A 130,855-nucleotide genomic window follows, 5' to 3' on the forward strand; every position below is an offset into this window, starting at 1 on the left:
CAGCCTAGAATCTTTCTCCCAGTCAGACAATAACAAGAAATCCAAACGAATTAAACCAACCCAAGAAAGTGAAGCGACCAACATCTCTGACGAGATACGCATTAAAATCGAAATTCTATTAAAAAACACGAGGCTCTATTCGCAGAAAAGGAATCAGAAAAGGGTCAGATTGGTAAAACATCCCATTAACATAGGATACAACGCCCCAATTACTCGACGATTGCGCAAGACACCAGAAGCCTTAAAACTTATTGTCAAAACAAAAATTGAAGTGATGTTGAGTAACAAGATTATTAGGGAAATTCACAACCCATTTGCAGCAGCAATTGTAATGGTACCTAAAAAAGATGGAGAAATGCGTATGTGTATTCACTATAGGGCACTAAACAAAATAACCGTAAAAGACAAATACCCATTACCAAGAACTGACGACACCATTGATGCCTTGAGTGGATCAGTTTACTTCTCAAAATTGGACTTACCAAGCGGCTACTGGCAAATTGAGATAGAAGAAAGCGACAAACACAAAACCACCTTCATCTGTGAATTTGGACAATACGAATTTAATAGAATGCCATTTGGATTAACAAATGCACCAAGCACTTTTCAACGAGCAATAAACAACATCTTGAAATCAGTATTGTTCAAATTCGCATTGGTTTATCTGGATGACATCATAGTGTTCAGTAATAACATTACAGGACATGTGACACATCTGAAGCAGTGTTTAAGCTTCTTAAGAACGCAGGACTCAAGTTAAAAAGAAAGAAATGTGAATTTTTCAAACAAGAAGATTATTTAGGATACATTGTCTCGAAAAAAGGAATAACACCGAGTATGAACAAGCTAGAAGCAATCATCAAATACCCAGCTCCCAAAAACGTGAAAGAATTGAGCTCACTTTTAGGTCTGGCTAGCTATTATAGAAAACTCATCCGGGCTTTTGCTGATAAAGCCCACCCAATAACAGCGCTCACGAAAAAATCAGCCGAGTAGAAATGGGGAGAGGAACAAAGGGACGCCTTTGACTGTATCAAGAACTGCCTCATAACTAGACCTATCCTAGGGTATCCAGATTTCACGCGCGAATTTATCGATTTAATTACTAGATTTACACGGATGCTTCAGAATACGGAATAGGAGCAGTCTTGGCTCAGATACAGACTCTACCACAATCAGTGGATTCAGCAGTGAGTCCGACGTACAGGAACCCCGTGATCAGACGGCGCGGCAATCGTCATAGCGTATAGCTCTAAACATCTGAAGAGTGGAGGCCAAGTGGTCAACCACAGAGAAAGAGGCTTACGCAATTATCCACGCAATCGACGTGTTTAGGACATATTTATACGGACGCAGATTCGCCGTATTTACTGACCATAGACCTTTAGAATGGCTGATGAGCAAGACGGAACCCGCAGGAAGATTAGCTAGATGGGCACTCAAACTACAAGAATTCTACATCGCCATTGGATACCGGCCTGGGAAGTCGCACCAAAATGTTGACACCCTAAGCCGTATTCCCGTAGTGCCACTAGCAAAAGTAGAAACAAGGGCAACGGAAAAAGAAATTCTCATGAGACAGCTTGAAAGTCTTCAAAAGGAAAGCGAAAGTTTCGAGAGGGAAAACGTAAAACCTGAGAGGGAAAATGAAAGTAAAGGGTCTTTGGAAGAAATCAGATGGATAGAACTACAGCACGCAGATAAATATTGCCAAAAATTAATGAAGAAAATACAAGAAGATAATCAGAAAAGAAAAAATAGCAGATTCAAGAGCAAATTTCAAATCAACGAAAAAGGTCTATTAACAGGTGATAGAGACAGTAATACCCCCCGTCATAAGTACCTAGAGGTGTCAACCGACCTACCCCCCAAAACGACAAACCTACCCCGGCAGACCTACCCTTACAGAAAATGACTTTCGAATAATACAGTTCGACATTTTTAATCCTTCACTGGAAATTGATCGACACACCTACCCCTGCAGTTAATACAGTCCGACACATCTACCCCTGTGGTTAATACACCCCGACACACCTACCTCTTCTGTAAAAACAATCCGACTTACCTACCCCTTCGTTTAATAGAGCCCAAAGCACCTACCCATTTGTTACAGGACTTTTTTAAAATTTATTTAGACTGGTTTCAGTCTACCTCTGATAAGCAGCACCCATTTTTAATCATTTTTTTGCTCATAAGATAAGATGAGGAAACAAGATGATTCCGCTTACCTATTGTTTTCATTATTTGCTTCAGCTTTAATATTTTTATAATACTATGAAGTAGATTACAAAATATTCAATGAAAATTTTCCCTGCCTAGTTTCTATTCTGGCCACCATCACCAAACGACCAAATTTTTCTGTTTCTATACATACCATATTACCCCGTTTCCATAAATAAGTTGAAGTCTAAGACTCTAAGCGGAACTGGGAAAACTGATAGAAAGGATTGTTTTGTTTTGTATATTATGTGAATTAAACTTAGTAATAACCTAAACGAGACAGAAGAGGCAAAGAAGGTGGAGGAGGTGGTGGGGACTCCTGTTGTCGAATGTTTGTTTCCCTTTCGTGGCATTGCTAAGGCTTTTTTTCTTCCTTTCTGAATCTGTTGTCGAAATGTCTTTCTTCCATCTCTAACGCCGATTTGCATTACGCTTTTCCTCTTGGCATTATCTGAACGACGAATTATATTGAAAAAATTAATAATGAATGACCAACCATGAAATGAGTACTGTTGCAACCCATGAGTCATCGTTGCTTTCCAAAATAAGAAAATTATCGGCCGTCCAGACTGACCAGAGTTTTCCTTTGTCGAGAGTTTCACAATCCAGTTTGCTACCTAGTAGCCCTGCTCTTCAACGGAAACCACTTACAAAGTTCTTAGCCTGTACCATGTCGCATACTGATGTGTTATTAAGTGTTCCGCACAATTTATTTCGATTTGATCGATTATTAAGCACACAACGTTGCTTTTACCCTATTTATTTGCGGAATCCTATACCCTATTATTGCCGAATCCAAATCATTGTGCGTAGCACATTTCATAGGGTAGACCGTTAAACTGACAACATATCGTGTTAATTTTCGAATTTGAATGCAAGGCTTTAGGTGAATTTCAAAAAATATCATATCATTTGGCATAAGAACTTTTTGTGATATATCGGTACGGTAATATTCAAGTAACGTAAGTATTCAAGTATGGTAATACCACTACAGAAAAACTATAATTGTTTCTCGCGACATCGCATGCTCATATCATAGATAAAGACCACTGGTTCGTGGTGTGCTAGGCTGTTAGCCCTATTCCCACCTCACACAGAAAAAGCAAAATCCTTACTCTGATTTTTGTGCCTCTTCGCCGAAGAAAGAAAAAACTACATGGTAAGGACGAAAATTGAATGAGTTCCGCGTGGCGTTTGGTGGATGCTGGCAGTGATCGCCCGAATCAATTTTGATTCCAATCAATTTTGTTTCATTCTTACAATTTTTTATTTTCCCCAGAATTTGGTTTGATTTTTTACTTCTGATTGTATGTTTCTTTACGATCCGAGGTATGTCGTGGAATCTGCACTTTCGATGGTTTAGTGCATCGGCAACGTTAATGTCGACGTGGGTATAGGACTATTCCTTTCAGGACTCCAGTGATGACAGGCGGATTATTTGCAATTGGCAGAGATTATTTTTGAAAAGATAGGAACATACGACGACCAGATGGATATTTGGGATGTCTTTATGAATTTGGCAGTTTGGTGAGAAGAAACGTCGCCATGTAGCCATGTCGCTCACGTATTCCAGAAATCGAGTCCTTACACCTTTTCTAGTTGGAATCAAACCCTCTATTCAAAACTTGCTCGAGCTGCGCTAGTATGGGTGGACGAATGGAAGAATTCTTTTTCAAAATGAACCCTGCAGCCAACCGCCTTCGTGATGCCCAGTCAATTCGGTCACGCCTTGCATTGCGTGATACTGTACCTACACAAAGTTTCCGGACAGCTGAGAGCGGCTTATGGAAAAACCGCTTTTTGTAGAATTCGCAGAAAATACAATAATTGTCTGATGCAGATGATTCTTCGAATGATTTTTTAACTGATTTTTTATTTATTCCTAAAAAAATTGCGCTATCTTCCCAACCCACATAGTTGCCGATTTTTCTATTTATCTACTTTTTAAATCGGAGCGGAAAATTTTCAAGGTCGCAGGCACACTATAGGCTCTAAAAAATATGCCCGACGAATCGCTTTGTGTCGATGACTGAGACGGTGAAGCTCGTGCCATGGCGCGTTCTGGATTTAGCAAGCAATTATGGTACCATAATTTGAGAACCAACGCCATTGTTAATAGCGATTCCGGCCGAATGTTTGTCCAGCTCGCGCCCGCCAGAAACTCCAGAAGAGGTTTCCGTTCATAATTGCGATAGTTCGTAGGAACAGCAGTGGACTCTACAATCGGAATTTAGGAGTTGATGTGCTAAGACCCGCGCATGCTCAACGAATTCGCGTGCTCCTCCCAATGCCGCCTCACGTCCTGTCTTATGTCGCCTACATTAACGAATGTGAATTAGGTGTTAATTTTCCTTCGGTAAGGCAGATGGTGATATCTAAAGCCGTTTCATACTCAAACCTGAGCCTCAGCTCTTGCTTGAAGTCGAAGAGCGAGGGGGAGAAATTGAGCTTTCTATGAACTAGACGGCGTTCTTCTCTACTTGGCTCTGCGAATGTGCCACGTTCTTGCATGTGCTATCTGCTAGGTGACAAGTATTCTCAAAACCCAAAGTTGAGCAGTCATCAACAAAATCGGATATCGCAACGAAACTAAAGACTACGGAATACGGGTCGAAAGAGAAAGAACTGGACTTATCAACGACCTTAAATCTACGTCTGGTAACATTTATTTCCATAGTGGACCAGTAGCCCGAACCAACAAAAAGCAGTCTTCTACTGCCCTCTCGACAACTGAAGCAAACTACATATCTACTTGTGAAGTTGCATAGGCTGTTGCCTGGCTGAGCTATCTACTTAAAAACTTCATCAGAACTGAAAGTCAACTTGTTGATATATTTACTCAGACGCTGGCAGCATAAACTTTTGATGAGGTGAGAAGGAGGATCAGTGTAGGCAAGCTATCTGATTAAGTCAACAAGGGTTTGAGGGAGAGTGTTAATATCAATATATTTAGGGCAAACCCTTTTTCTTCTCTTCTTATATTCTTACCAATATTGCACTAACACAAAAGGATGCTGTTTAGCCTCGGTATTTTTGTTTTTTCTTTCGTCTGCTACTGTAAATTGTCAAGAGCTTCTGTCACACACTTCTACTTATATAATCGTTGCTGCAATTGGTAAAGTTCTGTAGCTTATGTAATAGTTGTACAATTTGTACAAGTTATAACTGTGAGCTATTATTTGTAGCATTACTTGTAGGGCAGTTGCGGCAACACAATTATTGTCATTCTGCGACAGAAAAACTTTTCCAGGGTTTCTCCCATAAGTCGGTTATCATTTTCCCTGCCCACAATTCCCAAACGAACGAAAAGCCATAAGTAGTCTCGTCCGTCCTTTCAAGGTAACAAATAACAGTATGGAGACGATAACCTGAACAGGAATTTTCTAGGAACTTCTTCATTGAATACTTTCCAGTCTGTCTTTCTAACCCCTTTCATAGCATCATAAAATACTGTTAAAGCTGATCAAATAATACATACAGTACGGTATCTTACATGGAAATAATATCTTGTTTCATTACCTTATCTTCATACAGAACAAAAAATGATTATAAATGGGTGCTTCTTATCAGAGGTACAGTTAAGAGAGTCGAAATAATGGAAGTCTGTAACAAATGAGTAGGTGTGTCGGGCTAAATTGAACGTAGGGGTAGGTAAGTGGGATTTTTAAAAGCGAAGGGGAGGGTTTGTCGGTCTCAACTAAATGAAGGGGTAGGTGTGTCGATCAGCTTTCAGTAAAGAGTTAGGTATGTCGGTCTGTATTAATCGATGGGGTAGGTGTGTCGTCCGGTTTCCAAAGAGGAGGTAGGTATGTCGGACAGCTTTAATTGAAGGGGTTGGTGTGTTGTTCAATTTCCATCGAAGTGGTAGGTATGTCGGACTGTGTTAATCGAAGGGGTAGCTGTGTCGATCAGTTTTAAACGAACGGGTAAGTATGTCTGTCTTATTAAAACAAAAAGGTACATATGACGGCTGTAATTGTAGTATATTTATAGTGGGGTATTTGTGACGGGAGCGTCTCTTAATTTTTTTAGTGGGTACATATGTCGAGGACGCTTTGACGGGGAATGTTTTCCCATTTTCTGCAGAGGTACGTATGTCACGGTAGATTTGTCGTTTTGGGGGGTACGTCTGTCGAAACCTCTAGGTACTTGTGACGGAGGGTAGCACTGTCCTCGTGCCTCCCGGAGCAGGACAGTGCTAACGAAAATCTTCCATCAGTGTTTGAAGCTGCTCATTCGAATAGCAAGGAACCCCCCCCCCCCATGAAACTGCATAGGAACATATTAAGTTTAAATGGTTGGGCATGGAATGATGTCTTATTTTTTTAAATAAAGTAGCCTACAACCAAAAGATTCAGGTCTTAATCAATTCAACTTTTGACTTGTGGTTTTACCCGTATTACGATCACAAAAACAGGTTTCCATTTCGACGTCATTTCAAGATATTCACGTGCTAGAATATTTTTACCTTAAACGTTCTTTGTTTAGATGTATTTATTTTTGGAAGGTGAATCCTGTTATTAAACCATCACTGAGTAATAGATATAACGATTTGTTTTATTTAAATCTGGGCAATGTATAGTACGTGAAAAAATCAGCTAATAACAGGAGCAAGAACTACGCAATAAGAAGACAGCAGACTCTTTAACGATTTGCATAACCGGTGTTGATGCCTGTTTACATATCTTTCAGAAACGGGAGTTTGTGTTTTACTCAAATCAGGATACAAATTATTAGTCCATTTTATTATAAAACGTTTTACTGTAAATTCGTAAATTCAAATCCGTCTGTGTTTTACCATGGCAATGTTGCTTTGGTGTTTTATTGAAAATATCCAAATATTTGTAAAGAAAAAGCAGAGAAACGTTTGATATTGTAACAACTCTGGGTTAAGGTTCGTTTATTAGACGCACTCACAACATACAGCACTACACAACAGGTTACAACACAATCGACTATCCGACAACTATGACACAACAACTCAATGAATGACTACTTGGCTACTGTTCAACTAACTGGCTTATCAGAGTCGGGCTTTTAAGGCTCCTGACATCCGGCTAGGACGGCAATGCTAGCCAACGCCTGACTTGCGAATCGCCCATCATCATGCGATAGGCGACAAAGTCCATTGGCGCTACAATATTAATCAAAAATTCAAATAAAGAAAATTGTGATGTCAAACCATCGAGTATTTTTATTACAAAATTGCATTAGTAAAAATTTAGCACTTTTGGCAATGACGTTTTCGACGTGGGAAAATGAGATTTGCAAAAAGACAAAAAAGTTACAAACGTCGTACCAACCGCATAGTCCTACGATCATTTCACTGCAATTAGGAACATCTGATGGACGTGGTTCTGTACGTGTTACCCATTTTGGCCAAAATGGCGTCCTGTAAATCTAGTGACAGCTGGATAGACCCCGTTAGAACTTGTACGTACTGGTAATCTCGCAGAAATCCTTTTATTTGTTTCGGTTTATTGTATTCTTTTTCTGTTTCCCACAGTACAAAACGTGGATGACGTGCCCACTGGACGATATCGACAGATAAGCGGGATGAAAAAAATGGGCGCCTCGTTACTTGCATCTCGAGACAATGCCGGTTTGTTGTATCTTATATCCTTGAATGTGGGCGTAATTCCTAAACCTCGTCCATAGTTAATAAATCAGAATGACCTTAGTTTTTTTGGAGGAAGAATCGTTGTGTAATTTTCTCCAAACTTCTGCCACGTTTTATTCCATCCGCCCCCCATTCAGAATTTGTACGCCTTATTGAAGCCGATTTGCAGGGTATATCATTTCGTGGTTGTTCAAATTATGATGTACAGCAAGTCATTTGCTAGTTAGCTTGTTAGACATGGGTAGTAACAGGTTTGACGACAGTTGCTGCATTAAAGTGGTTGCAAAATTCAAGGTTCTAATGCTTTTCTGATGCAGTCTTTTCAGTAAAGATTCACGTGTGACGGTGAAACACTTAACGACGTCTATGCGACAGATGTTAAAAGGGTTTAAAACTTCGACTAATCCCGCTTTGTTTGAGATAGCTCCCAAAAGAAAATTCTTCTTCTGTTTCGTTTTCCTTCAACCGTGGTCGGATGTGCATCATTTTCTTTTACTGCTTTTTTTTATGTACCAACACAAAAAATCAGTTCGAGTGAGTTGCTGGACTGAAACTGGAAACTCATTTTTGTGTTGATTTTAATCTTACGACAATGACAGCAACCGTTAAATGTTAATGGACCGTGAAGGGAGGACAGTTATTATTTTGTATTGACTAGCAACAGATTTCAAATGACTCTTTTTCCTATCAAATATGAGGGGGAAACTTTTTAAAAATAATTCTTCGCAATTTCTTGGAAAACAACTTTTTCTAACACGGCAAGTCTACGTCATTATTGTCATGCTTCGCCAGATCGTTTTGCCTCCTCCTCGATCATACCAGGGAAATGATGTAAAAATTGTCTTTCTAGAGAAAGAAAATTATCGTCCTATTTTCAATAAACACGAGAAAGGGAGATGGATAGGATGATAGTCAAGCTTTCTCCAGGCGAAACCATTTTCGATTTAACACGAAGACCACGTTTTGAATATCGTGTCCTGATCGCATCGTTCAACCGGCTTGCCTCTATAAATTCCATTTCTGAAAGTACTTTTGCGATATCTGTTAACGATAAATTTAAAAACTTGGAAGATGTGAAAATTTATCTTTTTGATTCGCTCTGATTCAATGGCAAACGAACGTTTACTTTGCAAAAGTTGATTGTAAAGAGAGATTTGTTCCGCCATTTGACAATCAAAACATAGCAAAACTACGGGATTCCGCAGTTATAGGAAGATGTAGCGGGAATATTGTGTCCGTTTATCACAGAATTTTTATGGAATGTGTCCGTTGATTTAAGAATAAAGAAAAAACCTTTTACGATGCCCAACCTTTACCCATACATTTCCCAAAGGCCATTTTTACCCACGAGAAGAAATGCAGCTGTTGGATAGCCAGTTATGGTGGATTGTTTGTTGACCACATTCTTTGGTGTGAGAGTGAACCGTGACATGAAATTTTTTTTTGTCGATTTTCGAATAAAGATCCATCCCTGATGCAATGAAAGAAGAAGAAGAATCAACACTTCCTCGTAGGAAAACATTATTTCCAGGTGGTGTAACAATTATAACTAAGTGCTGGCCAGGGGATGCGCACGTGACTCCCGGCATGTCCGCAATGGCTGTGCACTTTTTCCCTACCTTATCCCCCCCCACAACTCGCAAGAGCGGTGGGGAATTAATGAAATTCTCATAATAGTGAAAAGTAATCATGTTTTTAAAGAAATTTTGTTATTGTTTAGGTGAATTAAGATTTAGGTGGCTTCCAGTGTCTGGGAAGACGAGGAGAAAGGTCCGTATGCAACACAAATAGCACCGGATAATCGAAAAGGAAAGGAGAGAGATCGTGATTAAAAATTCGTGAAGAAAACAAAAGATTCTATTCATGCCAAAGGCTCATCCGGTTTCGTTGGGTGGCCAAGCAAAAAATAACCTGTTCCTGCCTCATCTTGTTGACATACACATCGATCGATTGAAATGTAACAGACGTCGGGAAGAACTGTACAGCGATTCATTAATTACCCAACGATGCAACATGATCGGATTTCTATCCGCATTGATGGATCGGGAGAGAGTTTTCTATAGGTACTACACGTTGTTTTTTTGGCGTACAAGTGGCATAAGTAACGCCTACCCATTCATCTGATAAGAGATGCAATCTACCAGGACGACTGAAAATGTTGGTTGTTCCAGTCGAATGGAAGGAACTTTCTCGTGGTTAACAGCCAAGGACGCGCCCCTCAAAAAACGCGCCCCTCAAAGAATCGTCACGCAGCTTGTGGGGGAAGAAAAAAATATTGTAACGACAATGTTCTAACAGGAGAGAATGGCAACTTCCATTTTTATTCTTCTGCTACAAAGAAAAGATTTTGGCAAAGGCGTAAAAATTTCACTGAAAAAAAGAGGTCACGGATCGTTTTTATTGGGCCGACATTTGGATTTCGTGATGTGACTGACCCTACGAAAATAAGCTTTTACTTTAATTGTTGTAGGGACCTTTGAGTCATTTGTATCCTTGTATTTTTTTTCATTAATAGGCGGATGCTGTGGAGCAAGTTATGAAAACGACTACCGTCAGCGGATGGGCGTGGAATTCGGTGTTACAGACGTCCGGTACCTGAAACAGCAGGAAATTGCTTTTTATTCCTGAACAGTTTAATATGTTTTTCCTAGCAGATTGTCTATTTACGTTCTGCCTTTAATGAAGTGATAGAACAGAAAACAATGTTTTCTTCTTTTTATGTATCCAAAAACAGAAACTCGTAGTAGCGGTTTTGATTCGGCGAAGGCGACTTAATTTAATTTCTTTTTTTTGTTGTTGTTGTTATTTTGTTTTGTTGTGCATTTCCCTTTATTTGGTAACCCAGCCGCCTAGCCTGGAGCAGTAGGCAGTTTTGACAGAAGGTGACGAGAGTGTCCATTACTGTCGCTGGTGATATAATATGTGTACTGTCCTTAATCGTGCTAGTTCATAAGTCTCAGGTAATGTTCTTCTACTCGTTACATAACAATTGCTTGATTTCTTATTTTTGCCTATCAGTGTTGTTATCCTTGGTGGTAATTGCTGGTGTGAATAGTGTGATTTATTCCTATTTCCATCACACGCTGGTAACAAATATTATATCACACTTCTTGTAAGCCTACACACTTTATGTGCCTTTATGTGTTCGTAGGCATTGCCCAATGTTAATAGCTAACTGAGTGAAGCAGATATATCAGCAAACTTATAAAAATAGTCAGAGCTAAAACATTGGTCCTTCGAACCGGAGCTGCTATTTTAAGTTTGCTTGAAATCTTGGATTGTACGAAATCAACTCGACATGGCTGAATCAATTAATAGCGCCTCTCAACATCTGAATCCGACAGGACAACCCAGTTCTTCGAGCACGACCACTAAGACCGTGTTAACAGTAATTCCAGGTGATGTGGAAACATGGAAAAGAAAGCAGAAGACAACAAGGCGTCAGATTACCATAACTTGTACGATAATCGATGAACGCATAGCCGAGAGAAGCTCAAGAAGAGAGGTCATGGTTGCACTAGGGGAGGCAAAGAGACTTTTGGCAGTAGCCGAGCAACTCAACGACCAGCTGGCAGAAGAGCTGACCGAGCAGAAGGAGTTTGACGAGCAACAGCGGAGGCATCTGTTTTATGTAACACAAGTGAATACAAGCGTAGAGCTTGTTGAGCAGTACATCGCCGCTCGAGCCGAGGATGCCCCGTCGGTTGTAAGTCAATCTCAACTTCCAATTGGACTGCAGCAGCTCGTCTTGGAAACCCAACCCCGAGAAATAGACCAACTTTCGCAGTCAAGCATTCATCAGAGTCGCTTGGCTGACGTAAGCAGCGAGACAGCAGGTGCTGCTAGGACCATCCCTGAACCAACCAGGCATGTCCAACGGGGTATCCGGTCCGACTTTCCAGAATCCGAAAATGAATTTTCAAGACATCGCAACGTTAGTCAATGATTGGATCATTATCACAGACCAACTAGGCTTGTAGCCCCTACTACAGAAGCTGAACCGGATGCTTGGATAGATGCTTATCGGGCAGGAAGAGAAAACCGACAACGCGCAACGATTCAGAGAGCCGTTCTTCTGTGAAGATCGAACTAGAGGTGTATTCTGGCAAGGCGCTGATTGGTTTTGGTGGATAGACCTCTTCCACGCCCTAGTTCACCAGTCGTCAAGGTCACCTGCCGAAAAATTGGCTATTCTTAAACGACAACTTCAGGAGGATGCTGCCGATGTCGTGTATGGACTTGCAGAACGCGCACGCACCCACCTCTTCGATCTCAGCAGGATAGGGGAGACTGACCAGTCTGACCTAATAGAGAGGCTCTAACAACGGCTCACGTTAAACGACCGTTTAGCATGGAATAACGGACGGGTAGAGGGCCTAGCACCAGGAGTGGATCTCCGTACCTTAAATGAATTTGGTACATGGCTCTGTGCGAGAGCGGCTGCATACCAGAATGCCTATTCCATCGCTTCAGACCAACTTGCCAGTTCTAGCCCTAGGATGAAAAATATTGGATTTGGGGTCCAGATAAAACCGCGACAGCACGGCCGTGCTCACCATGGTTCGACTTGTGCTGATACCGCTAAATCCAAGCCAAAGGACAAGAGCATTCGCTTTTGTTTTAAATGCGAGGGGGAGCATCCGCTTGAAGCTAGAGTTTAAGGACTTGGCTGTTGGGGAACGAGTGACATTTTGCATTAGACATCGGCTGTGCTTTATGTGCTTCGGAGCTAAGCATTCCTCGAGAGATTGCAGATTCAAGAAAAGCTGCACCTTTTCCGATTGCAAGTTATTTCACCATCCTTTATTGCATGCGACCTCTCGTGCTGGCACCAATTCTTGCTCAAATACCCTACTATCTGTTCCGCATACGGTGGCCCTGGGGATTATCCGAGTGGATGCTGTTAACGCTGATGGTCATCTTATTCCCATTAACATCATGTTTGACGAAGGAAGCGACTCCACGTTGATTCGGCAAGGCTTGGTTAAACAACTAGGTCTTGACGGTGTGAAACAAACTCTTGAAATCGATGGGATTGGTGGCAAACACTCTCAGATTAGCTCCAAACGTGTGCGACTGTTACTACAAATCAGCTCTGGTGAAAGAATCATGATCCGTGGTTCATCTATTCCAGTAGTAACGAAGCCTGTTCCACTGTTTGACTGGAACACTTTGCGTAAGCAATGGAACCATCTGGCTGACCTACCACTTCGCTGCAGTGGAGGTCAGGTTGACGTGTTGCTAGGCCTAGACCACCCTCATCTTATGGCTGTGATCGAGTCAAGAAGTGGGAAAGATTACGAGCCAATTGCATCAAAACTCGACTCGGATGGGTTGTTCGTGGTATCGTCGGTAAAGACTCACGGGTAGGAGCCAAAGTGAATTTACTTTTTAACTCTGCTACCGCTCATGATGTCGGGTCTGAGTTGGTAGCGGCTATGCGTAGATTTTGTTACACGGAAAGTTATGGAACAGAGAATCAGGCGGACTGCATGTCACCAGAAAATCTCATAGCCCTTAACATGCTGAACTCTCAGACTAAGAAGCTGGCCGTAGGATACCAGGTGCCTATTTTGTGGAGAGAAGGAGAACCATCATTACCGGATAACCGAGTTTTAGCAGAGAATCGGAACCGAAGCCTCCGCAACCGTTTCCAGCGGGAACCAGAGTTCGAGCAAGACTATCGTGCAGCTATGCAAATTAATTTCGACGAGGGTTATGCAAGGCGTATAACTGTTGAGGAGCAAACGACGGATGGGCCGGCGTACTACCTTGGACATTTTGGTGTCCGAAAATCCCCAGACGCAAAGATTCGCGTGGTATTCGACGCGGCGGCAAAATCCCGTGGGCGTTGTCTTAATGACAGCATTTGCAGTGGACCAGCTTTACAGAATCCGCTACCAGCTGTTATCATCAAGTTCCGTGAAGGAAGAATTGCTTGGGCGGCAGACATTAAAGAAATGTTCAGCCGTATACGCCTCTAACCAGAAGATAGACGTTTTCACCGGTTTATTTGGACAAAGGAAGATGGCACCGATAGCGTCTGTGAAATGACGAGACTTACTTTCGGTGTTAATTGTTCCCCGTTCATAGCCATTCGCACTACGTGGCGGGTAGCTGACGACGCAGGGCCTGCAATGAAAGAGGCCGCAGCAGCTGTACGAAATAATCTTTACGTTGACGATTACTTAGGATCATCGAAAGACGTTGAAACTGGAGCCTGGATCGCATTGGCGGTCAAGAACGTACTCGCCGACGGTGATTTTCATCTACAGCGGTGGACCCCCAACTCCCCGCAATTTCGCGCTATTGTGCAAGCAGCCGATACCAGCCCCGATGTTGAGGACAAGCCGCATAGTTTTGGCGACGCGGACACTGAAATGGTTTTAGGTGTCATTTGGAGACCTAGCCGAGACACCCTCAGTTTTAAAATCAGTGGACTTAATAGTGTTGTGTACACGCGTGTTGGTCTGATCAGTAAAGTGGCTAGCATTCTTTATCCACAAGGTGCAGCCGCACCGATTACAGTGAAAGGCAAAAACAGGTTACGTGAGCTTGGTGTAAAAGGTCTCGAGTGGAATGTCGAAGTGACAGGAGAAGAACGTCATTGGTGGCAACAATGGTTCTCTACGTTGTATCAGCTGCAAGACGTCGAGTTTCCGCGTTGTCTGTTCCCAAATGAGGATTGCATCGTTCGAGTGGAGCTTCATACTTTCTGTGACGCCTCGGAAGAGGCGTATGCTGCTGTTAGTTATATAAGAAATGTGTATGAAGATAGGAACATCGTTGTTCGCCAAGTGAAGGCGGGCAATAAGCTCGCGCCAACAAAGACTCTGTCTATTCCTAAGCTGGAGCTGAATGCAGCTCTTCTTGAGGCTCGCTTAGCCCAATTTTTCAAAAGGGCGTTAACGTACCATGTCCACGGGCGTTACTTTTGGACTGATAGTAGTACCGTCAGAAACTGGGTACGTGCAACCGCATCCTTCTATCAAATTTTCGTCAGCCACCAAGTGGGAGAAACTCAGACTCTTACTGAACCCAAAGAATGGAGATTCGTGCCCGGTAAAATCAATCCAGCAGATGCAGCCACCAGGTCGCAGTTGGAAAGCGAAGCTATTCCCATCAGTTGGCTGGACGGGCCCGAATTTCTCTATCAGACAGAAAGATGCTGGCCCAAAGACCTGCCCTGGATGGCCGTTACCGAAGAGCTTCGCCCGTCAAGAGTACATACGACGACTACGCTCCCTGCCTTTGACTGGGAAACGTTCTAGCTCTCTCCGAAGACATACCAGCACTGTTAAGGTTGGAAAGTAAATATTTGGAACTAATTCAACAGTGCCAAAGGGAAGTTTATGCCGACGAGTTGAGTTTAATTAAAAACGGACAGGATGTCAGGTCAACTTCAAGTCTTCGCACTCTTACCCCAGTCCTTGATAAAGATGGTCTTTTGCGGCTGGGCGGGCGAATTAATAAAGTCAACTTGCCCTACGACAATGTGCATCCCATACTACTGCCGGGAAACATATTTTTACCAAGAAACTCATAGTTGCTTTCCATGAGTATTTCAAACATGTTGGCACGGACTTCTTGCTAACCCAGATCCGTCAACACTTTTGGATAACGGAAGGCCGTGAAGCAGTTAAGAAAGTGAGGCGAGAGTGTTTACGGTGTAGAAGATACAACGCGCGACCGGCCTCGCAACTAATGGGCGAGTTACCTGTTTCCCGCCTAGAGATCGGAGCCCCTCCCTTCACCCGGACGGCGTGTGACTACTTTGGACCGCTTGAAATAAGCTATGCCCGGAATCGTGTGGCCAAAAGATGGGGCGCTTTATTTACTTGTCTAGTAACCCGTGCCTTCTATGTGGATCTCGCAGCTTCATTGTCATCTAGCGACTTTCTGCTTATACTACGCCGCTTCATCGGGCTGTATGGTAAACCACGCAGCCTACACTCTGATAACGGGACTAATTTTTTTGGTGCCGAGCGCTTGCTGAGGGAGGCGGTAGATGCCTTGCACGCAGCAGGTGAAGCCCATCACTTTATGAAAAAAGAAGAAATAGAGTGGCATTTTCAACCTGCCTATACGCCACATTTCGGTGGCGCTCATGAGACGCTTGTCCGCTCTGTTAAAAAGGCTCTGTATGCTGCTTTGGAGGTAGAACGAAGTGTTCTCCGGTACCTGACAGAAGACACCCTAAGAACCTTGCTGTTTGAAGTGGCTGGCCTACTGAACTCGCAACCCCTGACGTATGCTAGTTCGGATCCTGATGACCTTCGTCCTCTGACACCCAATGATTTTCTCAACCGGCCACCCGCAGCGGATCTTCCAGCAGGAGAATTTCAAGATGCTCTACCAAGAGAAAACTACCGTTATGTCCAGAGGGTGATCAACCTCTGTTACGGCGCAAATGTAGCGCTGCAGCCTATAATATCTGGCAACGCGTGTTTATTAATCGTATAGTTTTGGCGCTTTTCTGTTTTCCCATATTTCCCTTCCTCATGCAACTTTCGTCTGCTGTACCATTTGTAATTGAAGTAATCACTGTGTTTATCGTTTGTGAATCTGTTCCTTCAGGTAAATTCTATTTTCTGCCTCTTTTCTCCTTATCTAATTGTCCTATTTTGCATGTGGGTGCATTCTAGACTGCCGTAAACTAGATTGCAGGAAACTTGTGTAGTGTGGTCCCTTAGTTTGAGTGGCAAAACACTATCTCTCGTGCCATCTCAGGTATTTGTTGTATATGTTGCATGCATAGCTTTCCTTAACCTTAATTGTGATTACAGACACCACACACTGATACACACTTGCAAAGACTGGTTACTAATAAAAAGGCAATTCCACTCGTTGCATACAACAGCGAAGTCGCAACTCTACAACTTCTGAGTTCCCTTATTTTGAGCTACGAAACATTTTGGTCCTTCGAGCCGGAGCTCATCAGAGGAAGTTCGTCGTATTCCTACCAGCAACCTAGAGTTGGTTGCCTTCAGATTTCACAGACGGTGATTCTACGAAGCATTGGCCTCTTGCTGTTCCTACTTTTCAAGACGCAACCTTGAGTAAGATGGATGAATTGGGGCTCAACGAGGGAGCCATTGGTGGAGACACAGCCGTGAGAAGAGATGTTGAAAGGGATTCAGCTACCATCAATACTTGGAAAAGCCAGAGGAAGGTGGTTCGACATCAGCTCACGACTACTACACGCCAAATTAACACCCTCATTCGCTCCCATGGATCACGAGGTGACATTGCCTGACGTGCTGATGCGGCATCTCGACAGTTTACTGGCAAGAGCAAACCAACATCATTCTGACTTAATGGCGGTAGAAGATCAGGCCGAAAACGACCGACAGGACAGCTTGCATCTGAGATATATCCAGCTCGCTGGCGAAGTCGTTGAGAGGGCCGAAGATCATCTAACTTCAAGAGTAGGAGAGCGTCCTTCGGAAATTATTGAAATTTCATCTCGTCCAGCTCAGTCTGCCCCTGTATCAGACGCAGCCCGTCTGACCGAAAACCTTAGAGCCGCCAGGCAGAGAGCAGATGTCGCGCATCGTCAAGCAGAAGAAGCTCGTCAGCAAGCCGAAGAAGCTTCCAGTCAAGCCGATGTCGCCCACGTTGCAGCAGAGGAGGCTCAACAAGCTCTGCGACAATTGAGTCTGGAAGAGGATCGCTGCACCTCGGTTAGCCAAGCCGGTGTTCCATTCAATTCCCTCGCGTCCAACTGGGTGCAGCAACAACGTCATTTGAATTCACTGGATTCTCAAGCAGCACCAGACGATTGGATTGAGCACTATGCCGCCGGGCGTCTGAAGCCAAACAGTGGACCTCCTTGCAGCTCGTCGGTGAGAACAGAGCTTGAGAACTACACCGGCAAAGCTCTCGACTGGTTCGAGTGGATAGATTTGTTTCGCGCCCTCGTCCATGATACCAGGAAAACTGCCGGTGAAAAACTTGCTCTGCTCAAACGCTATCTAAAAGGCGATTGTTCTGACCTAGTTCACGGATAGGAGGCGGGGAAGCCGCCTACATGGAAGCATTGCGTCGCTTAAAGCAATCTTGCGGTCGTCGAGATGTGATGAGAGCCGCGCACCTCCAGGCGATTGACCGGTTGGAATTGAAGAACGACCCAATCGGATTCAAACGTTTCGCTGAGAAGATGAGGTCGCATTTGTTCGAGCTCAGCAGGATTGGAGAGACCTATGCACCCGACCTGATCGAAAGGGTTTGTCTGCGCCTCCAACTTTCAGATAGACTAGCCTGGAACGATGGACGGCTGGGAGGATTGGAAACAAGAAGTTTGGACATCTTCGGGACCTGGTTGAGTCATAGAGCAGCGGCTTATCAGAACGCCTACAGCATCGCAGCAGAGCAGCTTCATAGCTCTGTACCCAAGTTCGGTAGTCGTCAGGCCAGCAGTCATCAAACCTCCTCCAATCGAAAAACGGATTACCCTTCTTCTCCCTTTAAAGGCGCTTCCAGTCTTTTCTGCTTTAAATGTGAAGGCGACCACAAGCTGGAGAACTGCGGAGACTTCAAATCGTTGGCAGTGGGAGAGAGAGTGGCTTTTTGTGCCAAACACCGATTGTGCTTCGGTTGCTTTGGTACCAAGCACTCCGCCAGGTTCTGCGCCCAGAAGAGACCCTGCCAGTTTTCAGAATGCCGTCTCTATCACCACGGGCTTCTCCACGACTCCTCCAGAGGATCTAGTAACCCGCAAGCAGAGTCATCCAGAACGACCATGGTGCAAACAGGAAGACAAAGGCCTTGCAGAGTGGCCATGGGTATGATGCGGCTTAAGATCCTGGACCGCGACGGGAACGCAGTGATGGCCAATGTGTTCATCGACGAAGGCAGCGACTCTACCTTGATGCGACAGGGATTCGCGAAGATTCTCAAGGTCGTTGGGGTCCGTCAAATCCTAACCGTGGACGGCGCCGGGAGTGTAGTGAATCGCTATGCATCTAAACGCTTGAATTTCCAGATCAGCACCGATTCCAGCGAGATATTGAATCTCTCTTTCTCCACTTCTCCCACCGTCGCCAGCGCTACCCCTTTGACAGATTGGGCGACTTTTAAGTTGCGCTGGGCGCACCTTGCAGATCTTCCAGTCACGAAGTCCGGCGGGAGAGTAGACATTCTAATTGGCACCGATTACTCTCATCTTTTGGTTCCTCTCGAATCTAGGGTCGGCCGAGATTATGAGCCTACCGCCACCAGGAGTCGTCTGGGTTGGCTTATTCGAGGCGTCGTTCAAAATGACGCCATCATTGCTGCTGTGCGCACGCACAAGATCACTAGCTCTACACACCTTGAAGAGTTAACAGTGGCATTTCGCCAGTTTTGTGATACCGAAAACTTCGGGACGGAATGCAAATTGGTAGGCATGTCCGCAGACGAACGACAAGCCCTTGCCATTTTGGAAGCTGGGACCCGAAAATTGGAGTTAGGATATGAGGTTCCTATCACTTGGCGGACAGGTGAACCAAACCTCGTCTGCAATCGTCTGATGGCCCAACAGCGTCTTCGGGGTCTTCTAAAGCGGTTCGACAGAGATCCGGCATTCGAAACCGACTATCGAGTCGCTATGAAGAAGACGATCGACAAGGGCTATGCCTCCATACTTTCCGAAGAGGAAGCAGTTTCAGCAAGATATTTCCTAGCTCACCACGGCGTCTACAAGGGTCCTAAGCTTCGTGTCGTGTTCGATGCAGCCGCGCCGTTCCATGGGAAGTCTTTGAACGACGCAATTCTCAGCGGTCCAGCTCTTCAGCCTTCTCTTTCAGCCGTCTTAACCCAATTCAGAGAAGGAGCCGTAGCGTGAGCGTCAGACGTAGAAGCAATGTTTAGTCGTTTCCGACTTAATCCCTCCGATGCTGACTATTTCTGCTTTCTGTGGCAGGATCCTGCGGCTTCCAAAACTCTAGTGTGCCGGATGAATCGCTTACCCTTCGGTGCTACGTGTTCTCCATTTATCGCCATCCACACCACTCGACGGGCCATTATGGATGCAGAGGTGGGGGAAGAAGTCGTCAACGATGTCAAGAAGAAGATGTACGTCGACGATTATTTGGGATCAGCCACAACGGTCGAGGAAGCGGTAAAAGAGGCCGCAACCGTAAGGGAAGCATTGGCTGCGGCTGATCTACATTTTCAAGAATGGATCTCAAACTCCGTCGACTTCGTTCGAGAAATGCACGGAAAGGATGGGCCATCAGTAGTGTCGCCGCCTGATTGCCAGTTGACGGATAGTGGGAGTGAGAAAGTGCTCGGAGTGGTTTGGAACTTTCGGGACGATACGCTGGGTTTCCGAGTCAACTACATGCATGACGAGGAATATACTAGGATCAGTCTCACTGGTAAAGTTGCTTCCGTGTTCGATCCACTAGGGATAGCGGCACCACTTGTCGTAAAGGCCAAGATTCGGTTGCGAGAACTCGGAACTAAAGGGCTGAATTGGTCCGATCCCGTAGACGAGAATGATCGAGCTTGGTGGGATTCCTGGTTTACTAGTCTTCGAGAACTCGTTCTGGTCTCTATTCCCCGTTGTTTATTTTCGGAACAATCTGAAATCGAAAATTCCCAGCTGCACGTTTTCGGAGACGCTTCGGAAGAAGCGTACGCGGCAGTGGTGTATCTCCGCAACGCTTATCGTTCTGGAAGAGTCCAAGTGCGGATGGTGAAGGCCAGCAATAAACTCGCGCCTAAAAAGACGCTGTCGGTACCAAAGCTGGAATTGAACGCTGCCCTGCTTAGCTCCCGGATCGCCGCAGCCATTCAGAGCTCCCTAACACATCCGATCCAGCGACGATTCTTCTGGACAGACAGCAGCACCGTGCGTAACAGGATTAGAGCCACTGCCTCCTTTTACCAGGTTTTCGTTTCTAACCGGATCGGCGAAATTCAAACTCTAACCGAGACGGAAGAATGGCGCTTCGTCCCCGGACGCCAGAATCCAGCGGACGCCGCCACACGCTCTTCCATAGGTGACGAAGTGTTTCCCAGAAGCTGGCAAGACGGCCCAGAATTCCTCTTTAAACCTGAGTCGGATTGGCCTCAAGATCTGCCGTGGATGGCCGCAACGCTGGAAATGAAGCACACCAAGCAGTACCATGTTCGAGCAGTTTCGGATCCGTTTAACTGGTCGGAGTTCCAGCTAGATCAGACTAACCTCTCTTCCTTTTTAAAGTAAGAAGGTGACGCCCTAGAGCTGGTCAAGAGATGTCAGATGGAAGCGTTCTTCGACGAGATCCAGTTGCTACAACGAGGAAAACCTCTTCCGTCCGCCTCACATCTTCTACCTCTCAGCCCAATCATTGGAGAAGTTGGTTTAATGCGTCTGGGAGGACGGATCGGGCGATCCAAATTGCCGTACGATAATCGGCACCCTCCTTTGCTGCCGAACAAACATCCATTAACCGAGAAGATAGTCAAAATTGTGCATGAAGAAATGCATCATGCCGGCACTGATTATTTGTTCGCCAAGCTTTGCCAACATTTCTGGATCATCCGGGGGAGAGAAGTGGCGAAGAAGACACGTAGGCTTTGTCTGTCTTGCATCAGGGAGAGAGCGGTGCCCGCAGCCCAAATGATGGGTGACTTACCGGCAGTCCGACTTAATTCTTATTCGCCACCTTTCACTCATACAGCCGTGGACTATTTCGGCCCTCTGGAAACAAGTCCGGGTCGAAATAGAGTCCACAAAAAATACGGAGCGCTTTTTACGTGTTTGGTGACCCGTGCTGTGCATCTGGAGTTGGCGGAGTCACTTTCATCAGAGGATTTTCTGCTCGCTTTCAGGCGTTTCATCGGCTTGTTTGGTAAGCCAGTCTCCATACACTCCGACAATGGAACCAATTTTGTCGGAGCGGAACGAGAATTGAACGATCTTGTTCAGAATCTCCAAGAAGACGACAAAATAGTGAAGTTTCGGACCGAAAAGCTTATTGACTGGCATTTCCAACCACCCCGATCGCCTCATTTCGGTGGAGCACACGAGAGTTTGATACGTTCCACGAAAAGGGCTCTGTACCGAGCATTAGAAATCGAAAAGGGAGGGCTGCGCTATCCCACGGATGAAATGCTCCGCACCTTGCTGGCGGAGATCGCAGGCTTCCTTAACGCACGTCCTTTGACTTACGCTAGCTCGGATCCGGCGGATTTTCGGCCGCTAACGCCGAACGATTTCTTAAATCGCGCTCCCACAACAGACTTATTGCCAGGTTCCTTTGACGACGCTCTACCTAGAGAGCGTTTTCGATATGTGAAGCGGATGGCCCGGCTTTTCTGGGACCTTTGGACTAAATTGTATCTGCCGTCGTTGGTGCCACGTAAAAAGTGAAAAGCGGCGCAACGAAATCTCTCGATCGGAGATGTCGTCATGCTCCTCGACCCAAATCTGCCTCGCGGAAATGGAAGATCGGACGAGTGATCCAAGTTTACCCTGGTGCCGATGGACTTGTTCGGGTAGTCAAGGTCCAAACGGAAGACGGAGTTTATTCCCGGGCCATCCATCGCCTGTGTTTATTAGAGCAAGCCCCTACTGCGACGACTGCTGACTCCCAGAAAGCGCCCAGCTCTACAAAGGTCGTCTCTGTCTAACCGCACAACGATAGTCCTGAAGTATCTTGTTAGCTGCGCCTTTTTACGAACTCATCCGTCTTTCCGGTTCCACCGGATTACGACGGATTCGGGGGGAGAATGTTACGGCGCAAATGTAGCGCTGCAGCCTATAATATCTGGCAACGCGTGTTTATTAATCGTATAGTTTTGGCGCTTTTCTGTTTTCCCATATTTCCCTTCCTCTTGCAACTTTCGTCTGCTGTACCATTTGTCATTGAAGTAATCACTGTGTTTATCGTTCGTGAATCTGTTCCTTCAGGTAAATTCTATTTTCTGCCTCTTTTCTCCTTATTTAATTGTCCTATTTTGCATGTGGGTGCATTCTAGACTGCCGTAAACTAGATTGCAGGAAACTTGTGTAGTGTGGTCCCTTAGTTTGAGTGGCAAAACACTATCTCTCGTGCCATCTCAGGTATTTGTTGTATATGTTGAATGCATATCTTTCCTTAACCTTAATTGTGATTACAGACACCACACACTGATACACACTTGCAAAGACTGGTTACTAATAAAAAGGCAATTCACTCGCTGCATACAACAGCGAAGTCGCAACTCTACAACTTCTGAGTTTCCTTATTTTGAGCTACGAAACAACCTCTTTTGGGACCACTGGAAAGGGAGCTATCTTCAATCTCTGGCTAGTCGAAAGAAGTGGCAGACTCGCCAGTGGAATTTCCAAGTTGGGGATTTCATTATGGAGATTGATAAGCAGCTCAAGCGAGCCCAGTGGGCAACTGGTCGTATACTTAAAACCTACCCTGGAGCGGACGGACTCGTCCGGGCTGTGGACATCCAGATGGACAACAGTATTTTCCGCCGAGGGATTCACCAGTTATGCCTTCTTGAAGCAAACTCGACTGTCAAAGATTTTCCAGTCTCGGGGGAGAATGAATCGGCGAAGGCGACTTAATTTAATTTCTTTTTTTGTTGTTGTTGTTATTTTGTTTTGTTGTGCATTTCCCTTGATTTGGCAACCCAGCCGCCTAGCCTAGAGCAGTAGGCAGTTTTGACAGAAGGTGACGAGAGTGTCCATTACTGTCGCTGGTGATTAGTGTTGGGGATACATCGGAATTCTATAGATACGCGATGTATCGTATCGTTGTATCTGCGTATCGTCGATACATTGGTGTATCGGTATCGGTAATGAATCGAATTTTATCTGGAATTTCTCAAAAATTATAAACATGTTTGGCTCAGTGGTATAGTCTTGCGTTCGGGGTACTGAGACCCCGGGCTCAAATACCACTATAGAAATCCAGATATTGAATACATTTTTAAAATATCGCAAAAATTTAAAAAATAACATTCACTGCAAATGGCAAATATTGTTTGAAAATTATTTCTAAAATATCGGTATCGTTTAATTTCCAGTACTAGACTCTGTTGCTATATTTCATGTGATATGGGTTGGTGGGTATAACTGGTGATTATAAAGTCGGTTTACCTACGTTCAAGTCCGCCAAATAGTTTTTGTGTAATTTTAATATTTTTTTAATTTTTCGTATCGGAATGTATCGATAAAATAAAATTCATGGCTTACGTAGTTTTGAGAAAACAATTCGACCGTAATGGCTCAGTGGTAGAGAAGAGGAAAATGAAATGAAACTTCAAGGCTCGATTCCCAAATTATTTTTTTATCTTAGTTCTTAACTGAACAAATTTAGAAAATGTTTATGCAAAACGTTTACTATTACCCCGAACATACCAGGATTAGTAATATAAAAAAAAACGTTTTTTATCTTATTGCTGTTTTGGTAAGATTTCCTGGGTGGTAGGTAGAAGCTGTTAATATATAATCAAATGTCGTAGGTTCTATCGTATAAAATCTAAACGTTTAAACATTTTTTTCTCTATTTGTATCGGAATGTATTGATAACATTAAGTCCATTGCTTTAAATTTTTGCTCGAGAAACTTCAACGGCGTTGGCATAGCGGCAAAGAAGAGCACTGAGAACTGGAAATACAGGGTTCGATTCTTGGTTTTCTGTTATATTGTGAAATTTTACTTAATTAAATTGAAAGATATTTAATGAAAATAGCGACAACTGAAATTTAAAATGATTTTAAAATATCGGTATTAGTACTATTTAAGATATATTTATGTTATTTCATTGCCAAACTTGTAAGTTCTCCTAGTTGTTTTGTAGATTCTGTGACAGATATTTCTCGAAATGTGGGTTCAAATCCGCTGTTGTGCACTACTTTTAATAGGTGTTTCATAGACCAATATTTTGCTTGTTACTTGTATCGAATCGTATCGATATATTCAAATTCATTTATTTCTAAGACTTTACAAGGGATTTGGGAACTGATGGCATAATGGTATGGTATGCGACTGACAACTTGGCGGTTAAGGTTCGAATCCCAAAACGACAAAAATTCTCGTTCAGTTTTTATTGTGTTAATTGTCAATATATGGGTTCGAAATTATCGCAGGGCTCCGATAAAAACCAGGGGAAAAATAAGTTTACAAACAAAGGTAGTTTTCGAAAAAAAAATTTTCTCCCTAATATTCTTTCTCCGTATCGGAATATATCGAATGATTAAATTCGTCTATTTCGTAAATTGTTAACGTTTAAATATGAAAAACAGCACAGTGGTAGGGTGTTGGGATTGTAATTCGTAGGCTAAGGTTCAATTCCGGAGCTAGTCGGTTTTTATAATCGAAAATTTAGATGCCATTTACAAATATTAAGAAAACTTCAGTTATTTGGGACACATCAAAATTACAGATTATATTATAAAAAATCGGTATCGCTTAGTTTCATTACAGAATTATTCTACTTTCTGCAGATAACAAATTTGTTAGTGTCATGGGTGTCTTGTTAGAACGTCAAGCTAGAACATCGAATATCAATGGTTCATGTCCGAGATTTTTCTTTCGTTTTATTGTTTGTTTTATTTATCAAATATTTTTTTTGTTTTGAAACATATCGACGATCTTTACTGAATGCAATATCAAAGAAAGTTTAACAGATTAAAGTGTATACAACAAGAAACAGGACGTTTATTTGTTTTATTGATATATTATTATATTATATTATATTATATATATTTACTGTTTGTTTTCCGTATCGGTATGTATCGGTATAGGGAATTTCATATGTTTAGTAGTTGTTGTTTGAAACATAGACGATCTGGCGTAGTGGTAGAGCGTTGGAGAGTTAATCGGTGACCCGTGTTTCGATACTCACATAGTTTCTTCGCGAAAACTATTCTTTAAAATGTTTTTGAGGTTTTAGATATTGAACATTTGTCAAAATTGATGTTGAGAATTTATCGTTGGAGATCGTTTTCCGGACAACAAGAATATTTTAGTCCCACGGTAAAAAACCTGTGGGTTGGTGTACTAAAGATAAATATATTCATTCTAAATAAAACAAGAATGAAATAGACATAATATTTTACTCGATACAGGCCGCTCTAATACAAACGATCATTCCCCTTTGAAATACAGTGGTGCATTGTAGTTTCATTCTTCACCGTTAGATGGCGTTGAACCGATACACCGATATATCTAAATCGAATCGAATCGGTATCGAGTACAGTGCCGGTCCAGTTATAGAACCGGCCTGTGCGCGGTTCTATAACTGAATGGTTCTATAACCGAGCAGCCGATCTCAGAGCCACCTATCGTCGATTCTTTCATCACACAGATTTTGACAGTATGTGAATGTAAAAGCGAATAGCACAGGGATAGTGCTGATCTCTATGCAACTACCCAGAATAGGGGAAGGGGGTTCTCATATTAGAATTTAATACCTCAACCATTCCTGCATTATTTTACCAACAATAAGGTTCTACCACAAAGAGGATGCCCCATCAACGATTGGTCATTATATTAGATACAGTGCCGGTCCACTTCTAGAAACCCTTAGCTTTGGAACCGGCTCGGTTATCGAACCGATTTTTATTTCCCCTGTTTCAGCGCCCATAATTAATAAATGGAAAAAAACAAAACGACACGAAAAGTGTCATTTTGTAATACAGTTATTTAAAAATTCTGATAACATTAACAGGCAAAGAGAAAAGCAGCACGATAAGTCATTTGTTTTATTATTTTCCTCCTGAATTCGTTTGGAAGGCTATTATTTTACGTAAAGTCATTAAGCCAATTTGTACTATTGTCTAAAATTGCTAAAACCAATTTCAATAACATGTGCTTGTACGTTTTAAAATGCGTAATCCGTACGTTCGAACCCAAAAATATGGATTTAGTTCAAAATACAGCCAATGGCGGCGCTGAAACACGGCAAGGAAAAATCGGTTCGATAACCGAGCTGGTTCTATAGCTAAGCGGTTCTATAAGTGGACCGGCACTGTATCTGAAAATACAGATGTATCGGTGTATCGGTATCAGTATCCCCAACACTACTGGTGATATAATACGTGTACTGTCCTTAATCGTGCTAGTTCATAAGTCTCAAGTAATGTTCTTCTACTCTTTACATAACAATTGCTTGATTTCTTATTTTTGCCTATCAGTGTTGTTATCCTTGGTGGTAATTGCTGGTGTGAATAGTGTGATTTATTCCTATTTCCATCACACGCTGGTAACAAATATTATATCACACTTCTTGTAAGCCTACACACTTTATGTGCCTTTATGTGTTCGTAGGCATTGCCCAATGTTAATTGCTAACTGAGTGAAGCACATATATCAGCAAACTTATAAAAATAGTCAGAGCTAAAACAGGTTTTATCAGCATTCGTATTATGTCAAAACAGATAAAGAATCAGGTTTTCTTCCCTTATGAGTGAGTATTAAGTTAAAATCAGCTGTCAAAATTGATATCCAACGATCCGATTAGACAAAGTAAAGCGATGGCAGAAATGAGACAACACTTGTCAATGCGAACAAGCTCAGACCGGTTTAGATTTCGGTCTAAACCAGCTGTTGATCGCACATGGCAAAATCAAAACAAAGCATTTCGTAAAGGTTTTACCGCAAACAAAAGATAATGTTAGAGAACCAATTAGAGTTTGTTATTTGACGTAATCGCAGACACGAATCTTATTTGAATAGGATCTGACCTCGATTTAAAATCTGATGTACATATTTTCTATTCTACAGGTGTACCGCAGACTAATTCGTTGTTCTCGCTCGCAAACTGGCAGTTGCGATATGGAACCCCCTACCATCAAAGGTATGTCATTTGTGTCACTTGACAAGTGGAGGTGTTCTAATTTTTCGTTTTGGAACTGTCAGATGTCGAGAGCTGGACAAAGCGCAGATGGAGGAGTCGCCTTACATTTGGATCCAAATTATAAATAGGTATGGATAATATTAACAATTAAGTTTTAACTTTGCGCGTACAGAACCCCCTTGTCTATTCCTTTTTTGGGAACCGCTATTCATTTTCCAAACAGTTTGCCACGTACTTCAAGTTTTCTTTTCTGAACTGTTTTTGGATTATTCAATGGCCCCAAAAGTCTTGTTCTGGGCGTGAATAGTCTACAAGCCGTTTATGCTCTGCACAAGGGTGTCTTCATGTTGTGGCTCCGAGACGTGACTAGCTTTCGCCGATGACCTACATTTCTCTTGATCTCGTGATCGTAGAAGAAAAGCTTTTAATTCAGTTTTTCGTGTTTCGTCATCTTGTCCTCCTTTTAGAAAATAGTGTAAGGAACGGCCAACCGTACTCTTTACATTTCCCACGCTTGCAACCCTTTTTTCCCCTCTTCCGCCAACAGGTCATCTGCCGGTGGTCTGGCCTTCAAACTTGTCACTTCTTCACATAGGTGTTACATTTACACGCAGAATATTTATTCCCGTTGGGACACTTAATCCTAAACGACCTTGCTTCTTCGTATAAATGGTGTACTTTTTCCAGATTGCCAGCATTCCACTTTTAGTAATTCTACCGTGCAGTCTACTTTTTACTGCCAAGCAGTCTACTTTCAGTTGTCATCACAGCGAGTCTTCTTTTAAGTGCCATCTCAGTCAGACTGTCTCCGTAAGTCTCCTTTCGTCAATTATCAATTTGGTCTTTGTAAAATACTCGAACACAGTGCAACAATACAGTTCATCATCGCTATCCAATAATTATAAGTAAGGAACGGATTTTTTCGAACCTTACATTTGGTGACAGTGAACCTCGAACCCCGAACGCCTGAAGAGACTTTTACCAGTGCCATCCTTTACGTTTAGCAATTCTATAGCGCCATCTAGTCGGCAAACACTTATTTATTCACAGAATGCAGAAGTCTATCAAGATAAATACGACGTTGATTAAAACAGTATGGAACGAAAAAAGTACACGTCAATTGAAGAAATTTGGACAAATTTTGAGAGACATTTTCTCTTGATCTCGTGATCGTAGAAGAAAAGCTCTTTTTTAATTCAGTTTTTCGTGTTTCGTCATCTTGTCCTCCTCAAGCCTGCCCCAAGAACATTTAGAAAATAGTGTAAGGAACGGCCAACCGTATCTCTAAATTACATTTGCCCACGCTTGCAATGCCCTTTTTTCCCTAAATACTCTTCTTCGCGCCAACAACATCATCTGCCGGTGGCTCTGGCCTTCAAACTTGTCACTTCTTCACATAGGTGTTACATTTACACGCAGAATATTTATTCCAACGTTGGGACACTTAATCCTAAACGACCTTGCTTCTTCGTATAAATGGTGTACACACTTTTCTTTTTTCCAGATTGCCAGCATTCCATTTTTTAGTGCGCGCCAAAAAAATTCTAAAAATTATATTATCCTCCGCAGTCTACTTTTTGCCGCTGACAGTGTGCAAGCAGTCTGTTGCAGTATCTCACGTAGGAGAATAGCAATTGCTTAGAATCGCTCAAGCAACTACGGACTTCTCAGCCCTGAACCTGGTTATGTTACAGACGTTTCTCCCATGGACCTCTGTCGTCTGCTGCGAAACCCACGTTCTCTTCAAAAAATTTAAAAAATGTCGCACCTTTGTTTGCCCGATCCAACATTGACCAAATATCTCTCTTTATAGACGGACAAGTACTCTTTACATTTCCCACGCTTGCAACCCTTTTTTCCCCTCTTCCGCCAACAGGTCATCTGCCGGTGGCTCTGGCCTTCAAACTTGTCACTTCTTCATATAGGTGTTACATTTACACGCAGAATATTTATTCCCGTTGGGACACTTAATCCTAAACGACCTTGCTTCTTCGTATAAATGGTGTACTTTTTTCCAGATTGCCAGCATTCCACTTTTAGTAATTCTACCGTGCAGTCTACTTTTTACTGCCAAGCAGTCTGTTGCGTATCTCACGTGAGAATAGCAATTGCTTAAAGAGAGAGAGTCAGTCCTTTGCCCTAATTTCCCTTCTTGTACAAAAGTAAGACGGACAAGATTTGTGATACTTTATTGAAACAAAAAAAGGGGGGTTTCGACGTGAATGTCGACTGACGAGAGGGCAATACAAGGAAGACTCACGAGAGTACAAAACTTAACAGCCCTGAAAAGACTGTTGGACCGTTTAAGACAACTTAAAGGTTACTTTGAAAACGGTGAAAACGTACTGCTGCAGTCGAACTGCTTATGCCTCCAAGAAAACAAAAAAGAAGGGGAAAAACAAAAGAAGGTCGATCACAACGGGTAGCCCTCTACCTGGTCCTACCCCCACCGATCAAATCGGTGACAGCGGGCCCTTGTTTGTCATTTCGACAAACAAAACAAAGTATAGCATGGAAAAAAAGAGCAAACTTCTAGATTTTAAAGGCGAAGAAGAAACGGAGGTCGACAAAATTGCTATTGAGCACTCCGACGAGTGACAAAGTTGGCTTTGCACAGCAACTGATGGTGAGTTGGGCTGTTGCAGCGGGAGCAGTGTCGCATGTGGGTGCAGCTGACCCCAACATGCTTCTGCTCCCCGACGAAATCCCCTCTTTTCCAGCACCGGAAGCACAGTGAGCGACGGGCGATCAATTTTGCCCGTTCAGTGGCCGTCATCTTGCTTACGAAGATCTCGCATCAATCGATGTTATGAGGCGGTGCGGATCCTGGGTGGTCAACAAAGCACGGCACCGACGGGGTGAACCGCGGGGCAGTGACTGTTGGTGGCGAGAGAGTGGGCGTTGATGGCGGCGATTCTTGCTTCGGGCGATAGCGTGGGAAGCCAATTTTCATTAGTTCTTCACACAGCAACCTAATCTTCTTGTTTCGCGTAGAAACTATGTCACTTAAATTTTGTCGTACGGTGCTGGAATCTAATGGTCGAAAGGTCAAGAGATTCCAGGCTTCCCTTTCTTCGTCCTCGAAGCTGTGGATTGCGATTTTTAGCTGGGCCGACAACTCCTTTTTTCGATCTTCGATCTCCGTAACGTCTATGATTTTCATTTTACTTGTTCGATTGTTTAATTGTCGATGGGAAGAAACACTGGCACTTGGTTTGACACAACTTGTTCGGCACAAGTTCGACACTACGAAATTTTGAGACACTTTGAGGTCGACTGGCACTGATGACTGAGAATTTCACAATGTGGCAGACGACGCTCTAAAGAATAATTTTAATTACCCTTTGGTAATTACAAAAGTGTCTACTAGAGGGCGGTGCTTTACAAGTCACGTTAATTTTCAACTATTGTAATTGGATGGATTTTTTTCTTCTTTTTCTTCATATTTAAGCGAGTTTGGTAGAGAAGGCGTCTGACTAGTTTCAATTGTTATTTCATTTTGCGATAACAGCAGGCATAATCTAGTCACAGGACGGGTCAAGGTATTTTTTGCACCGGAAATTTTTACTTTAGCTACACGTACTACATTGTCGGACGTGCTAGGTAAAATTTCGACTACCTTTCCTAATGGCCACTGCCCCCGAGGGTTTAATGGATCAACAACGAGTACAATGTCATTCACTTCGATGTTTTTGTGATTCTTGACCCATTTTTTCCTTTCAGTGAGGTACGGTAGACATTCGGTGATCCATCTTTTCCAGTAGTGGTTGACAATGAGTTGACTATGTAGAAACTGGCTTTTCGAGATGTCAGTGTTATTTAGATCGACATACGCCAGCGGGATGTACGGCATTGGTCTGGCGTGCAGAAAATGGTTTGGAGTGAGAGGGTCTGGATCTTCGGGATTTACGCTGAGATGAGTCAGCGGTCGAGTATTTAGCAATGCCCCGATTTCAGCCACAACAGTATTTAAGACTTGGTCACTCACGACACTGTTTCCGAGGGTCACTTTCATGGCTCTTTTGCAAGATTGCACGAGCCTCTCCCACACTCCCCCGAAGTGAGGTCCACTTGGCGGAGAAAAACGCCACTCGATGTGTCGACAAGTGAACTGTGTTTCCAGGTAGTCTTTGCTGTTGTTTAATTCTTCGACTGCCTCGTTCATCTCCTTTTCTCCAGCTACAAAATTCGTTCCGTTGTCGCTATACACAACGACTGGCTTTCCCCGTATACTGGAGAATCGAGAGAAGGCCATTAAAAATGCCTCTGCACTGAGGCTAGCAGTCACTTCTAAATGCACTGCTCGGGTTGTTAGGCACGTAAAAAGGCAAATCCATCTCTTTTCGTGCCGGCGCCCTCTCCCTCCTACTTTGACAGTCAGTGGACCGAAATAGTCGACTCCTGTATGGGCGAATGGAGGCAAGAAAGGCGTTATGCGGTGGATGGGTAGCTGAGCCATGAGTGGTGTGATTGGCTGTGCATCTCTCCGCTTGCAAGGAATACACTTGTTGAGTATGGACTTGATCACCCTTCGTCCAGAGGTTATCCAATACATTGCTCGAAGTTCGCACAATAAGTGGTCGGCCTTCATATGGTAATTTCGAACGTGAGCGTCCCAGACTATTAGACTTGTGATACGTTCTTCTGGAGGTAAAATCACTGGATGTCTTGTTGCATAGTCCACAGGTGCTTGCCCAATTCGACCGCCCACCCGCATAAGGTGTTGTTTATCGATGAATGGTCGAAACTGTTTGAGTTTTGACCGGTTTGGCATTTCTTTTCCCCTTTCTAGGAACAACACATCTTCGGGGTATGCCATTTCTTGTGCACGTTGAATGCACATCGCCAAAGCTGCTTCAGTTTCGACTGGCGTCAGTTCTCCTGAAGTTAACTTTAATTTCTTCACTTTGGCACAACAGTTTAAAATGAAACGTAAACACCATGCAAGCACTCGTTCCAGGCGCACTTTGTCTGAATAATATTCTACACACTGGTCGATCACATTGTCACTTGGCTCCGTTTTCTTTTTGTAGACGTGAATGGCTTCGGGATCTTGATGGTCGTTGTGCTCGATCTGATCCCACTTTGGCCATGATGAAGGTTCCAACAACAGAAAGGCTGGCCCTTCGTGAAACTGCTGCAATTCCTTGAGGTTGTCGGGATCCAATCCTCTGCTGCAAACGTCTGCTGGATTCATAACTCCTGGAACATGGCGCCATTGTCGACAGTCGGTGTTCATTAGGATCTTTCCGATTCTGTTGCCCACAAACACTTCGTATTTGACATTGGCAGAATGGATCCATCTAAGAACTGTTTGAGAGTCGACGTGAAACGTGATTTGGCTCAGATCCAGGTTCATCTCACGGCAGATTATTATGGCCAGGTGTAAAGCTTCGACGGCTCCTTGAAGTTCGAGCCGAGGGATCGACAGCTGTTTTAACGGCGCGACGTGCGTTTTGGCCATGATGAAAGATACGCCAACCCTCTCGCTTGCGTAAGTTGTTCGCACATATGCGACTGCTCCAAAACCTAGTTGACTGGCGTCGGCAAAGATGTGAACTTGCTGGGTTGTTGGGCGCTCTTCCTTTACTAAGCATCGCGGAATTGTGATGCGTGCTAGATTCGGCAAGCTTTGACACCATTTTTGAAATTGGCATTTCAAAGGTTCGGGCAGCTCTTCATCCCAATCTAGTTTGGCTCGCCATACCTCTTGAATCAACATCTTCATGGTGAACACTATTGGGGCAACGAATCCAAGCGGATCGTATACTGTAGCCACCACACTTACGAGATTTCTTTTCGTAGGTGTAGCGTGCGACTGGACCCTTTCTCCCACTTTGAACGTGAACGCGTCGATTTCACTGTTCCAAAGAATCCCTAATGCTCGATCCATGGGCAGTGTAAAGCATTCTTTTAGTAATAAAAGGACGTCTTTACGTTATTTAAAGACAAGTTGTAATAAGAAAATGAACTCGGGAGGGCGTTACCACAATGCCGAATATATTTTATTCTAATAGGCCGAAGATAATAAATAAATTACACGGATATAGAATATAAATGGGAAACGGAAATACAAAATGGAGTCAGGTGAGTCTGGTCTTACCGTCACCGCCGTGGCGAAGATGGAATAAAGATGTCAAACGTTGAAAGAGAAAAGATAAGACAGACGCAACTTGTCAGGCACACAAGAAGCGATGAAAGCACTCACAATAATTATTGAATGAAAACAAAATTGAACTCACTATATTTGAAGAAATAGACAGCACTTGTAGCACTATGAATGAGAACTGGAACTTGAAATAACTGAAGGGCTGAAGAGAACCGTAGGAGTATAGAACTAACTTTTGGGAACAAAAAGGGCATCCTTTTATACGTTTTACAGGCTTAAGGGAACATAGCATTTCCGACAAAATGAGCTCCGGATGTCGTACGCAGGAACATTTCATATTCACGGAAATGCATGGCGCGACTTCCTACTCATGCAGATTCATCCAATCGGAAATAAGTAGAGCACAAGGTACAATATAAAAATAGAATTCAACGAAAGGGCAACAACACTTGAATTATGATATCTATAAGAAATAAAGACAACGGATATAATATATAATCATATTAATAAAACAAACAATCAAAATAATTCAATAAAAATTGTATTTTATTGACACAGTCTACTTTCAGTTGTCATCACAGCGAGTCTTCTTTTAAGTGCCATCTCTGTCAGACTGTCTCCGTAAGTCTCCTTTCGTCAATTATCAATTTGGTCTTTGTAAAATACTCGAACACAGTGCAACAATACAGTTCATCATCGCTATCCAATAATTATAAGTAAGGAACGGATTTTTTCGAACCTTACAATAGTCACCTTGGCAGTCTCAGCGTGTAATGTAAGAAGTTGTCAAGTTGGATGTCGAGTACAATCAGAGTACGAAAGTAGAAGGAAATGAGCGACCTTTCCCCCATAAGAAAACAAAGAAGCCAATTTTGACCCGAAGGTTAGCACAGCTGTAAGCCATTTTCATATTAGTTTGTTATGCCTGGCCAGTTTGGCTTTACCTTTTGTATATGCAAATCTCTGATGGATGCGCATTAATTTAATTGTTTTCTGGTGGTGGGGTGGTCCGATGGATAGGTCGAAATAGCCTAGTGTAAAGCTTAAACCATAGAAACGGGTCGGGACGTAAATTTACGATTTGGTTGAAAATTTTGTGGCGTGAAATGGGAACTCATCCGCTCTGTCCGCCTATCCGTACAAGTCCAACTCGTTGTCTGGGCCAACAACAAATACAACATGAATTTGGCCCTTTACCAACATTTTTTTTTTCTGTTTTAGGTTGAAAGGGGAGAGCCTGAAAATCAGAGCAAAAATTACCATTGAAGCTGCTTGGCCCCAAAGCTGCGGAATACCGACTGCCATTCAACGTGTCGTTGACTCTGTGTGATTACACGTTTGGCTTGGTCGTGATTATGCGTTGGATACCCAGCGGCTTATCCTGCAGCCGCAGCTGTAGACCATGCGAATTCCTTGTGACCACAGGCCATTGTCTTACATGTAATTTTTTATTTAAAGTTTACCAACACTGAAATCAACCAATTATTGAAAATATGCATTTGTCACGCTTGGGTTTATGGCGAAGAAATTTATTTTAATCAGAATTTTTTGTTTTTCTCATTAGGATGTTGGTGAAAAAGGACGCATGCCGATGATTTGAAACTTAGCAAAGCGATGGATGTCACCATTGAAAATGTCAGTTGGGTCTATTCATGCCCAAAGGGTAGGTTAAACTGAATTCTATGCATAGTTGGCCTGGCCATTATTTTGCTAACGGATTGTTTGTTTATTTGAAAAAGATTGTTTAACGGGCCGCACCCTTTACCAAGACGAGGATCATCTTGAATAGCAGCTACAATTAGGTTCTGGCCCAAACGTTTTCGCGGGAGAATTGGAGACTACGACCTTAGGTGAGTCTTATTTTTTCATTATCCCAAACGTTTTGTTTAGTGAAGTACTGGATTTTTATAAATCCAATGCCTTTAAAATATGAGATTAGAAGTGATACCGTATGCTTTGAGGAATCTAATGAAGTCGACGTGAAAATGCCTTTCGCACGGTTTCGTTCAATTTCTCCAGTTGAACTTTCTCCCGATTTTCACCCCTTGATGGTTTTCCTTCAGTTTTGCGATGAAACCGCAACAATCGTCCTTTTCTTTTCCAAGTTCCACATAAACGACAAGGGCTCTTAATTTACTCATTCGCTGGTTTTCTTGCGTCAAACGATCAAAATCCAGCTTTGTCTTAGATGTACTCATCTACCCCGTATTTCGTTTGTTGATTGCCAGCTGCTTGTTGGCTCACGATAAAGGGTCACGAACTTGAGACGAATTTATCTGTACAAGCGTAAAATGTATTTGCGTTTCACGTTGTCAGCTCATTCAGGCGAGAAGTAGGCCATTTCTCAAACACGTTCTTTTATAAAAAAGAAAACGAATTCGTAGGGTGAGGGGAAGTTTGTTGCCCCCCTCAAAGTTCAGCGCATTTACCGTTGTCTTCACGTTCCTTTTATGTGGCCGCTGGAGCTCATTGCAAAATGTTTGCGAGACACTATTGGACAAAAAGCCTCGGGATTATTTATTCACATTGCTCTTTTGATGTGGCATCTTCTGCTGGCGAATCACGATGACGTAGTCACAAAACCTTTTTTTAAAAAATTGCCCGCGACGGTGTTGACCAGGTGAAAAGTCTTTGAGTGGGTATGAATGCGTCGAGGATGTGCTGGGTCTTTTGTGTGCGAAAATTACGTTATCTCAATGAATGCTCCAATAGATTACGGCAAGCAGTGTTCCGAGCAACCCTATATCCTATCATGTACCCCCATCTAGTGTCCCGATTCTACCTCCCCTTGTTAGATGGCAGACCGAAAGGTATGCGACGGGTCGTCTGCTGTCAATCATGTAAGACAGTTAGTTACCTCGCCGTCTACCAAGTGGTCCTAAGAGGTGCTCCGCATATTGCTGGCTTCCCTTCGCGTAACCCCCTAAGTGAATTGTGCTGTACCCCAATTGTGCAGTAAATATACTTTTCCTGTATATCCATCGGATTATTTCATCTTCATCTTCCCCGCTATTCGCCCCATCATCCACTGCTTCTCACGGTCTGGGTCCGACGCCGGCAACATCCGTAACAGCAGCAAAACATTCAGGGATTGGTGACAGCTAAATTGTATGTGGAGGATAAATAACGACAGTAAATTGTAGAAGGCGGATCGGCGGACATTTTGTGAAACTAAACGCTTGATTTATGAACGGCAGCCACCACTTGGCTTTTTCCGGCAATGCTGTTATTGTGTTTAATATCGTGCGTGAGCGAATGCGTAATAATAACTAACAGCTTCTTTTCGATTGGATGTGTGGATGACCTACTGACCGTCGTTAAACTGGAGAAACCATCCCAGTTTGATGGATGGCTGTCGCAAATGTATCGTAGTTGAGATAATTCATGCCTTGAAAAGTGTGAGCTTTCTGTATTTTTGCTAGTCGTAAAACGAAGATTGTCCGTGTCATTGCGCATTCATCAATTTGATTTGGTTCTTTTGTCGATGTAGATATTAATTGTTAGCCAACAAATCCTGTAATTGCACACGTTTTTGCTGGCGGACAAAGTTGATTTGAAATGCGTAGAAACAATTGCAATTTTAAATTGTAAAATAATGGACTTTCTCTGCCATTGACGAGAGAAAATGCTACTGGAAGAAGCTTTTGTATTTTCATTGAAAATGATTGGCGAAAAATTGCGCGAAACGATCGTTCGTAGTAGGTAAAAGTTGCCACGTTGTTTGGGCCACAGTTTGCTATTGTCCGACACTAAAGAGAGCGTTTTTTTTCTCCCCTGTTATTGGCCTACTTTTCGTATTTTTTTTCGCCATTAGATAGTGAAACCTTTTAGAGACCTTAAACAATTAAAATTGTCGGTTATGTGCTGGAATGCGATGATCCGCGACTTGTGTTCGACAAACGCAAGTTATTACTGTTGAAAGTAGGTGAAAATGAGGATAGAAATGTGATCGTACTATGTTTCTAGACAAGTCCCCGATAATGTGCTGGAACAACCTTCGTAGAATTCACCGTGAAACTGTGCTGGAAGGGATCGTGTAGCCTGCGTGACTTATGTCCACCAAAAAAAAAGTCTTGGTATATTTATTGGAAATAGTTTAAACTTCATGTCGACGTCATAATTTTGATTATAGAAGAGTCCCGATTTGAGTTTTTATTTTTGGACGTGGTTTGTTTAAAAAAAAAAAAATTACTTATGTGCAGCGATGAAAGAAAACACCGCGTGTTTTTATCGGTTCTTAACGCGATTTCGTACACACGAGAAAGCAGAAACGCACATTGTAGATAATAATTGAAATAGTCTGTTTTTGTTGTCGTAACATTTCCGTATTGTTTCGTACGTGAGCCAATCTAATCCATTCGCCACTCTCTAATGTATCGAGAACGCATTCCGATACGTAAAATGTAAACAATGTTTACAACAACGCGTTAAAAGAAGCCGCTCTTATTGTTGTACATTTTTACCGGCGAAATCTCACCTTTTTCTTTAGCCTTCAGATTGAAAACTGACCCACAAAAGTTTGAACTGCAATTCACTTGGTTTTTTTCGACACAGTACTGATCCAAATGATGAGGAACTTCTCGGAGTTTCAGATCACAAAGCGACAGGGGCGTATTGAAATCAGGTTAAATCTATCCGCAGTGCACTCGCTGGAACATTGCTAGTTGGAACGAAACGCTGCAAGGCAACATTCTTTTTTCGGCCGAGTCTTATTTCTTTTTTGAAAATTTTGATTGCAACCTACTGTTTGTAGCCAATGATGGATGAACTATGCGCTGGATTAAAACATGTTGCTTTCATTTTCTTTTGACCTACTGTCGTGAAGGCGGTTCACACGCTGACCGATTCGTCATCGTGATGGATACACTACCGAATTAAAATTTGTATTAAAAAAAATGCCATCAACAACACCCTAGATATAAGTTCAGACGTTTGGATTGCTCATTTTTCGTTGCGGTGTGATTTATATAGAATTCATTTGCTTCTATAGTTGGATTGAGATTAATGGATGATTTTTTTTTTTTTTCAGAAGCAACAAATGAGCTACAGGTCACGCGTTTATCTTCCATATTCGTGCCCTGCAAAAAAGACATGGCGACTACTCACGATGTGCGGAGAAAGTTCCGTGTATTTTGGTAAGACACACCTTTATTTTACACGTTTCTTATCACAACCTTTCTCCTTTTTGGCACGAAAAAAAGAAAATAATTTTATTGAACATCCCGCTTTTACCAATTTTGCTTATGAATGAACATTACGAAGTGTAACGATAGACGAGGCATTTGCATCTTGATAAGCGGCAGGCGTATTGAATGTGTTTCTATATTCGGTGACCTGTACATCGGAACAGTAAAATCTTTTCCTTGGAATTCGTGTCAAGAAGAGAAGGGCTCTGTTTTTTTCTTCGACATAGTGAATCGCTACATTACTTCCAGGACGCACGGGATAGGGAACATGGGCGTTTCAACGCAAACGTCTTCCTATTTGCCGGGCATTCATTTTGTTATGCCATCTACTTTTGACTACTTTCCCGATTGTTGAATGTGATCTTCGCGATAGGGTTTCGCACGAAGCAAATTTAAACGAATAACATCGAGATATTTGAAATTGACATTCAAACAGCTGATGCCCGTTAATCTGTTCTTTTTGCGGTAACATGAAATTAGAGTGAATGGGAACGTTTGGCTTCAAATCATTTTACGTCTTGTTCAGGCCAGTTTGCGATCACGTAATGATAGTGTAACAAGCCGACCGTGAGAATTTTTTTTTATGATTTGCATAACTAGTTCATATGCGTGCGAAGCCAGTGTTTGCGTGCAAGGTAAACGGTGTTGTTTACCAAGTTCCACCACATATGATAAACCATGCCGTAGTTTGTTCGACATTTATTAAGTATCGTAAAAGCATTTGATGGCAATCGCTACGTAATTCTCCAACATTTCTCGTTCTATTTAATAGTCTGCCCTTATCGACCCATTAAATGCAACGTGCTAATTGCTTTGGGAGGCACAGCCGTCTCCCTGTTGCCTCCATTGTTTTTTCACTTGGAAAAGCCAGTCAATTTCATACAGAACTTTATGAACCCCAAGACTTGCATGATTGGGGAAGATTTTTGTTCTAGAAACTATGACCAGCAAAGCATAAAGGTATCCATGGCTTTACAAACCCTCCTGTATGTGTCCTCTCTCCCTGTATGTGTTCGTCGCTTTGAAAAGGATAGGCCGCATTAGTTGGGATGTAATTCATCTCATTCGATTTGGTCTTGACTTAAAGTTGAGACCACAGGGAATTCTAGATATACGTTGAATTCCATTTTCATCTTTATGTTGTGTTATTATCCTGGGATATTGAAATCTGACCCTATTGTAGCGATAAAAATGTACCCTTGATTGATGTTTGATCTTGACAACAAGATTTTTATCTTGTTATAGAATAATTTTTGATTGGTTTTCTTTCCACGTTCTTTTAACAGCACAAACGAAGAAAGTTTTTCTTCTGGTTCAAAACATCTATATGGCGGCATTGTTACAACAGGATGTCATTAAAGCTGAAACACGAAACGCAAAATCAAATCCCGCTAGATCAATTTACGTTCTGTCAGTTGGTGTTGTTTTTCGATTCGTTATGAAAATGGCACATCAATAGCGACCAAAAACGCCCTGCTCAAACGGTGGCTGTCTTGGGTAAGTTGGTACTTGTTTACACTTTTTAGTGGCTATTAACTTTAATCGACAATAGTTTGGTATCGTGTAAACTAAAGTAGGGCAACAGCATTATCAAGTGTTCTTCATTTGAGTTATCAAAGCTGTCTCCAGGTTTTCTTATCAGAACATCCGTGTGTCATTGGATTTCCCACATATTTTTTAAAGCTCGAATTATAATTCCAGTTATTCCAATTATAATTGTAATTATTTCTAAACAGCTTCCAATATCATGTCACAACAGCAAAAACCTAGCCAATCGCTAAAACATATTAGAATTTGATGGAATTTACGATAGAATGAATTAGAAACTTTATCAATGTTTAGTTTGCTTGCTTTTGGTTTTCATGTATTAATATTTCGGGTTTTGCTTCTTATATTTGGAGTTGGCTTTTAGTCTTCATTTTCTTTTTGTTAAAATTTTATTTCAGGAATTTTTCCGTAAGATGACGCCGAGATGGCATACTTGAGAATCGCTCATCAGCCTGTTGCGGAAAATCTTAAAAACGAAACGCAAAACAACGAACACGTTGAAATCTCTCTATTTAGGCCTTGCCTAACGACGTTCGTTTCACAAAGCGTCTCGTCACACTCTGTCTGGCTCGTCACATCCAACTCCAAAACGAGGGGGTTAAAACTGGGGGTTAGGAAAACAGGGATACGACTAGCCCACGGCTAACAGGAAGACAAAACGCTCAAGGGCTAAGCGATAGCATTTCGACATTTTGCAACATTCGGCCCTTCCTGACAAAAAATAGATCTCCTGATCTAACACTAAACAGAGGAATTTGAGAAGAGAAAGAGCAGGTACGGAGACGAAAGAGACTGCAGAGGCCAACATATCAAGTTAGACTTGGTTGTCTGAGTGATAAAATTCGAGACAATCAGGGAGAGAACACAAACTAACAAATACGTCGAACGCAGGCGGCAAAACACCTAGCCAAGGGGATGTCGAAAGTTAGCGACGACATCCGGCAACGTATCGGTCGGGTCGATGGGGTAGTCTTCCTGATCTAGTGGTGACTGGAAACGTCCTAATCGGAACGTCCTCTTCCCCTTTTTCGTCCTCGGCCACCAAGCCCGTTCCCAGGTCGTCTTCGGATTCGATTCGGTTGTCTGTGGCGCCCTCCGCGGATATCGGCTGTTCACTGCAGCCGTGGTCGGCTTCCTCGTTCGGTAGCCATTTTTAAAGCAAGTTGTTGGTACTTGCTTGCGGATTTGATAGGGTTCGACGAATTGAGCCAAGAACTTCTTTGTTCTTCCATTACACCAGGGTTTGCGTTCGACGGGCACTAAGTCATCCAATTCGAAAAGCGGGCTGGGCTTCCGGTGGCTGTCATAGGTGTGTTCGCTCCTCCGTTGTCTTTTGAAGATCAGGTGGCTCGCGCATTTTCTCCCTTTTCTCATCCTTTTACGGCCTTCTCCGTGCGTTCCAGCGCCGTTGAGAGGCCATGGAAAGTTAGTTTCGTGGGGGAGAAACACTGCCCTGTCGTACACCAATTCGTGGGGTTTGCAAAACTCACGCGTATTCGCATGTGCCTCCGCCCGTTTCCTTGTCTTCGGCTTGACTCTCCATTTGTCTTCGGTTGGGGTTACCTCTGCAACAACCTCCTCTCCCACTAGGGCTCCCATCACCAAAAATTCGTCGACCGCCTCTCTTCATTCACTTTTAGTCACGTTGGGAATCGGTTTTGACTCGTTTTTCCCGTAATCAGCCCGATTAGCTCTCGATGTTTGACGACTTCCTTCTGATTTAGCTGCCACCGACCCGCCTAACTTCTGTCCAATCTCTTCACTCACCATGCCATTGCCGCTAAGATTTTCCGTTAACTTCCGATCGTTCGTAACTTCCACCATGGCCACGCCATCCTTAACACGAATGACCGCTTCAGCTTTCGCGATCCAATCCATTCCCAAAACCATTGGAAAAATTGCGTTTTCCATCACCAACACCTGCCCCAACTCAGTCACTGCATTGTCAAAACGCACCATAAGAGTTGTTTCTCCAGCCAGCGGAAGGACCTGATAATCTACTGCTCGTCAAGTGCTAGAAGGCTCTCGAACTTGGAAGCTCGACCGCCCGCGAACAAGATCGGCACGAATGACGCTGTTTTTTGCTCCCGAATCGACCATAGCTTTTAACGGGCCAACCCGGAAAACATTCACGTCGATAATGGGACTCTCATTCGATGGTTTAATTACGGGGGCTTGAATGAAATTTGCTGCCGACCTTGCTCCGAGGGGTCGGCTGATGCGTTTCCCGACGTCGACGTGGGCCAACGCGGATTAGGATGAGGACAGTCACGTGAGATGTGGCCATAGCCCGAGCAATTGTAGCACTGTACTTCGTTCCTCGAGCCAGGAGGTCGACGTTCGAACGTTACTTGTTTGGGTACTGGCCTTTCAGGTACAGGCGACGTAGGTCGAGTGGATCTTCGGTTTAGGAAAGCTACCTGGTTAGTGAGGGCTTCAACGGCCTGGAATAGCGAGTTGTTGGTTTCCTGGTTTCCTGTAGTTCCCTCAGTTGTTAGTGATACGCTAGGGGGGTGGGCCAGTGGCTCGCTCATATTTTCTAAGCGGCGAACTTCAGTGAGAAACGCGTTAACTGAAGCGGGTGGATTCCCCATCATGACTGACCGCATTTCCGCACGGTATAGTCCTCGGATTAGGCATGCGATCAACTCGGCATCAGTAAGAGGTATAGTCCGTCGACGACACAACTTCACTTTGTCGAGTGCATAGGCGGATCCGGATTCGTTTGGCAGTTGTTTTCTCCCTTCCACGAGTACTTGCCACTGGCCTTCCGTTAGTTGTACTTCAAAGGCCCCTCGTAGACCGTTAATCAAGTCGTCCCACTGAAGGATGTTTGTTCCAATTTCTTCGTGCCACGTAAGCGCCTTCCCGAACAGTGAGCTAATGGCGGCTCTTCGTTTATCAGCGTCTCCCCAGTTTTCCGCCAGAGCTTCCGATTAACCAGCTGCAACCAATCCTGGAGTATCTCGTCTGTTGATCCTGAATACTTCACGTCGCTTTCGAGCGTTATACGTACAACGGCGGCTGGGGCCTGGATTGGGGGTTGAGGGCCGGGTGGAGCCGCAGCTGGAACGGCTAAGAGCCGGTTGGTTAGAACCGTCAGCAATTCCTGTTGTTGTTGTATCTGCTGTTGTTGAAGCTGAAACTGCTGTTGTTGTTGCTGTTGATTGGCCGTTAGTGCGGCCAAAGCGGCGTTCAGGACATTCGGATCCATGTCGGTCAGTTCGACTCCCACTGCTTCTTCGGCGTCTAGGAATTCCTCAAGTTTTCTATTCGAACAACGTTCAGGGAAGCACGAACAACTTTCGTCGCACTATTGATGCCCCTTCGCGCACACGCACCTAGTACAAAACCCTATTCCGCAGCGGCAACGCGAACGACTCATTCGCACCTCGCCAAGCCTAACTAAGATGGCGTGTGTTCAAAAGTTTTTTTTTTCTTTCACGTTCGATTGTCCCTTTACGCAAAATCACTGATCAATCTAATATCGGATGGCGTAGATTTGAGGCGATTCGACTCAAGACACCACGCAAGGCAAGGTATGCCTTTCCACGACGATGCGACTAAAACGAGGGAAACCGCGTGCTCGCAACATTACGTTGATCGATTGCGCAGCAAACCAGATAAAACGGGTATAACGGACCCGCAGCGAATTTCACGACTGACACCGAGCGATTTCCACGTTGACTTACAACGGACAACTCGCAAGACTCACGAAACCACCGATATGGTCTCGTGACGAATTCGTAGAACGGTAACGAAAAACTTCACGGCCTCGCGAGACAGGACACTGGAATTATTACCTCAGTTGCGATCTCGCCGCTGCCACCAAATGTTGCGGAAAATCTTAAAAACGAAACGCAAAACAACGAACACGTTGAAATCTCTCTATTTAGGCCTTGCCTAACGACGTTCGTTTCGCAAAGCGTCTCGTCACACTCTGTCTGGCTCGTCACATCCAACTCCAAAACGAGGGGGTTAAAACAGGGGGTTAGGAAAACAGGGATACGACTAGCCCACGGCTAACAGGAAGACAAAACGCTCAAGGGCTAAGCGATAGCATTTCGACATTTTGCAACAAGCCCTTGATTAATTGGATGACGAGGAAATACGGGACACTCGTACGGTATAAATTAAATTTTCAATCAATTATTCCTGACCTAAGAAATTGAATATCAATTGTCAATCGCTGAATGAAACATTGCCGTTACTCGGCAACAATCGATTGCAAGCGATTGTTATAAAAAGAATTCTTTGTTGATTTTCATTCACAAGAGACGGCGAAACGGCAGCGGAAACTCCGTTAATCAAGAAGTCGAAAGTAGCCTGGCCATCTGCAGAGGCGGTCAACGAAAGCATAGTTTTGGAAATGATATTGGGTCCAGCTTTCACGCTTCTCCGTTGCTTCGGCATTAATTTCTACGAACCGTCGACAAAGTGCCGTTTTCTTTACGAGACGGCGAAAATCGGATGGGCGATGCTGACTCTGGGAACGTATGGATTTCGTTTGATCTACTTCCCTTACATCTTTAGCAGTTCGTTTGCCGACGTGGAGTCTGGCAAAACTGTCACGCACCACTTGATCGAATTCCTTAATTTTTGGATCTACGGTTTAGCCGCTTACGTTGGCACCGTTTCCATGGCCAGGTCAGGTACGATTTCGTGTTAAACGTTACGTTGTATTCTAATTGAAAATTTACGCAGATGGTCAGTCGCTAAATTGTGGAAAACTATGGAACAAGTACTGTCGCAAATCCCGTTCACCCGGGAGGACGGGATTTGCACGGACCCCGTTGCCGCAGAACTTCTATTCAATGAGTCTGTGGATGTCTCGTAGCAGTGAGTTTTCATACTGTTGAAATTTCGTTCTTGAACCTATATTAATTATGATTTCGCCATTTTTTTAATAATAAAAAAATGTCCAGTTGCTGCTGCATTTGATATTTTTGCTGGCTGTGGAAATGTCACTCGAATATTCCAGCAAGAGGATAGCAATGACGTTTCTCTCTGTCGTCTATTTTTACTCGTTGGGATCGTCTGTCCTTTTCATCTGCTACGACCGAATTATTTGGACCGCTTTTTGAAACGGTTGCTCGCCAGTTGGAATTCAGTTGCTGTCCATCATCAACTCACTCCGACGCTGTTTGGAAATATCAACGGCAATTTGGTGTTGTATGCCGGGCAGCCGAAAAGCTGGGCAATACTTTTGGTTTTGTACTTTTCGCCACTGTATCATACACTTTCATCGGCTTCGTCAACGCGTCCTACAACTTGCTGAAATCATACCAATACTCGCCATTATCAGCGAATGATGGAAAAGATCATTATTACATCATTCCTAGGATGATTCGATTGGCGTACACGATGGTTGAGCATTTCTTCCGCTTGTGGTTGATGTGCCACACGGCAGATATCATCCACACCAAAGCCCTTTCTCTTGTCCCCATTTTGCAAAGCATCCGCAATGACCTCTACTCCCGCCGAGGTTCATACTTTCTTGTTGGAAGTGTCTGAAACGTCACCAACGTTCGGAGTGTTAGGCATGTTTATGCTTACGAAGCACATAATCATTTCTGTAAGACATTGTTTAATTTGATTGTCGTTCAAGTGGCTCGACCTGGATCTATAAGTTCTTTCACACCTCCGCACACGCCGTTGAGCAAGAAGGATTCGAATACCGTGGGAGGAGGGCATCCGCCACTGTCTCCTACAGCAAGTCTTGCAGATAGCAATTACCTGGCCATGTTACCAACTGCACATCTGTGTATCTCATTCACTTTAATTGTTAACCATATTTTTGCCATCCGTGTTTCGTTTTAGGATTGAAATTCATGCGGGAATTGAAGCATAATGAAATTATGTTTTCTTCTTGCATTCCTTATTTGTACTCTCTATTTCCTAGTAATCGATTCTTCTGAATAGAAAACCCTTAAGTGACATTGGTTTGGCGAATGCAATGGTGTTTGTTGTTGGTATCTTCAAAATTCGTCAGCTTCAAAATCTTTATAAAAGCCTTTGAAATTCTTAAATTCAATTCAAATTCAATTCGCAATATGAAATTTAATCCAACATTTCATATTTCCATCGCCATCTTTTTCCGATTGATTGTTTTATTCTGTTCTTAGCGTGAGTTGGCAATGCTGTTTAGAACCTGGAGTGGGGGCAAAACAAGCGCCAAATTGCGCTAACCAACTGAACAGTTTCATCAATGCCATTTTAAGTGACATCCACAAAGGATGTGTTACGTGTCGGTTTCTACTCCTCTCAATTTGTGTTTGCATTTTGTAAGGGTGTCAGTGTTCATGATAAAAGTTTTCAGCCACATTCTGCTTCAGCAATTTATTGTTGAAATCAGATGATGTATCAAGTGTAACTTGAGGCAGTAGACCATCTGGATGAATTGCTGCTGAACAATCTGTAGACTGGCCTTTATTCATGTAGTGCACCTGTTTGCTTTTGACTGACTGGAGTAGAAGAAAAGGTGATGGCCAGTCGGTCAGCTAACTGAGATACAATTTGTCGTACTCGGCGGAAATGCAGCAACCATAACACAATCGCCAGTGTAATTCAGATCGTTCGTCGAAGGCTGTGCTGCGTTTGAATGCAATTCATAGCGATAGAAGTTCTCTGTTCCATTTCCAGGTCAGTTTTTTGTTATCTTTTGCTTTCGCTTTGCAGGTGTCATCGCACTCTTGACGTTTCAGAGTACCTGAAATCCCTCCCCCCCCCCCATCCTTGCTCTCCCCTAATCGTTTGACTGTGATGTTTTCTAATTACAATCGTTTTGGGGTTCTTTCTTTTTTTTTTTATTTCTTGAAACTGGTGCAGTTAAAGAATGCATTGAATCCGTCTTTTTGTCGCCCACAAATGGTAGGCATTGCCTTTCAGTCTATTCTTTTCTGGCCACATTTCGCCATTTTCGCCGCCATTTCTGCTTCGATGGCGTCATAGAGCTAGAGTATTGTTGACATTGTATTGTTCGAACAGACCAACAAGCGACCTGTATTTCAGTTAGCAATAGGGAAAGATTAGTTTTTTTTTCCAATCACCACATGGCTTGACAGAATTGTTTGAAGAAATGTTACTCTTTCTTGCGGACTTCATTTGATTGATTTTTTGCTTTTTGTTTCACCAAACTTTTGAAGGTCACAACAGAAAGAGCGGCATTTTCTCGTTTTCTTTGAAGATGCCTGTTCTTTTAAAATGTGATGAAATTAACTGTACACAAGCAGATGATTTGGATAGAACCAAATGGACAAACATAATATTGGAATTTGAAAATCATTTAAACACTTGTATTTTTAAATGGCTGTACTGTTTATGTAAACTACAAATTTGACAATTTTCTAAAATGGACTTAAGGCTATTGGGATCCATTTTGTTGTGCCATTGTTCCTTCATGGACGAATTACGTAAATTTAGTTTTCAAGAATAGTGGTGAATGGCCTAGCAACCCATAACGCATAAACAAGTTCGTGCATCTTGGCTATTGGATATGACACAATTTCCTGTTGGATTAAGAGTTGAATGACGTTCATTAAATTTGAGCTTGAATTGTATTGACACAAATGATGGAATTCAAATTCCATGTTTGTTCTTTGCATTCACATCGATTCCAAGACGAATTTAGTCGTTGTTATTCCTACTAGATCAGGCAAAGAGGCACAAGCACAAAGTTAGCGAAATTCTTCTTCTTTTTCATTCAGCTAAATAGAGGTCTTTCGTATTTATATTTATTAATTAAAGAATCCCTGATATTAATGAAGCTGGAATCCATTTGTTGGATGACTTCTGTCGAATTAATTCTTTTTTCCGGATCGTTTTCCAACATTTTCCTTATCAAGCTATAGTAATATTTGTACAATGCGTCACCATAAATTTCTAGAATTAAACAAGTGTTCATAAATAAAAGAATAAAATAGTGTTGCAAACTCCGTGCGAAAGTTTGCGACAGAGAGAGAAAAACAAAAGGGATGTAGTTGGTTGTAACAAAGGACGTTTTTATTTCAGGGTTGAGAGACAAAGAGGGGAACAGAACGCGCTTGATTTGTAGAATGAGGGGAACAGAAACGAGACAATTTGAAACGAGACTGCAACGAGACAAAGACAAGGAAACTGAGGCGACTGTCTGGGTCGGAATTTTTACTAATACTGAATTACTACTACCCCTTTCCCATAGAAAGGGGTAAAAGGAAAACAAAAATTGGGCACGCGATACTAGGCAGGCCCCTGCCCCCTACAGCCCTGCCCGCGAGGGCAGCACCGTAGGTGACAGCGGGACCCACCGTTACAACAGGTGCAAGAACGAAATCCACAAACGAAACTTCTGACGTCACACAAAAAACAGGAAATAAATGAATACAATGTGAAAACAAGGTCTTCTTCTAGCAGCTGGAGATGGCCCATCCTAGTGCGATGACAGGTTTGTGTACGCCTTTTTTGGTGCACATAATACCTGATGGTGGTCGTCTGTGTTGCACAACGTGCAACGTCGGGGATGGGGGCAGTCTGCGGTCTTTGTGGGTCCGGTGACGGCGGTTGGGACGAAACACCAAAACACCGTCGCTGGGCAAACAGGAGTTCTAATTTGTCCTTGTTTGTGAGGAGCATGAACTCCTCACACTCCGTAGTCTTCTTCCGGCAGGGGGTTGGTCCCAACACGTGAGACTTCAGGAAACAAAGGATCACCGGCGTGTGTAGAGGGACGACGTACGTTGGACGGGCTGGATTTGCGGCCGGGGTGGGTAACTGAGCACCGGCCGCCCTTTCCCGTTCCTTGCGCAAGAGAGACCCGACGTACCCACTCATCAGGGTCTCTCTTTCGCTCCTGAAATGAACATGGACGTTCACGAGATCGTCGGACAGTTGCTTGATCTCCTTGTCAAGATTTATGATTGCCCGCTGGTAACCATAAACTGGTAACATAAACTTGTCGACGGCCTCCTTTTTCGCCCTTTCGAGCTTTTCTATTGTCTCTAGAAGATTTGCCGCACACTCCTGTTCCATCTCCCGGCTCACCTTTAGCTTTTCTTTTACGGATGCCGGCGATGGAGGCGGATATTCTGCCATGTTGAACGTTAAACGTAGGAGTCGCACAGGATCACTTCACGCTTTGACGAGGTTAGGTCGACTGAATGCCGTCTGCTAGTGTAATAGGTTAAACAGTTTCCTGTGTTACTAAACAGCAACCGACCTGACTTTTGCCCTTTCCCCTATATTTAAACTTGAATATAGGTGGCGTTGAGCTTAGTGACTTGTCCACCAGTGTTTAAGTTGCGATTTTCCTACGTTGTTTACATTGTGTGTTGTCATGGTGATTTTACTTGTTACATTTACGATTTGTTTTTACAAGGGGAGCTACTAATTGTGGCTCCAATACATTCAATATTTACATTTTACGATACTGAAATTGAGGTTTTACGCTGTTGAAAGTTCCATTTTTTCTTCTTTTGCGTAAACTTCTTGTTCGTTGGCTGGGACCATGATACATAATTTGGCCACCGGCCGAATACATGGTTTTGGATGATTGGTAAGTTGTACTTTTACCACTCGAACAACATTATCCGTTGCACTGGGAATAACTTCCAACACTTTACCCAACGGCCACTGCCCACGCAAAGTATTGGGTTCGATTACGAGTACTAGATCCCCTACGGTGACGTTAGGCCAATTTTCTTGCCACTTTCTTCTCTCAGTTAAGTGGGGAACGTATTCACGTAGCCATCTGTTCCAAAAGTGCTGAAGGATGGCTTGACTTTGCTGGAACTGCTTGTTGGTTACTTTCAGGTCTTCCACGTCGGCCAATTGCAGGGGCACGTATGGACGAGCTCCACCGTGTAGGAAGTGATTGGGCGTTAATGGATCCGGGTCTTCTGGATCCATACTCAGATGAGTTAACGGCCGGGCGTTTAACAAGGCTGCCACTTCAGCGATTACGGTTCGTAGCACTTGGTCCGTAACTAGGCAATTACCAATGCTGGTTTTCATTGCCCGTTTGCAAGACTTTACGATTCTCTCCCAAACGCCACCAAAGTGAGGTCCATGGGGAGGAGAAAAGTGCCACTCAATTTGTTGGCAAGCCATTAACGTCTGGAGCTCTTCGTGTTTACTGATGAGTTCTTCCAACGCTTACCGTAACTCCTGCTCGGCGGCAACAAAGTTAGTTCCATTGTCGCTGTAAACGACCTTCGGTTTTCCACGTAGGCTAACAAAACGGGAGAAGCAAAATTTGAACTCCTCCATACTGAGCCCGTTGGCCACTTCCAGGTGAACTGCTCGGGTGGTGAAACACGTGAATAGGCTGACCCAACGTTTTTCATGCCTTCGTCCTCTTCCACCAACTCTAACCGTTAAAGGACCAAAGTAGTCGACCCCTGTGTACGTGAACGGAGGCAGATGGGGTGTTAAACGATGTATTGGTAGTGAAGCCATCAATGGAGGGTTAGGTTTCGCCGACGTCCGCTTGCAAGGCCAGCAGTTGTTGATGACAGATTTTACCACTTTGCGTCCGGAGTGTATCCAAAAGCTTGAACGTACGTCTGTCAGTAATCTTTCGGTCTTGACGTGCATGTGTCTAACGTGGTGATCCCAGATTATCCTTTTCGTTAAAAGTTGAGATGCTGGTAGAAGTATGGGGTGCTTGGCTGCATAGTCGATCGGCGCGTGAAGTATACGTCCGCCAATTCGCATCTGTCCAGCTTCATCCAAGAAGGGCTGGAAGGTGCGAAGTTTTGATCTGAGTGGTAATTCCAGATTCTTGCGAAGGGCATAGACTTCCTCAGCAAAGGCCAATTCTTGCGCTCGTACGATGCATTTTGTCAGCGATGTTACCATTTCTTCTACTGTCAGCTCTCCGACCATGGGTTTTTCATCACGAATTTTTGCTCTAGCGTTGTCGGCAAATCTTTTACTCCAGGCCAGTACTCGTTGAAGTTTCACCAAGCTGGAAAAACGTGTGACGCATCGGTCGATGACATGGTTCTCATCTTCCGTTTTGACTGCCAAGACGCGAATCACGTTTACGTCTCGTTCCTCAGGCTCCGTAATCTCTTCCCAAATGTACCACTCTGAAGGGTCTAGGTTCAGGAACGCAGGTCCTTGGTGGAAATAGGCCAATTCGTCGACGTCTCTTGGGTCGATATCCCTACTACAAAGGTCTGCAGGGTTGAAATCTCCGGCAACATGATGCCATTGTCGACGAGCCGTGTTTCGGAGTGTCTTTCCGATGCGGTTGTTGACGAAGACTTCAAAGCGGCACGTCTTCGAGTGGATCCACCGCAGCACTGTTTGCGAGTCTGTGTGGAAGGTTACTTGCCTCAAATCAATTTCTAGTTCACGACAAATCGTGAGAGCAAGGTTGAGGCCTTCTACTGCCGCCTGTAACTCCAAACGGGGAATCGTGAGACCTTTTACCGGTGTAACGTGCGTTTTCGACATGACGAATGACACGTTGACGGAATGGTCTTCAAATACAGTGCGGAAGTAGGCTACTGCTCCGAATCCTTTGGAGCTTGCATCCGTGAAGACGTGGAGGCACTGTTGAGTCCATCGTCCTCGTTTGAGACGGAAGCATCTCGGTACTGAGAGCGACTCCAAATTTTCCAGGTGATCGTACCAGCCATAGAAACGTTGACTCAATGTTTTCGGTACGACGTCATCCCAATCGATCCGTTCTTCATGGGTCCAGATGTCTTGGAGTAAAGACTTCATCACGAAGATAACTGGTGCAACTAGCCCCAACGGGTCGTAGACGCTAGAGATGATGCTTAGGAAGGCTCGCTTCGTGAGTGTCACGTTGTTTGGCGGCTTCCGAATCTTGAACGACAGCATATCTCGTTCGCTGTCCCACATTACTCCCAGCGTTCTTTCGACGGGAAGTTTCTCCAAGTCCAGATTTAGAGTTGGTGACGCGAGGCCAAACTCTCGTAACGCCGCTATCACCGTTCTCGATGACGACGTCCTTTTTTTCAAATTGAAGCCCCCTAACTGGAGAAGGGACTTCATTTCGCGGGACCGTTTGATGACCTCGTCTTCGGACTCGAAGGAGTCTAGATAATTGTCGACGTAGAAATTACGTCGAACGCTATCGGCTAGGTCTGGAAACTGGCTGCGGTAGTCGTCGGCCGTCCTGTTGAGGGCGAAGATGCAGCTCGTCGGGGATGATATAGCTCCAAATACGTGTACCGTCATCTGGTACGTTAACGGAGCTGAATTACTGCCAGGCATTCGGTAGAGAAATCGGAAGGCTGCCTGGTCTGCTTCCGGGACTTTCACTTGGTGGAACATTTTCTCAATGTCCGCTCCGACTGGTACAAGGTTATGGCGGAAACGGATGAGCACACCAAGCAGGCTAACGAGTAAGTTAGGTCCTCGGAGCAAGTTTTGGTTTATCGATGTGCCACCACACTCAGCAGCTCCATCGAATACGACACGAACTTTGGTCGATGAGCTGGAAGGGCTCACGACCCAGTGGTGTGGCAGGTACCACGTCTTTGTTGTCTCCGTCTGGGCTTCTTGGGTCGTTGGGAGCCGGGCGTGTTTTAACCCGATGTACTCCTTGACTACTGCATCGTACTTATGAGCAAACTCTTCGTCCCGATGAAAACGTCGTTCGAGAGCGTAGAGCCTCTTCAATGCAGCTGCCCGATTGTTTGGGAGATCTACTTCGCGGCTTTCCACATTAAGCCGACTTGGTACTGGTTACCGATACGTTTTACTGAAGACTCTAGGATGCGTTTTCCACGTAAGTCTTCCTCAGATAGAACGGGTGGTTCTATCTCTACTTCGTTGGCCTCAAGTTGCCAAAACTTCTTCACCAGCTCGTTTAGGTCTCCGGAACGTTCCTCGATGGCCAGATGAGCGATGAACGGGCGTCCGTCTTGCGGTGGACCTGTTTGTCCACCCAGACACCAACCAAACGGCGTCTTGAAGGCGATGGGCCCAGTCGTTCCAGCCGGCGGCTTGATGGAAGCTACATGATCGTGGGCCTCTGCGACGTCGATTCCTATCAGCACGGTCACGTCCTCTTCTTGCACGGTTGGGACGTCAATACCACATAGGTGTTTCCATGACTCCAACTGTCGAGGGTCGATCGGCGAATTCGGCGTCACCTTCAAATTGTCGACGGCGTAAGCGTGTTTGACTTCAAACTGGCTGCTACCATCACGAGACGTTAAGGCGAAGTTTACTACGGAAGCTGTAACGTTAGACGTAGCTCCGTCATATGAGACGACGTTGATGCGTTTAGATGGCCCAACGAGTCCCAACCTTTTTACCAAGTCGCTCCGAATCAGCGTGGTGTCGCTTCCGGTATCAAGGAAACCGAAAGTGTCGACCCACGTTTTTCCATCTCCAACACGAACCGGTACGATCTTGAAACGTACTCGTCGTTTTACTGTTTCCAGATGGGTCAAGGTCCCAAGGAAAGCTGTCGAAGATGGCGCTGATGGAGCAGTTGGATCCGCTAGCCTCCTCAATGGGATGAATTCGGATCCGTGAAGCAAGGTGTGGTGTCGGTTTCCAGTACAATCAGTGATAGTACAGCTGACGTCCCTGGGACATTCCTTGCGTTCGTGTTTTCCCGTAAGACATAACAAACATCTTCCGGACTTGAATACCTTCTCAGCCCTTTTCGTGGGCGTGAGAGACATGAAGACATTACAGGTTAAGAGATGGTGGCTCCTGCCATTACATACAAAGCATTTCCATCTTTCCGTCTTCTCGGCTGGCATCTTCCCCGATATTGATCGGCTCCTTGGAGGCATGGTTGCTGAATATGTTGATGCCGTTACTTTCGAACCTTCCATCGTCGTTACGTGTCCAATGGTCGACGTGTGTGGGAAGCTGGGTCTCTTGACGGGCTTCCTTTCGTCGAACTTTACGCCTTTGGACGTCGACGTGGGTAGGGACTCGAATACATTTTTTCCATGTTGCTTGCTCATGGATTTTAACGTCACCCAGTCGTCTAGGTCTAGAACATTCAGTTCTACTACTGTCATTTTTCTTTTTTCGTTCCACTTATCCTTGAGGTAGGGCGTAAGTATAGCTTCAAGGGCCATCAAAGTAGTACGGCTATACAGCTCATGAGTATACTTCGATTTTGAGAGCGTAGCTACAGCTCCGTGCAGGCGGTTTGCGAAAGTCTTGAGGATGGCAGCATCCATGCTCTTCAATGGCGGGACCTGTCGAAGGTCGTCGAGGTACGTCTGATCTATGATTTCAGTTCGCCCGTAGACTGCGTCCAAACGTTCCCACACCACGGAGTACATTGTTCCGTCGGTAAGACATTCACCGACTTCGTTTCGTACCTCTTCGGTTAGCAGTTCCTCCAACATGAAAAGAAGTACCGGAGAATCTTCGTATTCTTCATACAAGGCCTGGAATTTAGCCTTGAATCGCGCGTAGTTCTTCGGATTGCCGTCGAATGGCTGGATCTTGAAGTTGGGAGGTTGCAGTCGATTGCAACAGCTGCTGTGAGGACGATTAATTTGACTGTGGGGGTGAGAACGTTCGGAGTGCTCATCTTCGTCGTGATCCGTAGGGTCGCAACGGGACGTCATCGTGGTCATCGCACCTCGCCGCGGGTCTCGTGGAGATGCATCGGCGGTGACCAATCTTCTGCGATGACGGACAGCGTCCTTCATCGTACGTATGGGTGACAGGACTGGAACATCTTGACGTGCTTGTAAGACTGGCGATCGCTCAGGAAGTCGTTGATCTTGAATAGTTCGGGGTTGAACTTTCATCTCGTCTACTTCTGTTCGAAGGTCTTCGAATTTTGCGGACAAATCCACCTTAACCGCGTCAATTTTCTGATCCAAACCGTCCAACGTGTGTGCTTCCCGTACTAACGTGTTGTTGGCCGCGATGTCTTTGGACGTGACTCTTGAACTATCAATGAGCTTACTAAGTTGTTCGCCCATACTCCTTAACGCCTTGTTGAGGGTTTCTGTTATGGAAGTTGTATTTCCTTCCATCTGAGCCCTTGCCGTTTCCAACTTTAATTCCAACTTCAGCATCCGAGCTTCAGCCTCCAATTCCTCTTGAGTTGTTGATTTTTGGAGGAGGCTGGTTGGTTTAACGTTGGTACGCCTTTTTTCGGATAACGTGGTACTACATGTGATGTCCGAAGCTGATGTCCCGATCGAGCTGACGGACTGATTTGAGGAAGTGGCGTAGCGACTTGCGAATTTGATGACTTCAACGTGATCGGTTTCGAAATCTACTTCCCACTTATCACATGCTTGACGTTGCTGCTCAGTGAGGTCGGATATACTTTCTGTATATTGGTGGTGAATTGATTTGACTTCATCGTAAATACGAATCAATTCGTCACGCCATGCTGCTACTTGCAATTTCTTCAATCTGATGGCTCCCATCTTATGGTCTTCCACAGCCTTTCTGAGTTGCGTCATTAACTTCGTGTGGGCCGCCTTTCTATTCCCACGTTTCTTCTTGAGATCGTTTTCGGGAAGTAATGGCCGTTCACTCTTCTGCCGTTCAGGTTTCGATGCGTCTACCATTGGGTTCGGACCGTGTTCCCAAATGTGGCCAATTTCCATATTTTCGGCTTTGGGTGCGGCTTCACTCATGACGTAGAAACGTTGTTTTAGGCTGATAGAGTCACACGTTAACGGATGTCGATGATTCACGTAGATACACCGATCTTCTTCTCAGATGGCAAACGCGTGGTGGACAGATGGGTGCCTTCAGGCTGGCGTGGACGTCTGCCAAAGGTTTACAGGGAGAATACCCGACAATTTTACAATCAAGCAAGGGTTTTTACGAACGAGGACGGGAAATGCACGTTTTCGTCAAATCCCGGGTTTCGGCACCATTTGTTGCAAACTCCGTGCGAAAGTTTGTGACAGAGAGAGAAAAAAAATGGGATGTAGTTGGTTGTAACAAAGGACGTTTTTATTTCAGGGTTGAGAGACAAAGAGGGGAACAGAACGCGCTTGATTTGTAGAATGAGGGGAACAGAAACGAGACAATTTGAAACGAGACTGCAACGAGACAAAGACAAGGAAACTGAGGCGACTGTCTGGGTCGGAATTTTTACTAATACTGAATTACTACTACCCCATTCCCATAGAAAGGGGTAAAAGGAAAACAAAAAATGGGCACGCGATACTAGGCAGGCCCGTGCCCCCTACAGCCCTGCCCGCGAGGGCAGCACCGTAGGTGACAAATAGTATGGAAGTAAAAAGGGATTACTCTTCAGATTCACCGGATCTTTTCCAATTATGTTCCTGTGAATTTCAGTTTCACTTGAACCGATTAGATGTTCTCCCTTCAAAAAAATATAACCCAAGACGAGGCCGAGACAAAATACATCGCTCTCGACGGTGCCCCAAAACTCGCTTTCCGCTTTTTCTTCGTTGAGGAGTTTTCTCAGCACTTCGGGTGCGTACCATTTTCTGGTTCCTTTTGCTCCAGACCATGAGTGATATCCCTTTTCCTTTACGGATTTGGCCAGTCCAAAATCAGACCATTTTATTATCATAACTGAATGGTTTTCCGGCTGTGGCGTAATGAGGATATTGGTTGGCTTAATTTCCCGATGAACTAATTTCTTTGAATGGATGTATGCCAGACCATTAGCTAATTGTTTGAAAACTTTGAGGGATATAGTTCCGTAGTATTTTCTGGGATCATCTGGCTTCAGGAAAAGGTGATCTAATGAAGCGACACATAGTTCCAGTGCGTAGTACCTTAACACGGTAACGAAAACAACAACAAAAAAAAATCCATTTTGAAATCATTGTTATTTAAAACCAGAAAAAAAAACTCTTACATAAAGTCGTTGTCCTTTTCGCAGCAAAGAAGTTTGACAACGTTTGGATGATCTAACTTTCGCATTGCATGTTCTTCTATATCCTTGGCACGATGTATTTCAACTCTTTTTACTGCTACTTCACGACCTGCGAATTTTCCTTTGAATACCGTACTAAAGCTACCGCCCCCAATTCGAGGAGCGTCGCGGTCGATCCAAATTTTCATTTCCTTTTTATCTTTATTATGTAAATAATAGTTCACATTCCATCCATCCTTGTCCCTAACTTTCGCGTCTACCCCGAATGCAGTCAAAATCTCAATCGCGTCGAGCTTATTTGGGATTGAATTGTATCGACATAAATAATGGAGCGCATTTGATCCATCGTTGGTTTTTGTTTTCGCGTTAATTCCGGATTGAATCAAAATTTGAATTGCGTCGATTAATTTTGGGCTTGAATGGTATCGACACAAATGTTGAATGGCATTCATTCCATCGTTGTCCCTTGCATTCACGTCGATTCCGCTTTCAGTTAAAAGTTGAATTGCGTCGGTTAATTTTGGGTTTGAATAGTTCCGACACAAAAGATGGAGCGCATTCCTTCCGTCCTTGTCCTTCGCGTTCATGTTAATTCCGAACTGAATTAATTCTTTTATTTTTCCTGTTAGATCCAATTGCGAATCACGCCCACACAATTCAAGCAATTCATTTTCTTTTAAAATGAGCTAAATTGAATAAACTTCCATTTGCATACGGTTGCTCGACTTACTTTAAATTCATTATTACCTTATGCTTGACGGTGAGTAATTGAACGAGCACTTCTGTCGATATCATCCTTTCAATGGGATCGTTTTTCAACATTTTTTCTAATAGGCCAATCTCGTAACAGTCGCGTAATTTGCCATCCATTTCTAGGTAAAGCAATTAGCTCTTTGAATGAATAAACAATAGCATTCTAGTATATCACGTATTACTTAGCATGTTGATGGAATTTCCTTCAACTATGTTGTCGGCAATTTCATTTTCATTGTCGATGGAACCGTAGAGATGTTCGCCGTTCAAGAATAGACTACCGAAAACAAGTCCCAGTGCAAAAACGTCGCCCTTGACGTCATCTTGGTAAGTGGTTTCATCTACGTTTTCTATATGTCTTGTCAATTGAAGCAACTCGGGGGCTAACCATACCTTATTTCTTCTGATGGGACTGTTTTGCCTTGCTTCACGGACACTTCTGATGAGTCCAAAATTTGTCCATTTGAGGATTATCTCATCTTGGCCAGCAGATCTTTCCGCAATTAGGACATTTTCTGGTTTGATGTCTCCATGAACTAAATCCTTTGAATGGATGTAGTCGATACCAGAAGCTAATTGTAGCAAACCATCGATGTAATGTGGCATACGTCCCTTATATTTTCTTGCATCATCCGACTTCAAAAATAGTTGATCTAAAGTGGCCAAACATGGGCCCAATGCATAGTACCTGGAAACATGGTAACGAAAACAAAATCAGATCATTGTTGGTATTGTACTGTTATTCAAACCAATAAGAAATGTCCTACCTATACTCATCGCCACTTCCACAGTGAAGAAGTTTGACGAGGTTTGGATGATCTAATTTTAGCAAAGCTTCTTCTTCATTTTTGTGGACACAATGTACTCGAACTATTTTTGTTTCAATTTGTCGAACTCCGAACTTTCCTTCAAGCACTTGACCTGAACCATCCGCCATATTTCCGATATTCACCAAATACTGAATAGCTGAATAGTTTCGCAATGTACAGTTTTCGAATGACTTTGTTGCGATGGCTTCCTTTTAGACCTACGCAAATATGATTAATTTCTTGCTCAGCTAACCCCATGTGATTCACAAAATTTGTAGCTCACTCATTTCTGTTGCCAATATTTACAGTTGTCTATGACGTGAAGAGAGAACCTTTTGACAAACAAGATCGACCACTGTGTTGAAGAAAGGCAGAACAGGAGAGGCTTTTATTTTGTTCACAGAAGAAAATATTTAGGAAGAGCTGACATCTACACAAATTGCATGTGCGATTGAGCTCAATTTTGTTGGAACAGGAATCCACTTTAAACTTCTAGGTCAGTGGCTTTTATTTCACTCTCTTCCATTTGTGTTCATTTTGGCCACTCAGAAAACTGGGGAGGAGAGGGTGGTGAAATAGAGAAAATAAGAAATTGTGAATCCTTGTTTTTTGCCTCTCGTTTACAGTAGAGTCTCGACATGTGGCAAAAAGTAAAAACGTTCATTTTTTTTTCATTGTCAACCGACATTCGATCGTAGCTAGTTTCATTAGCAAGTGCAACCTATTTTGGCATCGAAATGTACTTTCAATTCTAAATTAGGCGTGTCTGTTTTAAAACAGTTCCCAGCTCAATAAAGGCCAACAGAAATTATGTGGACGAGCCTCGGAAGTGGAAGTTCATCCAGCAATTTCTCAGTTCTTTATTGATTATTATGTTCTTCAAGGCGTGATCGATAAGAGAAAAATTGAATCGAGAAAATTTTTACTGAAATCGCTTCAAGCTCGAATAAATCAATAGTGCAAATACGATTTGTCTGTGCGCTAACTGTCTATGTTTTGGGCCGTTTGTTTTAACTTGGGCCCATTCTTGAAATGCAGTTGTAGCGTGAAGCGTACATCTGCACTGTGACATTGGTTTGGCCAATGCACCGCTGTTATTGGTGATATCGTAAACCTGATCTTAAATTTTATTCCAATTCAATTCCCAATATGAAATTCAATCCAACATTTCATATTTCCATCGCCAATCGCCATCCTTTTCCGATTAATTGTTTTATTTTGTTTCTTGTGTGAGCTGGCAATGCTGTCTAGAGGCTAGAATGTGGGGAGGGGGGTAAAAAAGGCCCAAAATTGCGTTCATCAGTTTCATGAATATCATTTTAACCGACATCCCCGAAGGATAAGTTACGTGTCGGTTTTACTCGTCTCATCTCTGTTTGCAATTGTAAAGAGTTAAGCGTTAGTGACAAAAGTTTTCAGCCACATCCGGCTGCAATGATAAAGTTTGCAAATCAGATGATGTATCAAGTGTAAATTGAGGCATTGGACCACCTGGATGAATTGTTGCTAAACAACCTGTAGACTGGCTCTTGTTTATGTAGGGTACCACTTAGTTTATGACTGGGTAGAAAAAAAAAAACGGCGATGGCAAGACGGTCAGCTGATTGTGAGACGATTGGCGTCCTCGATGTAAAGCAACAACCACGACCCCATCGCTCAATGAAAACCAGATAGTTCATCGATGGCTGTGCTGTGTTCGAAGGCAATAAATAGTGGAAGAAGTTCTCTGCTCCATTTCCAGGTTAGTTTTGAGATATCTTTTGCTTTCGATTTGCATTTGTCGGCGCACTCTGACGTTTCAAAAGCGCCTAAAATCCACCCCCCACCCCACGTCCGTCTTTCTCCAAGCCGTTTGGCTGTGGTATTTTCAAATTGCAATCGTTTTTGTTTTTTGTTTTTCTTCTTTTGATTTACGAAAGGTCGTTAAAAATGACGCAGTTAAAGAATGCACTGAATCCGTATTTTTGTCCCCCATAAATGGTAGGCATTACCTTTCAGTCTATTCCATATTTTTGCCAGATTCCAATTTTTTAGGATTGAAATTCGTGCTGGAATTGAAGTATGATGAAATAATAATTTCTTTAATTCTTTAATTTTACTCTAGATTTCCTAGTAATCGATTCTTCTCAATAAAAAACTGTTAAGTAGGCTAATATTGGCCTAGATAAAGATCTACACACAATCTTGCAGACAGCAAATACCTGGGCATGTCGCCAACTGCACATGTGTGAATCTCACTCATTTAAATTGCTACCTTTATGTTTACCATCGCTGTTTCGTTTTAGGATTGAAATTCGTGCTGGAAATGAAGCATAATGCAATTATGTTTTCGTCTTGCATTCTTTTCTCACCCTATATTTCATAGTAAACGATTCTCATCAATAAAAAACTATTAAGTGACATTGGCATGCATTAAGACCACTGGTTCATTATCTCCATAAGGAAAATAACATGGGTTGCCGTCCAGAAATTTGTAACTCTTCCGACGTTTTTTTGCCAAAAAATCAAAGGTCTTGCTAGATGATATTGTTAGTCTCTAAATGTTTCACTAGATGACAGGATTTTTAGTCATGAAATGACTCGCTAGATGATGTAATGTTTTGTCATGAAATCTTCCCTCTATCAATCTCCCTTTATCGTCTGCTGCGTGTAGGCGCTATTCTTCAACTTAAGCTTGTATGTTACGAAAATGCTTACAGTTTTGTAGTCTTCGTTGCAGACCCAGAGTTAGTAGATGCTATTTCAGACATGTCAAATCAAACGATAATCGATCGACAAAGGAAATGGTTCTGCACATGCTTCCTACCGCGTGTTTAACCAGCTTGTGGTCGACGTGCATTACCAAAGGAAATCTAATCGGGAACCACGATCAGTTGCAGCATCAGAAAAGTACAGCTCAAAGGAATCAACTAAACTTCCTAGGTGGGACCTTTATTCAAAAATTCAGTCAGATTATCTAAAAGGCTACTTGATGCTGCAGTAATCACACAGCATTCTGATGTCTCATTTTATTGTGAACTATTTTAGTGACAGTGAATTTATCAGGTCAAGCAAAATTTTCCATCTGACAAAATAGCAGTACTAGTGGATGCCGTACAAAATTACTATAAAGTGGAAAAGCTGACACCAGAGATCGTGGAGATGGCTAAAAACCTCGAAGCTCATGTACCCAATTCTGACTACGTTCCTATGGCTTAAAAGTAATTAGCAATTTTGAAAAGGTGCATCCTGGTGGATTGTTGGCATCGGAACGCCTGTGGAGGGGCATCAGTAAAGCAATCGACTGATGGCGATGAAGGGTATGGCACGTATTCGCCAGCAAATCCATAATAAATAGACAACGAGATTAATCGGATACGGACGCTGGTGAAAATGACATAGATGCATCTATCCACGAAGCCCATACTTGCCCCAATTTCTTATATATCCGTTTAAAAAAAAAAAAACAAAAAAAAAACAGTATGTCACCTCTTTGAATTCCACCCTTTTCAAACACATTGGTTCATCTTAGATATATTGTACTGATAATTTTCTATTTAAATTGATCTTTTCGGGGGCAAGATAAACTTAGGCAGTATATAGAACAATAGTGCGAAACGAAACGTCACGTGGAAAAATCCCTTAAATCTTGTTTGATTTTACGTCACTTGCCTTCGTCATATCTGCCTACACTCCGCCTACCATTTGCATTCCGACGGCCAACGGCACATCAATTTGGAACCATTGTTTTTAGTTTGATTTGTACTCGTCAAAGTTGGACTGTTTTTTGAGGTGTCCATTTGGGATTTTTTTTTTGTGGGAATGATCATTCGAAATTCACGGGTTTTGGAAGTTGTGTTATGCCGACTGGGCTCTCCGTTACCGAATTCTCTTAATCAAAACGTAGATCTTCGCAATTTGCTTGGCTGTTACGTCACCATTAACCGATATACAATGGCTATTGAACGGCGTGAGCGGATGCTAGAGAATACACTGACATGTCTATATGATCAAGAGTCCTATTTTGGACTGATTTTGATGTACTGGTTTAAAGGAAAGTAAAAAGAAGGAAGATGTATGCTGGATTTACTTCGGCAGTTGTATAGGGATGATAGGATTGCAACGATCGATAACGTAAACAGACCCAAACACCTTTCGTAGTGCATGTCCGCCATAGCGTCCGTACGCATATTAAATGTGCACGTGCAATCAAACATCTTGTTATTTTATATTGAGCGTTCGTATTATGCGATTTCCGAGGAGACGGCACGACACTTTTAGCTGCGATAAGTTTCGTTAGGGCACGGAGCGTGCCCTGCCCTTAATACCAAGTACGTCATTGACGTTCAGTTGTTGTGGATCATGTGCTATTTAAGGGTGCCCTAATTGGTTTTTCTTTTAACACGTTTCCAACGTTCTCTTGAAATGTGAAATGTCTTCTCTGTGGGCCAACGCCAACGTCATGTTTTAACCAAACTCTGTCGGCTTAACAAATCTGAACTTAAATAGCATGGCTTTAAAATAATGTTAGATACTTATACGTTGGCGCCCAAAGTCCCACGAGAAATTCAAGGGCGATGGAATTATGATTGCCTTTCGCAAAGATGACTTTATCATTGATTTCTCTCGTCAAAGCGTATCTTGAACATCAAATGGATAGTAACCGTAGCTCCTTTAGCATTTGCCAACTTGTTAAGACATTAAAAAAATGGCAAATGAAATGAAACATTGGGCAATAACAGTTTAATCGGTGACGTGCAAACGTATAGCTGTAAGAGACTGTATGTAAAGAGAATCGACTAAAAACTTGCTTTATTGTAGGAAAGGTATAAGTATATAAGTATTATTAATGGCGAAAATTGCGTTGTCCGTCAAGCTCAATAGTTAAAGATAATTAGATCTTATTTTATTATTAGCTGTCCTCGTTCCAAAATAAGTATGTCCCTGCCATGTATATATGCATTAACTAGTCGTTCCATACGTAGGCTATGTGGTTTATAAATGAAATGTTTAATACAGCTATTATGTCGTTATTCAATCCGTACTTGTTTCTATTCTTTATTACATAAAGCGGATGAAGACGATTTCATTTAGTGGTCGTACAACATCGTAATTTCTGAACACAATTAATGCATTAGGACATTTGTGGGGAATATATCATGGTTATTCACGGAATAGTAATGAATTTATTTATATAGTCGCTTAGCACAAATCTCATTTATTCATTACGTTACTCCATTGGCATTGTTACGTTGTTGTGGTTAAAATCCATTATATTTCGGTTTTTAATTAAATAGCAGAATCCCTAGAACTGAGACGTAAACCCGAATTAGCGAAGCAATCTCGACATTTTTATTAATTTAATTTTTTTTAAATATTAACTTTAGCCACTAAGCTATGGTCGGGTATTGATTCAAACACCTCATCTTTTAAGGTGAGAGGCGAACTCGTCATAATTTCGCCACCCTTCTATGTCAGAGTGCAAAAGCATTCGCGGTGAGTGAGTGTCCACTACATAAAAGCGTCTGTCATTGCTATTTGCTCAGTTAAAAGGGTAGAAACTGAAAGAATCCGCGCAATTTCTTCAGATCCAATAACATAAACCCAAAGGAACAAGTGATATGACGGTAACTGTAATGCTCGTATCCATCAGACTGTGATTACGTTGTAAATTTCACTTAGTTTCATATTGTCATTTCAAGGATCCTTAATCAATACAGTACTACACGGTGACAGATCTGAGAAAATGCTTTTTAGAAAACGTATTAAAGGCACAAACAATATATCCAGTATATCTAGACATAATCATCATGCTACGCTACATTCTTCGCTTCGACAGCTTGTAGTCTGACAGTCCTGATCGAGTTGGTTTCTTGGGCAAGGCTTTCAAAACCTAAACAAGACCATTATCAAAATTGTAGATGAAATTGGAAAAGATAAAATTTTGTTTCCGAATGTGTGCACTTTCCACGAGAGTTATATGCACCAAAGGAAATGAAATGTCATAGAAATAAGTGCCCACCTCTGAATACATGGATTCCGTTCCTTCCAACTGACGACGGATCGTCCTGGAATTATTCATGTCCATCGTTGTGCTCAGATCATCGTCACTGTGCGACGAGCTCGAGTCAGAATCGGCGTCTAAGTCGAGGCCTGTTATGGTGGACGTGATGTCTCCGAAATCGAGAGCTTCTTGTAGAACCGTTAGAGGATGTAATGCGCCTTCATTCAAATTAGTAGATATTATACTACAAACCAAGACAAAGCTGCAACAACCGAAAAAGAAAACTAACCAGTGGATTTGGAACTCCTAAATTTAGCGGAAGAAAACGATTTCGATGCCACAGAACTCTTGCTTTCATCACCACGTCGATTTGCATGATGTCCCAGCTTTGTTTGGCTTTCGATTCCTGCGCTTACACGGTGAGAATTGGCCATAGGTTTTGCCGGTGTTGTAGGTTTGACGCGCTGTACCATCGGACTGGGGCCATTGGTGGGTTCGAGTAAATCGGGTTTACTGTTATTGAACTTTTGCTGCAACTTGGGTGTCGGCTTTGGAGAAACATCGGGTGACAGGGGGGTGGGGTAGATGTGGTGGTGAGTCAGCCCAGTCTGACGAAGAATGATTCAGCTGGCTTGTCCGTCCACTGAACATCTCTGCTTCCGTGGTCGTATCCAGCTGGTAATTTTGTTGGCAGCTGACGCGGCTGCGCTGACCTGAAGGGTCGGTTAAAACACCCAGGCCCGAATCTGTGGTGCTCACCGATTGCCCACGTTGCTTGCATAAGTCTGAAGAGCTACCGGCCGACTGATGGCCACTCGATGAACCGCCTTCATTCATCATGGGGGACCTGCGCGAAACGGATTTCTGTGGAACGTCATAGTCGCTGTAGCCGAACACTGAGCGATTCTTCATGCCTTGGCCGGCTGATGCAATGCTGGATAGGAGTCAAGGTCAGCGCACGAATTTTTCGACGGTCCTTCTTCCGTAGGCTGTTCATGCTGCGGGAAATGCATTTTGTCGTCGTAAAGAACCACGTGGTCCTGACCCCTCCTCAATTGGTACCGAGACGCCGATTCAGCCGTGCCGGCAATAGCCGAAGCAGCCGCCGAAGAAGATGAATTGTCTCCACCGCTGCACTGACATTCGTTATTCAAATCTATGCGGAACGTTACGGATGTCTTATGTCGCGCGAGAGATTCGGTACCATTAGGAGTGGGGCTCAGCGTTAGTTTAGCCAATGCGCTGGCACCGCTTTCATTGATGGAGCCTTCCATTCTGGCCGATTGACGACCGTAACTTCCTCACACTTGTTGTGTGTTGTTATTCTTGACGGTGTGATTGCTGTTGCTTTGGCCAACCAGTTGACTTTTGATGCGCTGATTGATTGAGTGGACTGGGTCAGGTTGCCTACCAAGGTGACCAGAAGTGCCGTTCTGCTGCGTCGCCAATCCGTGTTAAGTAACAATGGCTTCAGCTGCGGCGGCCACGGCGGCGGCCGTATTGGCAGCCGAGCTGTTTACATTATCTTGGCCCGCACCCGCATTATTCTCTGTTCCGTTCAGTTTACTCTTTGACGATTTGTTGAACTTGGTGGTGAACATGTCTTTGATATGTTGGTAGGTCTTGCCAGACAATTTCTTGCCCATGGAACCGTTCTTGTTGTTGCCGGCTGTGGTTTCCACTTCTTCTTTCTGTGTCTTGTCCGATGGGAAGTGTGAGTGAGCTATCGACGACTCGTTATTAGGGTTGGCCATGGTGCTAGGCTCCACACCGTTTCTCTGATCGATGGTCAGTCGTTCCATTGCCTACAGCAGGTGACAATTCAGGTTGATTAGCTCAAGGATTTAGATTTTTTTTTTCTTTCACAGGTATAAGACGAACGAAAAAAAAAAGAAAGCAAGAGAAATGCTTGATGAGGCAAGAATGGAAATGAATGATGGGACTTTTACCCGAGGCAACGTGGCCGATAGAGAAAATTGAGACGATCCACATAGCGGACCGTCCCTTAAGAACATTTTGTTGCAAGTGTCACGAAGGCGGTCGAAAGTCGCCGTATCACTGCCTTGGTTGCTCCACGGAGCTACTGTGACATTGCTGTTGCAGACATATCCAAACATAGAAGACGAAATGATGATGAATGCAAGTTAAAACTGGCTGAATTTTGTTTACAAAGAGTATAATGCAACTGGTATATACCTGGGCCTATCAGCTTGCACACTGTCCACTTGAATTCCATACTGAGTCAGGTGGGAGGAATTGGAAGAAGAGGTGGGCGCGAATGGGTCGCGCAAACTGACAGGTCCCGTGTGCTGCGAGTCGAAACTGAGAGGATGATTGCCCAAGCCGATGGATGTAGCATTATTGCTGATCAGACCGAAGGATTGCTGCGACTGGTGCTGGTACGCTTGCTGATGCTGCTGGTGCTGTTGTTGCTGTTGTTGTTAGTGCTGGATGTGGCCGGCAAAATTCATAGGAACATAGCTGCTCTCCTGGCGCCATCCCATATAATGGATATGCATTGGCTGTATAATGAATGACCAACATAGAGAAAGGGGTGGTTTTTAGGATTTGGGTTAATAACCGACAACTCGTTCTTTTAACAGTCCGAGGCTAGCTTTTAATGGCTGTGTTTCCACACGTAGTTACCTGCGTTCAACTAACACTTTAAAATTAAATCATTAACAGCGCCATCGCCTGTCCAAATTAGCCAACGGTTTCCTTAAATTCCTTTAGCGCTAATGAATGCAACGCAGGTTAAAACAGAAGACGAGTTAGAATGACCGTAAAAAATGTTCGCATACCATATAGGAAGCGGGTCGATGCAATTCCTCGGAGCCAGAGACATGATCGAACCCATCCGGGTAAATAATGCCCAGCGTGGTGAGGCGCTCCGGCAATAACTTCGCCGTTTCGTCCTTGCGTGATTTGTAATCACGAAAGCATTTGAAACAACCAGTCAAAACCTGCTCACTTTTAAAAATATATTAATCGCCGGGGTACTGATAACCGTAATGAAATGTAATATTGAAAAATCTAACTACGAAAAATAAAACTAAGAAACAAAAAAAATAAAATAAAATAAAAAAATAACAACTGATTGTGCGTATTTCCTCGTTCCAGGCTGACTGCGTCACAATAGTTTTCATGCAAGCACATAATTTTAGTATTTTAAAGCTAAAATAAAAGACGCAAAATAAATGAGAGCAGCAGCAGCAACAACAAACCCAGCAACGAAAACTTCAACAGTACTACCAGCAACAATAGAGGCAGCATGCTCTTCTCGTGCAGCAACAACGACAAGCAATGCAACAACAGCAAACAATGCAGCAACAACAGGGAATGCAACAACAACAGGTAATGCAGCAGCAACAAGCAATGCAGCAACAGGCCTTACGGCATCAACAAACTTCGACGCAACAGAGTGGCTATCCGGTGTCGGCCGGAATTTCATCCGGTTACCGTCAGGCTGCTAACATACAGCCCCGTAGCTCAGGGGTGATATTCTAATTATCATTTTTAATATTGCATTTAATTTAAAAATTTTACCTTATTTCCTAATTCAGTGATCGTATCGAGCCACGTATGACTACGATGCCGATGACGACGACGAAATTTTTCTTTCCGCGATGGCGATGTTATCGTCGATTGCAAACCGATCGATGGGGGTTGGATGATGGGCACAGTCCTGAGGACAGGCAGATCCGGAATGGTTCCGGCAAACTACATAGAACCTATCAACTAATATTTTCGTTCTTTTTTTTTAACTATTTAACTAAAAACATATTGGGATACGCGTGAATTACCGGTTACTCTGAAAGGATAGCTATTGTGGCCAGGTTCAGTCAGAGCGTAAGCCTGACAGAGCATGGAAGCGGCGATGATGACGATAGCGTTACGCGAGACCGAATTCAGCCAACATGTCGTGTTGACCCAATTTTGCCATCGCCTTCTTCACTCAATTTGATTTGATCAAGAACCTATCTTACGGAAAAAAAGATGTGAGTCAAGAGGGTGAAGTATCTTCCGCAACGCTTATATCCGAAGTAGAAGCAAAATAGCGATGGAGGCAAAACCCAAAACAGCATCCCATTTTTTAGTTTCTTCAATGTGTTCAAATACCGCTGTGCACGTATTGAGGAACCCTTCGTCATCAAATCTGAGGCCGAAAAGGGCTTCAATTTGTGTTGCAGCCATCGCGAAGGCGGCAGCGCTCGTGAATCCGGCCACGGCTTCAGCTGCGAAAAAGTCAATCAAGAAACCTGCAAATAGTAAACAACTTTTCATTATTAATTCGAAACAGCTTTCCATTACACATACCGATCCTTACCGAAATTGAGCAGGCCGAAGAGAAGAACAATGCAACCGGTGAGAAATGCGAGAAGGATAGCTGCTTCAGGTCCCATAAGTGCAGCCACGGAATCGTAAGTGACGAGTGACATAAGGGCCGTTGGCCCAATGGTGACCACAGGCGTACTGCCGAAAGGAGATAAACGAAACATCCCACTTAAGAGGCGCACAGACCATACTAATGAAAATTAAATAATAAAAATTTAGCATTGACCAACAACTGTACTTCGATGAATGAATGCCTCAGAAGGGAGTCCAGCACGGTAGCGTAAGCTAATCCTTGTGGAATTACTGTTACTCCGACGGTGATTCCGGCCACAAGATCAGCTACAAAATTTTGTGCAGACTATTTGGGAAGCCATTTCAATATTGGGATGCGCATGTACAATGTTTTTTTGCGAAAAATTCCCTGTTTTCGTTTATTAAGACCGCGAATTGTCTTTGCCATGGCCCTGTTTCAACCGAACAACAGTCACGGAATTTTTCCGTCTGGCCGACCTCATCTTCGCTGCCGGTTTGAAAATTCTTTTCTGATGCGCTACTTGAACTAGCGCCTTCTTCATTAGCCGTCATATCCAACTTCACATAGATTTTGAAAGGAATACCAACCTGAGAAGCACAAAGCGCTGTAACAGACCTGGTTAATAATAATATGATATGCTAATATGCATATATATGCTGTATGTAATAATAATAGATATAACTGGGTAACATTGTTTGGTCATATTATCGATTGCGAGTTGTTATAGGAGTCAATCCCTCCGACTAACTATAAGTGATAATGTCACACCTTACAATCAAGATTAAAAGCCCTTAATGCTTGAAAAACAAATATACAATTTGCATGTGTGTTAAAGGTTTATCTCAGTGAATTCTATTTTATAGAGATGGTTTTCCACTTGTTTTAACGATCGCTTTAGTTTTGCGCTTTTTAGTCAGACTGATCTTAGTGGAACAGACTAGCAATTCGTTTTTTTTTCTTTTTCCCCCTAAAGTAGTGCCCTCTTAATGCCCCCTCCCCGCCCTACAGCATGGAAACACAAGACAATTTTGGTAAGGTGTTTAAAGCAGTGCATTTAGAACTCCAACCAAAGTGTGACACATACAAACGACATTCATTCTCACATATACATACATACATACAAACATGCACATCAAGCAATTTTGACTAGATTATATATACCAAAGTTTTACACATTTTCACACACTCATTCACACAGACATGCACACAATTTTGGAAATACACGCTTCTACTAATTAAGGGTAATCAAAGGGGAATTTAATAACCTTGAACGTTTCCCGTCAGGAAGAGTTTCTGGAACATCTTCTTCCCGCTTACGTTTACCCACTAGTTTGGACGGTCCAGGATTGACAGATATGTCTCACCTCTAGCTTTAGCCAAAGCTAACGTCTCACGCTGTGCCTTAATCTCATCCAAAATCTCAGCCAAAGTCTGATCATCCTCTTCATTCTCCTCCTGCTTCACATCCTCCTCCTCCTTCTCTTCCTGCTCATCCGCAGCGTTAGCCGAAATCCTAATCCATACCGCAAGCAAAGCTTTAGCTTCCTGCTCTTCCTCCTTCTCCACATCCCCATCGTCAGCCTTGGCCACATTTTCATACCAAAAGTTTCATGCCAAACCAACAGTTAAGAAAATAGGAAGTGAAAATCGGAAGCAAGAAGACGTTATGAAGCGTTTTCGTAGTCGCGATTGTAACATTCTTGTAGCAACGAGCATTTTAGAGGATGGGATTGACGTTCCAGCGTGCCCTCTGGTTATCTGGTACGATTTGCCACAAATTTACTGGGCGTGTGTTCGTTCAATGGCTCGAGCGCACTCTAAAAAATCATTGTATTCAGATGGTCGAGAAGGAGCCCATAGATGAATTTCTGGTGAAGCTCTCCCACTTCCATGCCACTGAACAAATTCTGCAAAGTAAAAATGGCTATCACAACTCTTTGGCCGAGTTCGTCAATCACAGTGAAGATATGCCCAATAACATTGGGAATCCGTACACTTCTGGTGACGCTTCAATATCTTATGCGCCTTTATAAAACGCCATCGCCATCATTAACAGGTATAACGCAAATGGGTTTAAAATAAAACGACTGCAATTTTCAGAAAATATTTGTAGATATTGCGCAAAGTTGCCCAGTGATTGTTTCACGCGCCTTATTCCTACTTGGAAATATGAACAGTAAGCGAGAATACGTTGACCCATCGGTATGGGACAAATGGTCCGAACTATTTCAGAGAAGTGATGCAGCAGAGAAAATACGCTCGGCTGTAGCGTATGTTTGCTCATTACAACTACTGATAAAGTCTCCTGTGCGGCAAACTATATCAGGTCTTCCCATGTCGCCAAAAGTTATAGCAAACGTTCTTGCAGCGCTGGAACCGTGTCGGTTATTGCGCCAGCAAAAAGAGCTGGACGATAACTTTTATCCCACTGAAAAGGAAAATCTTCGACTGGGGTTGAGGATTACAAAGCAGATTTGTAAGACGAAATTGTTTCCGACAATGTGCCACGTCCGGGCACTACGAAAAAAACACTAAATAGAAGACAGCAACGAACCAAAATCGCCTTCAAAGCCGCAAAATGAAAAAGTAAGAAAGCGAAAAAGAGCACAGGAGCTTCTTTATTGGATTTCGGATTGTGGAACCTTATACAATTGATGTCAACAATCAGAATGGTAATACGATATAACAAGCTAGATCGCTTATTAATAATAATACTATTTCCATTTTGTCATACAGGACCCATATAAGGACCCTCCCTCCCCCCCCCCTTTAGTTTGGCGTGGGAACTTAGAGATTATGTTGGATCCTGGGATGAGCCAAAACCAAAGGAATTCTCCTAGTACCGCCCGAAGTCAATTTCGGATTGATTAGGAATTTTTCGGACGGGTCGTATAATAGTGATCAAAGCGTGAATGACAGTGGACAAAGAGATCCCTATTGTATCGCCTTTCCATCGTCGAGTAATGGACCATCCAGACAATCTGGCAGAAATTTCGGAATCCTACAGGCATTTACAATGTCTAGTGCGAATGATGGCATTAATTTAGCACGATCTGAAACGATTGGCGAATCGTTCTTAAAGTACTCTATCACAACTTATTTTTGTACTGCAAATATAGTACTATTCATGAGGAGAAACTCAGTCATGTGCGCTCGCACCAGGTTTCCAATCTCCATCTTTATCGTCTAGGCAAGAAAAAACTTTTCGGTGGATGCATGGTTGCAACGAAATTCAATCCGCACGAGAATTGGTTGCCACTTGGCTACGTAATCCCAGATGCTTTGGAAGAAGCACTGATTTCACAATGCCATTGAAATTCTTGGAATATGCATGGATCTTCAGGTATTTTTAACAATTCATTTGACTCTGGTGCCACTTTGTTACTCGTGAAAAAGAAATTGATTTCGTTAAATGACACTCTAGGGAATGGAGCATATGTCAAGCAACAAGTGAAAGCCTTGGTTCAAGAGAAATAGAAGCAGTCGAGGACATGGTAGTCGAAGAAAACATGTACCATGCCCAAGATTTACCTCGCTTCGTTCCTTATAACCCACTTACGCAACATAGCATACCAGATAAAAGTATGCCGATTGTGTAGAGGCGCTCATTGGAGCCTACCTCAGAGCTTGTGGTCCAAGAGGGGCTCTGCTTTTCATATCCTGGCTTGGATTGATGATGCTCCTTGTCCTTGAGGAAGGTTCGTATGGCTTCTGGACTCTGTCTCACCTGTCTCACCTTTGGTTGATCAGCCATTACATGTTCTTGTTATGCTTGATCACGTGTTAGCTAGATTTGATTCGTTTGAAGAAAAGATCTGCTATAAGTTTAACGACCGCTCCTAGCTGTTATAGGCCTTCAGCCACGCCTTGTACTATCTCAACAGATTGTCCGATTGCTATCAAATACTCGAATTCCTCGGTGATGCCCTCTTAGGTAAAAATGTTTCAATTATAAGTAGAAAAACTCCACTCAACTTTTACAGTGTTGACACGTCATTTATTTAGCTTTCTGAGTTCTTTTCGCGCCATTGCCGCGCCTCATGCCTCAGACTGTTTTTAGCTTTATCTGAGTGCAGTCATGGATTCCACCTCGTCACCGCTTAGCGAAGGGTCGTATTCCATTGACTCGAGAGTGAATTTAGAAGTTAGAAGAAACTCTCCCTTTCCTAGAGGGCCTAGATCATCACGTTCTAGATCGCGCTCCTGGTCAAGACGATACGACGTATCATCGCAGGATCACAGGAGAGACAGAAGCAGAGAACGTAGACGTCGGAACAGATCAAGATCACGAGATCGGCATCGTAGACGTTCACCACGCCGGTCATCAAGGAGCCGCTCCAGATCTCGACGCAGAGAGCGTTCTTCAAGATCCTCGCAGACGCCCCCACCTACGCCAGCCCTAGACCGAATCTTTCCAAAGGAGGCGTCAGCCCAACTAGCATCTTGGATGTCTGTTGGACAGAAACCAGCTCAAACTAGAGAGCTGAGGGACATTTTTAAACCGGCGTTCGAGGACAAAAATTTTCTGTTGTCATGCCCAAAAATGGATGACGTGGTAGAGCGGCAGATTTCCCGCAACAGGCACAGTAAATTCATCGCACAGAGAGAGTTGATCTGGAAATCAACACAGCTTAAGGTATTAGATATCGCCAGACCGCTGATTTCGCTTTGGAACCGCTTAGCTCCAAATACAGAGGAAGGGACGATTTTGGAGAGCGCGATCCGTCTTTGGGCGGAAGCTCACTTCTTTATCTCAAAGAATAGGAGAGCCAACGTGATGAATAGCGTTTATCCACGCTTCAAATCTCTTTTGAAAGATCCCGCCAACTTTTCGCCTTCGGAAGTTGCCCAGCTTTTTGGTCCGACCTTTACATCCGCTCTTCTGCAAGCAGCCGACGAGGACGCAAAATTACAAAAAGTCGCATCAGTCGGAAGGATCAGTGGAGGATTCGGCCAAAAAACTCAACAGAAACAAGCGGATAAGCCAGAGAATCCTCGCCCCGGGACTTCGAGACAAGGAGACCCGTCTGAGAGACGTGGTTACCAGACAAGGTACACTGACAGTCTCCCTCTTTTCTTTCCGGTCGTTAAGACACCCACACTGGGTAGGACGTCTACTTTAGTCAGAAAAAAGGTAGGAGCTAGACTTAGATTCTTTGCTGTAGCGTGGCGTGCGTTGACCAATGACCCTTGGATCCATGAGATCATAGAGTCGGGTTACAAAATCGTTTTCGAGTCGGAACCTTTTCAATCTAAAGAACCGGGGGAATGCGTGATGAGTCAGCAAATGGATTTGGTCTGCGACGCGGAAGTATCGGATTTGTTGAAGAAAGAGGCCATTGTCAGAGCCCCAGAAACACCGGGTTTTTACAGTAGATTGTTCGCCATTCCTAAGAAAACGGGGGGTTATAGGCCGATAATCAACCTAAAGAATCTCAACCAGCACATAGTTTACAAGCATTTTAAAATGGAGGGGTTGGACGTTGTAAAAAATTTGTTAAAAAAGGGGGATTGGATGGCTAAGCTTGACTTAAAGGATGCCTACCTGACGGTACCCGTGTGCTTCGCCCATCAGCCCTTTTTGCGTTTTAGGTGGAGAGAAAACGCCTACCAATTTACATGTCTACCTTTTGGGCTGGCGCCAGCCCCTCGGGTGTTTACTAAACTTTTAAAACCTGTAATGACGGCCCTACGTTCGAAAGGGGTGAGGGTGATCATTTACCTAGACGACATGTTATTTTTGAATGAGAGGAGGGAGGGGCTGTTAACAGATGTGAAGCTAGCGTCAGACCTCCTTCAAGGGCTTGGTTTTCTCATCAACTGGGAAAAATCGCACCCGTCACCTTCCCAAACTTTGGAATTCCTAGGGATGATTTTGGATTCCCCGTCGCTGGCCTTCATTTTGCCAGAAAAGAAGAGGGAAAAAACTCGCAAGCTTTGTGTTCAGGCGCTGAAACATAATAGGGTAAAATTAAGAGACCTTGCAAAGATAATGGGCAACTTTGCTTGGGCCATTCCGGCCGTGCCGTTTGCACAGGCTCATTACAGGAAAGTCCAGCGTGATTTAATTCGGGCACTGCACAAGAATGTGGGGGATTTCGAAAGCTGTTTCACCTTATCCGAGGAAGCTAAAGCTGACCTTAGCTGGTGGATCACGAATATGGACTCATCAAAGGGTAAAGTCATTTTTTCAGGCGAGCCAGACATGACTATTTTTTCGGACGCGTCAATGACCGGATGGGGAGCGGTTTTTAACAGGAGCACCGCTAGAGGTCCATGGTCAGTGGAAGATGGCCAAAGACACATAAACGAATTGGAACTCCTGGCCGCTTTTTTCGCCCTCCAGTCGTTTGCCGCTACGGCATCCAACATATCCATCTCTTTACAGATGGATAACTGCACGGCGGTGTGCTATATTAACAGAGGAGGAACTCATTCGAGATCCCTTTCTGATTTAGCGACACAGATCTCATCATGGTGCGAGAGTCGCCAAATTACGGTTCACTCGAGTTACCTGCCGGGACACCTCAACATTGTCGCCGACCGAGAGTCAAGGATGGGACTAGACAGCAGCGACTGGGCGCTCGATCAAGAGGTTTTCACGGCTATAAACAACGTCTGGACATGCCAGGTGGACCTGTTCGCAGCGGCCTGGAACAACAAACTAGAAAAATTCTTTGCCTGGACTCCGCAACCACAGGCAACCGGAGTAGACGCGTTCTCGACCAGTTGGAAAGGCTTAAAAGCTTACGCCTTTCCCCCTTTGGCCTCATCCTCAGGAGTCTAGCGAAGATTCGCAGAGAGCAAGCATCGCTGGTTCTTGTGTCCCCATACTGGCCCAGCGCGGCATGGTACCCGCTCCTGTTGGAGCTAGCGGTAGACGTGCCAAGGATGTTAAGGCCAGACGCCAAGCTGCTAACCTCACCGTCGGGGGAAGCTCACCCGCTTCCGCTATGCCTCATCGCATGGAAGTTATCCGGCAACGCTTACAAAACCAAGGCCTTTCGGAGACGGTGGTCAACCTATTGCTGGATGGGACACGCCAATCCACACAAGCTACTTACCAGTCGGCCTGGAACAATTGGCTCGGTTGGTGCCTCAGGCGGGATCTTGATCCCGTGTCAGTGTCTTTGAATTCTGTGCTAGAGTATCTGGCGGAATTGCACACGGAGAACTGTTCCTACAGCCTTCTCAACATCCATAGGTCGATGCTGTCGACCACCCTAGAGCAAGCAGGCTCCATTCCGGTGGGGCAGCTGCCTTCAGTAAAGCAGCTTTTGAGAGGAGCGTTTAACCGTAATCCGCCCAAGCCAAGATACTCCAACACCTGGGACGTTAGTAAGGTGGTAACCTTGTTGGCGTCATGGGGTCCTAACGACCAGATCAGCCGGACGCAGCTGTCCAAAAAATTAACAACGTTGTTGGCTCTGTCAACGTTTCTCAGAGTCTCGGAGTTGAGCTCTATCACACGCAGCTCAGTAGAGATTTCGAGTACAGGAGCCTCGTTCGCCCTCAGCCGACCGAGGAAGGCACAACGGAGTGGCTCACTCCAGACGATAGGAATCGACGCTCTAAACGATCCTCGAATATGCCCAGTACAGTGCTTGGGTGCCTATCTGCTCGCTACAGACACAAAAAGAAACGAGAGCAACAGAGACCTCCTATTCATAGGGGCGATCGCACCCTTTAAGCAGGTCTCCTCCAGCACACTTAGTCGCTGGATTAAGTCGGTCCTCATGGAAGCGGGAGTTGAAGCATCCTTTACGGCCCACTCGACAAGGGGCGCGGCTGCATCGCACGCATTGGCTCAAGGGACCCCGATTGACTCAGTTTTAGCAATGGGCAATTGGGCAGCGGAATCTACCTTCACACGTTTTTATAGGCGTACAGTGGCTCCTAGCATTCCGATTTCTCGGGCGGTTCTTGAACCCCAATTTTCCGCTCAGCAAGTACTTTGAAATCACTGTAAAAGTTGAGCGGAGTTTTTCTACTTATAATTTTTTAATTGCTCGAGGGATCGCTTCAGCGATCCCGCGGAGCAATTGGGATTATAAGTGGGAAAAACGTAGGAAGACTTTACAGTCTATTTCCCACCCACAAAAAAAAAAAAAAAAATTGCAAAGTATTATTATTTTTTACCCGCCCAGACCTGTAATTAAAAGTCTTTGTTTGGTGTTGTGGATTCCCAATGCAGGAGCAGAGGAGGTGGTCGAGGTAGGCAGGGACCATTAAGACAAGTGAAGGAAGCATCAAAATAATTTCAGTTCCAGGAGCTACGGAAGTCCTATTATATTCCAGCTAATCTGGCAGCCTTCTTCGGTCAGAAAATCCTTCCAGAAGTTGAAAAGAAATTTTTTGTGTTAATGTCTCGGTTCCTTCCCCTCTTTTGTTCCCTACTTTCCTCTTCCTATGGATCCGCACTCAGAAGCTAACGGGTCTGAGGCATGAGGCGCGGCAATGGCGCGAAAAGAACTCAGAAAGCTAAATAAATGACGTGTCAACACTGTAAAAGTCTTCCTACGTTTTTCCCACTTATAATCCCAATTGCTCCGCGGGATCGCTGAAGCGATCCCTCGATCAATTAAAAAATTAACATTTGGTATTTATTAAATGGCTTTTTGCTGACGTTTCAATAGATTACCTTATAATGCGGTAACTGTACAAAAAACCTACCGCGTGATCAGCCTGGGGCCTTAACTGATTTGCGCTCGGCGTTTGCTGTTTTGGCGACCCGTTACGAATGTCAACTTCGAACGACGTATTCAACATTTGCCCACCGGAATTGGCTTCAAAGCCCCAGTAGAGGCGAGAACGTAACGTTTCTCTTTTTCCGAATTCTAGGATGCACCGGCGGACTGTCATGCACGCAAGGAAGGAAACCCAGCCAATGAACTAGAGAATTCCGATTACTCCAGGGACATCAGCATCATTTCATCAGTAGTGAGATTTAACCGTAAAGCTTCATTATTCTTGTCTGAACCTTTTTATTTTGATTTGCATGACTTTTGCCAGACTTCTTTCTAGTTATAAAAAATGTTTTTTGAAAATAACTCAACGCTTGTACTTGCAAAGGGCAATACACTGAATAAATTTCGATTCTTTCTGTAGCATAACGTTTCGACGTTTGTGACTTGCTGTACGTGTAATTCATATCAAGTAGAACTCAACAGAAAAGTAAAACAGTTCCACGTATAAAGTAAATTGGACGAATATACAGCAAGAACCAGTTCAGTGACAACTTTAATATAAAATGTATTCGATATTTGAGAAGCATGTGAGAAGTGTATCAAAAAACGCAGTGGATATCCACGTCGGGTGGTACTTCTGTCAGCGAATCACAGCGCGCGCACAGAATCACTTCCACACGAAATCATTTTTTGTCTTAGAATCACCAAAGAATTCCATTTTTGACTAGAGGATCACGAGAGATGGTTAGAGGTAAATTTAATAACTACGAAACCGGCCTCGAGTGGAAGTATCAAAAATGGCACCGGGAAAGTAAATGCCATCGAGAGAGAAAGAAAATTTGCGACTATCACCAACGATTGCTACATACCTCAAAGTCAGTGAGTTTCTAAAATTTCACAGTTGCTATTTAATAGCCAACAAGGCATTTCCAATACCCATTTCCTATTGCCTGATGTTCAAGGTATGGGACACCGTTTGTTTAATTAGAACCTATGTGGTTTTCGTGAGTTGAATCCCTTCGTTGGCCTAATCATATCAAGGCCGAAACTTTTTACTGTCTGGCTTAATAACATTAATTTTTGCACCAACAAGATGGTTTAAGAAATGCAACAAAGAATGAAACTGGTATGAAATGGCCTTTTTCTGTTACCAGCAAAATATGTGTGTACGATATATTTCTATAGCATATATATTAATGTAAATACATAAAGTGCATTTTTTTTTCAGTCTCTGCGTAACCGAAGAAAGTGTCTCTGATCAAACGCTTAACTTGATTCGTCAATTTTCTGCCCACAAATTGTCTTGTGGAGACTGCATTCACACACAATTTACGGCTCGGCTTGATTGGATCTGCGCCTCAGAACTGCTTTTAAAAATTTATTGCAATGATGCGGAAATGATGGACAAATTGAAAGAGCTCCCCCTGGTGTGTCGCCAGCATAGGCTTTCCGCAATCCGTGTTTCTATTGTTTTAGTCGATCCCCTGTTCCCAACCTTTATCTTTACCCGCTGATCCAACAAAGGAGCTTGGCTCCGTGGACAGTGTCAATTTACAATAGATGTCAGTATCACTTTCGAGTCCGTGTGGGTGAGTTCTGTCTTAAGTTATTGTCAGTCAGTCGTTAAAGATAGTGTGTGCTACCTCGTGTACGGGAGGATCAACAGCTGATACTCCATTCACCCCTTTGGCAATACAAAACCTCCACTGCCATCGTATAAATTTATTGCCCTATTTCCGAGCTCCCGAACATTGGTCCTTCGAACCGGAGCTCCATAGGGCTAAGAAGATGGAAACGACAAAGGAGGCTTTGTCGCCGACTAAGGCAACACCGGGTCCGACGGGGCTATTACCGGGTTCCACGGAACCATCATTCGACCCACCCAGGTCATTGAGTACTTTGACTACTGTACGCGAAGTTCCAGCAATGGGCCGAAGAGGCCATAGTATCGCGCACTTGCTGAGTCAGCCGACCCGTATTTCAGATGAAACGGTGGTTAGAGAAGAGGAAGAGAGGATTAAGAAAGAGAAGCTGGCCCGGAAGAATTTACGTCGAAAGATTTCGATGACGTGCACGGCAGCCCAAAGATTAATCGAGAGTTATGGATCACGTGGTGCTATCCAGGGGCTAGTAGACCACGTGCAGCAATTGCTAGTCGACGCTGAAGAAGCAAATGTACGAATTGCGGGCGATGCTATCAATGAAGATGTTGATGAACAATATAAGATACACTTAACCTACGTCCAACAAGTCGGCGTGGTTACCGAAAACTTTCGGCTGTATCGAGAAGCCCGAAGAGACGACGCAACGACCAGAGCAAGCAGTCAGAAGAATGCAGATCTCGTGCAGCCGACAACCCAACAGTCCATCGAGCATTCAAGTTCATCGTCATCTCATCAGGCTGGCAGTCAATATTCACATCATACTTCATGTTCCGGTACCCGACATTCGAATGGCGGGTCTTGTCCCCATAAGCTAAACCAACGGCCAGGAGATCGTTCGAGACAACGGTCACGTAGTCGATCTCCATCCCAACACGACAGTCATCGTTCCGGTTTTCGCCGACGAGCAGCACGGGTCAGAGCCTAGGTCCAGAGGCTCTACTTCGAGAGAGCGAGCGGAGGCGGAACAGGCCTTACAAAAGCTAACGCTCGTGGAAGAAGAAAGAGACCTAGAACGCAAAATTGAGGGACGAAAGGAGAACGATGTCCAAGAATGGTGCCAATCACAGCAAATACGGCGGCACGACGAGTTCATGGATGATTTGGCTCCCGATACATGGATCGACCTCTACCGAGAGGGCCGATTGCAGCTTCCACAGTGGTCCAACCATGGAGCTGGATCTACGATAAAGGCGGAGCTAGAAGATTTCCATGGACAAGCGCTGGAATGGTTCACCTGGATCGACCTTTTCCGAGCGCTAGTCCACGACACAACGAGAGCCGCGGCAGAGAAGTTGGCGATCCTTAAACGACGTCTGCGTGGAGAATGTGCAGATATCGTGCATGGTCCCGGAGGTGGGGAAACTGCCTACGTTGAGGCACTTACTCGTTTAAAGGAGACGTATGGTCGACGAGACGTAATGAGAGCAGCGCTCGTTCAGGCTCTGGATAAATTGGAGATGGGCAGGCAGGACCCGAACTCCTTCCGGCGTTTTGCTGAGAAAACCCGAACTTACCTTTTTGATTTGAATAGAATCGGTGAGACGGCCACTACACACATTATTGACCGGATTTGCCTCAAGCTTCAACTACCTGACCGGCTCGCGTGGAATGAGGAACGTGGAACCGGATTGGAGAAAATGAATCTCCTGACTTTCGGGAGGTGGTTATGCAAGCGGGCCGCGGCCTATCAAAATGCCCATAGCCTCGCAGCGGAACAGTTTTCTGTCCCAACCATAAAGCCACCTTACAAGTATTCCACCCGATCGCATTCTACCAACATCAAAATGGAGCGGAAAGGAAGCGCAAGTGGATTCAGTGGTAAATCCGGCAATGGCAAAACTTTTTGTTTCCAATGCGAAGGATCGCATCGGTTAGAGGTGTGTCCAGTCTTTAACGAAATGGCTACGAAAGAAAGGTTATTCTTCTGCATCCGCCGAAGATTATGTTTTATTTGCTTTGGTCCGAACCACTCATCGCGCGAATGCAAACTCAGGAAGCCATGTACCTCTCCAGGATGCAAACATTGGCATCACTTTCTTCTCCACGACGAAGCGGAGTTAGATACCAAGAACGTGCGTCCGGCAGCTGCACGGGTGAACTCCAAGAGACAGACGACCGCAGTGGCGATGCTTCATTTGGACGTGTTCGATGCCGACGGGCATACAGTCAAGGCAAACGTGTTTGTGGACGAAGGCAGCGACAGTACGCTCTTCCGTGACGCGTTTATACGGAGACTTCGACTGAGTGGAGTCTCCCAGACTCTTTCCGTAGATGGAGCTGGAGCGATTAAAAACAAGTACGCTTCTCAACGAGTGCAACTGCAAATGAAGCTTCCCACCGGTGAAATAATAACATTAGTCGGCTCAACGATGCCGACCGTCGCTAGTCCAGTTCCTACAGTAGATTGGGGTACGCTGAAGTCAAGGTGGACACATCTAGCAGATCTACCAATAACAACGAGCGGTGGACGAGTCGACATTTTGCTGGGCAGCGACGTGGTGCACTTGACAACGGCCCTGGAATCACGCATAGGTCGGGATTATGAACCTACGGCAAGGTGGACGAGAATTGGGTGGATCGTACGCGGGGCTATAGGAGATCCTTCTCCAACGAACGCCGTAAGGACCCACACTATCTTCGCCACAAACGACGACGTCGATCTCCTGGCTCAGCAATTCAAGAGGTTCTGTGACACGGAAGATTTTGGGATAGAACATAGGAGCCCTGGTCTATCCGAAACTGATAAGCGAGCCATACAGATTCTCGAGTCTGGCGTACGGAAACTGGAGGTCGGATACGAGGCTCCAATCACCTGGAAGACGGGGGAGCCATCGTTGCCGAACAATCGGATCTTGGCGGAGAGCAGATTGGAGAGTCTACTACGTTGATTCCGCAGCGACTCAACGTTCGAGGCAAGCTACCGCGCTGCTATGGAGAAGAATTTCTCGGAAGGATATGCCGTGATGCTTACGGATACCACAAGTGGGCCGGAGTACTACTTGGCGCATCACGGGGTTCAAAAGGGGAAGAAGACGAGGGTAGTGTTCGATGCAGCTGCCAAATTCAAGGGAAGGTGCCTAAATGATAGCATAATCAGCGGGCCCGCGCTGCAAGCACCCCTTCCGGCCGTCATCATAAAATTCAGAGAAGGTGAAATAGCCTGGGCTTCTGATATCTGCGCGATGTTTAGCCGGATACGGCTGAAAGAAGAAGACTGCCGTTTCTTCCGGTTCCTATGGCGCCGAAAAGGGGAAGACGTCACGCGAGTATGTGAATTCAAACGTTTACCCTTTGGAGCCACTTGCTCCCCCTTCATTGCCATTAGTCTTACTCGAAGGGCAGCCGTCGACTTTGCCACCGACCCAAAGGTTATAGAAGCGGTGGAAACGAAGATGTATGTCGACGACTACTTGAGCTCAGCGACGACAGTGGCACAGGGCGTGCAAGAGGCCAGAGGAGTTCAGCGAGCCCTCTCTGAAGGAGATATGCACCTCCAAGGATGGCTGTCGAACTCTATCGAATTTCTGGAGTCTCTGTCCCTCCAAAGTGTTTCTACCGACAGCACAGAATTATCCCTGGATGGTGGAAAACGGAGAAAGTCCTGGGAGTATATTGGAAGGCACGGGAAGACGTTCTCACCTTCCGAGTGAGTAACTTAGAAGATGTCGCTTATACTCGCGTAGGAATCGCGAGTAAGGTTGCTAGCATCTTCGACCCGCAAGGAATGGCTGCCCCCATGATCGTCAAGGCGAAGATCAAGCTCCGAGAGTTGGGCGTACAGGGTCTTCAGTGGCCTGATCCAGTTGACGGCGAAAATAGAGTATGGTGGGAGAACTGGTTTTCAACTCTCCAGCAGCTGAATGCGGTGGAAGTACCACGATGTCTCTTCCCGAATGAGAAAGACATCGTAAGAACGGAACTACATGGATTCGGAGACGCTTCCGAAGAGGCTCATGCAGCAGTGATTTACCTCCGCCATGTATACAACACCGGAGAGGTCGCGGTGCGACAGGTCCGCGCGACCACGAAACTCGCTCCAAAGCAAACCATTTCTATTCCGAAGCTGGAATTAAACTCCTCTCTACAAGTGGCTAGATTGGCGAGAACGGTGGGAGGAGCCCTCACTCGGAAGGTCCATCGGCGGTTTCTATGGACAGATAGCAGTACGGTGAGGAATTGGATCCGTGCTACAGCCGCAAAATATCAAGTGTACGTCAGCCATCGCGTGGGCGAAATTCAAGCTCTCACGGAACCGAATGAATGGCGCTTTATTCCAGGTCGGCTGAACCCAGCCGATATCGCAACGAGATCCATCTTAGTGGCAGAGGCGCTGCCGAGTTGCTGGTGGAAAGGTCCAGAGTTCCTGCATCTACCCGAAGATCAGTGGCCAAAGGATCTGCCGTGGATGGCGGTGCTGGATGAGATACGTCCAGTCCGGGCGCAACAGACGAACACCCAAACCTCCAGTTTGGATTGGGACGGTATAAAAATCGAAATCGACGACCTTCCGTCTTTAGTACGTTTGGAAGGAGGTTACCTAGAGCTCGTGAAGCGCTGTCAGGAAGAGGCCTACTCGGAGGAGATCTGTCGACTACAATCCGGAAAATGGCTCCAAAAGAGTTCCAGTCTTCTATCTTTAGCTCCAATTTTAGGAGCAGATGGATTGGTACGGCTTGGTGGGCGCGCCGGGAGGGCGAAATTACCGTACGAGGAACTTCACCCCCCTCTGCTTCCGGCAAAGCATCCATTCACCGCCACTATTGTCCGTGCGTTTCATTTGTCGCTGAAGCATGTTGGAACGGATTACCAAATCTGTTTCATCCGACAGCATTTTTGGATTCCCGGAGGCCGCGAACTTGTTAAGAGGATCCGTCGGGAGTGTGAAAAATGCCGGCGAGAAAGAGCAAAACCGGGAGAGCAGATAATGGCGGATCTACACGAATCAAGACTGGAATTTGGGTCTCCACCCTTCACCAGGACAGCCTGCGACCTTTTCGGGCCCATCGATGTTTTGCTGTCGCGGAACCGGACTGCCAAACGATGGGGAGTCCTATTCACTTGTCTGGTGACGCGGGCAGTTTACTTGGAGATGGTTACTACCCTCTCTTCCGACGACTTTCTTCTGATCTTACGGAGATTCATTGGTCTCTACGGCCAACCTCGGGTGTTCCACACAGATAATGGCACCAACTTTGTCGGCGCTGAACGAGAACTGAGAGAAGCGGCGGCCGAACTGTTCAAGGACCCAGAGGTGGTCCAATTTATCCGCCGAAAGGGAATGCAGTGGAAGTTCCAGCCTCCAAGAACGCCTCATTTCGGGGGAGCCCACGAATCTCTCGTGCGGTCAGCCAAGAGAGCGTTGTACGCTGCATTAGATGAAGAAAAGAAGTCTCTACGTCACCCGACAGAGGAGACGCTTCGTACAATGTTGTATGAAGTAGCGGGGCTACTGAATGGTAGGCCCCTGACCGCGGCTAGTGAAGATCCAGAGGATTTACGCCCCCTGACACCCGCGGATTTCCTCAATCGTGCAAATACGGCCAGCCCACCACACGGTACTTTCGACGATGCTCTACCGAAAGAGCATTACCGTTATCTCCAGCGAGTACTGAACGTTTTCTGGGATCATTGGAGGAAAGTGTATCTCCAGTCGCTGGCGGGACGTTCGAAATGGAAAAAGCCGACGACTAATTTTGCCGTCGGAGACCTAGTCTTAGAGATAGACAAATCATCAAGACGAAGCCAATGGAATCTCGGCCGCGTTGTTGACGTATTTCCCGGTCCGGATGGATTTGTTCGTACCATCCCGGTGAAGATGGAACGCGGTACGTTTCGCCGAGGGATCGGAAACTTCGCCCTGCTGGAAGCAGCATCCGCCGAACCTGCTCAAGAGTCGCCGGATGCGGGGGAGTATGGTGTGTCGCCAGCATAGGCTTTCCGCAATCCGTGTTTCTATTGTTTTAGTCGATCCCCTGTTCCCAACCTTTATCTTTACCCGCTGATCCAACAAAGGAGCTTGGCTCCGTGGACAGTGTCAATTTACAATAGATGTCAGTATCACTTTCGAGTCCGTGTGGGTGAGTTCTGTCTTAAGTTATTGTCAGTCAGTCGTTAAAGATAGTGTGTGCTACCTCGTGTACGGGAGGATCAACAGCTGATACTCCATTCACCCCTTTGGCAATACAAAACCTCCACTGCCATCGTATAAATTTATTGCCCTATTTCCGAGCTCCCGAACACCCCCTGTTATTGTGTGCTGCCTTACAATGGCTTACAAACACTTGAAAGAATTCAAGTTGGAGCAGTTAGTAACCACCAAACGGTAAATGAAGGAATAGCAACAGTTTATTGCCTCTGCCAATTGTGGGTGTTACTAACCATCCGATACATTTTATGTATGTAATAGGAACCTGAAGCCCTACGAAGCTTTTCGAGACGATGTTTTACAAAGGGCAAACGTCTTCGAGATTTAATATGCATTTCATCTACAAGTAAGAAATCGTAGTCGGTGCTTACGGTATTTAAATCTAAACGTACAATAATTTTATCTTTAGGATGGAAATTGTGTGCGAAATTTAAATCTGGTTCTCCTGACCAAAGAAGCTGCTCCGCGACTTGTGGGCACAGTGTTTCATGTTCTTAATCGAACTAGGACAAAATTTGGGGCCAGGTGCGATTAAAGCAGCATTCTCTACTTTTCTTGGAATTTAGAATCAATTACCTCAACTATTTTAGGGTGTTACGTTCATGGCTTTTACCCGGTACATTACGTTAAGCTTACCCAAGCCTTGAGTTAGCTTGGATTGCGACCGCTCCAACCCCCCCCCCCCCCCCCAAGCTAACGATTCCAAGCTTAAATTTTTTACGATTTAAGCTTGGAAATTCAAGCTAGCCTAGGCCCGCGCGCCGCTAGCTTAGATTAGATTAAGCAAAAAAATAGAAGGCTGTGGCTGGGATTGAACTCGGGTCTTCCGCACCACTGTCGGATGTTCTTTCCGATGGACCATTCTATACATGATACATCTACTATTTCCGAACAATACAATAGAAATCTAGAAAAATACCTAAGTTTTTTTCGACAACAGGATCACAAACAGAATTTAAAAAACCTAAAGATGAAGTCGAAATTAAGTTAAACTTTCGTTCCCTCAAAAGTAATTAAACCAATTATGCTAAATGTTTTTTATTTTCAAACTTAAGTATGATTTGTTAATATTTTTGAAGGAAATGAACTATTTAAGATTAAAGTCCTATCATAACTAAGGCTTGTTTTAAGCATTTCTTATGCTAAATAATATATATTTTCCTAACTCCCATTTTTCTAGCTTAAACTTATTTCAGTAGCTTAATTTTTGTAAGCTAAAGGGCAAGCTTGCGAATTCACAGCTTGCGCAAGTTTAATTTTAAGGCGCTGAAGCAACTCCCCAAAACTCAAGCTAACTTAAACGTATCCCTAGCTTGAAATCTTTAAGCTAGCGACGGGGAAGCTTGATGAAGCTAGGATTTGGGCAAAAACAAAACGCAAGCTTACCGTTTCGTACGGGACGTCCTCTGGTTAAGCGTGCTTCCATTGGATCAAGGTTAGAATCAGTAGAATGGCTTGTTGCGCATTATGACGACCCCGAGATAGCACTGGGCAAAGATTTGCTTAAAACTCTTGCAGGTTTGGAAAATCAACTAACTGCAGTACGGTCAATTATTTGCTTCAGAGTCGTTACCACAGTAAAACAGATGCATGAATAATGTGAAATAGGTTCTTCACAAAGGTCAAAGCCGGAAAAGTTTTTTGCTCGTTGCAAATCTTGGTTGAGAATCAAAATTTTGTACACCCAACTCCAATTTCATTACCAGGAAGTTTGAACTTCGTCAATGAAACTCTTGTAGAGACGGCTGTAACTTCATAGCAATAGCAAATCATTATACTGAGCAATTAAATGAAATCGCTGTAACTTCAAAGGAAAAACCTTGGTTATTCCATCGTACCGATGACTATCCGCAAGTGGGCAATTTATTATTATCAGTCTGTGTATCGTGTGCTTATTAATTGAAATTATTACCTTTTTTCAGTTGTGCTAATGGAGAAGATTTATCAAATTGAAAGCCAATTTCATGTAAGTTACACCACTTATCGAACAAAGACACTCGGAAAATATAATAACGTAATTTTTGCGTAATTTTTATACTCGCATTGGTATCATTCAGGCATTGAAACCGTCCGTTCGCAAAACGATCGGCATATCGGTATATAAAGCGAAAACCCAAATCATGGCGAATCACATTTTGATATCCGTCATGAACGTTTGCTTCTAAGGTAAACTCATTATTCGACGTGAATTTTCGTTTCGAAATAGTGGCCGATTCGAACATTCCAGTGTACGGTATTTAGTACTTGACGGAAAGCAATTTAAAAAATAAAAGTTTCGTATGGTTTTTGCGTTGATTTCCCTTTCTATAATACTCCGCTACTCCCCTGCGATTGAACAGTGCTTATCAAATTATACCTGATCAAAACCGAATGAATGAAGTAACGACTGAGTAATGGTAGCTTTTTGGATGACCAATTCACCATGCCAGTCCCGTTATATGTTCATTCCTTTAAGTGAATTCGTTGCTATTTGGGTTCTGTAGACGTCATCATTGCTAAGCTGTAATATTCCATAAAGCATTCACGAACATATTTTTAAATTTCCTGTTATTTTTTGTAAGATTTTTTCCGTTGCAATTGAGCTTCCAGGGATTTCTGTTTTGATACGAATAGACTCGTTGAAGGAAGCCCACATATCGCAATACTTTATTGTAGTTATAAAGTGCAGCTCCTTGCGCACTGTTTTTACGCAGTTTGTTTCTGAACTATGTAGTTCCAAATTAAAATGCAATCTGTGGTGTTCCGTTGCCTCCATTTTTGCATGAGATTTACGAACAATGCGTTGCAGGAAAAAAAAAGAGGAATAAATATGTTTACCTTGCTCAAACTTTGCCGTTTTGATCAAGATAAGCCACGAGCTTTTTACCAGAAAGTTTTCTTAGGCTATACCGGCGCTTGAAAATCAACATTTATCATATTAACGCTACGCGTAGGCTAACCAAATGATTTAAATATATAGCAAAGAAAAATTACGTAGTAATACACGGTATGGAGCTGAATGTAAAAATCAATTTATATTTTTCCCCTCAGCTCAATAATTATGCTACTTTTAAAAAAGATTATTAAGGCCGAAATATATCTATGGCGTGTAAATGTTAAAGGGCGAATAATTCGGCTGCATTTTTGTCAGTACCAAATGCCCTCTGTAACAGGTTCATAGTTGGAGGGCGAATGTTACTGTAACCCATAGGTGAACTGTCTAGCCGTAAGCTATATATAACAACTGCTTGAGTGAGAGATGAAAGCGAAAAGTTTAGCAATGCAATTAGATACGTTTCACTTTAAAATTACAGTTTTAAAAAATGCCTTTTGAACAACGCTATTTGACAGGTATGCTGGTAGTAAAAATATAGCTTATTATACTCCAGACAAGAAATCAACGAAGGTTCAATCAGAGATCAATTTTCATTCCAACGATTAAATAGAAAAAATACAACATTAAATTATCCATAATTGCAAAGCTGGAAAATACGATGTGAATTACAACCGATGGAAATTGTAGTACTGCTGTTGCTGCGTCCAAGTGGCTTGCTGCACAGAATTGAATCACGTTTGTCCTCTTATTTTATATGCGTACAAAGCCACCCTGTTTCGACTCATTAACCCTGCGATTACAACACGCGCACCTGTCAGGTAGTGATGTAACAGCCAATATTCTTACCCCAACCTTTCAGCGTGGCGCATTTGTTGATATGACACGCGGTGGAGGGGCGTATTTTTCGTGAATTAAGACTGTATGCTTATTCTGTGCGGAATACAATCAAAACGTAAACATTAGTTTCCCTTTAAAGCATTATACACAAGATAAATGTAAATGTTGTTCCAACAGAATCGTAACGTTATCTTTAAAACAAGTTGAGCGCTTCTTTCCGTAAACCCATGTTGCAAGATGTGTTCTCTCACTGATTCATTCCTATGATTTGGCTTAGGACGAAGAAACCAGGAAATCACAAAAGATATAATTTGTGTAACGACTAGTGAATATGTAGTCTTTTCTTTTTCGTAGTGGGACGTTATAAGAAAAAACGTTCTATATTCATCCTCAGACATAAATCATTTGAAAGATTCACGTTTCATCCATCCAGATGCATATTCAAAACTCATGTCATGCAACAGAAAAACAAAAAGCAGAAGTGGATCACATAAAGGGCTCAATCTTAAACGCATAACTCAAAAGGTAAACTAACGTTCAAAAAATCCTTTGTGAAATATTCATGGTGACAACTGAATGGATTGTAATTATGAAAAACCAATATCAACTATGATAAGTCCTGAGAATGTGGCATAGCTCATTGCTGTCAAAAGCGGAAATTTAGAAAGCGGGATCGTTGAAGTATTATGGCCCACTAGACGTAATGAGCTGGATACAACACTACTTAAACGTGTATATGAATGCCAAAAATAAGTAATGACGATCCTAGATGGCCCCCAATTTAATTTTCCCTCACAAGTGGAATCACACCCAGCCAATGCATGAACGCATTAGTGCCAATATCAGCCGCAAGGTGATATGAAGTATTCTTGCATTTCATTCACGGTGCGTGATGCCACACCCTAATTCGTGAGTGCTACATAATAATTAAAATTTGAAACATTTAATTAAGTTTTTTGTTTTATAATTACCTTGGATGTTATTTATCACCATTTTCATGTACAAAAGTTTCGCCGGATTTAAATGAGAGTTAGTTTAAGACGAAAAATACACAATTGCCTTATCAACATGGTTTGGGGTCGTAATTCACTGTATATAATAGTTGCGTGAACATGTTAATGTAGCGGCACTTGAAATGACTGGGTATGGCACCCTCCCAATGATGGGAATAACTAGTAACCAAGAGTCTGTAAGCAATTACAACTCGAAACGTCAAGCATTGGTATGGATTGGCCCCCCATTCCAACGCAAAACTGAATAGAGATGTAAGAGCTCTCAGCTGATGTCAAGATGGATCGAATCAATAGCTGTACTATACGATTCAGTCCATCCTGGCAGGTCTGGAGGTTACTAGTATGTTAGTCAAGTGCTTAGTGCAACCATTTTGGCTATTTTCCCAATAACTAAAATCAGAACTAACAAACCGAAACATTTATCTCTGAAGAATATTTGAGCATTTCCGTAAAATAGAAATTTCAGGTTGAAACAAGGAAATAGCCATTAGCGATAGAAATGCAAATTGAAAAAAAAAATTCGCTATACTATGCTATTCAATCATAAAACGTGAAGGGTAAATGGATTTTAACCACAACAATTAAACAATGCCAATGAGCTACCGCAGTAAATCAATGCGACTTTGTGCTACGCAACTGAATATACAGTATAAATTCATGGTAAATTTATAAATACACATGGTATAGTTCTTGCAAATATGCACTAATGCATAATCGTGCTAAGAAATTACGATATTGTACGAACACACATTTAAGTCGCTTCCTCCGCTTTATGTGATAAAGAATAAAAACAAATGGATTTGGTAACGGCATTATAGCTGTATTTGAGATTCCATGTATAAACCATTGGTATGGAACGACTAATTAATGCGTAAATACATGGCAGGGAAATACTCATTTCGGAACGACGACAGCAAATAATAAAACAAGATCTAATTCTTCCGTCGTCGAGCTTGACGGATAGCACAATTTTTCACGATTAATAATACTTCGATGGCTCAGTGTAGGAAGTGGCGTGCGTTGTTGTGTAATAAGCTGGAGCCTCGGTGTAGTACCTGGGAGCGGCGTAACTGGTAGAGTAGTACTCTAGCGATTTTGTTGTGTAGTAGTGTGGGGCTTCAGTCTGATAGTAGCTTGGAGCTGCGTAGTGCTTCATTGCCTCGGTGTAGTAGCTGGGAGTAGCATAAGTTGTTGTGTAGTATGTTGGAACTTCAGTGTAATAGCTTGGTGCAGCATACGGTGTGGTGTAGTACGCGGCGGCCTTTGTAGCGTAGTATTGCGGAGCCTCAGTGTAGTAAGCTGGAGTAGCGTACGTGGTAGTGTAGTATGCTGGAGCAGCGTACGTGGTAGTGTAGTAAGCTGGAGCAGCGTACGTGGTAGTGTAGTATTCAGTAGCCTTTGTGGTGTAGTAGCTAGGTTCCACATAGTACGAAGGAGCAGCCGTAGTGTAGTAACTTGGGGCAGCGTAGGGCTTCGGGGCTTCTGCGCAGTATGTCGGCTCAGCATAGTAACACGGGGCAGCTGTAGTGTAGTATGTTGGAGCTACGTAGTACTTGGGCGCCTCCGTCGTGGTGTAGTACGGCACAGTTGTTACGTAGCTCGGAGCAGAGTAATATTTCGAGGCCTCAGTGTAGTAAGACGGAGAAGCGTACGTTGTGATGTAATACTCCGAGGCCTTTGTGGTATAGTAGGTGGGAGCTTCGGTGTAGTAGCTTGGAGTGGCGTAGGTTGTTGTGTAATACACCGGCGCCTCCGTGTAATAGCTCGGTGGGGAGTAGTACCTCGGTGCCTCCGAATAGTGCATAGGAGCCGCATATGTAGTGGAGTAATACTCGGGCGCCTTTGTAGTGTAGTAGGTGGGGGCTGCATACGTAGTGGTGTAGTACGTCAGAGCAGCATACGTCGGAGCAGCATACGTAGTAGTGTAGTACGTCGGAGCAGCATACGTAGTGGTGTAGTAGGATGCCGTGGTGTAGTATTCGGGCGCCTTGGTCGTGTAGTACTTGGGGCCCTCGGTGTAGTAGCTAGGGGCACTATACGATGTCGTGTAATACTCCGCCTTCGTTGTGTAGTACTCAGGGGACTTGGTGGTGTAGTAGGATGCCGGAGTGGTGTAGTACTCGGATGAAGACGAGCCCATCGGCCCACTCATGGCCTGTCCAGCCATCAATGAAACGGCCAACAGCAGCATTGTGGCATAGTTAGCTGTAAATGAAAAAAGAATGCAGTTTAACAATAAATTCGAACAAAGAGCATCATCAAAATGATGCAGTTCGTTTCAGTAAAATACACGAGTTAGTGGACTAGCCTTGTTTTCCCTACATTTACAAAACATAAATCCAGCGAACATGGAAAAAACTAAGATCAGTTACTGCTATAGAATTTAATTATCATTTATAAAATCAAGTTTGAAAATACGGTTCTAAAATGCTTATGACGAAAATGACTTTGAAAGTTTTTTTTCGAAAAAACTGGGCTTTATCCAAAATACTTACCCATAATGTGAAAGTTGATTTGATAATGAACGGCTGGATAACACGACTTTCTGTACTACGGTTGCTGATCGATAGGTCCACTTGACTGATTCGAGCTTCGCTTTGTCGTTGTTTTATATGTATTTGTGTCTCCCTAATGCACGTCACTAGCCTATGGCATTGATAATTGCAAGGGCAATATTATTCTTACCCAACCTTTATGACGTGTTCGCGTACCTTAAAACATTCTCTTCCCTTTTGGCCGTTGGCAATTAGGGTAAAAAGCCGCGCATTTTCTAGTCTTATAGTTTCATTCAAAAAGTTATGATGGTTAAAAAAAAACCTTCGTAGTGCACAACGTTTGAAATATTCAAGCTTTATTTAGTAAAAAAACGGACGACGTGAGTGAGTAAAGGTACGACTCCGTATGGGTGTATCGAACCCCGCATACAATGGGTATGCAACCTAGCGTTCGATGTCCGTTCATCCCTGACCGGACGCTCGGTGAAACCACAGCAACATGATATGTGTCATGTTTCAATTAGAAATGTGGAATCAAAAAAAGTCTTCAGATTGTATTTCTTTTTTTTTCCTAAATTTTCTGTTATCTTCATTTTTCTTCTTTTTTTTTTTTTTTTTACAGGAAATTTTCTTATTTAAGAAGAATGCATGGAACATCATACAGCATTTTCTTCTCCCTTTGCTGCCTTCCTAGTGTCTCCTCTTAGCACTCCATTTTTAAATTCGATGCCGGCTACTAAAGAAATTACAGTAACCATTCAATATTGCCTATTTCAGACGAAAGTCTCGTTCACGCACAACATATTTACTGTAACTTCAAGCTTTCGTTATTATCGGATGAACGATGGAGGAGTGCGGGGCAATCTAGGCGGCCGACTCCAGTTATCGACAGTTTTTTTTTCTTCATGTTAAACGGCGTGTCCGGGCAAAACTATGAGATAAAAGGCTGCGAATTGTCTTTTTAAGGCGTGGCTTCGTGCGTTGCCTAACAACAGACTATTTTTTTAAATCCGTGTCACTCGTTCCGATTATTAATTATGATATGATATAAAATTAGAATGACACATGATATATACTAGTGGCTCTCACTGCGTTTGGGAAATTCCCGATAGGGATCGCCGCTGGTTGCTATAGAATCGCGGAACCCGTATGCTCTGATTAAATTTAACATTATGTTACCGTAATTTCCGATAAGCTTGAAGAATACAAAATCACACAGCATAATCAAAATTTGTCGCCAATTTCGATTAAGTTTAGTGATTTCTCTACTCGTTCTCTATTCTCTTTTCTCTGTTTCTTTAAACTTCGTTTGGACATGCCACACGTGCATGAACCCATCAGGTCCAGTGGTGGGGGATGAGAAAAAATCGACATCTTCTTCGGTCCATCCGCCACTGCCATTTTTCGGGCCCACGCCATACAATGAACAAGCGATGGCTTGAAATGGTAGACGACTGATGAATTTAGCTGCCAGTGTTTTCAAAACGTGTATCGGAACCGTTGTGTAATCTCCGTAATCCACGAAAAACACTATCCACGCAGTACGCACGGCTGTAATGCGAATGCGAACAATACCATTTCTTGGAACAACTGGTTGGTCAAGGCTTTCCAGAATAACATGTCGAAGTCCACATAGCTTCATATTTCTACAGAATCCAAACGCCTAGAAAAGACAAGAAAAAAAAAAATATGAGATTCAATATGCGAATTAGTAAGCGGTTGACACGAATTTGCATTTACTACCTTCACATTTTCACATAGTGGTAGACTTTTTTTACGAACTTCTTTGCCGCAGAAAGACAGTATGGCTTCTGTAGCTAGTTCATCAGAAACTGCCAGTCCAAAACGTTGCATGAAACGTACGATTGTGAGAAGAGAGTTGTTAAATTCTTTGGTGATGAGTAGGTGGGTTTCGGGTCTACCAGCCTCCGTAGCTTTCGAGTGGAAGTTGTCCATTGCGAATGAAAGCCGATAGCTAAAATCGTATTTGGAATGGTGAGGTATAAAATAATGGATGAGCGTTTGTGCATTTTTTATGTTGAGTCTCTCTAGGACATCGTCCGTGCAGATAAGAATGGCAGAGCCGTCTCGGGCATGGTTCCACCTTTGCGTTATAAAATCTAAATTTGACACAATAGATTGATTGTGGGCTAACAGAGGCGCCACACCAATCTGAAGCCAAGCAAGTAAGAATGAATTGCGCATAAATAATTTAATCTTTGATAAGTTACCGTTGACAGCATTCATTCAACTTTAAAGACTTTAGCCGATCCGCGGCAGAATATAATGGTTCTGCTTAAGCACTTTTTTTGCATAAACTCCAACAAATGGCAGTGCATTTCGTCAGAAGTTCCAAGACGAACATCAAGCTTCATCCCACCATAAATGGCAGCCTCCATACAAGAGGATATGAAAACCGGAACATTTTTTAAAACTTTTGAAGAAATTTCTTCCATTCCTTTTGTCCAATGGCTAGTGTAACGAAGTCACCAAAATACAACTTTTAATTATATTTTATCTTCATTGTTTGTTTTCTTTATATTAAAATTATATATTATGTTTGTTATGCATTATATTTAAAGTATACATTATAAATATAGTAATTCAAGTGTCATTGACATTTCCTTGAATTCTATTTTTATATTATACTTTACAACCTGCTTATTTCTGATTGGATGAGCTTCATGCGTAGAACATCGCGCCATACATTTCCATGAATAGGAAATGTTGCTGCGTGAGATATTCAATAACTTATATCCGGAGCTCATCTGTCGGAAATGCTATGTTTCCCTCAAACATGTAAAACGTATAAAAGGATGACCTTTTTGTTCCCAAAAGTTAGTTCTACAGTTCTTCAGTTCTCTTCAATTCTCTTCAGTTCTCTCTTGTTCTAGTTCCAGTTCCAGTTCTAGATTTCATCTTTAGTGCTATCAGTGCTGTTTAATTCTTCAAATATAGTGAGTTTAATTCGTTCTTATTCAATAATTATTGTTAACGATACGTACTGACTTTAAGATTGCAGGTAAATTTCGCACTCTGTATTTTATTTACGGGCACGTTAGCTCAATACTGATATTTTACAAGTTACAATATTTTACGGGAAAACGAGTGACGCGACTGTAACAGGCAAATTCTTGTCTCTAAACGTTTTGCGAAAGGGTGATCTTCCCTCCTCGTTGCGTCGTCTACGTTCCCCTGCCTCCGTTTTCGCCTATGGCACAATACCGTTTTAGATAAAGCCTCTTCTAACTATTTGGGGCTGTAGGATTCGGAACATAGCCGGCCCTGCGTTCGTAAGCGGACGCACCATCCGTATCCCAAGACTCCAACAAGCAGAGTTTCACAGCTGGGCGATGAAGTTCGGAGGTTTTGGTGGCCGAACGTAGGTGAACGATCGCGGAGCGGACCACGCCATCTGGTCCAGAGAACACCTTGACGACACGAGCGATGGGCCATTCTCCACGGGGTGTGTCTGGCTCGATAACGATCACGATGTCGCCAACGTTGAGGTTCTTTTGTCCGTATAGCCATTTCCGTCTTTCCGTAAGGCTGGGCAGATATTCCCTCATCCAACGTCTCCAGAAACAATCCGTGAGGTACTGAGCGACGCGGTACTGCCTTTTGGTCGTCATGTCGTTTTCGTCGAACATGTCGAAGGGTACGTACGGATTTTCGTGTCCAAGGAGAAGATGGTTTGGCGTGATGGGTTCGGGATCCGCCGGGTTTACGCTTACATACGTTAACGGGCGGCCGTTGAGAAGTTTCTCCACTTGAATTAACGTGGTGACTAAGGTATCGTCAGTCAGGGTTTGTTCGTTAAGTACGAATCTTAAGGCACGTTTTGACGACTGAACTAGACGTTCCCAAGTTCCACCAAAATGTGGCGCGGTAGGTGGGTTGAAACTCCAGGTCACTGTTCTTCGTTTTCGTCCATCTCTTATGGCTAGTTGTTCCATCCGACGAAGACACTCGGAGAATTCACGCACAGCTCCAACAAAGTTCGTGCCATTATCGCTGTGATAATGTTGCGAAGTCGTACGGCGATCTTCAAAGCGACTGATGCAGTTGATGAATGACGAAGTGTCAAGAGAGTATGCCATTTCCAAGTGCACGGCTCTTGATGACATGCAAGTAAACAAACAGGCCCAGCGTTTTACTTTCCGTCTGAATATCTTTACGTTGTACGGGCCAAAGAAATCTACTCCGGTGTGTGTAAAGGCGGGGTAGAAAGGCTTCAGACGGTAACCGGGAAGGGCGGCCATCATCGGGCAGAGTGCTTTTGCGTAGTGTTGCTTGCATTTGAAGCACTTGCTGATAATTCTTCTCACCGTTTTTCGTCCACGTTGAACCCAGTAAACCTTTCGTAACTCGTGAAAGGTTCTCTCTGTAGTGGAGTGTGCGAACTCGAGGTGGAGACTATAAATTAGCAACTTTGTGATTTTCTCATCAGCTGGAAGTATGATCGGATGGCGAGCTTCAGGTGGAGCTGGAGCATTTTCAATACGTCCTCCGACTCGTAAAACTCTTTGATGGTCGATGAATGGCGTTAACGTGATTAGGCTTGAACCAGGATCGAGCTGCTTTCCCTCTTTTAAATTGCTATAATCTTCTGGAAAGGCAGACATCTGAGCGCGCCTAAACAATTCTGCTTCCGCATTCTTGACCTCGGTTTCCGATAATTTGCCGAATTCGCGATGAGTTTTTTCTTTACGAGCGTTACTGATGAAACGTTTGACGTAGCCGACAACGCCGACTAAAAACGGATAGCGGGAGGTGTACGTGGTGAGCTGGTCGATGGAATCGTTTACGTGTAGAATCACACCAACCCATCTCGTACAGCGAACTTCAGGATCCTCTACTTCGTTAGTTCCCTGTTTTACATCGGGGAAGGCCGGCCAATTTTGAGGTGATTGGTAGAGGAAAGACGGACCGGTGAAGAACGATGTTCGATGGAAAATTCAGATGACGTGACGCCGCGGCTGACGTCATCTGCTGGGTTTTGAGCCGTAGGGACGTAACGCCATTGACTACTTTCGGACAGCTCCAATATTTCGCCTATTCGGTTTCCGACGTAAATATGAAACCGATAGTGTGGGGAGTTGATCCATCTCAAAACCGTTGTCGAATCTGACCAAAATGTGGTTTGGTCGATTTTTAGTCGAAGTTCTGACTTGATCACTGATGCTAGGCGGGCGGCGAGTAATGCTGCACACAGCTCAAGTCTGGGTATCGAAACGTATTTGATAGGTGCTACTCTTGCCTTGGCCATAACGAATGACACTTTAACGCCGTCGGGGATGTCCAAACGGAGATAGGCAATGGCACCAAACGCTGATTCGGAGGCGTCAGCAAACAGATGCAGTCCCACACCTCGTGCTTTTGGTAGCTCTGGGTAAAAACATCGTGGGACGGAAAGCGGGTTTAGCTTCGAGAAGGAGATGGCCCAATTTTGCCACTCATCGATGGTCGTCTGGTCTAGTTGATCGTCCCAGCCAACCGATTTTCTGCATACAGCTTGCAGAATGAGTTTAGCTTGTAGCAACACCGGTGAGAGAAAACCAAATGGGTCGTAGACGCTTGACGTTTCTCGTAGTATTTCACGTTTCGTCTCTCCATCCAGTTTAATGCTTGCGCTCACTACGAACGAGTCGCTACCGTAGTCGAGTGAGAGGCCCAACGTCCGTTCTATGGGCATTCCGTGTAGCGCTAAGTCGATAGACGAAACTGGGTTGCCAGGCAACGACAGCAGAACCTTCGGGCATGATGAGCCCCACTGGGCGAGCTCGAATCCTCCACGACGTAGAACGTTTGTCACCCTTTTCGCTTGCTGAATAGCTTCTTCGGCAGTTGGGAATGACGTCAGCCAGTTGTCCACGTAGAAATGGTCGATTACTTGTTTCGTAGCGTCGGCTGCATCAATCCCACCGTCTTCGGCTGCTTGACGTAGAACGTGAGCACAAATTGTCGGGGAGCAAACTGCGCCGAAGGGTTGCACATTCATTTGGTAAACGGAGGGCGGTTCCTGTATACCCGGGTCGCGATAGAAGAAGCGAAGTGCCGGCCCGTCTTGTGGCCGCACTCTTACTTGGTGGAACATCTTTACGATATCCGCGCTCAATGCCATCGGATGTTGCCGGAAACGTAGCAACACACCAATTAAGTTGGTTAGCAGGTCAGGTCCTTTCAGCAGGGCAAAGTTCAGCGACATTCCCTTGTAGTACGCGGAGGCATCAAAAACTGGGCGGCATTTGTCAGGTTTCTTCGGATTTATCACAGGGTGGTGAGGTAGAAACCAGGTACGGCCAGCTGGACGGTAATCGACCTCCTCGGCTGAAAGTTTTCGGGCGTGACCAAGGCTGATGTATTCGTTGATTGCAGCGGAGTATCTTCTACCAAGATTTTCGTCGGCGATGAGTCTTCGTTCTAGCTTTAGGAAGCGAGCTAGTGTAGACTGGCTGTTGTCGGGGAGGTTCGGCTCTTCGTTTTTCCAGAGGAGTCCCGACTCGTAACGATCGCCTACGAATCTTGTCGTTTCGTTTAGGATCTTGTTTGCACGTAATTCATCGTCGCTGACCGGCACCTTGACACCTGCTCGGGCTTCGTAGGTCTCGGTGAGTAGAAAGCGATCGATCGCATTCACAAGATCTTGATCGGGTGGGGGCGCTAATGAGAGCGAGTTGCACTGAAGTTGTGCAACGGCGGCCGGAGAAATCGGACCGGTTATACACCATCCAAAGGCTGTTCGGAGACCTCGCGGAGCTCGCTCGTTCAACGGATCTCTTTTGATTTCAAGGACTTCTTGCGGAGCCATATCACACGAGCCGATCAACACGTTCACGTCCACGGAATTTTGGGCGGGAACCTTCAATCCAGCTAGATGAGGCCAATCCTTGACAAGCTTCTTTAGATCGACGTTTTCGTTCTTGATTTTTAAGACAGGAACGGAGTAACAGTTCGGGATTTCGAAAGAACTGCTTTTGTCCAACGACGAGATTCTGAAGGACACCTTTGTCGTGTGTGCAGTTGGGTCGCGGCCGTGGTACGTTCCGATTATCGAAATTCCCTTCTCGCCTTGAAGTCCCAATTCGTTTGCAAGCGCGTTGGTTATCATTGAGATTTGGCTACCGGGATCCAACAATCCGTACCCGGTCCAGGTTCGACCATTAGCTTCGATTACCATAGGGACGATAGGCAGCAGGGTCGTTTCGTTTTCGTAGCCGTAGGAGACCGCGCCGTTAAATGGGCCCTTTCGAGAAGAGTGTGACGTCAGGCTCGATTGTGGCGTTTTCGGATACATCCTCGGTGCTCCGTGGAGAAGAGGGTGGTGAAGACGTTTACAATCTTCTGTTCCACATTCCTTTTCCCTTTTACACTCGGAACTTAGATGGCGGTCGTCGAGACACCGGTAACAGCATCTTTTTTCTTTGACTACCTCCGATCGCTCCGTGGGATTTAACGCCTTAAACTTCTCACAGAGGTAAAGGCGATGAGCACCGTCACAATATGGGCAGGATGCGATGTTTACGGTTGTGGAGAAGACCATAGGGGGCGTGGTCGACTTCTTCGGTTTTTCGTTAGACGATTTGTGGACGTTTTCTCGAGTCTTCGGATGACTGCCTTGCTGGAATGTGGGGTCGACGCCAACACGGACGAAATACTCCGCCATCGTAACGTCATCGAGCCACGTGTCCAGGTCGAGTATCGTAGGCAATCTATCTTGAATTCGATAGCTCACTTCGGCCCATTTACTGCGTAGGTTGGGCGGCAATTTTCCAACCAATTGAGCCAAAGTGGTGCTGCTGTGTAGCTCCAATCCATATCCACCCAGTTGCAAAGTTGCGACGACTGAACGGAGTGTGGACGAAAACTGCTTTAAAGATTCGTAGTCGCTATCTTTAAACGAAGGTAGCTTTAGAAGCAATGAAGAGCAGGCGGTTGATACGATTCTTGGATTTCCGAACTTCCGATGCAGCTCTTTCAATGCAAAGGAGTATAATCCAGGGTTGAGTAGAACTTCACCGAGGTTCTTCTGAATTTCGGTCGTCAGGCATGCACGTAGATGATGTTGACGTTCGGCATCGCTGAAACATGTGTCGTGGATCTGAACCTTGAATGACTGGATAAACATAGGCCAGTTTATCGGGTTGCCGTCAAACTTCGGTGGTTCAGCTTTCGGCGGTCTCGATGATGAACGAAATGTCGGAGGTGCGTCATGACGATTCACGGTGAATATCCAGGCATCAGGGGAGTACACCGTTGGTTGCGAATCAGGAACTGGTCTCTGGGACGGAAACGTTTGTTGCGTAAATCGGTTGTGTACGGGAGGCGCCGACATCGCGATTGTTGGATGTGACGGCGGACGTGCGCTGGAGTTGATTTGCTGAGCTACCCGATCGAATATGTTTGTGGGTGCGTAGCTTGAGGCGTTGACGTTCAAGTTAGGAAACGACGAAGATGGCTGGTCAAACGTAAACGGCTGTTGGGACGCAGCCGGCCCGTGTTGAGAGCATGGTTGCGTTGTCGTTGCTGGTCTGTACGGCATGCAGAATTCTGGAACAGGCGTAGCGGGTGCATGAAATGGGACGTTAGAAGTTTTCCAGACATCTGTTTTATCAAACCCGGACGTTTCGATTTCATCCGTCTCTTCGGTTTCCGCTAATTCGTCTGCGAGTTGTTTACGTAACAAGGAGCTAGTGTAACGTTGCTTCTCTAACTCCATTTTCAGTTGTCGTTCCTTACGTGCTGCTTCAACCCGCCTTTCCTCTGCCTTTCTGGCGATTTCGAGCTGCATCTTGCCAAGTTCGAACTGCTTTCTACGTTCTTCCTCTTCGGCTTGTTGTAAGGCTTCGGCTTTTTCCTGTTGAATCCTTAGTTGCGTTTCCTTTTCTAACCGCTCGGCCTCCTGAAGTTTACGTCGTGTCGATGAGGTTGATGAACGGTTGGAAACACTACTACGGCTGGAACCAGCAACTGATCTTGCGCGGGCCTGAAGAGAGTCGATGTAGTTGGCCATGTCGGTTAACGCCCTCGAGTGTTTGATGGAAATATCAATTCCCCAGCTGGTTTCTCTGTCTAGATCTTCGCCGTCGAACTTGCAGACTTCCACGTAGCGACGGTGAATTCTTTCAACGATGTCGTATGCACGAACCAGGCTTGTTCGCTCAATCTCGATTGTTCCAACATCTTCCTGCATTCGGACGGCAAGGAGAGCTTGATTGAGTGCCATCGTGTGGATTCTCTTGGCCTGCGTACGGTGCTGTTTTAGCTGAGCGGGGTCGTTTGTCCTTTGCCATTCTTCCAAATCTTCCTCCGGTTCTTCTTCTTGAATAACATCGAGGGGAAAAGCTTCGTTGGCCATGCTTGAATGACAACGGATGACGTATGGGATCAGTTTACGCAACGTGTTACGTGATCTGCCACGTGGGACTGATTTGCGAGTATGCACTTTAGACGTTATTTAAAGGCATGAGCTTGTCGACGAGACGGGTACAAGCTAAGGTTTCGACAATCAAGTTATTAGGACAATACTTCGTGCGTAGACGATTCAATGTGCTTTAGGGGCGAGCACATGTGGCGTAAATCGTCTAATTAAGTTTTGTTCTAAAGGTAACGCTTGATTGTAGATCCTCTTGATAGGAGACAACGTCAGCATGAGTTTTCGTGCTGTAGCGTAAACGATGTGGACGATACAGAGCGATAAGACGACTACAATTTACGGATCAGTTCGTTGGGATTCACGATTCCCGGTCGATGCACCAAAATGTTAACGATACGTACTGACTTTAAGATTGCAAGTAAATTTCGCACTCTGTATTTTATTTACGGGCACGTTAGCTCAATACTGATATTTTACAAGTTACAATATTTTACGGGAAAACGAGTGACGCGACTGTAACAGGCAAATTCTTGTCTCTAAACGTTTTGCGAAAGGGTGATCTTCCCTCCTCGTTGCGTCGTCTACGTTCCCCTGCCTCCGTTTTCGCCTATGGCACAATACCGTTTTAGATAAAGCCTCTTCTAACTATTTGGGGCTGTAGGATTCGGAACAATTATTGTGAGTGCTTTTCATGCGACCGACAAGACCCTGTTTCCCTTATCTTTTCTCTTCCAACGTTTGACATCTTTATTCCATCTTCGCCACGGCGGTGACGGTAAGACTGAATTCGCATGACTCCATTTTGTATTTCTGTTTCCCATTTATGCTCTATATCCGTGTAATTCTTTTATTATCTTTGGCCTATTAGAATAAAATATATTCGGCATTGTGGTAACGCCTTCCCGAGTTCAATTTTCTAAATTAAAATTTGTCTTAAATAACGTAAAGTCATTCTTTCAATTGCTAAAAGAATGCTTTACACTAGCACAAGCCACAATCTACAACGGAGAAGTTTAGCACCAGTATAGGTAATATGAATTCCCTGTCATGCTTACAGGTCGTGGGACAAGTTCTTTCCTTCTGTTTCCCGCTGAACGGACTCTTGATAAAAATTAAACAGATTCTTCGCTGCTCCAGAGTGTTCTTTGAGTACAAAGTCTGCATCGTCGAATACAAGATGACAGCATCGATCGAAGCTAATTATATCTTTTCCTTCTGATAGCAACAAACTGAGAGCAGGGGATATTTTTTTTTACGTTTTGGCCGTAGTTGAAAATGCATTTCTTGAACTCCTTATAATAATTGTGTTGTTTTTCATTGATGTTGGGTGAGGGGAGAAAATGGAGATAGAGTAATAGTCGAAATGCCGGCTCATAATTTGGCTCAAGTGAGGCATCGCATTTCATTTGAAATTCAGAATACCTTTACGGGAACATTCACAGAGGCCAATCAACTGTATTTGTTACTTGCCATTTCCAAATACACACAACTATGCTATTTAATAAATTGGAAACCTAAATCATGGCGAATAGATAAGAATACCAATCATGAACGTATGTTTCCAAGGTAAACCTCATTACTCTAGAGTAAATTCCGAAGAGGTCGCCGGCACGACCAAGTCCAGTATTTGGGACTTCGAAAGTAATTTGAAAATTAAAATCTTTTGTTGATTTTGCGTTCATTTCTCCTTTCTACAATACTGAGTTTTTCCCTGCTATTGAATGGTGCTTATCAAATTATACCTGATGTAAACCGAATGAATGGAGGAACAACTCAGTAATGTTAGCTTTTTGGATGACCAATTTCACCATGCCAGTACCGTTATATTTTATTGCCTTTAGTGAATTCGTTGCTATTCGGGTTCCGTAGAGGTCACCATTGCTAAGCTATAATATTCCATGAAGCCTTCACTAACATATTTTTAATTTTCCTGTTTTTTTTTGTAAGAATTTTTAGTTACCGAGCTCGTGGCAATTGAGCTTCCAAGGATTTCGAGAATGCGTTGGAGAAGGATATGGTCGGAGGAAGGCGTTAGGAAGGAGTTAGGATCGCCGGAGAATGCGTTACAGGAAAAGCAAAAGAGGAATAAATATGTGTACCTTGTTTCAACTTTGTCTTTTTGATCAAGATAAACCACGAGCTTTTTGTAGGAAAATTCTCTTGGACTATGCCAGATCTTGAAAATAGTCATTTATCTTATTGACGCTACCCGTAGACTAACGAAATGACTTAAATATATGGCAAAGGAAAACCACATAGCAATACATGTTATGGTCCTGAATAGAAAAATCGATTTCTATCTTCCCCTCAACTCAATAATTAGGCTCCTTTTAAAAGAGATTTTTATTAAGGCCAAGATACACCTATGGCATGTAACTGTTAAAGGGCAAATAATTCGGATGCATTTCTGTGATTACCAAATGCCCCCTGTAATAGGTTCATAGTTTGAGAACGAATGTTACTGTAACCCATAGGTGAACTGTTTAGCTGTAGGCTACATATAACAACTGCTTGAGTGAGGGATGTCTGTTCAAAGCTGTAGCCTGATTATGAACGCATGCTTTATTCCTGCTAGAAGCGACAAGTTTAGCAATCCAATTAGATACCTTTCACTTTAAAATACAGTTTAAAACAATGCCTTTTGAAGGAATGCTATTTGGCAGGTATGCTGATACGAGAAATATACTTATTATACTCCAGACAAGAGATCGAGAAGGTTCATTAGAGATCAGGTTTAATTCCCACGATTAAGTAAACAAATACAACACTAAATTACCCGTAATTGCAAAGCTGGAAAATGCGATATGAATTACAAGCGATGGAAATTGTAGTGCTACTGTTGCTGTGTCCAAGTGGCTTACTACACTGAATTATATCACATTTGTCCTCTTATTTGATATGCGTCCAAAGCCACCCTGTTTCGACTCATTTACTCTGCGGTTACGACACGCGTACCTGTCAGGTAGGGACGTAACAGCCAATCAGGGTTGGACTATCGCGATATCAAAAAGTATCGCGATAGCATCGCAGTATCGTGATACTACCGGTACCGGTACCGCGAGATTTCTTTTTTAAAAGTATCGTTACCGATATCGGATCATAAATTTTGACTTGCGATCCCGATACTTTTAATATGTGGCGCTATCTAGGAGCCAAAAATGTGACTACTATTTCTGCCAACAGATTGTTCTACTATAACTTAAAAATTAGAATCTTCCAGTCCTCACAGTGCGTCTTCTGCTGCAGCCGATTCAGTGTCCTTACATTGTTACTGTCAGTTCAGAATTTTTTCTTCTACAAACAAGTGTCAATTAGAAATTTCCTACATTTGGAATGTGGAATGATATGGAATGATGTGATAATGAATGATGTGGAACGAATATTTGTTGACAGGATATATATCTTTTCCAGGATATATATTTTTTACTCTTCAATAAAATCGATGTTTATTAAATACAACGCAACACTGCCTTCGTCGGCCTCAGTCGAAAGGCTTTTCAGCGTTGGCGGAAATATTTTTCGTCCAACGAGGAATCGTCATTCTGACGCAAATTTTGAGAAAATGTTGTTTTTAAAAGTAAAAAATGATTTACAATAAAAAGAAACAATAAAACAAATGCAAAATATTATTGTATTAATATTTTGTTGGTCAACTGATAAAAAAAGCGTAAGTCCTAATAAAACTACGTAGCAGAAATGTTGATTAACGCCATCTATCGACAAAAAAAATTGTAATAAATTTCACTCATAGATGGCGTTGAGAAAGTAAAAGTATCGGTATCGGTATCGCGATAAATTTTTCGAAAATGGAAGTATCGGTACCGCGTGTTACAGTTTGCTTCATTTATGCACACAATTACACAGAAATTACAACACAGGACATACAAAATACACACAATATATACTATTTACAACACAATCGCGAAGGGAAGCCAGCAGTCATGCAAGGCTCCTTCTTAAGTACTTGCGCGAGGGCGGCCAGCAACAGCATAGCCCCCTCTTAACGTCCTATCGGACATCGGGCCAAATCCCGACTCCCCGTTTGAATAAAACAGAGGCCAGAGGTACACTAAGGTTCGACCTGACCTCTAGGGGTGGAAAGACAGTAATACAGAAAACAGACAAGGTAATAAGGTCAAACACAAGATGGCAGCACTTGAAATAGATAATAGAGGGCAACAGTTGCAACACGCGATACCGATACTTTTTCAAAGTATCGCTTCCAACCCTGCAGCCAATATTCTTACCCCGCCTTTTAGTTTGGCGCTTTTGTTGATGTGACAGACTTTGAAGGGGTGTATTGTTCCTGAATGAAAATTGTATGTTTATTCTGTGCGGGGCACGATAAAACCGTAAACATTAATTTCTCTTTAAAGCATTATACACAAGACAAGTGTAATGTAAATGATGTTCCAATAGAATTGTAACATTACCTTTAAAACAAATTGAATTCAGTTCCGTGGTCTAATCTCGGTCTATTCAATAAGCTGAGCTGTCTTCCTTTATAGAAAATTGTCTTTTTTTATTTTTAAACATTATCTTTATAACTATCGTTTACAAACCGCCGAAAATCGAATAAAGTTCATAAAATAAATACCCGGAAAAAAATTATGATTGAATTGAAAATTTGGGTTTGATAGCGAATATATGGATATAGAAAAATGTGGAAATATTGGTAAAAACAGGTGTTTCTCAATGAGTTTTGAAGAAGAACGGTGTTTTCAGTGATAAGTAAGCAACAATGGTTGTTTGTTTACATTAAATGCATTACTCCCGAATGTTATTTAAATTATTTTCTACTGTTTAAGAAAGGTCATTATCGTTTTAAGATTCATTGACACCATTTTAAATCCCATAAATTTTGTGATTTTTGGGGATGAACTGTGCACCCGGAAAAGTGGTTATTACTTATTTATTTTTTTAAATAATATTATTATTTTTTTATTTTAAAAACACAAAAAAAAATCAGATCACAAGGAAGGAGAAAGAAAAATTGTGTAGCGAGAATCGCAAAGCTTCGAGAAGACTCACTTGTTTTTTAGAGAATCACAAATTAACTGACAAAGCCAAACACTTTCAACAAGGTTTTTATAAATTATTCCGAGGATCCCACAATTTTTTTAAAGAATAAGGTATTTTTTTTTAAGTAGTATTATTTGTTATAATTTTTGGACAAATTTCTCCCTTGTTTCAAATTTTTCAACTTTAAGCCCGTCCGAGAGGGGAGAGGTGACGCGGTGTAACCATAACTGTCAGCCTTGTAAGTGACGATTTGTGTGCGACCATCTGGGAGAGCAACGCGGTAAGATCCTGTGGTCACTTTACCATCAGCTTTCTCGGAGTGATCAAAATCAGTATAGGATTCCTTATCCTGGACGTCGTACCCAAAGCTGTAGGGCTGAGGGGCCTGTTAGAAAGAAGAAATAAGTTATTTTACGGCGTCCTCTGAGTGAAAGGGCTGAAATAATAGAAATTACTAAGTCTAAAACAAAAGTAGACTTACGTATGCCTGCCGGACAACAACAACAACACAAATGTAGAGAAAGCCAAAAAAAAAAAAAAAAAAAGCGGTTTGCTTTTTTTGTTTAAAAAAAATAAATTGATTCTTTGTATTTAGGAGTTTCATACTTGGGGGATTCGTACTTAGGGGCCTCGTACTTTGGTGTTTCGTATTTAGGCGATTCATATTTGGGTGATTCGTTCTTAGGAGCTACGTATTTAGGTGCTTCGTACTTGGGGGCATATTCCACCGCCTTGTAGGAATCGGCAGCAGCAACGGCAAAGAGAACAACCAGGATGATGAACTAGAATCGAAAAAAAGGATACAAATTTAATTTCAAAACTTTTTTAGGCTCCATAAGAAAACGACGGACATCAATAATGTTTACTGAAGCGAGCCCGCAGTATCTGTCAATATGTACAAAATGGTGCTTATATTTGTATTATTTATTATTATTTATTTAGTAAGCTACTATTAGCATTATTTTGTACCTTCATATTAAAGTGATGTGAGTTCGCAGAAGCAGTTTGTAGACTGATACTTTCAGAAACAGCATTCTTACCTTTTATACCAAATTCAAAAAACCAAAATGGAGAGTGGTGACTATTAGGCTGCAATACGTGGGAGGTGTTGCTTTGTTTTAGAAATGTGATTAAAGTAAAAGTAGTTGATACGAGAAGGTTAGGAAAATAGGTAAGAATAAATGAATCAAGTACAAAGCTAAACAATCTAGGTACTTCACCTGGTAACTTGGGCTAGTTGCAAATGAGACAGGGGGAGGGAATGCCGATATACGTACGTGCAACATTGAAGCTCTTTTTTTTTATTTTGGTAACCAAAAATTGTCTTGATTACCAAACCAAGTCAGTCGCTACACCAGAATGGAGAAAGGCAAACCTTCAGTTTTCCCGATATGGTTGAGCACTATGCGCATGTGCGTTTATCATATTTTATTGCACCCACTCCGCGAGTCCTGTGGCTGGAAAAGTTGACGAATTTTCTTTTCTTTACTCAAACTGATTTTAAAAATTTACCATTCCCTTATGGGATTGGTGATTGCTGCACAGAATAATGGCAAGTTGGTTAAAACTCTAATCATAAGTATTAGGTAAATCGAAACAAAACGCCGTACAGAGGACATTATGTAGGCCATCACATAGTATAAAGGTGGCTAAGTGGCGGTTAAATAATACATCAGTTATTCAATTATCTCTCAGTCCTCTTAACAAATACTCAACGTTAATGTAAACTTGGCATCTATAAATTACTAAGATTGCTTCTGCCCTTGACGCTGTCACGATGCAACAGTTTATCTGACTCCCTTCTATTCAGTCCCATTCTACAAGATGGCAGCTTACTTGACGCCAGCTTATGAAACAGAAGAATATGCAGTATGACAACGCTCTATTTTTACCATAGATCTATTAAACAAATTCCTTTTAACGTTTCATCTTTTACCGTTTCTAGCAATTCCATTGGTAATAATCTAATACGCCGCCCAAACTTAATACGCTGCCACTCATCCGTCCGTACACTGCGAAAGCAGTGATGGCTAGAGAAGCACTAGTTTTTATCGCTGCTATCTTCCGACGAAAACCGTTGCTGATAAGGCAAGCAACTAGGGATATGTTGTTGTTGGTTAGTACGTTGTTCAAGCAAAGTATTTCGAAGCAGCTTCATACCCTACTCTTGTTTATTCCACAGCAACCTACACCGCTCCTGTCTACAGCGCCTCCGTCTTGGTGCGATTCGCTTCAACTTGACCAGCCTACAGCTCCTCCTACCTACAAGATACCCATTGTACAACTGCATTTGTCTATAACATTCCTGTTTACTTTTTTATTTTTTTATTTTCCACCACTACACCACCAGCCCAGCTTATATACGCTCTTACTTATCCTGCTATCATTTCGCCGTCTCCTCTTGCATTGTTTCGTAATCCTGCAAAGCTCCTGTCAACTCCATACCCGCCTACAAGGCTCCTGCCTTTAAGACTGTCGCATCCACCATTCCATCTACGAAGCACCCTCCATAGCCCACAAGTATTAAAGACAAAAACGCTCACATCTACAATTGGATCATTGTTTTCATCCTAAACGTACAGTCTACATACTGACTGTAGTAGATTTTCGCATGATGTGCAATTCCACTAGTTTTCTGTTATCCATTTTCGTAAGCGGGTGTAACCAGTTACAGATGTCTAGATAGATGTTTTCTATTGCTTGACAATTTTTTAACGGCAGGAACGGTTTGTGAACCCCTTACTGTTCACGGGCAGATAACAACAAAACTTTTGTCAAAAGCGGCATTGTGTGCCTGTTTTGAGTTTGGACGTTTATACCTTCCCAAACACATGTTTCACGGGTGACGTTATGGTTGATCGTCCTCAATGCAATAAGTTCAGGAGCTGGCTCTTTTAAGAGTTTATTCGCTCATACCTCTGACTTCCCAATCATTTCCGCTACCGAGCACTATTGGTAGTGCCCTAACGGAAGGAAAAAACAACCAGGCAGGGAATCCATCGGTCCAGCTCTCATGTTTGTCTAAAGCAATGCTCACCTCTAGTACTACTGACGTCCACTTAGACCAACAGGGTTCGCGTAATAAGGGAGCTGTTACATTGACATTCTATGGCATCAATGTTCATACCTACCCACAAGGTCGTGCATATCGGTATTCACTCTCGTAACTCGTTTCTCAAACGAGAGACTATGCATAGAAGTTCAATTGAAGGTAATTTTAATCAAACAAATTTACACAAGTTAAAGAAATTGACATTATTTCTTACACCGTGGAAACCGGCTACTTGCTAAGATTGTAGATGAATCGATCACAGCTTTGATTAAGAAATAAAGGCGTTGACGATGTATGAAAACACTGTTGTGAATGTCTCAAAGTTACTAAAATAACAAAAATCCACTATGCTTTTCTCGAATATTATTGTCCTTGTATCTCGCGATGACAAAATTTAAAAGACGAAGTCAAATCACGAACATAAAAGGTGGCAATTTTCTCGTTCAATCGGGCCGGCCACAAGAACAGTCGTCATCACTAATCTGTGGTAGAATGAAGAATCAATCAAGGCAACTCTACAGAATGTTGGCTGACGTTTTAATATCAGAGTAAGATTTATTTTCATTTCGGAGGCGTAGGAATGAGTAGTAAGGGTTTGAACTTTTTTTTTTTGTTTCAGCCCCCATTTTCATGTTTTCAAATCTTTTTAACCGATCAATGGTCCCAAAAAAACAGCTAAATTTTTGGCACCCTATTAAATTTTTTAGAAACCTCTATCTTTATTCTCATATAAACGTTATTGATGTTTGACGCCCCCTCCCCCCCTCCAAAAAAAAAGAAAGGTATCTATATGCTCCTACAGTGGGGTAAGTTACTCATTACAGTAGTGTACAATGCTCCGTGTGTTTTAAACGAACTTTTACCTCAAAAACGGTGTCATACAAAAAGATTCGCATCTCGTCACTACGACGGACGTTGCTTGACCAAGTTATTATTGGTTTTCTTATAAAAGGGATAAAGTGAATAACCGATTTTATGCAAAAAAACACGCCACAAAATGAAAAATTACAGTTTTTAAGTTCAGCACGAAGTTATCCGAGACTTGGGCTGCTACCAGAAGGTACTGGCGCGACACAATTTTTTTTTATTTTGCTTCGATACCTTCCGATAGTAAGCCAATTTCTTTGTCGGGGTTAACTTGGGAATGGGGCTTGGGTTAAGTGGGACTGGGTAGCTATCATATCATAAAATTTAAACGTACATTCTAAAAAACATATGTAGAGATTCGCCCTTACTAGCTTTTGCATGCTATGCAACAATAAATTGGTTTTCTTTAAAATGAAAACATCTTTTCGAGAAACCAAAACCCCGTTGTTTAAGGCAGACCGCTATGTTTGAGATACATGACGGTTTTTTTTGCTCCTCGCATTTCCCTGGCTTTTCCGTCCCAAAGAACCCCACGCGACATGTCCTAAGTTACTCCTAATAAAAAGATTAAGGAGAAGACGTATTTAGGCCACTAACATTCATTTAAAAATGTGATTGTGCTGCGAAATGCCATTTCGTTAGACCCTAAGGGTGTAGACCCATTTATTTAGCTCTTTAAAGACAAAAAAACAAAGGAACATCTATTCCTTTCCTAATGCCTGGATACGCCCCCTCTCTTCAGACTTATTTTAGCTCTTACAGAGTAAGGATGTCGGCACCTGGAAATTACGGAGATAGGTGTAGAAGCGATTGGTTTGATCCACGTACCGTAAATTTTTCGAATAGGGAGCAGGAAAGAGAATTTTTAGAACGCTCTCGTTTTCGTGATCGCCCAAGTTACTACGATTCACGTTATCAAGAAAGGGAAAGGTCCCCCCACGTCCAACGCCGAGTGGTTTTTATCGCGATCGTCCCTACCTCGCCCCAATCTACGACCGTTACGATCAAGATTATGGCAGAGTCAGACCAAATTATGGGTTTGACGTGCGGTATTTTTACACACGCGAGGCTGGTCGAGGGTTTTGGAGTGATACGGCGAATTATAATTCCCGCCGTGACATTTTTCGTGCAGAATATAATCGTGTGGAGGACAGGCAGTATACGGATGAGGACAGCGAGCGCGAGCCAAGTCGTGAGAGTTTTGACCGTGGTAATAGACAGAGAACCGACGAGCAAGAGGAAGACTATGGGCCACCGCAAGAAGAGGATGAGGTGGAAGAAATAGTGATAGACGACCAAGAAGATCAGGATCGTCTGCAAGGGTTCTTTAAGCGGCCATGGCGCCCAGAAAATCGAAGGCCAGAGAGTTTGGCAGGGCAGCAAGCGGCCAGGTCACCAGCCGTACCCAGCTCGCCGAGGCCGGGTTCATCAAAGGCGCGTACCCCAGAGCCCCGTAGTCTAAGGTCGAATGGTAGTAAAGAACCTGTACCGTTGGTAGTGCCACAAGAGGTCACCGAAGCTCTTTCCAGCTGGTTGACGAAAGGAGTGCCACCTGACGAATCTAAAGCAATTTCAAAGAGGATTCCGCTTGATTTTGTGGACAAAGAATTTTCGTTAAGACCACCCAAACTCGACGGCTACATGTACAGACGGGCAAAGGATAAAGGGAAGTTAAAGGCAGTCAATGCGGCGGAGGAGTCGCTGGTCACGACGCAACTCAAGATCATGGATATTGGCCCGCCACTCATAGACCTTTATATCCGCATTCTTTCCCTCAGTGATGGAGAATCGGAAAGAAAAGCCCAGGATTTGGTAAAGGACGCACTACAGCAGTGGTCTCGCGCCTATCACCACATTACCCGGCAGAGAAGGCGATCGGTGGTTGCCTTAGTGGAACCCGGTTTCGACTTTCTTGCAGCTGACGCTGAAGCGTTTGCACCCGGAAAGGAGGCTCGAGAGCTCCTTTTTACGGGAAAGTTCCTGGAGTCGATGCTTAAAGAAGCATCGCAGGACGCAACATTGGCTAAAACCTCAAAGACCAAGACAAGTTTCAGGTCCAGAGGAAATGGGTCAATGGACCATTCTCAATCAGCATCGAAGCACCCTTTCGTTTTGCGCCCGAGGAAGACGAGGGAGCAGCCACCGCAACGAGTTGGAGGGGAAAGAGGACGACCGACTGGGGCTAGTTCCTGGTTACGGGGAGGCCAAAGGTATGTTTTTAATCCGCAATCTATTATTTGTTCGAAACGCCGGGCGGAAGAGCAAGTGGGTGCTAGGTTGATAGCTTTTGCGGATCGTTGGACAGTGGTAACGGACGATCAATGGATCCTCGATAGTTTAGCGCATGGCGTTAAACTCGATTTCAGCTTTTCACTTATCCAACGCACAATTCCTGTCCCTGTTGTCATGTCCAAAGAGATGGAGGCAGTGTGTGACAGAGAAGTGAGGGATCTTGTCAGAAAGCGGGCTATTAGAGAAATCACCGACGGGTCGGAAGGGTTCGTTTGTTCTTTATTTGTGATTCCCAAAAAATCGGGTGGGTTTAGGCCTATCATTAATCTGAAGCCCTTAAATCAGTTTATTCGGTACGAACACTTCAAGATGGAAAATCTAGAATCGGCTCGTTTTCTTTTACGAAAAGGGGATTGGATGGTTAAACTAGATTTAAAAGACGCCTACCTGACGGTGCCGGTTTTTGCTACCCACCAAAAGTTTTTGCGGTTCCAGTGGAAGGGGCGTTTATTCCAATTTGCATGTCTGGCCATGGTCTGGCTTCCGCGCCAAGGATTTTTACAAAAATTCTCAAGGTTGTCATGGGTTTTTTAAGAAAAAAGGGCATAAGACTGATAATCTATTTGGATGACATCTTAATTTTTGAATGTGTCTGGAGAAAGCACATTAGGGGATCTTAACGTGACCATCCGGTTGCTAAAACATCTGGGTTTTTTAATAAATTGGGAAAAATCCGTGTTGGTCCCTACGCAAGTCCTAGAGTATCTGGGGCTAGTAATCGACTCGGTTCGATTGTCCTTCGCCTTGCCAAACATCAAAGTAAAAGCAGTTAAGGAGATGTGTGAGGCGGCGCTTGCGGCGGAATCAATTTCTTTGCGAAAGATTGCGTCTATCATGGGCAATTTTACCTGGGCGATCCCAGCGATTCCGTACGCTCAGGCGCATTACCGTAGATTGCAGCGGTTCTACATCAAACGAGCCCAATCGGCCAATTTCAATTTGAAGACTAGATGTTCACTTTCAGCGGAAGCTCGGGAGGACCTGGAATGGTGGGTGTTTAATCTAAACAAAGCGCAAGATAAAATTTTCTTTCCCCACACACCAGATCTCGAGATTTACACAGATGCGTCGCTATCAGGTTGGGGTGCATGCTGTGATGAAATCAGAACGAGAGGATCTTGGCTGCTAGCAGATACAAAAAAGCACATTAACGAGCTCGAACTATTAGAAGCGTTGTTTGCGGTACAGGCGTTCGCTGCTCAGTCTAAGAATATCTCAATTAGGGTATTCTTGAACAATTCGACAGCTGTAGCCTATATTAATCATTGCGGGGGTTCTCGATCTCAGGCCCTGACTAGCGTATCTGCCCAGCTTACAACTTGGTGCGAGAACCGCGGCATATCGTTGGAAGCGGTTCACGTAGCGGGCAAATTAAATATCGTTGCGGATGAAGAGTCACGGGCCGGGCCTGACGCCGGGGATTGGAAGTTGGATCCGCGCGTTTTCAAGTGCATTCAGGAACTATGGCCGTCAGTCGTTGACGTTTTCGCAACACCTTGGAACGCACAGCTTCCATCATTTATTTCATGGCATCCGCAACCTGGCGCAATGGCAACAAACGCCTTTTCAGTCAATTGGAAAGGGTTGTTGGCTTACTGTTTCCCACTATTCGCCCTAATTTTGAAATGCTTAGAAAAAATCAGGCGGGAAAAATCTGTAGTGGTTTTTGTTTGTCCAGTTTGGATAGGCCAGCCGTGGTTCCCGTTATTGCTGGAGCTCTCGTGCGACGTCCCACGTCTTCTTGTGCCGTCTCAGAGCCTTTTGAAATCAGCACTGGACGAAAGTCACCCGCTTACCTGGAACAGCGCGCTACACTTGGCCGTCTGGAAGCTGTCAGGAGACAGTACCTTGACCGAGGATTTTCGACAACGGTGGTCGACTTACTCATGGCCGGAATTAGGCCCAACACCCAAACCGCTTATGAGTCAGCATGGAGAAATTGGGTGTATTGGTGTATGGGGAGGCGTTCGAATCCCTTCTCAATTGTTATAGCGGACATCTTGGAATTTTTAACAAATTTGCATGCGTCGGGTAAATCGTATAGTTCTATTAATCTTCATAGGTCGATGTTGTCGAGCACTCTTAAGCCAGCGGAGGGCATGCCCATAGGCGAGCAGCCGGAAGTAGTAAGATTGCTCAAAGGTTGTTACAATCGAAATCCGCCTCGTCCGAGATACAATGCAACATGGGATCCTAATCAAGTCCTCACCTTTGTTTCTTCGTTAGGAGAAAACGATTCGTTGCCGCTATACCTGTTAGCGTACAAAATGGTAACGTTGGTTGCGCTAGCGACGCTCATGCGAGTCTCAGAAATTGCGGCGATTGAATACAGTTCGTTAGTATTCGGTTCAAATAGCGTAAAATTCGCGTTGGGGGCGCCGAGGAAAGCTCAGAGAAGCGGTCCATTGCAAACATTCTCTTTAACAGCTTGTCCAGATCCAAAGGTATGTCCGGTTAGGACGCTGGAGTCATACAAAGAGCGCACCAGTAGTTTTCGAGCGAAACACAACAGTGATAGGCTGGTTATAGCAGTCATTGCTCCGCACAAACCAGTGTCACCCAACACCGTGAGTCGATGGATAAAATCCGTCCTAAAGGAAGCCGGGATCAATACGAAGGTATTTGGGGCACATTCAACTAGAAGCGCGGCCGCTTCTAAGGCGTCAAACAACGGATTGTCAATGGATGCAATTTTAAAAGCGGGAAGCTGGTCGCACGAATCGACGTTTAGAAGATTTTACGACCGATCGGCGGAGGCAACGGTTGAATCATCAGTCTTCGGACAAACTCACATTTCAACAAATCTACAAAGTCACCCTTAGGGTCTAACGAAATGGCATTTCGCAGCACAATTGTTAATTACCAGAGGGATCGTGTAACGATCCCGAAAGGTAATTGTAATTGTGCTAGAAATAAATGAAGAGACGACCCTAAGGGTCTGTCTCCCACCCAGACCCACCCTGGCTTCATTTATGGAGAATTATTATGTGGTTTGATATCCGTCAGCCTTTTGTATTTTCATTATATTTTGGTTTCTGATAGAGTAAACCAAGCCAGAAAGCCCAGAGGTTTCAGCGGAGGCAGTGGTCATAACTGGAATCAGTCCAACGAACGTCCAGCAAATCAGCTTCATGGCTAAGAAAACCCCTGGCGAGATGGCAGCTATAGAAGAACTGCAATTTTTTGTTGTGTCTTTTCTTAACGAGTGGATCTTTGAATGACACTACTGTTGTTACCTTTTTTCATGACCGTTACGGACAGAGTTTTTTTCCCCTGTCAGAATTACGTCAGGTTTTTTCTCTGGTCCATCACTGATTTCATAATCATTGTTTTGTTTGGTTGTTTATGTTGTTAAAGTTGTTACAAGCCCTGGTGAAATAAGTCTGAAGAGAGGGGGCGTATCCAGGCATTAGGAAAGGAATAGATGTTCCTTTGTTTTTTTGTCTTTAAAGAGCTAAATAAATGGGTCTACACCCTTAGGGTCGTCTCTTCATTTATTTCTAGCACACTTACAATTACCTTTCGGGATCGTTACACGATCCCTCTGGTAATTAACAATTATTGCCACTGTTGAAGGTAAATGGATAAGCAATACTTATTACTATTTTCAGTTGGATCCATTCATTATTTAGTGAAATATAAAACAGCCAGTCAGTTTTTTTTTTAAATTGAGACCAAAAACTTGTTTTTGACATCACTCTAAAAATATAGCGCATAATAAAATATAATTTTTTTTTCACAGTATGTAAACTGTTATTATAGACAACGTATATTTAATTAAAATTTTTAAAACGCTTTTTTAGTGCTTTCAATTTCTCCGTCCCAGTGAACCCACCTTCCCGCTAAACCCCACCCTCCTCTACAACTACCAAATGAGTCCGAAAGTCAGGCAACGATTTCGCGTCTTTAAACAATAGAAAAAGAAGTCAATTTTCCTTAGTATGCAAGTAAAATTTGCTCTTTATGTCGTCAAAAAATCGATGTTTAACTATCTACAATTGGTGCCCTGAAAAAAAATGAAAAGAAACGATGGCAAATCAAATTAGTAAACTTAATGCGCTGAAGGTAAACTATTTGCATAACAACAAATGAAAAATTATAAAAATTTTACGTAATATTTACTTTAACTCGAGGTTTTCTAGAAAAAAAAACTAGAAGAACTAATACCCTGGTTTCCGTCAGAGTATAAAATATACCTTCCATTCTTCTTCGCTTCGTTCTCGTACGGCTGGCCTTGGACTTTAGATTTAGAAATGACCTTTGAAATAACAGACAACTTTTCAATTCGTCTCAGCAAAAGACGAAATGGACAACTTCGAGCTCGATTGTCGATTATGTTTTCTGTGATCCATTTTACGTGCATTTTGCTTGAGCTTATAGATTTTAGAAAAAATTAGGTGGAAATTAAGGAAATGAAATAACAAAGAGCTAAGTCTACTGTAAAGAATTAACAAATGAAAATATCAAAGTTTTTCCACGTCGCCACTCCCAGGACTGATATGATGAGTGTGACGGAGGCATAACTGGCAAACTTTTATAGCCCATGAAGGAACCAAAGAATTCTTCTATAGTTAGCAAATATAATATAAATTGGGTATAATATTTCATTTAGTACACAGGATTCAGCATACATCCAACACCGTCACGGTCTCATGAGTTTGTGACGCAAGACGACGCATTTCCAAACAGAACATGCGTCGAACTCTCTAGTACCACGAATCGTCTGCAAAAATTAAATACGTTGAATTGCGTTTTGTCTGTTACATCATTTTTGTTACGACTACTGTTCAGCCAGTGGCATCATATTCCCTATACTGTTATAAATTGCCCAGACTGGTAAATTGGGAAGAATTGTTACCCAAGAACGTTTTACGTTAAATTACATCTATTTTTCTCCACTGTAGGAATTTGGCGTACAAAAGCTTGCTTGTTGACAAGTTCACGAAATACTGAAAATGTTGTCGGCCTACGTTCTCTGTAGTGGTTTGACGAACTTTGTTGGGAAAACCTCCCTGAAGCAAGCAACTGTGCTTTTCTCAAAGCCAAATATCTACAGCTTGACGTCAAGACAATTGACTAATCAGACTTGTGTTAGTTTAACATGCAGATCTACTAGATCCCTCTCCCTGAAAGGAATTGCTATGGCTCCAGCTGGGGAAGGAGGTAAGTGTTTGTTATTTTACTGATTTTCAGTTTTTGTCAACAATTGAAACAAATTTCCAACAAAATTGCAGCATTTAGTCTTGGGTAAGATAGTTTTAGGAGCATCTGGTCTTGGCCATGGTGTTGTGCATGTGTGTTGCCCTAAGTTCTTCCCAGTGGACTACCATATGGTATGGTAAGTTTGAATTCTCTTTCGCATGAAGATTTTCTATCATAACACATTCTTTTGTTTAACCAAGTGTAAATACATCAGATGGTGGGCATAAGTGATATCAAAGTGGAGGAAGTCAGCAGCACCAATATCTGCAATCAGACAAGTAAACTCAACCGGTCATCAGAAGCTATGAAATCCATGAAAGAGAATGGTTACGACTCAAGTGGAGATGGTCCTGCATATATAAAAAAGCGTGGTGCTACGATACACGAGTTGGAAGACCATCAGCAGCCTGCTGAAGAGTCTTTGAATCAAGATAATCAAACGACGAGTCATGTTGAACGACTGATGTTGGAAGACAACAGCAGTACGCGTAGCAATCCCCCCGATCTTTACGAGATGACAATCCATCATCAGCCCGTACAGCATCGTACTCCGCGTCAGCATCAGTTGCACGCAAAGCCTCTTCATCATGTGGTACCGATTGCTCTACATAAAAAGCACGAACAGAGTAAAGAAACAGCGAAGTAGTGGGGGAAAAACATCGAAGAAAGAATTAACGGGATACTCAAAAGGTTGGATCAACTGATCGGCGACCATGAAACGAATGGTACGTAATTTTGTTTAAAACACTTTTTACAATGCACTCTAAGTAATGCATTCTTGTAAGTACGGACTTGAATGGCCTAAGGCAGTAAAGAATGCTAAAGTATTCCACGTTTATTTAACTTGGAATGCTTTATTTATTGTCAAAAAGCATACTCTCGTACGATTAACAACATTTCCGTAGAATAAGCCGTGGTCTGAAACGAGTAAGTCCCAGTCATAAACCGTATTCAATGGCTTGGCAATCATCATTTGATACCTTTGCGTGAGTTATTTGATGGGATTGGCCTGTAACCTATCGGTAAATTATGTAGGGTTTCCTCGCTGCGTTACAAAGACCTGGGAACATAACACGTGTATCCCTTACAATAGCCATTTATCAGTGCTTTTGAAGCTTTTCCTTTTTTTTATAGCAGGGCTTCCACAGAAACAAACAAACGACCGGTACCCAGTAAAAACGCGTGATTCCCAAAAGAGAACAAACTGCCTCTTTTCAGGGGGAAGTTTGGTCTTTCCTGCTAAATTATATTAGCCATTTAGTGTAACGCAACAAAGACTCGTAACGTATCTTACATTCTTATACGTCGCCTCGCATAACGAATAATCAATAGAATGAGAACAGTGGAGAATAGGGACATGGATAGAACCAACTGATACCGAGAACTTTTATAACCAAAAAAGCCTAGACTGTGGCTTGTTTAAATTGATTTTACATAGTGCTTTTAATCCTAAAACAATACTTGCTTGTGGTACACCGTTCTTCGTGTATTTTGACATGTCGTGCCAGATTGTTATGTTTAGAGTTTGTGAATTCTAGTCGTTTGTGTAACCATTTACAATGGTATTACACTCAAAACATAATAAGAGAGTAAAGATGCATCGATGTTATTGCAGTTGCTAACACAAAATTCATTTAAACATTCTACTTTCAATGTCTTTCCTAATAGATGGTGGTAAGAAGAACGCACTGGTTGCACCGCAAATAAGAGCCGGCCAAATCAATCAACACCGTGATATGACTAGCGAACGACTTCAGCATAATAAAGAAAAAGAACGAATGACAAAGCGAAGTGAAGAGCTAGAGAAGGTAGTTGAAAGGTTAACACATGAAAATCGGCAATGGAAAACTCGTCTTGAGGATTTGGTGGCGGAAAACCGGCATTTGCAGTTAGTCAAATATCCAGCAGACGAGCTGAAATCTCGTTCATCTGTTCTCATGACGGACATTAAAGCACGCCCTTCGGTTGTATTGGCCGATCCAACCGTTAAACGAAACGATATTGCCGAGGTAAGAGTTATAAAAGCTAATAAATCGCCAAGAGCGAATAGAATGATGGCTGCACGATAAGTTATAACCATTATAATTTCGACAGATTCAACTGAGGTCGGGCACCAAAGCATACCACTTTTTATTCCGTATTCTGCCGACCAAGTTCGTTAAATCTGAGTTCCACTTTGCTGCCATTGCTGGAACAAGCGCCACCGACTTGTGGTGATTGGGATGGATGCCAGCGCCAAACATCCAAAATGGATAACGGCATGGTTTGTCATAGTGCTAATAAATATTTTGCTGCATAATTTAGCAAAGGAAACACAAAACAAGTTGCTTTATTGTATGCAAATGAAACAAACATTACAGGTATACCGGAAGATTGATCAACGCGGACGGGAGCTTGAGCGACTGTTGGATCAATACGACATGCATCTGGCCAGTCCACCACTTTACAAGCTCAAATACATTCCGGAGAATTACACGTTCATCGATGTTACACTGGGTGGGGAAAATATTCAGTTTCACGACTGGAAATTTTGGGAAGATTCTCTTTCCGATCACCCATACATTTTCTTTCAGGTATGGAAGCTTCTAGTTCCCTTTTCCAATTGGGTTACCGTAGAAGAATAGTTTACAATCGTTATTACCCTATCTGCAGGTGGAATGAAGTATTCAATTTCGCACACGTCTCACAGCGGCACGAACGGCAATCCTAGAAATACGAGCGGGCAATATGAGCGTATAGCAAACGGATAAAGTTATCTTCAACACCTGTGCTTAACTTAGTCAACCATAGTCTTCAATGTAAGTCATTCTTCATCTCTATTCCTGCATCGTATAATACCGTAAATTATCAGTAACATGCAACTAATTTTTCAGCTGTCTGGTTAGTATTGAAATTTGCGTATGTATCAGTATGTGATGGTTCATTTTAGATTACTCTGACAAGCTTAAACAAATTTCTTCTATACTAATTGTTTTGTTTGATACAATTCTCTATGTTTTAATTAAAGTTGACGTTACCTTTCATTCTTGTTCTTAGTGCGGTAGTAATTGGAAAACACTGAACGTCATAGTAATTTTTAAAAATTTATTGAACACGAAACAAAGAATTTTGGGAAAACTGGGGCCGAAAAGAACAATTTCGGGGAAGAGACAAATGCGTAGAGATATTTTACAATATGTACACGGTAAAAGCAAACATTATTGAAAATATCAAACAGAATTTTGAACTTTAGATGCGAAAAGAACAATTTTGTGGAGAGAAACTTATAAGTACAGAAAGATATTTACAAGACGTACAAGGTAAGAACCCAACATGACTGATAATATCATCCTGTGAATTTTGAACTGTGTCGCGTCGAAAACAATAATTTTGCGGATATACATAGGTAAAGAAAGATATTAACGTTATGTACAAAATGAGACCATATTTGTTTGCCTCCCTCTATAGTAACGCACCTTCAGGATTGATTGACTCATTTAAGGAGGAAACCCCCGTAAAGGTAGCCGATCAACTGGCGTGGTGGACGTTCTCCGTACTCTGCCATCCCCACAGGAAAATCAAGTGGGGTTCTTCTTCCGGCGGCTGCAAACATGCGTGAGACGCGACATGCACTTTTAACGAGTGTAAGTGCAGTATCGACATTTCATCACACGAATGCAAACTTGTGCCATGAAGAAGACGATGGAAACAAAGCCGAGAAAAGTCCCAACACACGACAGCGGACAACTCCGTTCACGGGTTCGTCTATCAATCTCTTTGGTTTGTTACTAGGAGTCAGCATCAAGATGAAGGATAGGCTTTTCAGACTTTCTGCTCCTTGAATAGGCGCAGGCAGTTGCCTAAATTTCCGCGCAACACGCACTTCTTGCTCGATTCGTCTTCAACGATATCCACAAAGTAGCGGGTCCACAATTGCTTCTTTCGCTGGGGTGTAAGCCGTCCTAAGGACGCAAAAGGAATCTCGACGTGGGATGGTAGAGATTCTACGATTTGCTTGGCCACGGTGCGGCGCCCTTCGTTGTTTCCTTGTGTAATCGTGACTCGAATTTGACCGTGAGGTCCTCTTGGAGGCGTAACCATGATCTTTACGCCATGCGACTTCTGGAATGCCTTGATGTGTTTTCCTTCCTTGCCGATAATCTGGCCGTAGTATTGCGAAGCAATGTTCACTAGCTGATAGCTTCCAGATAGTTCGTGCTCAACGACTGCGTTGATGACCTTAAAGGCACAAGACGTCACGTTAGATGGTGCCTCCTGTTTGGCTGGTGGTGATGCCACAGGTTTCAACTCCTCAACGAGTTGTTGCTTTGGGCTGATGGTATCCTGAAGTTCTCCAGACGAATCCAGGACGATAGTATATCCTTGGATATCTTGATTCCTAAAGCGGATATCCATACATGGAAACACGGGAACTTCTGGCACCTTCTCACGGCGTGGAGCAGCCTCTTGCACGAGTGGAGGAGAAGCGACGTCCTGCGCGTCATCTTGGGAAGATGGCTTCGCAGATTCGTCAACAACCTCAGTTTGTTCATCACGAGCGTGCAATTCGGGCAAAGCTTCGTTCTCCTCGAGAGCAGCAACAGGTTCCTCCGATTCCGGAGTCACGAGAGTCGATCTGCTCTGTTCTTGGACCATCGTTTCCAATTCGGCAAGCTTGTTGCTCTGGTGAAGGTTTACTGATTCTAGTTCCGCAATTCTTGCTGCGCTGGAAACCAGTTCAGCACGAATTTGCAATAGCTCCTTCTCGCTGGAATCAGCTGCCGTTTGCAGGTCTTGCACGTTGGTCAGTGCGGCTTGCAACTTGGATTGGACATCGCCGACTTCTTTGGCCAGAGTGGCATTCTCCAAAAGAGCTTGGTCTCGTTCAGCTCTAACGTTGATCAGATCATTCGAAACCGAATCGTTTTGGCAGCGGAGACGAGCATTATCCAACTCCAATGCCACGTTTTGTTTGGAAAAATCATCATGCATTGCAATCATCGCTTCACGATTGGCGGCTCGAAGATCATCAAGATCAGTTTCGAAAAGTCGTGCTTTAGTGTCGATTTCCACCTGAAGGTATGAGCTCTTCGCTTGCAGATGCTCGCGTCGGGATGTCTCTTCCAAAAGTTGTTCGGATAATTTTTGCGTCTGCAAAGCGAATTCGTCTCTTTCCTTTTCCAGTCTCAACATTTCCTCCTTGAGCAGGGCAACCTCATTTTCACGGTCTTCAGTTGGGACGTTTCCCGAAGACGAAGATTCTTCACCGATGTCGACGGACAAAACATGGGCATTGACAGAACTTCTCCCGTTCAAACTGTCAACGTCAGCAGAAGAAATAACTTCGCGTTTTCGGGCCGTATACCAATGGGAAACCGTTAAGGCAGACACTCCCGCAGCAATTCCGAAGATTACTCGATTCATTTTTGCTTTGAAGAATCACTTGGGATGGATCACTAAAGCCTGGAATGAGCACTGATAACTAAACCTTGATACTAGTACTGAGCACTAATACTTGGAAAGCAGGAGATTGAGTTTAATTCAAATAAAAAGCTTTCTTATGTATGGTAGGTCCAAATGACGGGGGCAGACCAAAGCTTCTGGCCTCGCATTTTCGGTGTTTCTGAGGGGGAATTTTTTTTTTTAACGGCTCATTTGGGTTATTTTTCAAATTAATGTAATGGAAAAAACATTGTTCAATCATTAAAATGGATATACAAAAACTTGATAGTAAACTACTTACCTTAAAAACAAAGGCGCTCTCAAGGTTATGGAAGCGGACGACCGATCTAGTGCTATGCATTATTGGATGCAATATTGCAGTATTATTCCAATATGGTATTTTCTTTTCTTTAGTTAAACTGTACACATCTTTTCGTATTAACAACGCCATTTTGTAAAATTCTTCTATGTTTAGCAAATGTAATATAAATTGGGTATAATATTTCATCTAGTACACAGGATTCAGCATACATCCAACACCGTCACGGTCTCATGAGTTTGTGACGCAAGACGACGCATTTCCAAACAGAACATGCGTCGAACTCTCTAGTACCACGAATCGTCTGCAAAAATTAAATACGTTGAATTGCGTTTTGTCTGTTACATCATTTTTGTTACGACTACTGTTCAGCCAGTGGCATCATATTCCCTATACTGTTATAAATTGCCCAGACTGGTAAATTGGGAAGAATTGTTACCCAAGAACGTTTTACGTTAAATTACATCTATTTTTCTCCACTGTAGGAATTTGGCGTACAAAAGCTTGCTTGTTGACAAGTTCACGAAATACTGAAAATGTTGTCGGCCTACGTTCTCTGTAGTGGTTTGACGAACTTTGTTGGGAAAACCTCCCTGAAGCAAGCAACTGTGCTTTTCTCAAAGCCAAATATCTACAGCTTGACGTCAAGACAATTGACTAATCAGACTTGTGTTAGTTTAACATGCAGATCTACTAGATCCCTCTCCCTGAAAGGAATTGCTATGGCTCCAGCTGGGGAAGGAGGTAAGTGTTTGTTATTTTACTGATTTTCAGTTTTTGTCAACAATTGAAACAAATTTCCAACAAAATTGCAGCATTTAGTCTTGGGTAAGATAGTTTTAGGAGCATCTGGTCTTGGCCATGGTGTTGTGCATGTGTGTTGCCCTAAGTTCTTCCCAGTGGACTACCATATGGTATGGTAAGTTTGAATTCTCTTTCGCATGAAGATTTTCTATCATAACACATTCTTTTGTTTAACCAAGTGTAAATACATCAGATGGTGGGCATAAGTGATATCAAAGTGGAGGAAGTCAGCAGCACCAATATCTGCAATCAGACAAGTAAACTCAACCGGTCATCAGAAGCTATGAAATCCATGAAAGAGAATGGTTACGACTCAAGTGGAGATGGTCCTGCACATATAAAAAAGCGTGGTGCTACGATACACGAGTTGGAAGACCATCAGCAGCCTGCTGAAGAGTCTTTGAATCAAGATAATCAAACGACGAGTCATGTTGAACGACTGATGTTGGAAGACAACAGCAGTACGCGTAGCAATCCCCCCGATCTTTACGAGATGACAATCCATCATCAGCCCGTACAGCATCGTACTCCGCGTCAGCATCAGTTGCACGCAAAGCCTCTTCATCATGTGGTACCGATTGCTCTACATAAAAAGCACGAACAGAGTAAAGAAACAGCGAAGTAGTGGGGGAAAAACATCGAAGAAAGAATTAACGGGATACTCAAAAGGTTGGATCAACTGATCGGCGACCATGAAACGAATGGTACGTAATTTTGTTTAAAACACTTTTTACAATGCACTCTAAGTAATGCATTCTTGTAAGTACGGACTTGAATGGCCTAAGGCAGTAAAGAATGCTAAAGTATTCCACGTTTATTTAACTTGGAATGCTTTATTTATTGTCAAAAAGCATACTCTCGTACGATTAACAACATTTCCGTAGAATAAGCCGTGGTCTGAAACGAGTAAGTCCCAGTCATAAACCGTATTCAATGGCTTGGCAATCATCATTTGATACCTTTGCGTGAGTTATTTGATGGGATTGGCCTGTAACCTATCGGTAAATTATGTAGGGTTTCCTCGCTGCGTTACAAAGACCTGGGAACATAACACGTGTATCCCTTACAATAGCCATTTATCAGTGCTTTTGAAGCTTTTCCTTTTTTTTATAGCAGGGCTTCCACAGAAACAAACAAACGACCGGTACCCAGTAAAAACGCGTGATTCCCAAAAGAGAACAAACTGCCTCTTTTCAGGGGGAAGTTTGGTCTTTCCTGCTAAATTATATTAGCCATTTAGTGTAACGCAACAAAGACTCGTAACGTATCTTACATTCTTATACGTCGCCTCGCATAACGAATAATCAATAGAATGAGAACAGTGGAGAATAGGGACATGGATAGAACCAACTGATACCGAGAACTTTTATAACCAAAAAAGCCTAGACTGTGGCTTGTTTAAATTGATTTTACATAGTGCTTTTAATCCTAAAACAATACTTGCTTGTGGTACACCGTTCTTCGTGTATTTTGACATGTCGTGCCAGATTGTTATGTTTAGAGTTTGTGAATTCTAGTCGTTTGTGTAACCATTTACAATGGTATTACACTCAAAACATAATAAGAGAGTAAAGATGCATCGATGTTATTGCAGTTGCTAACACAAAATTCATTTAAACATTCTACTTTCAATGTCTTTCCTAATAGATGGTGGTAAGAAGAACGCACTGGTTGCACCGCAAATAAGAGCCGGCCAAATCAATCAACACCGTGATATGACTAGCGAACGACTTCAGCATAATAAAGAAAAAGAACGAATGACAAAGCGAAGTGAAGAGCTAGAGAAGGTAGTTGAAAGGTTAACACATGAAAATCGGCAATGGAAAACTCGTCTTGAGGATTTGGTGGCGGAAAACCGGCATTTGCAGTTAGTCAAATATCCAGCAGACGAGCTGAAATCTCGTTCATCTGTTCTCATGACGGACATTAAAGCACGCCCTTCGGTTGTATTGGCCGATCCAACCGTTAAACGAAACGATATTGCCGAGGTAAGAGTTATAAAAGCTAATAAATCGCCAAGAGCGAATAGAATGATGGCTGCACGATAAGTTATAACCATTATAATTTCGACAGATTCAACTGAGGTCGGGCACCAAAGCATACCACTTTTTATTCCGTATTCTGCCGACCAAGTTCGTTAAATCTGAGTTCCACTTTGCTGCCATTGCTGGAACAAGCGCCACCGACTTGTGGTGATTGGGATGGATGCCAGCGCCAAACATCCAAAATGGATAACGGCATGGTTTGTCATAGTGCTAATAAATATTTTGCTGCATAATTTAGCAAAGGAAACACAAAACAAGTTGCTTTATTGTATGCAAATGAAACAAACATTACAGGTATACCGGAAGATTGATCAACGCGGACGGGAGCTTGAGCGACTGTTGGATCAATACGACATGCATCTGGCCAGTCCACCACTTTACAAGCTCAAATACATTCCGGAGAATTACACGTTCATCGATGTTACACTGGGTGGGGAAAATATTCAGTTTCACGACTGGAAATTCTGGGAAGATTCTCTGTCCGATCATCCCTACGTTTTCTTTCAGGTATGGAAGCTTCTAGTTCCCTTTTCCAATTGGGTTACCGTAGAAGAATAGTTTACAATCGTTATTACCCTATCTGCAGGTGGAATGAAGTATTCAATTTCGCACACGTCTCACAGCGGCACGAACGGCAATCCTAGAAATACGAGCGGGCAATATGAGCGTATAGCAAACGGATAAAGTTATCTTCAACACCTGTGCTTAACTTAGTCAACCATAGTCTTCAATGTAAGTCATTCTTCATCTCTATTCCTGCATCGTATAATACCGTAAATTATCAGTAACATGCAACTCATTTTTCAGCTGTCTGGTTAGTATTGAAATTTGCGTATGTATCAGTATGTGATGGTTCATTTTAGATTACTCTGACAAGCTTAAACAAATTTCTTCTATACTAATTGTTTTGTTTGATACAATTCTCTATGTTTTAATTAAAGTTGACGTTACCTTTCATTCTTGTTCTTAGTGCGGTAGTAATTGGAAAACACTGAACGTCATAGTAATTTTTAAAAATTTATTGAACACGAAACAAAGAATTTTGGGAAAACTGGGGCCGAAAAGAACAATTTCGGGGAAGAGACAAATGCGTAGAGATATTTTACAATATGTACACGGTAAAAGCAAACATTATTGAAAATATCAAACAGAATTTTGAACTTTAGATGCGAAAAGAACAATTTTGTGGAGAGAAACTTATAAGTACAGAAAGATATTTACAAGACGTACAAGGTAAGAACCCAACATGACTGATAATATCATCCTGTGAATTTTGAACTGTGTCGCGTCGAAAACAATAATTTTGCGGATATACATAGGTAAAGAAAGATATTAACGTTATGTACAAAATGAGACCATATTTGTTTGCCTCCCTCTATAGTAACGCACCTTCAGGATTGATTGACTCATTTAAGGAGGAAACCCCCGTAAAGGTAGCCGATCAACTGGCGTGGTGGACGTTCTGCGTACTCTGCCATCCCCACAGGAAAATCAAGTGGGGTTCTTCTTCCGGCGGCTGCAAACATGCGTGAGACGCGACATGCACTTTTAACGAGTGTAAGTGCAGTATCGACATTTCATCACACGAATGCAAACTTGTGCCATGAAGAAGACGATGGAAACAAAGCCGAGAAAAGTCCCAACACACGACAGCGGACAACTCCGTTCACGGGTTCGTCTATCAATCTCTTTGGTTTGTTACTAGGAGTCAGCATCAAGATGAAGGATAGGCTTTTCAGACTTTCTGCTCCTTGAATAGGCGCAGGCAGTTGCCTAAATTTCCGCGCAACACGCACTTCTTGCTCGATTCGTCTTCAACGATATCCACAAAGTAGCGGGTCCACAATTGCTTCTTTCGCTGGGGTGTAAGCCGTCCTAAGGACGCAAAAGGAATCTCGACGTGGGATGGTAGAGATTCTACGATTTGCTTGGCCACGGTGCGGCGCCCTTCGTTGTTTCCTTGTGTAATCGTGACTCGAATTTGACCGTGAGGTCCTCTTGGAGGCGTAACCATGATCTTTACGCCATGCGACTTCTGGAATGCCTTGATGTGTTTTCCTTCCTTGCCGATAATCTGGCCGTAGTATTGCGAAGCAATGTTCACTAGCTGATAGCTTCCAGATAGTTCGTGCTCAACGACTGCGTTGATGACCTTAAAGGCACAAGACGTCACGTTAGATGGTGCCTCCTGTTTGGCTGGTGGTGATGCCACAGGTTTCAACTCCTCAACGAGTTGTTGCTTTGGGCTGATGGTATCCTGAAGTTCTCCAGACGAATCCAGGACGATAGTATATCCTTGGATATCTTGATTCCTAAAGCGGATATCCATACATGGAAACACGGGAACTTCTGGCACCTTCTCACGGCGTGGAGCAGCCTCTTGCACGAGTGGAGGAGAAGCGACGTCCTGCGCGTCATCTTGGGAAGATGGCTTCGCAGATTCGTCAACAACCTCAGTTTGTTCATCACGAGCGTGCAATTCGGGCAAAGCTTCGTTCTCCTCGAGAGCAGCAACAGGTTCCTCCGATTCCGGAGTCACGAGAGTCGATCTGCTCTGTTCTTGGACCATCGTTTCCAATTCGGCAAGCTTGTTGCTCTGGTGAAGGTTTACTGATTCTAGTTCCGCAATTCTTGCTGCGCTGGAAACCAGTTCAGCACGAATTTGCAATAGCTCCTTCTCGCTGGAATCAGCTGCCGTTTGCAGGTCTTGCACGTTGGTCAGTGCGGCTTGCAACTTGGATTGGACATCGCCGACTTCTTTGGCCAGAGTGGCATTCTCCAAAAGAGCTTGGTCTCGTTCAGCTCTAACGTTGATCAGATCATTCGAAACCGAATCGTTTTGGCAGCGGAGACGAGCATTATCCAACTCCAATGCCACGTTTTGTTTGGAAAAATCATCATGCATTGCAATCATCGCTTCACGATTGGCGGCTCGAAGATCATCAAGATCAGTTTCGAAAAGTCGTGCTTTAGTGTCGATTTCCACCTGAAGGTATGAGCTCTTCGCTTGCAGATGCTCGCGTCGGGATGTCTCTTCCAAAAGTTGTTCGGATAATTTTTGCGTCTGCAAAGCGAATTCGTCTCTTTCCTTTTCCAGTCTCAACATTTCCTCCTTGAGCAGGGCAACCTCATTTTCACGGTCTTCAGTTGGGACGTTTCCCGAAGACGAAGATTCTTCACCGATGTCGACGGACAAAACATGGGCATTGACAGAACTTCTCCCGTTCAAACTGTCAACGTCAGCAGAAGAAATAACTTCGCGTTTTCGGGCCGTATACCAATGGGAAACCGTTAAGGCAGACACTCCCGCAGCAATTCCGAAGATTACTCGATTCATTTTTGCTTTGAAGAATCACTTGGGATGGATCACTAAAGCCTGGAATGAGCACTGATAACTAAACCTTGATACTAGTACTGAGCACTAATACTTGGAAAGCAGGAGATTGAGTTTAATTCAAATAAAAAGCTTTCTTATGTATGGTAGGTCCAAATGACGGGGGCAGACCAAAGCTTCTGGCCTCGCATTTTCGGTGTTTCTGATGGGGAATTTTTTTTTTTTAACGGCTCATTTGGGTTATTTTTCAAATTAATGTAATGGAAAAAACATTGTTCAATCATTA

The 130,855-nt window shown here is 43.4% G+C and overlaps 11 protein-coding genes, 1 long non-coding RNA gene and 4 pseudogenes across 12 annotated transcripts; 11 read left to right on the forward strand and 5 right to left on the reverse strand.

Moving 5' to 3' along the window:
* The first annotated feature begins 13,977 nt into the window (after positions 1–13,977).
* On the forward strand, positions 13,978–15,111 carry LOC130704113 (uncharacterized). The gene has a single exon (XM_057525591.1). It carries the CDS (start codon positions 13,978–13,980, stop codon positions 15,109–15,111), a length of 1,134 nt encoding a protein of 377 aa, XP_057381574.1.
* Positions 15,112–17,870: 2,759 nt separating this feature from the next.
* On the forward strand, positions 17,871–19,664 carry LOC130704115 (uncharacterized). Its single transcript, XM_057525592.1, has one exon. The coding sequence runs from the start codon at positions 17,871–17,873 to the stop codon at positions 19,662–19,664; it is 1,794 nt and encodes a 597-aa protein (XP_057381575.1).
* An 18-nt stretch (positions 19,665–19,682) lies between these two features.
* On the forward strand, positions 19,683–21,032 carry LOC130704116 (uncharacterized). The gene has a single exon (XM_057525593.1). The coding sequence runs from the start codon at positions 19,683–19,685 to the stop codon at positions 21,030–21,032; it is 1,350 nt and encodes a 449-aa protein (XP_057381576.1).
* Positions 21,033–31,009: 9,977 nt separating this feature from the next.
* Positions 31,010–33,337, reverse strand: LOC130704117 (uncharacterized). Its single transcript, XM_057525594.1, has one exon. It carries the CDS (start codon positions 33,335–33,337, stop codon positions 31,010–31,012), a length of 2,328 nt encoding a protein of 775 aa, XP_057381577.1.
* Positions 33,338–43,047: 9,710 nt separating this feature from the next.
* On the forward strand, positions 43,048–46,346 carry LOC130704119 (uncharacterized; annotated as a pseudogene).
* A 15,148-nt stretch (positions 46,347–61,494) lies between these two features.
* LOC130704283 (uncharacterized) lies at positions 61,495–63,683 on the forward strand. The gene is made up of 3 exons (XR_009004895.1): positions 61,495–61,749; positions 61,855–61,992; positions 62,049–63,683. It is a non-coding gene; the product is annotated as an uncharacterized LOC130704283 (long non-coding RNA).
* A 941-nt stretch (positions 63,684–64,624) lies between these two features.
* LOC130704250 (serine-rich adhesin for platelets-like) lies at positions 64,625–67,956 on the reverse strand (annotated as a pseudogene).
* Positions 67,957–68,842: 886 nt separating this feature from the next.
* LOC132088225 (sodium-independent sulfate anion transporter-like) lies at positions 68,843–72,356 on the reverse strand. Its single transcript, XM_059496562.1, has 4 exons — positions 72,288–72,356; positions 70,544–70,760; positions 69,138–69,335; positions 68,843–69,069 (listed from the first exon to the last, which is right to left on the reverse strand). The coding sequence occupies exons 1-4, from the start codon at positions 72,354–72,356 to the stop codon at positions 68,843–68,845; spliced, it is 711 nt and encodes a 236-aa protein (XP_059352545.1).
* A 901-nt stretch (positions 72,357–73,257) lies between these two features.
* LOC130704120 (arginine and glutamate-rich protein 1-B-like) lies at positions 73,258–74,109 on the forward strand (the record flags this gene model as incomplete). Its single annotated transcript, XM_057525597.2, has 1 exon — positions 73,258–74,109. A coding segment is annotated over exon 1 (852 nt), but the record flags the coding sequence as incomplete, so codon positions are not given.
* A 5,545-nt stretch (positions 74,110–79,654) lies between these two features.
* On the forward strand, positions 79,655–82,418 carry LOC130704121 (uncharacterized). Its single transcript, XM_057525598.1, has 2 exons — positions 79,655–80,266; positions 80,358–82,418. The coding sequence occupies exons 1-2, from the start codon at positions 79,655–79,657 to the stop codon at positions 82,416–82,418; spliced, it is 2,673 nt and encodes an 890-aa protein (XP_057381581.1).
* A 611-nt stretch (positions 82,419–83,029) lies between these two features.
* Positions 83,030–85,462, forward strand: LOC130704122 (uncharacterized). Its single transcript, XM_057525599.1, has one exon. It carries the CDS (start codon positions 83,030–83,032, stop codon positions 85,460–85,462), a length of 2,433 nt encoding a protein of 810 aa, XP_057381582.1.
* Positions 85,463–91,319: 5,857 nt separating this feature from the next.
* On the reverse strand, positions 91,320–92,884 carry LOC130704123 (adhesive plaque matrix protein-like). Its single transcript, XM_057525600.2, has 2 exons — positions 92,836–92,884; positions 91,320–92,545 (listed from the first exon to the last, which is right to left on the reverse strand). The coding sequence occupies exons 1-2, from the start codon at positions 92,837–92,839 to the stop codon at positions 91,320–91,322; spliced, it is 1,230 nt and encodes a 409-aa protein (XP_057381583.1). The 5' UTR covers positions 92,840–92,884.
* A 3,196-nt stretch (positions 92,885–96,080) lies between these two features.
* LOC132088226 (uncharacterized) lies at positions 96,081–102,193 on the reverse strand. Its single transcript, XM_059496563.1, has 2 exons — positions 97,766–102,193; positions 96,081–97,706 (listed from the first exon to the last, which is right to left on the reverse strand). The coding sequence occupies exons 1-2, from the start codon at positions 102,191–102,193 to the stop codon at positions 96,081–96,083; spliced, it is 6,054 nt and encodes a 2,017-aa protein (XP_059352546.1).
* Positions 102,194–112,164: 9,971 nt separating this feature from the next.
* On the forward strand, positions 112,165–115,467 carry LOC130704124 (uncharacterized). The gene is given in 4 exon segments (XM_057525601.2): positions 112,165–112,201; positions 112,285–113,913; positions 113,916–114,025; positions 114,027–115,467. Coding segments are annotated over 4 exon segments (3,186 nt in total). The 3' UTR covers positions 115,437–115,467.
* Positions 115,468–118,098: 2,631 nt separating this feature from the next.
* On the forward strand, positions 118,099–121,000 carry LOC130703842 (uncharacterized; annotated as a pseudogene).
* A 3,613-nt stretch (positions 121,001–124,613) lies between these two features.
* Positions 124,614–127,523, forward strand: LOC130703843 (uncharacterized; annotated as a pseudogene).
* The last annotated feature ends 3,332 nt before the right edge of the window (positions 127,524–130,855 follow it).

The sequence above is a fragment of the Daphnia carinata genome, chromosome 8 (assembly GCF_022539665.2).
Source record: "Daphnia carinata strain CSIRO-1 chromosome 8, CSIRO_AGI_Dcar_HiC_V3, whole genome shotgun sequence".
NCBI lineage: Eukaryota > Metazoa > Arthropoda > Branchiopoda > Diplostraca > Daphniidae > Daphnia > Daphnia carinata.

What these genes read in the sequence shown, in the direction of transcription:
- LOC130704113 (XM_057525591.1), top strand. Translation starts at nt 13,978, where the DNA reads ATGAAAGAGGCCGCAGCAGCTGTACGAAATAATCTTTACGTTGACGAT.
- LOC130704115 (XM_057525592.1), top strand. Translation starts at nt 17,871, where the DNA reads ATGGAAGCATTGCGTCGCTTAAAGCAATCTTGCGGTCGTCGAGATGTG.
- LOC130704116 (XM_057525593.1), top strand. Translation starts at nt 19,683, where the DNA reads ATGTTTAGTCGTTTCCGACTTAATCCCTCCGATGCTGACTATTTCTGC.
- LOC130704117 (XM_057525594.1), bottom strand. Translation starts at nt 33,337, where the DNA reads ATGAAGATGTTGATTCAAGAGGTATGGCGAGCCAAACTAGATTGGGAT.
- LOC132088225 (XM_059496562.1), bottom strand. Translation starts at nt 72,356, where the DNA reads ATGGAGATTGGAAACCTGGTGCGAGCGCACATGACTGAGTTTCTCCTC. An exon ending in AGCTTTGGCTAAAGCTAGAG is followed by an intron (nt 69,336 to 70,543) that starts GTGAGACATATC and finishes AATTTTCATTAG; the next exon opens with TATGGTCTGTGCGCCTCTTA. An exon ending in CTTCGGCCTGCTCAATTTCG is followed by an intron (nt 69,070 to 69,137) that starts GTAAGGATCGGT and finishes TACTATTTGCAG; the next exon opens with GTTTCTTGATTGACTTTTTC.
- LOC130704121 (XM_057525598.1), top strand. Translation starts at nt 79,655, where the DNA reads ATGGAAACGACAAAGGAGGCTTTGTCGCCGACTAAGGCAACACCGGGT. An exon ending in GTTCATCGTCATCTCATCAG is followed by an intron (nt 80,267 to 80,357) that starts GCTGGCAGTCAA and finishes ACCAACGGCCAG; the next exon opens with GAGATCGTTCGAGACAACGG.
- LOC130704122 (XM_057525599.1), top strand. Translation starts at nt 83,030, where the DNA reads ATGGCTGTCGAACTCTATCGAATTTCTGGAGTCTCTGTCCCTCCAAAG.
- LOC132088226 (XM_059496563.1), bottom strand. Translation starts at nt 102,193, where the DNA reads ATGGCCAACGAAGCTTTTCCCCTCGATGTTATTCAAGAAGAAGAACCG. An exon ending in TCGAACATCGTTCTTCACCG is followed by an intron (nt 97,707 to 97,765) that starts GTCCGTCTTTCC and finishes GATGTAAAACAG; the next exon opens with GGAACTAACGAAGTAGAGGA.